The sequence below is a fragment of the Perissodus microlepis genome, chromosome 2 (assembly GCF_051167445.1).
Source record: "Perissodus microlepis isolate ML-2025 ecotype Zambia chromosome 2, ASM5116744v1, whole genome shotgun sequence".
Classification (NCBI taxonomy): Eukaryota; Metazoa; Chordata; class Actinopteri; order Cichliformes; family Cichlidae; genus Perissodus; species Perissodus microlepis.
Window position 1 is genome coordinate 28,186,584 of NC_140462.1, and position 142,258 is coordinate 28,328,841.

General features: G+C 38.3%; 2 protein-coding genes and 1 pseudogene across 15 annotated transcripts; 1 reads left to right on the top strand and 2 right to left on the bottom strand.

Moving 5' to 3' along the window:
* Positions 1 to 20,850: 20,850 nt before the first annotated feature.
* LOC146392850 (catechol O-methyltransferase-like) lies at positions 20,851 to 26,046 on the bottom strand (annotated as a pseudogene).
* Positions 26,047 to 27,205: 1,159 nt separating this feature from the next.
* On the top strand, positions 27,206 to 112,582 carry LOC146392851 (LIM and calponin homology domains-containing protein 1-like). Of its 14 annotated transcripts, XM_084954356.1 has the most exons (29): positions 27,206 to 27,540; positions 60,577 to 60,647; positions 62,954 to 63,023; positions 69,587 to 69,693; positions 74,142 to 74,172; positions 78,509 to 78,619; positions 80,000 to 80,198; positions 86,318 to 86,576; positions 89,264 to 89,539; positions 91,937 to 92,332; positions 93,608 to 93,643; positions 95,799 to 95,925; positions 96,184 to 96,341; positions 96,798 to 97,284; positions 98,936 to 99,265; positions 99,596 to 99,701; positions 99,819 to 99,910; positions 100,289 to 100,394; positions 100,993 to 101,067; positions 102,540 to 102,568; positions 103,179 to 103,292; positions 104,893 to 104,985; positions 105,129 to 105,296; positions 106,371 to 106,465; positions 106,901 to 107,053; positions 107,696 to 107,791; positions 108,895 to 109,003; positions 109,634 to 109,736; positions 110,638 to 112,582. In XM_084954356.1, exons 1-29 carry the CDS (start codon positions 27,439 to 27,441, stop codon positions 110,661 to 110,663), a joined length of 4,125 nt encoding a protein of 1,374 aa, XP_084810482.1. In that variant the 5' UTR covers positions 27,206 to 27,438; the 3' UTR covers positions 110,664 to 112,582. The 14 variants fall into 14 exon arrangements, with proteins under 14 accessions (XP_084810482.1, XP_084810474.1, XP_084810489.1 ...); XM_084954348.1 differs by lacking the exon at positions 93,608 to 93,643 and having other exon boundaries at positions 99,596 to 99,704; XM_084954261.1 differs by lacking the exon at positions 89,264 to 89,539 and having other exon boundaries at positions 27,207 to 27,540; positions 99,596 to 99,704.
* A 1,278-nt stretch (positions 112,583 to 113,860) lies between these two features.
* On the bottom strand, positions 113,861 to 117,360 carry phox2bb (paired like homeobox 2Bb). Its single transcript, XM_084954373.1, has 3 exons — positions 116,714 to 117,360; positions 115,890 to 116,077; positions 113,861 to 115,552 (listed from the first exon to the last, which is right to left on the bottom strand). The coding sequence occupies exons 1-3, from the start codon at positions 116,952 to 116,954 to the stop codon at positions 115,124 to 115,126; spliced, it is 858 nt and encodes a 285-aa protein (XP_084810499.1). The 5' UTR covers positions 116,955 to 117,360; the 3' UTR covers positions 113,861 to 115,123.
* Between the last annotated feature and the right edge of the window lie 24,898 nt (positions 117,361 to 142,258).

Below are 142,258 nucleotides of genomic sequence, written 5' to 3' on the forward strand. Positions count from 1 at the left end.
ATTCACTGAATTACCAACTGTATACAGTCTAGTATAAAGGCAATATACAATATACTGTTAGTGTAGGAAATGGAAACCAGCCAAGATAGCTCATGAAACATCTGCTTACATGTTGTTAAACTGAGCTGCATAAATCCACAAACAGCAATGGGTCACCTGATTACAGCCTCTGCACAGAGATAATCTACCAGAGCTCACACATCACAGCTATATATTTCAAATAGCTGCAAAACACCATCACCAGAATGTAATAGTATATCAAAGAACATTAAAGTATGGAAAATCACTAGACTTTTGGATGGTGGCTGGATTTTCTTTTATTCTCTGTGAAGGTGGTTCCACCTTGGTCCTTTTTTAATTTAATTTAATTTATTTTATTTTTTTACATCAGGCTTATTAGTAGTAAAGTTTAACTGGGCAACTAGTAGTCGATTGAGAGATGGAGAACCAATAGCAGACAGTAAATTAGTAATGTAAGAAGTCTGTGCTGACAGGGGTAATAAAGTTACCCCAAGTTTGCAGGTGCGACCTATGCACATGTATGTTTGCTTCCTTAGAAGAAAAGAAAGAAGGAGCAATCCAGTGTCTTGACAGCTGTGTTAATTTTCCCTACAAATTCAAATGTAGTTTTAGTCTTAGAGTTTTGACTAAAATGTCAGTTAGTTTTAATCTTAATCTAAGTAATTCTTTCATTCCTAGATTAAAGACGACTAAATCTAAAGACTAAAATAGAATATTTACAAGTTTGTCATGTTTTTACCCGTGAGAGTTGCTCCAGACACTTTACATCAAAAACGTTCAAAAATGACATAAAAAATGTGACTTCCTCTCAAGCAGGGAGCATGGGTGCTGGCTCTACCATTTCCCCCCAAAAAGCTGTACCATTTACCAGGGGCAGATCAAATCTAACCTTACTGCAAAACTTGGATCTCGTCTCTCCAGAATATCTTCATCGTCATTTTTGTCATTGTGCGTTAGGTTTTGTTTAGTTATCATCAGAAAAAAAAAGATGTTGACAATAACATGACGAAAATTATTGGTCAGCTCACACGTTGCATTTAGAAATTTGGCACATAGATAAAAAAATAATAATAATGCTGTAAATGCAAACTGAGTATGAATGGCATGAACTATCATTCAAAAGGGAAACTATTTGATATAGGTAAGTTACTGCTAAAATAACAGTTATCAGTTATTTTTTCTAAGAATTTATTCACTCATCTACATGCCTCATAAAGAGAGCTAACCTACTGGTATGTTGACTGTTATATTACTTTGACAAATGATGTGATTCAAACGTTATTGGAAGTACCTGTAACATGGGCATTATTAATCACTTGCAGTAATGTGAGTTTGCATCTAAATTCATTTTATTTATATCTGAGTGTTCTTCGTTTGTCAGTGAGGTCAACCTGCCTTGTATTTTAGCCAAGCTTTGGATATCTAAAAGCAATTACACTACACAGCGAAGACAAAGAGAATGTATGGTGATGGTCAACATTTACAGCATTAACACTGCCCCCACATCTCATCATTATCCCAGAACAATCTAAGGCTCAATAAAATGCAAATTAAAATCTCTGCAGTTCTCTCTTTGGAAGATTTATACATTAAAGTGCGGCAATAAAAGGAATCTGCTGAGGTTTAAGGTCATGTTGGAAGAGTGTAGAGTAATGGAATATAGAATGAGTAGAAATGCTGATTAAATTAGCTGGGCACTATACTGTGTGGCATCAGGTGTTTTAATCAGTTTAGAGGGCTATGTGTGACTGTGATTTACACAGTTCATATATGTATGATTTACTGCTGTACCGAGCTCATCTTTGCTCATTAGAGAGAGATTTTCATTCCTTTCTGCTCATTTCTCTAAAAGAAACAACAAGGGAAGTGCTGACTGCTTTTGGAAAGCAATCATTTTCCAGAGAGCTCGTTTAGCAAGCATAAAAATAGGAAATTTTTTTTTAATATCACTAATCTCCTCTAGTGAGCCAACTTTTTAAAAACGTATCTTTGATCCACCTTCAAAACCTTTTGCAACTGCACACCTCTCTCCCCCCTACCCTGGCCTTTGAGGAGCAATGCTTTCTTACTCTCGCGTTTAATCCAATTCATTATTGCGGGCCCCCCTTGGTACACTCAGCTGTCAGGGGAGACAAAAGCCCCCTGCCAAATATGGATGCGTTTTTGTTCCCTTGGATTTGTGCTGCCCTCCCCTGGGGATATTGCACCCCCATTTCCACACTGCACACATACAAAGATACACTCACAGCCCCCTCCACCATCACCCCTCTTTCAGGACGGGTGAAAAAATACCTGCGGCTGTTCATTGTGTCACCTTTTCCATGGGTGGAAATGGCATTCAGGAAGGATGGAACTGAGCACAGTCACAGTGGAGAGCATATTCTTCTGGGGGTCATGCTAATTGAATGTAGAAAAAAATCCACTATGCTCAATTGAGAGTAGAGATCTACAGGGAAGATATTAACTATTGATCAATGATTATTGGATGCAATTGAGTATGGAGGCTGTCTGTTATGCTGGCAGAATGTTTTTTTTTTTCATATCTAATTTTGTAAATGTTTGATTTTGTGTGTGAGACATGCACAGCTTCATACACAGACATTTTGAAACAATACTAACAATAAGTATTACTTAAAATGTCTGGATATCAAAAGCCAATCCCATCTACTGAGAAATATACTTATTTATACTGTTCCGTATTTGCTTTATCCAGTACCTTTTAAAAGAAAAATAATTGCATTGTATTATGTTAACTAGCAACATTCACGTCACCTGTATTTATTGTTTTATGCTGTTTAAACATGAACAAAGACTTATCTGGAAACATATTCAGCAAGTCATTGTTGATTGTTTTTATTTGTTTAAACATAACCCTAACCTTCACCTTAAAATGTCCTCATAGGGCTCATTTACGGGTACATAGTTTTATTTTTCCTTGTAGCACTTCAGATGCATTAATGTTCAAGAAATATGTTTCTGTAATACTGCAGCCTACATAGCTCTGCCACTCTTTTCACTGTGGAAAGCCCCTTTGCTGCGAATGTTTAGCTGTCCCAGTCAATATAAGGCTAAAACACATACTGTAACAGAGTCTATATAGGCATAGCCCTCTAAGAGCTGCCAGCTAGGAATAAAACCATGAAGTTCAACTGTATAGGTTGAACCAAAATTGGACTAACAATGTAATCACAATGAAGAGGTACTCCTGCAGATGTAACTATGCTACACAATGAACAATGTTTATGTGTGATCCTACCATTTCTGTAATTTGGTGCATTGTGACCATGTATCGTTGATGTGCATCAGCAGTAAAGACTAAAAAATGGCAACTTACCGATTGCATAATAGTACAAAAGGTAGCAAGAAAAGACAGTAGGCTAACATTTAAAGCTGTTTTATAGAATTAGATTTAGCAGAAGAAATTTTTTAAAAATGGTGGACCGCAAACTGCTGCTCATCCTTTGTTTGAGTGTCTTAACTGCTAAACTTGTTGTTTTACATTTTGAGAAGGAGAAACAAAAAATAAGCTTTACTGTTGGTAAGTTTTATTACGTAAGATGTTCAAAATAAGATATATACAAAATCTAATTTAAAAAAAAACCCTGCATAAATTACATACTCTACATCAGGACTCTACATCCGTCTGTAATTACAAATTATTTGTTTAAATATTCACATCATTACATAGAATACTACTGTGAGTGTCAATTACTTACAGACTACTGAATCAGAAAACAAGTTGGGGATTTTGAACAAAGCTCATAAAGCTGTCTCTGATGGAGTTGTTTGTTAGAGAGCTTGTGTTTACCTCTTAGGTTTTGATTAATCTCTTTCCCTGTTACAAAAGAGCAGCATCTGAGACTACGGTTTTTAATTTTCATACACCGTGAGAGTTATGTTGTGCATCGAAATGGAGTACTATTTTCTTTAGTACTTTGTGATTAGATGTTGCCTAGTGAAGTTTTTTGCATGCAGATAAACAAATACCTTTTAAAAAATGCATCACAAAAGTAGCACCTGGATCCCTTTCTAGTTTTCTTAATGAAACTCCCTCTAAAAGCAACACATCATTTGTCCACAAGAGTCTCTTCAACAATTTGCTGTCAGTCATGGCCCTTGAGTTAGTTCTCTGCTGCTGCTCTGCTACCAATTACCTAGCATGAGTGATAGGCGGTAGTGTGGAGGGCTTGGGCATACACCAGGGTCACTAAGGCTAGGTCTCAATTAACACACTACATATGGGATCTGCCATGGCCCTTATCTCGTATTTATAGCATAACACAGAGACAAACAGAGAGCACTGTCAAGAAGCAAGACCCACAGGGTCAGCTGGTGTTGCTGCTTTATATTTGCAGCTGCTGCTCAGGGATGAAAAAGGAAACTTGACAGAAAAGTTTAAATTGAAAATGAAGCTTTTACAGCATGCACCTGCAGTCCAGTTTCTTTCTGTGTATAGCAGTCGCACAATAAGGTGACTTTCTTGACACAGAAAATATGTTCTTTCAACATCCTTGTGCGTGTGTTTTCATCTTCATCTTTCTTCTAATAAAGAACTTCAGCTATATCAGATTATCCTTTTTTCTATACTATACCTAGTTACATACTATACTGAGTTAAATCTATGTAACTCTATGTAGCATGCAGCATTTTGATTTACTTATAGTAAACAGCAGATGTGTAGGCTGATATTAAACTAAATATGGCAATGTCTCCCCCGAATAATCTTCCTCCTGCACATGAGCTTCAACGTAATGAACTTCAACATATTAAAAATTGCAATCCGTGTGCTAATGGCCATGGCATTTTTGTCTCGCTTCATTATGGAGATTTAATGCAGACAGCAGAGCTTTCAAATCACTTTTTATGACAACCAAAATGCAATCAAAGCTTGCATTAAGACCTTCATTAGGTGAGTCTTAAGACATTGTGGGATACAATTTGCATCTTAAATATAAGCACTAACAGCTAAAAACACACAGCATGCATGCAGATTTGGTATAATTATAATAGATTCTGTCTTACTGAATGTCCACATATTTTAATGGTCCCTGCATTTGACAAGAAGAGCTACGTATCTACATGGCAATTCGAACAGTATGAAAAACAAGGTCAAGTCCTATATTTTACTATGCAGTGATGCACTGATCCTAAATACACTGTGAATCACATAGCTCAAGCACATTTTCACAATTTCCTTTCAAGAATTACCGAAGAATAAAACATGACAACTTCATGTGCTGAATGGCCAGTGTGCATTAGCACATAATGTCAAAAAGCAGTGACATTTACAGAAAGGAAAACAGAGACAACGATTCTCCTTTATATGCTGACAGTCTCCTGCAGCTTGCTGCACTCTTCCTAGACATTTTCACATCTCTGCAGTCCTTCCTAGCTGAAGGATCATAAAAATATTGCTTCTATAGTCATCATCTAAACCTCACTACACATAAAATCAAAAGTAAAAGTTCTTTTTCTTCAGAAAGATGTTCACAATTGGTGTTTTATGGATTAATGTTACTGTTGTTGATGTTTAAGGTTAAGCTCATTTACTTCATATTGTTAATCTACAATACATCGTGTTCTATAAAATATGTTTGCAGTGTGGCTGTCCTGTGAAGATATGTTATCTCTAAAAGCTGTTAATCAGCCCAGAAGCACAAGCCTACAGCCTCTTTTAAAAATGTATATTAAAAACACATATAAAAATGAAAGTGGTATATTAGCAGAACAGCTGGTTACATTGCCTACCACGTTGGTCTTTCATAGGTTTCTTATCAGACAACAAATTTATCCACAATGACCATGGACAAACAACCAGAAAAAAGCTCATGGCCTCCTAGCTTGACAAAAACAAAATAATTTGGCAAGCTAAAGCCATTGTTAAGGTGATACATACATGCTCACCAAATGCTGGCCCAATACAGGTTCCAGTGCCTCATAGCATCAAGCAGACAGTGTTGGGAAGGTTACTTTTAAAATGTATTCCACTACAGATTACAGAATACATGCCCCAAAATGTATTTTGTAACGTATTCCGTTACGTTACTCAATGAGAGTAACGTATTCTGAATACTTTGGATTACTTAATATATTATCATGCTTTTTACAACTACATGAATGTACTATTGCTGTGTGAGTTATTACTATTACTGAAGGTCCGCGGCTCCGAACCTTAGTAAAGGGACCTCTAGCCGAAAAATAGCTTTACTTTGTTGTCTGGGTCAAGTTTGAGACAGAGAGAGGATTTGAAAGGCTGCTCCAACGGAACTTATTGTTTCGGAGGAAAACACGAACACGGTGTACAGTCGAGTCTTAATAGCTTACTTACAACTGGGCTTGTCAGGCACTCTTCTTGGCTGCAGTGGTTATTATTATATTTACATGCTTCCAGCTCCCGTTTCTGCTCGATGTCAACTCCTACTTTTCCACTCTCCTTTTTCTCCCTCCTGGCGCTCACAGACACATAACGGGTATGGCGGTCCATTCTCCCTGCAGCACGGCCTACACTGCCCATGAGGCTACTTTCTTTAGGGCTATGCCTGCAGCATTCAGCTTAGCACAACAACAACAACAACAAAAAGGCGCTCTGTCACCCAGGAAACACACAGTCGCAGAGAGAGTCACCCTGTAACCATGGCAACCGTAACGCTGCCGCCTGGAACAACAGAATAACAGAACAAACAAAACCCAAACAGTCCTGACCCGCGACAATATGAAACAGGAAAATACCACCGTGAAATCCATTTATTTCAACAATGTAACTGTATTCTAAATACCACCTTTTTAAACGGTAACTATAACGGAATACAGTTACTCATATTTTGTATTTTAAATACGTAACGGTGGTACATGTATTCCGTTACTCTGTTACATTTGCTTTCAGAGACAATGGCCAGCTGCGGCCATAAGACAACTTTATAACAGCTTTATAACATTGACATTTGTGCTTAAAGGAGAGCAATTCTGTTTACTTTGGTATGAATTAATTGCTATCAATTTTTAGAATTTACTAGCCAAGCACTGTTTGTCTTTCTTGCCTTGACAGAACACCACTCCCAGAAAGCTTACACTTGGGGGGGAAAAAAAGGATATATGAAAAGCCCAGTCTCGCTCCCTCTTTGGCATACATGCATCTAGTCAAGACATCATCACATTTTAACACACTATATAGCCTTTAGGGTCTCAGACCAAACATGAAATTTAATGTATTAGTTCATGAGAAATTGTCAACTTTCTTTTATGACAAATTAAAGCTGTGCATTTCATTGGAGGTATGTTTCATACATGTTTTGAGCCATATATAAAAGTTGCTAGCATTTTCACAGAAAAGGACCTACTGAAACACTTTGTAATCACTGTACTTTAACCTATGATCTTTCCAAAAACAAGTTGTTATTGTATCTATTATAACTAAATAGTGAATGACAACCAAAGTAAAACTCAGGTGTGCAGAGTGACCTTGTGTGAGATTCATATTGTAGTCTAATGATATGGTACGTTTAACTTACTGTAACTTATGGCACTGCCACCACCTCCTGCTTCCACGTGTGGCATTTGCTGGACGGGCTAATTGTAAGCTATATCATTTATGTCCATGATCATTAATGAAAGGATGATCTATGACATGATAATTCATGATTCCTTTTAGTTTTGAGTTTTGCTCTTTATTTCTTTTGAGAATTAGGTTGTGTGTATTGTTTATATTTCTGTGCTTTATTTATTTCACCTCTTCTCTGTTTGTATGAGTCTTTTTAGGTTCTAGGTTATTCTTTGTTATTCTTGCTCTCTGTGTGCCTGGCTTACTTCATAGAATTGTTGTTCTAAATTAGTGTTGTGTGTTTAGAGGTTTTGAAGTCTTGTTTATTTCTCTTTGACTTCTTTGTTTTCTATCTTAGTTGTCTAAGTCTGATCTCTTTTGCTTTTCTTTATACACTGAGTTTTCAATTCTTGTTATGGATTTCAATTCTTAGTTCAATTCTTAGTTATGGATGCATCTTTCTGTGTTTTCTCATCTCTGGCTTCATGTGCAATGTGAGTCTTCTTTGTCACATTCAGTATGTTTTCTTGTTGCTGTTGTTAAGTGTCTGTATTCCTGTCTGTGTCTGTTTCCTTTAGTTACTTCCTGTATTTTACTTTAAAAAGTTAAATTTTCTTTCATGTCGGATGTATTTTTACTTCCTGTGCCTGCTCTCCCTGATTTTCTGATTGTTTTCAGCTGTTCTCATTACTCACCTGTTTTCTGTTAGCCCATGCGCCACTATATAAATAGCACCAATCCTCTTTGTTCTTCTTTGTCATGTTGTACTTTTGTAGTCTGCTTACTTGTTTCCTCCTTACTCCCTTAGTGACTTCCTTGTATCCCTGGTGTTCTTAGTAATCCTTGTGATCCTCATTCAGCTTTTTGGTCTGCATTTTTTCACTCTCCAAAATATACCACTGTACCTTTTTCCTATCTTCAATGAATGCATTTTGACAAAAGTTTTCATTGCATTCTTTTTAATATATTACAGCTTTAGGGATCTCAGTTTTCCTTCTACAACAATAATATGATCACCGAGTTTTACATTTTATGTGTTACATGTGTACATTATGAGTGCGTTTGCCCACACAATTAGTACTTAATCAGTAACACTGATCTATGCATGCTGAAGACATTCATAACAATTTATATTAATTCTGGTAAATTTACATTTGGGGATTTATTACACACAATAGCTAGGTCATTTAATTTTTTCGTCAAGATACAGGTACAGAAGAAACAGTCAATATTAAGGTCTTCAATAAAATGTATCTCTCTGTCAGTATCAGTTACTAAGTGTAGCATTGTTCATATGGCCTCAAGGTACAGTATATTACAACTTGTATATATACTATAACATCAGAACAATAAAACAGGTTTCAGATAAGGTAAATGGACTGCAATACTTCCATCCCTGGTACGCTTAGGTGTACCTTCTTATTTTGACTGGTACATGATCTTGAACATAAAACACTACACTTCCACCACATTTATTTCTAACCTGTCTATAGTATACTATACCCTTGTATTGCAATCTCAGTATCATCCATAGCGCTGTGATTCAAAAAGATAAATATTATGTAAAGTAATTTCCAAATAGCACAGATTTAATCATTGGCCTTAAAAAGGACTGCCAAGGTTTTTCTTTGGTCTTAAAATGAGCTAAATTAGGGCTGTTCGATATAATGATATATATCGGATGACGATATAAAAACGTCTATGTTTCATTTTACGCTATCGTTTGTTTCGTGGTGTCGCAAAATAAACTGTTAACGGCAATATTTTTTTCATCGTTTTGATGGTCACTGTAGTGGCTATATTAATTTCTTAAAGTTCTCTCTTTCTCTTATATTTTATATAACCACACTACGGACAGACAAGCGCCTGTCTTTATGCGTTGTGTTCCACATAAACCTTTCACAATAAAGCTCAAGATTAGGGGTGGGTTTTGATGATCAATTTATCGATTAAAATCGATTCTAGCTCGGATAACGTGATATTCATTAAAATCCTGAATCGATTTTTTAATATAAATCTATTTTGCCCGAAACGCCAGAATCTCAGGTTAAACCTCACAAATTTTTAACAACCACCAAAACAACTAAAACAGTAATAGAGAGCAGGTATACGGATTCTGCACAAAGACGTAAACACAAAGCGCGGACCCGCTGACAGATCAGAATCAGCGAGTCGGGGCTGGAAGCCGACAGCTCGCTGATTCTGGTGTTTCGGCGGGTCCGTGCTTTGTGTTTACTTTTGCGTTAGATTCTGAATCTGCAGGTTTCATCACTCACCAAACAATATTGACCAAACCAGCAGCAAAAGAAGATCCAAACTAGGCTTCACATAAACATCGTCATGAATTCCCTCTTACTTTTGCTGTTTTGCTTCCACCACGATAAAATCACACTTCATGCACAGCGCTCTCTCTCTTTCTCTCTCAGTATACTTCAAGAACAGTTTCTGTTTTCTGCATTATTCGCTTGCTTGTTATGCACCGTTGTTTACAGCGCTGTCGGACGCTGTTTTTTTCCTTTTACTTAATTCCGAAAAGAAAGCCTCATACTGAACAAATTTAAACTTTTAATTATGCAAAATTGCAAAATACTTAGCTCTGTCTCTAATAAAACCTCTGTAACTTTGCTCTGCTTCACGTCAGCAGCATCAGGTAATGTTTATATGTTGATTAATGGTTTTCTTTCATTTTTGATCTACTGCAGAATATTTTTATAAAATCCCAGGTCAGGAAAATCACCTTCACGTTTTTCTGTGTTTTATCCTCAGCTACTTAACAAGTAGTGATGCTGTGATGCTTACACCTTTGATAAAGTCTGGCAAGTGTCAGTTTTCTTTTTATAGATATAAAAATATGGAAATGTACTGATGCATGATCTGAATTATAATATTTCTGACTGTCTGAGGCAAAATTTCCCCAATTTGAATCGAATCGAATTGAATCGAATCGTGGATCGAATCGATTCGGGACCTTGTGAATCAGAATCGAATCGATTCTAGAAATCAGTGACGATACCCAGCCCTACTCAAGATCCTGTTGAGACTTTTCAAAATAAACTGAATCACGTGAAAGAGCAGATTATTTACGGATGAGAATTAAAAAAGAGCCGCCAGGTGCTAAAAAATAAACCTTAGACTCAAACGTTAGAACAGGCTTTTACCCGCAGCACGCCGTGTAATAAATACTCACAAAGAAAATGGCGGCCGTTACAACTTATGTCTAAAAATGTAGTTTCATGCATCGGTTAAAACGATAGAATTCTTATATCGGGATATGAGATTTTGGTCATATCACACAGCCCTAAGCTAAAGTCATCTTAATTACAGTGTAATAATTTGGCTTCTCAGGTAAAAGCTAAACTCTTTTCTTCCTCAGTTGTCCTTATTTATGTACACAGTGGCATTTTTTAGATGGCCTCTCACTTTTTTCATGAATTTGATTAGTTTGTCATCCTTAATTGGTTGCTTCAGTATGACTCTTCAGGCTCTTTCTGAGTCTCTTCAAAATAGACCTTCTGTCTACCTGAACACAAAGGAAAGGAAAAAGAGGAGGGAAGGTATTCAGTTTTAAACTGGCTCTGACAGATCTGTCTTTTCAGAAAGAAAAAAAAGCACCTACCTGATGAAATGCTGCAAGAGAGAACAGAGCAAAGTGTGTATACGTTTTTATGTTTTAGTTAAAATTGTGTTTTACAAAACATAAAAACTCAGCAAGAGGGAAAAAACGACACTCTTATTTTTCTTAAACAACGCCATAGGAAGTGGAAATAACACGACAGAATCTCCCACTTTCTCTTTATCCTGCCAAAATGCAGCCTAAGAGATTTGATGCATTTAGAGTTGAACATTTTCACAGAATCATAGAAGTGCTATTGAGGATGTTGTACCTCTGAAGTATAATAGCTACGGATAGCTTTAATGGCACAAAATGCACCACTATGCAATTACGCAGCAAGTGATATATAGACCTGTCGGGAAAATATCCCAAATCAGGTCAGTTTTGCACTCAAGGCAAATGGACAGCTCTGGCCTAGACAAATTTAATCAGTGTCTGATTTACAACCTCTAACCACTTAATGTCCCAGCGCCACATTCACATCATATAGCCATTTGTTTTTCTATCAAACATCTACAATAAATCTATTGAGAGAAGAGGATGGGGATGCATTTCATTCTTTTCCTTTCTGCTCCTAGGTCAAAAAGACAGAAAGAGAGAGCACAGCCTGACATACAGCATAATGATGTGCTGGTCTAAGGACGTTTTTTTTTTTTTTTTTACATTTGATACCTGGCAGTTACCTTGTCTTTGAACATTGGCAGCTAATTTACAGGTAGTGGAATTACAAGCTACAGAATACATTACCAAAAAAACTGAAATGTGAAATGATGGATTCTAGTCTTTGTAGCTTTGTCCAAAGGTAATAGTCAATTTATTAGCTTCTCTGGGTTTTTTTTAACTAGCTATTTTACTTTACTGGTTAACTTGTGTGTAGCCAGAGGGGAAGGATGCTGAAGTTTTTAATCACACCCCAGATGGCACTGCTACTTTTGGGATACCCCTGTGCGGAACAGTGTAGAGAGAGCACAACATTATTTTGGTATGAGATTAACATGATGTGCCTTTCAGGGTCCCAGCCTCTCACCCTATGGTAGCTGGAATCGACTTCAGCCCCCCACATCACTGATAAACATAAGAAGCAGAAGAGAATGGATATATCGACGGATGGATTAACTTCATGTGATGTTTCTGAGAATCATGGTTAAATATCCTTTCAAACTGTTGTTTTCAACCAATAAACATTTAGAAAGCTGAATTTGTGCACACTGTAAGGTTATGTTAATGAATGCGACTATATTTGAGTGCTCTACTGCTTACAGAGCTCAAGCAATTTCTGATGTGTGGTGACTCTTCTCCACTGAGTCAAGAAAGCAACCCTTGAATTTGAATTTCATTTGATGGAAAAGACAAAAGTCAAAGGGAGACAAATGTGGTGCAGACCTGCAGAGTAGATAGTGAGCAATGATTGTTAGTGCAACAAAGATACTCCTGCCCTGAATGTATTGAAAGCAAGTGCAGGATAGCATAACTGTATGGTCATCTGTATTGAATTCCTCAAACCCTTCAAAACATTACAGTATAGAGTTTATTAATGACAGGCATAATCTTTGGATCACATTTATGGAGTAAAAATATGTCATAAATGTGAATGTCCAAAATTGAGACAACCATGCTGCTGGTAATATGATGAGCAGCCTTTAGGCTTGTTTACTCCAGGTTCTTCCACTTAAAACTGCTTTAGTCTGGAGACCCAGCTCAGTTTGGCACAAAAGCAGATGTTTGCTCTCTGAGGTTTAAGGTCTGTTGTGAAATGCCAGTGGTTTAGAGCTGGACTTCCAGAGAGTCATCCAAATATAGCTGTACAAATAAATTTCATTACATAACTTTCAGCAGAACAGCATGCTGTTTTTTAAATTTCACTTTTGCTCTAAAATTTGTATTTTGTAATTCTGAACAGAGCCAGCTTAACCTATTGATGATTTACTGTCATCTAAGCTAATGACAGTGACCAATAACCTGTAGCCTTAAATTAACTGGAAAGAGAATGTCATTTGTTCACTGATCCAACCTTCAGCAGTAAGTATCTCTTTAAGCTTTGATTACTACAATCACAAAAGTAATTTTTTTATGTGAGTAGGAATTGTTTGAACAACGTGCAAAAACTGGGACTAAATGTTGAAAACATGAAAAGAAGACACAAATTGTGTTCTTGTGAATCCTGCATTATTTGCCAAATCACAGATCACACTGCAGCTTATATTCACAGGCAGGGCCACATCAAGCCAGCATTAACATGCGCACACACACACACCCACACACACACACACACACCTGGAATCACATCAGTAAACAAAGACCTGGAGCAGAGCCAGCAGCTCCATTGTTTGAGATTTGATCATCTCTGCTGCTGCCGCTGTGACCCAAACCCATTCCGTGTCCTAATGAAAAGTCCATTTGGATGGCAAGTAATGTTGCCTCCTCCTCTTATGTGGCCTTATAAAATGAGGTTCTGCACAAGGGGATTGAGGAACACTTGTCCTCTATTTTCAAATAAAATGCAAAAGACCAAAGTGATGCATCAGATTAGACATTCACTGCAGCCATTAGCAGCTGTATGCAGGGGAATCTCAACAGAAACTACTGGAGCAAATAGGTTAGACAATATTAAAAAAAAATCCAGGTCTCTGGAAGTGAGTTCATTCCATTAGGGATCCACAGAAATAGCCTCAATTCAGGTGTGCCGATCAGAGAAAAATAATAATACAATTTAAATTTGATATTATGGTGTGGCACTACCAAATATCTTTAAAACATGCCTTAGATCACATGGCGCTCTTTCTGCTTCAAGGCTTAATATATCTATGGCTACTACAACAGTTATAGACTCATGGGAAATAAACTCAGCAGTTCCATAACCGTTTCTGCTTCACCCATGGCAGTTTGTTGGAATTACTCTCCATTTTGAAATAGGGTCATTATAGGCTGGGTTTTTGTGGGGCTTGATGGAACATCTGTGGCTTATGTGAGGTTATTTTTTTTACCATTTGCCAGATTTAAGAATTTAACATTCATTTAATTTGGTGATGGCTCATTCTGACTGAATTGCTATTTTAAGATAAAATAGACATTAAGATTATTGAAACGTATACTGATGATCATTTCTGGCAACATTCACAGGTTTTTAGCCGGTAGTGTCACTTTCAGGATGCTAATGGCAAGCAATTTTCTCACATGAACTCTGGACAATGTTAAGAGAATCATTCACTCGCTGTGAATTTGCTGGATAATTGCCTTGGCTATTCTCACATGGGGGTAATCAGACATCACACCGATTCTGAATTAAAGATCTGGCAGGTTAAAAGTAGCTTAATGTCTGATCCAACTGCTGAGTAGTGCCTTTGACAGTTCAGGGCTGCAGTGTGTGCATGAAAGCAGCTTCAGGCTGTCCTTTAATCTGTCCTTTGGGCCCATGCTAAAATACTGGTGACTATAAATAAGAATGCATTTTTTTCATCATATTTCAAGGAAGATTATTCCTAATGAGTTTGTTAATTCCCAGATTTCTGACTAATATCACCATAAGGCTGGAGGTTTTCTCCTTTTTTGAAAGAAGAGACAAAAGAAACAAAACAGCAATTCTGTTTTCAACTGATCTGCTAACAAAGTTGCCACAATACAATTAAACTCACCTTGTTAAGCATTTGAGTGTGAAACAAACATCCAGTTGTAAACTGCACACACTTAAAACAGAGCTTGTAATTCTATCTTTGTGTTTCAACACTAACTAACCTCCAGTGCTACAGCATTGGTTTCTTCAGTTAGCCAAGCCAAATAACACTGAAACAATCATACTAGGTTTCACTAATGCAAACAATGTGTGGTTTTACGTCATCATGTTTAGGGTTACTCGTCATGTCTCATTTCCTTTTTTACAGTTAAGATTCGTTTTCTTTTGGCTCTTGTTTTGATTTTACTTCCTGCCTTTGTTCCTTTCATTCCTTCGTGATTGTCCAGCCTCACTAGTTTCACCTGTGTTGGTTTATTTTCACCTGTTCTTTATTTATAAATGTAACGTTGTTCTAGATGAGGGAAAATCTTTTGGTGTTTCATTCTTTCAGCAAATATCCAGAGATTTGAAGAATCAATCCCAAGGTGCATTGAACCTGTCCTGGAGGCATGCAGTGGTCTAATACTCTAAGAGAATTCATCTTTTCCTTTAATTTGTCTTCTACAGAGTATGGAGTATGCACTGTCAGTTTTATATAATCCTCCTTTGAGAACTTTTTAGTGCCTATTCATCTCTCATTTCCCCAGTAACTTATAGATGAATGGATTCACATTTTTCCAGCCCACCTTTTTTGTGTGTATTTTTGTGCTGAAATCAATACACCCTTAGTGAGCTTTAAAAGGTTAATGATGCAGAAACACAATTGATCCATTAATAAAACTGTTGAGCTCAATCCATACTGAGCAAGAGAGTGAACACTGGCCTACTACATGCATTCAAGGATGCGTGCACACACACACACACACACACACACAAACACACACTATAGTCACACAAATTATTTCTTGACCCTGGTGGACCAAGAAAATGCTTGAATAATACATAAAAGGTCAATGATAATGAGATGTCCCGCCAATGTACACTTATTGAACTAATTGCACTTGTTCCCTCTCTTCACCAAGAGTATTTCCAATCTACCTCCCTCATCGACCTTCCCTTAATGTCCCATCTCTTCCTTTCTTTTTCCTTTATGGGCTGAGCCACACAAAAATAACTGGCCAAAAGCTTCTCATGTCTTATTCTGATTATATGCTTTTATAATAGTTCATATTCTATAAATGGCATAACAGCATGAAGATTACCAAAGCAAACTACTAAACATACACAGAAACAAAGCAGTTTTGTCAATTTAAAATCTCCTAATGCAGGCTTATAATAGTGCCAACCTTTACAATATATGCAACTATAATGATGAATGAGAGTATTTATTTATACCAATCTGATGATTACTTTTTTGGTGGTGAACGTAGCTGTGCATCTTTCTGCTATGTCTCTGAGAGGTTTAGTTTTAATATCAGCTTCACAAACATCAACAGTGGTAAACATTGAAATCTTTAATGTATAAAGGTTATAATTAAGTTCATTAAAATGAGGAGGCGTTTTATTGTCTTTGTTTGGCAACTGACAGAAACTGTGGGGGAGGGGAGGGTGTTGACATACAACAAAGGCCCTCAGTGACAAACCAAGGGCATTGTGCTACATTATTCAGTTGCTGCTTAATTAGGCAATTTTCCAAGTAATTAGCAAGGCATTAAACAAGGTAACGTATATAGCTAGCAACCATCAAGGAGATAAGCTTGTTATTTTCAATACTGTGTAAAACATTGATTTTCTCCCATCTTAATGTATAAAATCCAGATTTTCATTAATTGTAGTAACATTTGCATTTATACAAATTCACAATGTAGTCCAAACTGGTGAGATGATATGTTGACAAAATGCCGTCTGTTTTATATTTCTAAAGAAGAAATATTGCCATCATTTTGGTGAAAATGTCTGATGACATCTTCCCTCAACAAATTTGAATTACAAGCAAGAGATGGACAATGTGTGTTCCTTTTCACAAAAAAAATAAAAATAAAATCCCAAGCGTAGGAGGTCTTTCAACAGACAAAGTGCATTCTGAGAGGCTTCAGTCCTCTTAAGACATCACACAGTAGGAGGTCTATTTTCTCTCAATCTTCCCTCTCACCACAGGGAAGGTTGAATTCATATGTGTGTGTGTGTGCAGTGTATGTGTGTAGGTTAAAGTCTGGGCCAAAGGCGGGTGGCAGAGTCACTTCACATTATCAGATCCCTCTACAGATTATAAGAGAGAATTCAAGTGTTTTCATTCTTCAATCGCTGACACTTATCGAAATGATAGGAAGTAAAGGAACAGGTCACACAGAACTCCTCTTATTGTGGCTTCGATGATCTGGTAAAATATTTATCTCAAAGCAAATCTTTCTTTTATTTATTCAGATGAACTTTAAATAAGCATGTTATCTTCTAAAACATCTCTTTGGATATTAGCACAATTGCCAGAGATATTTTAATATTAATAAGTTGAAAAAAATGTGTAATAATTTAGTTCATTTTCAAAAGTAAAGTAACAAACCCTAAGACTGTTGTATTCTCTTACTGTAAACTCACTCTAATATCTCAAAAGAGCAGGACAGTCTAAATTTAAGCTTGTGTCACAGCACCATTTCACAACCCCAAGGTGAAGAGTGAGCAGGCTGGTTTGTGTGTGATGGTGGTGGCCCGTGAGGCAGGATCACGAGCTAGCACAGCGTACCAAATATAGAAGTCACTTGGTCTCAGGAGAGGCCATCAAGACACTCACTCTTCTTTTGCTCTGCCCACTCCAGTTGATGAACTAAGCACAGAGGGCAAAGCTTTTTTTTCCCCTCACTGCCTGAGAAGAAACATGGCGTGAATTTAAAAAGCACCCATGTTGATGTTAAGATGAAAATAATCCCGTGACCATATTGTAGATGTAGGTTATTTTGGTGCAGGTATAAACCACCTTGGTTGTGAAATAGATGAGCTAGGCCTAATATTACACACACACACACACACACACACACACACACACACACACACACACACACACACATATATATATATATATATATATATACTCAAATCTTTGTTTTGATATTTTATCTAAAATATCATCTCCATTTTGCACTTTTGCCTTTTGTTGTTCACAGTTAGCTGACAATGACCTGTGTATTGTGGCAAGTACGACTCCATCAGAGTAAAACAGTGATCTAATGTAATGATGGGCTTAAATTTGAAGCCCTCGGTTGCTCTATGTCTAAATACTTGAGGCTAATACTTTTAGGCTATGCTGTATATCTCCTTAGGTCATGATATAATATGTTGATGTTTGCAGCAACTTGTGAAAATACACTGCACACTACTATTTGGTTTGACTTACAGTGTTGTAATCTACATATCATAATAAACTGTGATGTTTAAGGTGCAATCTTACATTCGGTCATGTTTAATAGTGTCGTATAAAATCATAGATGTCACACAGTAGTAGGCAAGCCAGTGCAAAAGATCAGCATAACATCCTCTGAGTAACTTTGACACTCACAGACACTGAACAAGTTTCTGTTTTGAATTTATCCTGGTAAATAGAAGGGCAGAAGTTCCCATCAGTGCAATGTGAAGTGTTTTGCTATGAAGGCTGGGCCTTTGTGCATAGAGCCTGAGGGCAGCAGAACATGGCTCTTTTAGGGTTTGATTTATAATTGAAAGCTGTGTTTACATCCGCTCTCCAGCCACCACAGCACAGAGTGCAGTTCATAGCCTGGTGACAGAGGAGACCAGAAAATTGAACCCATTAAAAAGAGAATTTTGGGGGGAAGTTGGAGGAAGGGGTGTAAGCTGGAGTGGTCATAGAGCCTGGTGTTTACATCTGGCTGTACATCACTATGTACACTAGTGTTACTCTGTAAGCAAGGCAAGGAAATGTTAAATCACTTCTGACAGCTGAGAAATTGACCACTTCTTGGCTCTTACACTTGTCCTATGGGAAGTAAGGATTCTTTCTGTGCTGAGAAGTTGCTGGAAGCTAATAAGTGAGCCTTACACATTGTCTATTTTTTGTAGTTACATGCATAAACATGACATTTGAAAACACACCGATATGTTTGTGACTCAAAAATCCTTCCTAGTATGAAAAAAAAACACTATCTCTTTGTGCATTATGGGCTGTAAAGGGAAAAAGAGCCAATGTGCAAATATCAACTTAAAAGACTAAAATGCAAAATACAAATGTAGGTTTGCAAATCCACCAGTTTGTGACTCTATGGTATCTGCATAAGGCCCAAAAGGGTGTTCATGAATTAGGGGGGGGGGGAATGACCATTTCATTTGTTTGTTATTATTTACAGTGGAGAAAATAATTATTTGATCCCAGATAAATTTGTCAGTTTGCTCACTTGCACAAGTGAGCAAAGTCCTAACTATGGCATTACTTCATAGTCAACTATGTAACCTCATAGTGGAGATGATGGGGTTGTACTTTCAGAAAGTCGGTTGCACTATTTAGTATTTCTCATCAATGAATGAATGCGAAATATATTATTTATCCCATATTTGTAATATGCATTAAACACATTTTGAATTGAGCAGTTGCCTCTAATAGTCACTGTAAAGGACCTGGGTCAAAATCAAAAGGATGTGACATTTATCCCGGGAATGAGTCCGGCGTAAAATGACCCTCAGACATCAGTCTAATGAACAGCTGACGTACCTGAAACAACAAGGTTTTGTGGTGAAATAGTTCAAATTGGACTTGATCTTATCAAGAAGATAACTTGTTTTATCTAGCAAAGCCCACATGGGACCGACATCAGGGCAAAACTTGCAGTCAACATCAGCAGGTCCTAGCATTCATGGACGGAGTTTCATTTCAGGATGTAAAACTCACCCTAAGATTGCTGTCTTCTGGCTTAGAGAGGCTAGAGTTAGCTTGAACTAATGAACAGTACAATATATAGCACAGCAAAACACTCTCTTTAGTGGATAAACAACAGGGTCTGATCTGATGGGCAAGTTAGATTATTGTTTTTATATTACTTCAGCCAATGAAATGTCATTTTTTCAATCCACGGTACTTACAAATCGTTTTCATTTGAGCCGTCAATAAATTATTTACTTGTACAAAGTAAGGGTATATACCACTTTCTACAGCCCTAGCCAAGAGCAATGCAAGGCAAAAGGAAATAACCAGATATGTGTAATTTTTGCAGCATTCATCAAATTTTCACCGTTGTTGTCAAATATTTATACTTAAGGTATAAAACATGCCAGTCTCTCAGTCAGTGTTTTGGCTGATGGTGTGCCCGAAGCAACAGGATGCTAAATAATAACAATAGTTGTACCCATGTTAACCAGAGAACATTAAACTGATAAATAATTCACAATAGTAAAGATGAAGAAACATTTATTAATCTACAGGCTGTCAGAGTTTCCTGAAAATCTGAGTTTTTCCTTAAAGTCTAAATCAGCAAACGCAATCATGACTTTTCCTGTGGTATAAAGAAAAGTATCATCTATGTATGAGGTTATTAAGTATTAATGAGGCTTGCCCCATTACCTGTTTTGCTCTTTCTCTGTATTAAGAGTGAACAGTTAAACTGGATAGAGCTTAGGGCTTTGGTTTCAACCAGTTAGGGTGAGAGGAACACGGGTAGCATAATAGTAGTTTCATTCACTGCTCTTCCCCTGACTCTCATTTTCTGTCTCTCTTTAACTGCAGTAAGCTCTCTTCTTATAATTTTACATATTGCGACATTCATTATTCTCTTGTGCAACAGTTGCGACCTAGAATCTAGACCCTCCCTGAGGCTGTGGGAAATATTGCATTTAATTAAATCGTTATTGCACAAATATTATTTATTTATATCAGGCACTAAATTGTCTCTAAACCATGTAATGGCTTTCCAGCTGCGTTGAACGCCTCAGTAACACCATTACAGACAAATTCATTAAAGTCCACCTGAGTTCTGCACAGAAGACAAAACACTGAATCCCCTCATCTAAGATGTTTGGTGGATCAGTTAATCTTGATAGACGTTAGAGTCATTTAGCAGAAAAGGGAGGAAAAGAACAACTGAGTTCATTTTCTTGTTTGTTTTTGCTTAAATTTTTACAGAAATTCAGCTTATCAACGGAGGAAATATGTGTCAAAACGCATGAAACAAAAAAAAAACCCCACTAAAGATAAAGTGGATGTATTAATGCCAGGCTTAAATTTCCAGTTTAAAGCAAAATAAATATGCATGTGTTTACAACAAAATGGGTGGCATTCAAACGCTTTCCATAACAAACACAGTTCAGGATCTAGGTTGTTATCTTTTTAAGGCAGGAGTGCCACCAAGTGGTAAGTCTGTGCAGTACATCAGGTAATGTCTTTTCTTTGTTTCTTTTGTTGAGGCGAGGTGATTGTGTAAGCACCTTAAGAATTTTTTTAGGGATGTGCTAAACAATAGGAGGTAGTCATTTGTCTTTTGGGGGCTATGATGTGGAAAAGAAATAAATGTAGAGAAGTAATAAGCTTAAGTAAAGTAGATCATATTTAAAGTATATAATAAATGCTTCTTATTTCTGCCACAAAGGAAACTGTAATATCTTTGGAGACTTTGAAATACTGAGAACTCGAGGACAGACTTATAGGATGATTAATATCACTTTTTTATTTATAATAAAAGTTTCTCAAAATTGCAGTTCTTTGCCTTATGAGTCATACTAGAGATTATGAAATATTTAACACCCCCCAAATACACCCACATCTTAGCTAAACTTTGCCATTGCAGACTTCCTTTGTACTTCCCTTCCTGTAAAAAATCTCCATCATAAATGGATGCTCTGTTTTGATGCAGTAGGAATCGACTCTTCCTCTGGTGTGATCCAGGACTCCTCTGAGATCATCGGCTCTTTGATTCCTCTATTCAACAGCACAGTGCAGCCAGATGGGCAGAGGAGCTCCTCTCTCTCCAAGGCCAGCAGATCTAAAAGGTACTGCTGGGAATCATGGTCCATTAGCACCAGATTGATGCCATCACTGGTACCCTGATCAGACTCAAGGAAAGAATTTAATGTTGGGATGGCCTCAGGTGAGCTGTGTAAAAACCTGGAACTGAGGAGGTTTGGAAAAGTGAGTAATAGAGAGTTATCTTTTAGAGATATTTTAATCATATTCTGGTTTAGAGTCCTCACTGTACCTGGGATCGCTTGAAGCCAGCCACCAGGATGATTTCCTCTCCAAGATCTGCTGTGACTGGGTCCAGCACCACTGTGATCAGTCTGCCTCCATGGGGCAGCAGACGAAGCAGACGGCCAGAGCTGTAGCCACAGTGCATTCCCAGCTCCAGCACCCACAAAGGACGGACACTTTTCACTACGTCATCCAGTATCTCACCTGAATCCACAGGAACAACAAACTTTATTTTCTTTGCACACACCAGGGAGTATAGTTGACATTTTGGAACATTTTGACATTGTGGAATGTAGAACAGTATGCACCCAATAAATAAGTTACATTACAATAACTGAATATAAAATACAAAAATGTATTACATAATAAATTAAGGGAATGGTTACTAAACCAAAGGTAGGTACCTGCTGCCATTTCAGCCAAACGTGCTTTTTAGCAAAATATAGTAATTGCAGACTAATAATGTTTAGTAAATGAAAGAAAATTAAATAAATGAAATGATTTAAAGCAAGTTCATGATTTACCATTGCATTGCTAAATGCTCAGTGTTCAAAGAAAGGTGTTATATTTCTGACTTTTGTGGAAAAAAGAACAAGCAAGTTGGGTAAAATTGCAAGATGTTGTGGTATGAAATGCTCTGCTGTTACGACCTGGCTCAAAGGCCGCAACATAAAAAAAAAGAGATGAATACCAGAGTGTTAGTGAGAAGAGGTTTTATCTTAAAATGGAATACCAGGTTGGCTAAAATGGCTGGTGCCACCAAGGCAAAGACAAGTGAGCTCCCGGGGAACTTGCCTCAGGTATGCTTTTATCCACACCTGACTAGGTGTGGCCAATTAGCACCAGCTGAAAACATTGAGATGATTAGGGGCTGCAGAGGGACGTAACATCTGCAAAAGCAACATAGTTTGTAGAAACTGAGCTAATGACTGCTACTTTGATTGTTTTCCTCTGACAGAAGTGGAAAATATCCAAAAGCATGGAAAAAAAAAAAGAAATATTTTTCAGAAGTCTTAAAAGAAAAGGCAATGGGCCCCACGGGGTGTTGATGTCATTATCATGAAGTCAATGTGTGACTATCAGAATCAGAATCAGCATACTTTATTAACCCCTAAGGAAATTATGTGGGTTACAGTTGCTCCAGTATAAATAACAGTAACAGAAACAGACTAGACTATTTAACAATACAATATGTTACAGATTTAAGAAATTTAAGAAATATGCACAATATATACGAATCGCTCAATAATAAATATCACTGATTGACAGAGGTGATTATAAATAAATATCAAGAATGTTGACAGGACTATTACAGAGTCGAAAAGAATCTGTGCAAAAGGATGTAACTATTAAAGTGTTTACAGTGTGTAAGATGGAGGAGTTGTCCAGGGAGATGGCCACAGGCAGAAATGATTTCCTGTGTCGTTCAGTGGTGCTTTTTGGTAATCTCAGTCTCTCACTGAACGTGCTCCTGTGGCTAACAAGCATGTCACGGAGTGGGTGGGAGGTATTGTCCAACATTGTCTTAATCTTGAACAACATCCTCCTTTCAGACACCACCTTAAGGGAGTCCAGCTCCATCCCCACAACACTACTGGCTTAATGGATCAGTTTATTGAGTCTGTTGGCATCTGCAACCCTCAACCTGCTCCCCCAGCATGCAACAGCATAGAGAATAGCACTGGCCACAACAGATTCATGGAAAATCCTGAGCATTACACAATGAGACTGAAAACACAGATAACCTAAACCCACAAAAGGCCTGTCACCAGAAACTTCCAGAAAAAGGGGAACTGTAGCAAAGAGAAAAGTTGCTGCTTTAAAGGGAAATAGTGGCCACACTAAATCTTGATTTAGTTCTTTTCTGTAGAATATATGTAATTATTCAGAATTTTGTACAATCCACACTTGATTATGTCTCTTCATAATTAATTAATAAAGGTTATTTTAAAATTGTGTTTGAGTTTTACCACTTCTTAAACTCCTATTTCTATTACAGCACCATGCCCACAACAGATATGTCATGCATTATGTATCCCATGTGCACTAACTGTACAAGTGAGACACTTTCTGATTGAATGCACTATCAAGGTAACTGTTTCTAATGCTTACATACCAATCTGTGGACCAATGCAGAGAGACTGATGTGTCTCAGCATAAAGGTCAAAGGTCTCCAAGACGCTGTCACCTTTGCCATGGGTGCAATTAGAGAACACAAAGACGTGTGTGCTCTTGACACACGCCCCCCCTCCCACCAACCTCAGAGCCCAGGCCAATGCTTGATGGCACAGGATAGAAACTTTACCACAATAATGGCTGGACACCATGAAGATGGTGGGAAGCAGTGGCACCAAAAGAGCAATCAACCACATGTGGTCAGCTGTTGTAAAAAGCCTTCAAATCTGTGGGTCAAAAAGCTGGGGTTTTTTTTCCAAAATGACCTTTGCTTTCAGTTTCGTTGAGTGTAGTTTTGATAACAATTTTTTTTTATTATCCTCCTTATTAAATCACAGCTCTTACTCCTGCCATATTACTTTATGGGGAAAACAAAAACTTTTGTCTTGCATTGCTCCTGGCTAGTGATGTAGAAAGCAATCATATACTTTTCCATTCTTTCGGCACAGAGTTCTTGTAAATGAATTACACAACCTTTATTATTTTACCATCAAGTCGCAAATGTAATTTTATATCTAAATAAAAGAGACTGCATCTTATTTATTAACGTGAGCATTCACAAACTTTTTTGCAAAAATATCATCTTTATTAGAGGCCTTATTCTATAATTGTAGCCTACTGCATCATTGCATAAAAATAAACAAATAAATGAGTACAGCCTACATTCTTTATCCATTATATTTAATGATAACCATTATCACATCCATAAACATGTGATGTTCTTTTTTTTGTTCAGTTTTTAAAGTCCTTGAAACTATTAACGCAGCTAATTAAAATTGGTGAAATAGCATTTTAAGCAATGAAATAAAATCCATTTGTTCATACAAAATGAGTAAAAATAATATTAAATGGTAGACCTATGTCCGTACACTCACCTTGACCGTTCCACTTCAAACCTGCCCACAGGTTGCTTGCATTAAAGAAGGTCGTGAGGAAAAGCAGCAGAAATGAGGTTCTTCTGCTGCTGGGTGTCTGGTTGTATGGTCTTAGGTAAGGAGCTCATTCAACTCGGAGTAAATAAGTCAGTTGAGATGCTTCGGCTACCTGTATAGGATACCTTGTGGACGCCTCCCAATCCCTGGTCAGGTTTTTCAGGCTTGGGACACAAACAGAGACACGCTGCTGGATAGAGTATGTACGTTTGTATTTATATGTATGTATTATACACGCTCCCTGGGTTGTAAAACCATTCGGGGATAATACCCCCAGGGAAAGCCGAAGACAGGAAGGTCTTGGCACCCCTGCTTACCCTCCTGAAAAACGGATAGAAAACTGATGAATGAATGGATAAAGCAGTACTCGCCAAATTTCAATATTGCTCGTCCAGGATCAGAGTCCATCCTGTCAAACACAGGTCATCTTGCCTCTTGTGGAAGTCAAGCAGGTGGTCAGCATAAACGGATCACTTTTTTCTCTCTTACAGATTCTCTGTATGACTAAAGTCCGAAAGACAACACTGTTTGGTGGCATCCAGGAAGCAGGCGTGGTGAGTGCACCTAAACTACAAAAAGAACATACAGTCGATGGTGCTGTCTGGGAAACTCCTCCTCCTCTCTGTCTGCACCACTGCTTTTTTCCACAAGAGGTCAGCAGAGATGAAGGTTAAGAATGCCAGCAATCATTTGGAAAAAGAGTCTGTGTGGCTTTGATAAGTTTCAAGGGTCGTCGTCGAACTGACAAGTCTCAAAGTATACAAGGCATGGGATGCGACTCCAAATGTTTTTGTGCGGAATCTGCCATTTGACGAATAAATAATTTCCCGATGGGTATTTCACTCATTGCTGGTTGTTTTGGCTCCAGGTGGACAGCTGGTAGTACTGAGCAGTTACAACTTCCATTTCAAACACTGATATGGCAGAAGTAGAACTGCCTTAAGGAAAACTCTGACAAACAGATAAAATAGGTGAAAAGAGAATAACCCAACAGTTGCAAAAGCGTGGAAACATTTCTGAACTTTCGTTTGCTTATATTTACAAAAGTGTTCTTTTTTTTTTTTTTTTTAAAGACTAACACAATTCTCAGAAGTCTGTAACAGAATTAAACTGATAAATATGAATACATTATATCATAGAGCCTGTAGAGTTTTGTTAATGGAAAATTATGTTAATGGATGAGCATCTGGAGTTAATGTTGGCCCTCAGTTTCAGGCGCCTTTGCTCGAAATCTGTGCACTTCCTCTTTTCTAAGTTGCCCCATATAATGAAAGTGGGTGTGAGCTCCCCAGCGTGCTGCTGCCCTCGTTGGCTGCCGGTGGAGCGGCGCTGCTCTGTGTATTTTTGGCCGTTGGAGCTAATCATACTGCAGTGTGCAAGTCCATCAGTCCAGCGGAATCAAGCTGACCTAGAACTGCTGGATTATAACCGGAAGCAAAGCACGGTGCCGTCAAAATAAGAGCAAACACAACATATCAGCGTGGATGGAAGCCTGTAACCATGGAGATGACCAGCTCTAAAAAGAAATGAAACATACTTGGCAACATATTGTTGAACCATTAATACTATCAAAATGAAACATTGTATCATATGATCATATGCATCATATGTATGATGTGTAAATCATACATAAGTAAATAAATATGCACTTTTTGTGTTTGCATTGCCAAAATAATGATAATGAAATAATGTTTTCTTCTGATTGCCATTATGTTTCTTAAGAAAGAGGACTGCGACTTTTTTTTTTTAACTTAATTTAATTTCAAAAGCTGGGTTAGTGTATGGTGAATCAATCTATGTAACTGGATATTTATCTTTGAGAAACACATGCTACCTTACCCTGAATGACTGTAGTGTAGCACTGAACTCTGTCAGCCAAAGGTGGGATGTAGAAATTATGACTGAACAGTTACAGGACAGGTATAAACAAAGTTTTCCCTTTAAGCCTGGTTAAAAGTGAGATATTTTTCAATCATATCAGTTTGTGATTACTCTCAGAAACAATGTTCATTTTCTTGCAGCATTGAAAAGAAGTAGGCTGGAGTATAAATACATAATTCTAATAGCGATAAATAATGCAATTTGATGGTGGGTTTATACTCAATTTACTGGACTGTATTATTATTATTGATAAATTTGAATTTCCTGGTCCTCCACTAAAGCTTTTATTCTGAGATCTCCCACCGGAATTCCTGTGTTTGACGACTCTCTCTGGCTTGGAAGCTGGTTGTTTGCCCACATACTCTCAACGGGAGAGATACGGGAGCAGCAACTGGTTCGTCCGTCTTACCGGTGCTGCTGCTGCTGCTACAGCACCTTCTACAATCAGGGGAAAACAGACTGGCCGACGCATTTGACGACCAATTTCGGTGGAATAACGCTGCACCAAGCTGCTTTCATACATATCTGCAGGACACAGCTTCTTCGCCAATGGCAAGTCCGGTTGCAGACATAGGACAGTCTCATCAGCATCACCCCGTGAACGAGTCAGCCGCACAGTCCGCGTTTCTGGAGGCGCAGAAATGGATAGAGGTGAGTCACGGAGTGCCAGCAGCGAGCCCAAACGCTGTGTCACCTCTCCACCACTTTCCTTCCCTTTCGCGCAGGTGTTTCGTTGTCATCGCATGGCCCTAGTTACTGGTTTGTACCTGCAGCGTCTGCCCCTTTAAAAGGCAGTTTATTTTATTGCTTCGTCACCTGTTGAAAGGTGACAGTAATTTGACTCAGATCCTAAAAACACATCGTCACTGTGTTCCTGTGAAGTCCCCGGGATGGGTTAGAGTTCCCTTGCAGGTGTGCATATTATGTCAGTATGAGCTGTTTAAATTATTATTATTATTATTATGTTAACAATTATCAGTACATATGAGTTAAGATAACTGTCCTCAAAATAAAATGAAAAAGATAATTCATTCCTATCTGCAATAATACAGAATTCTTCCAAGTGACACTGGCTATTTATTTTGTGCGCATTTTCACCAGACCTTCCTAAATGTTGAAGAAGGCTTTCAGTTGTTTTTTGGTGAGGGCCTGTGTACAGTAGCTTTGGTCGCTATGAGGCCTGGTGCGTGTTTGGCTGAAAACAATGAATGCATCATGTGGAATGGATTTTTGCCTCATTGCGAGCCCGGTGAACAATAATCACACAAACGAGGTTTTGTTCTGAGAGAATTTCAATCACGACACTTGCCTGCCCCCATTGCATTTGACTTTGTCATCATGCAGTGAGCTGTCCTCCTGTCAGGCTTCAAAACACTGATGACTGGGTGGTTATAATTTGCATGTTGGTCGAGTGCAGGTGTGACTTTGTGTGTTTCCATAAAGGGATAACAGTTCGGAGTGGCACAGCGCTTTTTCTAAAGTTTGTGATTCAGGGTAGCAGGGGTGTAGACTGGGATTATGGGGCCTCTATACAACATTTTTGTCAGTGCTGATGATATGGTTTGTGATTTTCTTTTCTTTTTTTTTTTTAACATTTTTTCTGAAGGGCATCAATGTTTTTGTTGTTTGTTTTTTGGAATGATCACATCAGTTTCTTAAAGCACCTTTGTGTTGGTCCTTAAGGCCAATAATACCAGATTTAAATTTCAGATTAACATTTTAATTAAACAACGAAAAACTACCTGAAACACACAAAACAGCACAAAAGTTAGTGGTAATGTTTCTCATAGTTAATAGGAAGTAATATGAAGTGAAACTTCCTTTTTTACTACTTCTGTGCCCGTTGGTATTTTAATACACTAACCTGCGTATGTCATTGACTTCATTAAAAGTGACAGATCCTCTTTAAGCGTGTCAGGCACCATTACAGGCCTATTTAGTAGTTCCAAAGTCCTCAGAGGCTCATATCACATCTTTAAAAAGCCACTATTGACCTAGAATTTCCAAGGTGGATTAGGGGCAAAAGCTGAAAAGGTGAGAGTGAAGTGACACCACTCCTGCATTTTTCCTCTTTCACCCTTTCCCCATGGGGACTGATTATCCACATACACCTGTGACAGTCCTTAAGTAACCTCAAGGAACAAGAGACCACTCACTAGATCCAGAGTGAAAACAGCAACACAAAACCTCAGTCCAGATTCTAATAACTGCTCATATTCAACTGCTGTGCCCTATATAATATCCGGGCCTGAGGCTAGAGGTTGTAAAAAAGGTTTTCTGTTTGACATGAATTGTCAGATAGAAATTTTTTAAAAAAGCAAAGGGACTGTTAAGACCTGTGGTTTTTGTTTTATGCACCTTTGCAACCACTCACCTCTGTTTGGAAACTAAGCTTTTGCTTTTTTTTTTATAACTTTTGTATATATACACTACCAGTCAAAAGGTTGGACAGATCTTTTCATTTAATGGTTTTTCTTTATTTTCATGACATTACATTGTAGATTCTCACTGAAGGCATCGGAACTATGAATGAACACATATGGAATTATGTAGTAAACAAAAAGTGTGAAATACCTCAAAACATGTTTTATATTTTAGATTCTTCAAAATAGCCACCATTTGCTTTGATTACTGCTTTGTACACTCTTAGCATCCTCTCGATGAGCTTCAAGAGGTAGTCACCTGAAATGGTTTTCTAACAGTCTTGAAGGAGTTACCAGAGATCAGAAGTACTTGTTCTGTGATTCCATCTCATCCCAAACCATCTCGCTTAGGTTTAAGTCAGGTGACTGTGGAGGCTAGGCCATCTGGTGTAGTACTTCATCACTTTCCTTGTTGGTCAAATAGCCCTTACACAGCCTGGAGGTCGTTTTGGGGTCACTGTCCTGTTTAAAAAATAAATGATGGGACCAACCATAAAGGCCCGATTCCCACAGTCTCCTCTGAACAGTTGATGTAGACATGTGTCTGCTACTGGAACTCTGTGTGGCATTTATCTGGCCTCTGATCTGAGGTTAACTTGCGGTGTCTGAGGCTGGTGACTCGGATGAATTTGTCTTGGTCTTCCTTTTCTGGGGCTGTCCTCATGTTAGCCAGTTTCGTCATAGCGCTTGATGGTTTTTACGACTGCACTTGGAGACACATTCAAAGTTTTTGGAGTTTTCCAGACTGACTGACCTTCAGTTCTTAAAGTAATGGACTGTCATTTGTCTTTACTTAGCTGATTGGTTCTTGCAATAATATAAATTCTAACAGGTGTCAAATAGGGACGTCAGCTGTGTCCCAACCTGACTTCTGCACAACACAACCGATAGTCCCATTAAGAAGGCATGAAATTCCACCAGTAAACCCTGTTTAACAATGCCATTCATTGTTAGACCAGATGATAGAGACTTGCCTTGCAGAGCTCTTAATATCCTCCTTGTACTATTTTAGGTCCAAATCTATAGAGAGTGATATACTTTTATTTATTTTCATATGTTGTAGAGCAGCTGATATTCAAGTGTGGTTTGTTTTAGCCAGTGAGATTATTTTAAAATCTTTGCACTACATAAGCATACAGAGGTCCTTGAAACTGCTGTTGAATTCCAGATTTATGCCTCTGTGTCAGCCTGTTCTGCTGGTCCCACCAAAAATGCATTAACAGTAAACTGATTTATAGCTCAGTGTTGGGTTTTACTCTGTTGATTGCTGATGCAAGCACCATAACCATGTCGTGCATTTATTGTATACTTAAATGAATTCTTCCTGCATGTTGTGACATGGGAGGGCTTGCACTGACAATTACTTTGCTGGATAGAAAACAAAACAGTCTTTTGTAGCAAAAGAAAATGAATCAATTGTGATACATGTAAATATTTAATGAACACATTTGTGTTAGAAAATGTTTTAAGGGAAGATTAATGAATCCTCATGTTGTCACATGTTTTCTTGAGTTCACGCTCAACAATCTCGAACAGCAGTGGCGACATGCCTGAAAAAACATGAGCAGACTCGGCTGAACAATCATATTTGAAGTGTTTTCCACATAGTTTATATATATATAGTGTTAACACATTTTTGAGGACGTGAATTTCAATGTACTGAAGTATATTTTTTAATCACAGTTATGCTCAAAGGCAATGTTTAACTGTGAGGGAGGCATAATTTTGATTTTTTTTTTTCAAAGCAGCAAATCTGTATTGTTCAATTTTAGCGCGTCTTCAACGAAGTCCTATCAGATGGCATCCAAGAGTAAAAATCCAACATCTTAAAGAAGCATTCACACCTGCACTTATTGTTTCCTTGAAAGTGGCAGCCTCTCACCATCTGTCAGTAACGCCGTTGCCAGTAATGGTGTTTAAGCTTCTCTGAACTTCAGAAGACTGACGAGCCCTTTGATGAGGGCAAAAGCTTTCAGTTGGTTAAGTTGATTGATTTCTGTCATGTAGCCACAGGCTGTTTGTGTGAATGGAGCCCCGATGATATTATCTGACTGGGTCTTTTTCTCAGAGGCCTCTTTTTAGTTTGATTAATTTGCTTCCTTGTTAACAGTGTTTGAGGAGTACTTTGCTTCTGGCAAATTCAAAACAAAGTGTAACTATGAGTGAATACCAGAGTTGCGTAATTCCATCACTCTCCTTATGTTTGAAGACAAACATTCAGCTGATAAATGAACATGAAGAGTGTCCACTGGAACAATTTGAGAAAAAAAAAGTTTAAATTATACAGCCAAAAAGTTGCCAAGAAAAGAAAGCTTACTTTGGCAGATGGAGTGTAATAAGATATCCTGTCAGTTTAAAACCAATCCAAGTGCTTTAGATTATCCCACTGATGCTTTTTTGTAGTGGTGGATGGTTTTTCTTGAGGTGTTAGACACAGTAAAAAATTTGTAGTAATCTATGTAAACTAGCAATTACCCCTCATCACTTGAGAGCTTGTCTTGTACTGTTTAGCACAAAACCTGCATAAACTGGAAAGACAGCTGGGTCCACATATTTGCAAAACTTGGAAGGCCAACATGGACTTTACATTGACATTTACTGGGTTGGCATCTCATTTGATTTCAGAACTGCTTTAATTCTTCATGGCATAGATTCAACACAGTGCTGGAAACATTCCTGAGAGTTGGTGATCATATTGACATGGTAAAATCATGCATTTTGGATGATTTAAAACTGGTTTCCAGTCATCACACCACATAATCCTGGACTCTGGATACACCCATCAGAACATATGTACATTCTCAGGTAGGCTGTAGTTTTTAATAAGTGCTCATTGGATAACAGTGGGCGCAAAGTCTGCCAAGAAAATATCTCCCATATATTTATTCAAGGCTGGATGGTTCTATGGTTTCATATTGTTTACACCGAATTCTGAACCTGCCATCCAAATGTCACAGCAGAAATTGAGATTCAACAGACGGGCAACATTTTTCCAATCATTTATTATCCCGTTTTCATGAGTCCTTATGAATTGTGGCCTCAGTTTTGTATCCACAGTTGACAGGAATGGCCCCTGGTGCTTTCACCCATCTGCTACAGCAGTAGATTTGACATGTTGTTGCTTCACAGATGATCTTCTGCATACCTTAGTTGTATCAAGTGGTTATTTGATTAATGTTGCCTTCCTATTAGCTCAAACAGCTAGGATTTTTCACCCAGAGAACTGCTACTCACTGGATATTTTTCAGCCGGTTGTCTTGACCATGTCTACTTGCCTAAATTCACTAAGTAACTGCCATGTCATTGGCTGATTAGATATATGCATGTGGTGTTACTAATGAAGTGCTTGTTGGGTATTTTTCCAAGCACTTGTCTCAACTTGTTTAGAGTCTCTTCTCTCTCGTCTACTGCCTAAGTCATAACATGTTTAAGCAGTTGAGAATAATAAAATTCCATTGTGAAATGGAATTGGGAAAATGCTACTGGGTCAGACAAATCAGCAGTCTAATCAATGTCCTCAGAACATCTTTACAGTATAGATATTACATCAGTGGAGATTTAATCCTAACCAACTAGCTGCAGTATGTATCTGCAGTGGTATTTTACCTTGGAACTTGGATGAAAGTGCAGTTTTTTGTTTTTGTTTTTTTTAATGCATTCATTGTTAAAACATATATCTATATTCAACAAACCTGCACAAAATTGCAAAATGTCATTCAGCTAGAACAAGGATCTATGGTGGTGTTCTTTGAAATGATAACAAAAGAATTTGCAAAGGCATGATAAGTCCTGTGCAAAGGTTCAATGGAAGACATCCAATACAGACTAGACTGCAAACATGTTCACATGGTGACTGATTGACAACGAGAGCCAAACTAATCCTACTGGAATGGGATGCCGTATATCAAGTTAAAATGCCAAACGGGACCAGACTTGATGACAGCTCCTGGTGTTTGCTATGGAAAAGTTGAGTTAAACAGCAAGGAAAACATGAAACAAGACAGTGGAGGGGAAAAAGAACGTAATAATTGTTAAAGAGTTTTAAATACTGATGATCATGCCCTATGAAAACAGTCTCTACACACTTCTTAAGATGCCTAATTTGCTATGAGGATCATTCAAATTTGCAGAAGATTATTTTTTAGACTATGATGGTAGTGTTGAATAAAAAAACATTTAGCTTGTAAGACTGTGAAAGATTTGAATGAAATTCTGAGTACTTTGTGGAACAAAACAGCCAAAAGGTGTTTTTAAAGTGAACCAAATTAATATTTATCCCATCCAATAAAATGAAAGAGCCTATGGTGATAGATGTCAGAGATGGACAGCATGATATAGGAATGTTTACCAGAGCAGCATAACTTTTTTGTAGACCCAAAGAAATGGCTTCTGTTGAGTTATACAATATGTTCATAAAGTAATCAATGGAACATCTTAAATTTGGGAACAGTGTTGCTGCATCTCTTACACCTTTTCCATTGATGCAGTGCTGCTGCAAGTGTCCTGTCTGGAAGTAGTTCAATAGATTGCCACCAAAGAAATCTGGTACTGGTGCCAAAGGTGGCACCACAAAATTGCTCAGCCCGAAGTTGGAATTTAACCCTTTATTTGCAGATACAGCCGACCATGATTATTTTGCCACTGAACATCAACATGTGCTTGTAACACTACATAATCAACAGGTTTTAGGACTGATTATTAAATGTGGGCCTGATCTCAAAAGGAACCAAGGCAGAAGCTTAGTTGCAGTGCCAGCACAGGCTGATAGAAGAGAGGCAGTTGAGAGCTATTTAAGACTGATGCATATTGAAGTTCCAGTTGTTATTCATCATTATTTGGATTTCTTTGTAGTTGTCTTTGCAGTCTGGATTAGCCACTTCAGAGTGTTTTGTTTTTTGCTACACAAACGCTGTTGATAGGTACACATGGAGAAGCCATCATTGTCTTTCATAGTGACAAAAAGCTCTTATTAAGTCCCGCTCTCTCTTCTTCTGTCTGAACTATAAGATGGAAATCCTTTGACTCTAGCCTCCCAGAGGCTGTTGGCATTTTTAGGCATTTTGATCCAAGTATCTTCTTTCTGTGGCCCCAGGCTGTTTTGAAAGGCTGCCTGACAAAGGTCTGTACTCTCCTGTATCATTCCATGATGTCATTCCCAGTTTGTGGTCATTGTCATTCTTTCCTGCAAAACAGACTGAGATATGTTTAGTTTTCTTGTCACTTTTTTTGCAGTACCTGCCATGCATTACTATGACTACAAGCTATGCAGGAATGTAATTTTGGAAGGAAGTATTCTGTTAGAGAAGGATTCAGGCTATATTGAGGAAGTACCTTTCATCACTTACCTTAAGGATATGACAGTCTACCACATGACCTGCTAACTGTAAAGCTTGAATGATAAGGTGTTATTTCAGGAGGAGAATAAAATTAAAGCAACGGTTTAACTTCTGTCTTGTCTATGATTACGGATTATGATTTTCTTAGTACATTTTATCAAATTGGAAAAAACAAACTTTGAGTTATGGCCTTTCAATTAAACGTAAGGAAATTAAAGGCCATTATAGGCCAGCTGTTTTCAAGTGCAAGTATTATTACAGACAGATTCCCAAGTGGAAAGAGTCAAAGCTTATATCCTTTTGACATGGAGTAAAAGGTCTAAGTGAAGCATGCACAAGGCATGCATACATACAGCCTTTTCGAGATGCTAGTCACTGTCATCACACAGTTTTTACTTTAAAAAAATCTGCTGTTTTGAACAATTTTCATGAAACTATCAGTGCAGAGTAAATCAAGATATAGAAGAAAACTCAACCAAGTCTTTGTTACATGAAGTAGTTGCATGAACATTTTCAGAATTCTTGCTAAGGAGGTTTTAATAATCATTTAGGGGCTTTACCGCTTATGGTTCAATCTCCAGGTCTTCCAGTGCATTTGTTGAAGTGTTGTTGGGCAGAAAAAAATGCTGTACAAATGGGTGAATACTGCTTGTAGTATAAAGTGCTTTAAACGGTCAAAAAGACACTGCCTACACTGCTTACAGAGAAGCATTAGAAATGCCACTGATTAAGCTAGTCACAACATAATTAACATGCAGCACTGAGCTATGGCTGTTACTACTCCCATACAAGATTGGATTCTGTAGTGTTGACAGTTTAATGCAGTCGCTTCTGTCACTGACACAAATGAGAAATCCCTGACGGCAAGATGCTAATCGATCTCTAATCCTGTGGTTATGATCTTCTTAACCACAGCCAAAGCCTTCTGAGAACTGGTGTGTTGACATGGTGACATTAGTGAAAGAGGAAGTAGCAGGAATTACACATTTGAAAGCAGTTGACTGATGGCTTTTCCATTCACACTTATGAATGGAAAGGTGTATCTTTTGACTATAGTGTTTTTAGATATAATCACTAGCTTTCATGTGGATTTGTGTAGTGTATATCCGTAAGTATGGACTGTTAGCAAAAACAAGTATACCTTTTAAACAAAAATCCAGATGGTAATGAAATTATAATGTTCTCAGCAAATGCCTGTCAGTCTGGGTACAGATGGGTCTTTATAAACACATGCACGTTTAGAGTGGGAGGTGATCACATGATGGTTTACTCAACTAGATGACAGATTAACCCCCTTTCCACTTCAGTGTGTCTGAATCCCTGTATATTTGTGCTCATATTGTTGTTAAAAGTGGCTATGCATGCTGAGGTTTCAGGTTAGCTGAAAACCAGACACTGCCATGTCTGTGAAGGTTCTCAGTCATCCAGGTCATCGTAGTCAAAGGAGCTTGCAAAGAAAAGCGTCTGGACTTCTTTAAGTTACTTGAAGACGTTTCACCTCTCATCCGAGAAGCTTCTTCAGTTCTAAGGTCAAATGGTGGAGAGTCCCAGATATAAACCTAGTGGGAGTATCCCCCCACAGAGGGACAAAAGGACCCCCTGATGATCCTCTAATCGCCTGAGCCAAGGTGTGAAAGCGGGTGTGGGTCCCAATCAGCCAGAGTTTCGGGTGTGTTCATTGTGAAACCTGGCCCCACCTTGTCATGCGAATTCCTGAGGTCAGATGGCCCAGGATGTGAGTGGGCGTTAAGGCGTCTGGGAAGGGATCTCAAAACTGGATTATAGATGGCAGAGAGTTGGTGTCGTAAACCCCCGCCTCTGTTCAAAGATGGTCGCTCACAGTGGACATAGATGGCTTCTTTCACTCCTCTTTCAAACCATCTGTCCTCTCTGTCCAAAATGTGAACATTGGCATCCTCGAAAGAGTGTCCTTTATCCTTAAGATGCAGATGGACTGCTGAGTCTTGTCCTGTGGAGGTGGCTCTTCTGTGTTGTGCCATGCGCTTGTGAAGTGGCTGACACTGCCATATTAATCAAATAAACTTGGGTAGGACATCAAGAATATATAGGCTGTTTGATATCTACTGAATCAGGGCCAAGATAACTGTTATTCCTCTGCTGTTGGACTCCATGCTGCCCCCCTTGGCTTACTCATGATAACAGCTGGAGGACACATCATAAAAACATGCTTCTGCAGCCACAACTCAACTAGTTTTTCTTTTTTGTTGGTATAACAATCATTTTCTCTCGCATGTATTATTTCTGTCAATTCAATTTTGTGTGTTCTGTTTTTGTTCTTTTGTTTTTTTCCCCCCACAAGTGGATACTACTGTTTTTTTTTAATATATCATTATTTTAACATTATGGATAATTTTCCATTCTCACATGGACTTCCATAAATGTCCATAGTGGATATTTATAGGCTGTATCTACCAGAGCAGACTTACACAAGAAACGTGCTGATGTGATGCAGAGAGGTTCAGCTTATCTATTAAAATCTGCAGGTACTTCATTTGCACAGCCAAATATATTCAAATAATGTCAGTCGTTGCACTTGGTGAAAGCAGCATTATCCAGTTTGACCAATAGCAGCTTATATTTACTCAGTGTCTTTATAGGTTCTCAGGCATCAAAGTTATAACGACTGAATGACTTTCTGGTTTGTGAAGATGTTTCACAGGTAAATCTGTGTGTGTTAATCGTAAGAGTGTAATTCTGTTTAACGATGGTTTTTCATGGTGGACACAGACATGTATCGCTCCTCTGTCAAGCCAGCTGTTCCTGTCCCCCTGTTCAAAATTTTAACAGGAGTGTCCTTGAAAGAGGGTATTTTAGGTGCAGATTTACAGCTTAGCATTGCCTTGTTGAGCTGGCTCTGCTCTGTTCAATTCAATTCAGTTCAATTCAATTTTATTTATACAGCGCCAAATCACAACAACAGTCGCCTCAAGGTGCTGTTGTTCCATGTATCCATGTAGTGTTTGTTATTTTTTGGTATTTTACTTGGTGTACCCTTTGGGAGTTAGTTTAGTCTTTTTTTTTTTTCTTTTTTTTTCAAGCGTTAATAGTTAGTGGGTCATCTGAGAAATAGTTTTTCTTACAGAATGACATGTTAGGTTTAGGAATCAGCTTCTTGGCTCTTAATGGGGGAAAAAACTAAGGCTGTTTTAGTTCTTAGAATATTTTAATGTGTCAAAGTGTTTCAAGGCCTCTTTAACCTTTGTTACATTCACATTTGATGAGACTGTCTTATGACCTGCTCACGTGTCCAACTTAATGCCGGAATTATGTAATGCACTGTCCATCTATCCAGGGTGTGCTCATCTCCTCACTAGATACTGTATACTCTAGCAGAGACATTAGTCCACTGCAACCTATAATGAAGTGCATATTAATTAAAATTGGTTAGAATTATTAAACAGCCATCTAGAATCCAGCAATGAGAATATCTGCTGCTACCTTGGGATGTCTTTGACTTTCTGTGTATGTTTATTTTGCCTGATGGGGCATGTCTGCCTATGACAAGGTGAACATACTCATCTTGTTCAGCTGTCAGCGCTGTGTGTTCATGCACTGAAAGAGAAAGGAGGAGAGATCAAGGCAGCCTGGCACTTAAACTGCAGTGTGACACACACATACACATTCACAGACAATAAGGACCGCTGTGAAGAAGTGACAGCCGGCTGTGTGCCAGGGCTGAACAGCCACCCTCTGCAGGGAAGCTGTTGGTAACTGTTGTTACTTACCACACTCACTCCGACAAGAAACATAACTGACATAATAACAGCATCTTACTGTGAACATCAAGCACTTTGGAGTATACTTAAAGTATCTAGAGTGCCCTAATAGAGACTGACATTAGAAAGCCAGTAATCATAGCTTTCACCATCCCTATAATACGATCATTTCCAGTGTGTTCTTGCATAAGTCCCCATTTTCACTCACATTTCTATTCTATTTTGCAGCATCTGCTGTTGCATGACCTACCAAGAAAGTTGGATTGTGGCAAGTACAAAGTCAGACACTCAGCACCCTGATGAAGTGTTAAGTCTGAACTCTCTAAAAGCACTTAATGTTCATTGTAGCAGGGTTGTGAGTTTTCAGGAGTAACATAAAAGCCAAGCAGACAGACAAACTTTCCTTTTTGTTCTTTACTCTAGTTTCCAGGAGACAGATAGCTGAATGTAAGGATAGACAGCTGCTTGTTCCAAAAAATGTTCAGTTATCTTTGATAACCAGCTCCACAGCCTGGGCGGGCGTGCTTTAATATTCCACATCAGCCTCGCCAATTTTGTTGTTTGGACTGATGAGTCACAGCCCTTTTTTTAAACTTTCTTTTTTCTCTAAGAAAGGCCAAATTCAAAATGAAACTACAAAAGAACATTTTGATCGTCGTTCAGCTCAGTACTTGTGCATGGCTGACATTTAGCATCAACATCAAGTACAGGAACAGTAAAACATTTTTATTAATATTTTTAAAGGAAAAGGAAAACCACTCGAAGGCACTCTTGAAGTAGATACTGTTATGCAGTTGTCTTGTAATTTGCTGTGCTACTTCCTCATGAAACCCACAGCTAGAGTTAATAATTTTCTTTGTAATACCCCATAAAATGAAAACATTTAAAGTTTACTTGAAGGTTTTGCTTTTCTTCTCATTAAATGTGAGATGAAGTTCAAAGATGACAGGGATCTGTGCAGCCGTGCAAAAGTATAGTCTGTCAAATTATTCAGGTTAATTTAAAATATTCAGCACTTGCTTTGTTCTCCCTTTATCTTCTACACAAAGTTACATGTGAAATATGGCCTGTACAGACAGTACTGCCATCACTACTGCTCGGAAAGGATCTGCAATATATTGGGAATATTATGAGATATTATCAAAGCTCTCACAGATCAAAGCGTCACAAGCGTGTCCTCTAATCGTTATCTATAATTACAGGCCATACCTCTTTCATGCAATCTCCCATTGCTCTATTGATTGCCCTTATTCAAAGGCAAAGTGGGTCACTTTGCATGCATCCGTTTAACTCAAATTTATTTACTGCTCTGTTGATTTTTGACATGGCCTTAGACTGGCAAACATTTGCAAATGTTCAACGCTCTTCAAGAGATACTTGTAAAGATCTCTCTTTGGGTCATCTGCTGACCTCTCTCAACGTCTTCTGGAACCTACTGAGTGATGTACAAAATGCAGATTTGTTGTGCAATAGGCAGCTTTCAAGGCTATAATTAAACTACAATAAAACATGTTAATTAATATTAAGGCTTTACAAGAATTGTTACCAGGATTTCTTTCTGTATGCAGTAATTGGAACTATTTGATAGATCAGGCAGAATGATGTTTCTGCACTGTCCAGGGATGTTTCTAATTGGGTCATGAGCTGGTTTCCTAGTTTTCTTAGTTGAGGCGCTGGGGAGCTGGACTCTTTCTGACTATCAAGGGAGCAAGTGCGACCTGTGCTGCATGGCTGACTGACAGTCACAGTCACATAGCAACAGTTTCAGGCTGCTTTACATAAAAAGACTATGCTCAAGTTCCCTTCCTTTTGCTTTAAGCTTGCTCTGTTTTAATGTACATGATTGGCTGAAGATCATGCTTTGGCTCTTGTCACAGCAGTGTTGGTTGGGCATCGGAGTGTTTATCGCAGAGCTGGTGGTTTGATTCCCGGCCTGTTTTTCTTTTCTACCCCCCCCCCTTTTTTTCTTTTTTTTTTAACCAACCTCCTGGAGCCTAATTCAGGTGACATGGTGAGCGATAAGACACACTCATAGACTCTGTATGAGGATGATGGCCAAGCGCTTTGAAGCTGCATTCTTTTTTTGTTGCCGTTTATTGCAGTAAGACATCCACAGGTAACACTCGGCTTGTGGTTTCACAGTTGGACGCCACTAACCAATTGGTTATGGTGGCTGCTTTTGTCTGTGGGCAGACTACAAGTTCATCATCACAGGGCTTACACAGAGAGACAATTTCAAATATAGACATAATTAGCAGTAACCTTACTAGCATGGTGGCTCCAGAGTACAGTGGTTTACGCATTTGCCTGACAAGCGAAAGATTTGTTGATTTTTATTCTGGGAGGGGGAGCTTGTGTCAGGAAGGGCACCCAGCATAAAAATCCCACTGTGGCAATGTCTCATGAATAAGTGAGCAGAATAAGGGAGCAGGTCGCTGCTACCTTATACCACAGTGTAAAACAAATAGATACTTAAAATCCTCTCAGTTATTAGGTCACCTAACTTTGACTGGCATCATTTGGATAAATTTTTTTTCTATGATTGTTTAATTTTACACATGTTCTTGCTTTTCTATTTATTGATTCATTGATTTTATTTATTTATTTTTGTATAATAATAAGTCTATATTTGCTGATCGGTGCCTTGGCACACAACACTGATTGTGATTAGTGTTTAAGGACCGTAGTTTGAGTTTCACTCTGTGAATAGGTTTTATAGGTTCACTGCAAACAAATCTACTTTATGGGATTAATAAAGTTATCTGGATCTGAAAAAGTTGAAAGTAGTTTTTAATTAACGTTACTTGCGTGTATTTGGACTACGGGAGGAAACCACAGCACCCAGATGAAACCCACTGAAAGCAACATGCTTGAGAACATTTTTCATGTAGGTAAATGTTTTAATGACTAAACATCAACATGCTTGCATTGCCCCTTTGTACAACTTAAAGCTAAAACCACTAAATGTTAGACAGAGTTGACATTTAAATTTTAACTTGAGTTAATATTTAGTTGTTTTAGGTAGTTGCTGATGGTATTCAGTTTTAATTCAGCATAAACGTTCTTGAATTCTTGAATCAACTAGAATCATCCGCTTCAGTCTCTTATAAAACATATTTCTGTTGTTTGAAGCGAAAGGTAAAACTGTTAGTCTTGTTTCACTGCAGGGATCAAGATGACTCAGGTTCACCATGAATGGAGGCTTTTAATACTGAGTGGGATGGTTTTCATTGTCTCGCACACAGCGTTGTACACATGACTCCGTTCCCACTCACCCCAACATTCCTAACCCCCTCAGTCCCCATCCCATTCAGACACCAGCGTACACACTCGCGCACACACACACACACTGTTACACACATATTGGTAACCCCCCAACAACAATGCATGCTGTCACCAAACTCTGGAAAGTGACACAATTGTGCCTCAGCTGACTGGCATTTGTCTGAACTAGCCTGCATGATACAGCATGTCAGTGTGTTTCTGCTATATCAGTGAATGTTTGTTTAGTCTATAAAAGATCTTTCCGTGTAGTTACAGTCTACATAAGTTGATTTAGATTTCTCACTTGAAGGGTTAAATGCCTGGTTAGAAATTCTTGCAGCTACATCTGCTAACAACTAATTGTGGAAATTTCTCTTTGCTCAGCGCCACTATTAAATGACTCCTAAACAATATTCCTTTTGTAGTGGGATTTTTTTTCAGTTGTTCTTGTTTTCCCATACTTTCAGGTCCAAGAAGCTGTATGGGAGAGGCAAAACCTTCAGTTTATAACAGAAGAACATAATGCTTGCTAGATAACATCTGTTTGTATCCCTCAGTGCAAACATTAAGTTTATTTGATTGATTATTATTATTTGGTTGATTATTTGGTTTTCAGTTCAACCTATTAACTCATATTTGCTTTAGAATAAGTTTCAGAGTCTCTCTTTCTCTTTTTTTATATTTGCTTTTCTTTTGGATTTGAATGAAAAGCTGTGTTTGTCAGCTCCTGAGACAGCGAGAGGGGTCCTGGTGGTGAATTTGAAACATCTATTGATTTACACATAGTCTTAGAGAAATAAATACAACTGTGGAATATTTGGCTGGCTGTCTGTGTAAATATAGATCCTCACTTCTCAGTTTGTGTTGAGAAATCGGAATTTATTGGAAGATGGAAAACTCTAGGTGGTCCAGCTAATAGTGGCATATTGTGGTGATTTCCTTTCACCCATTTGGATCTCATCACAGAGCATGAAGTTTAATTGGCAAGATGAGAACCAGGGCCACACAAATATACTGTCAGCAGATGTTACTGTAACTAGCTGTAACAGTCTGGCAAATTATTCTAATAGCATATCTTGCACCTACATTAATAGATGCATAGTCATTCTTCTCTTAAGCAGGGAAGATGAAACTGTGAGCTATGACTAAGTGCTGTTGAAGTAAACAAATCTTGAAATTAATTATCACATTTTATAAATTCAAACAATGTTTTACACAAACATGGCAAAACCTATATGCTGATCATGAATTCGTGTACATCTGCTTAATTACAGCAGCTGACTACAAAAAAAAAGAAAACCAATCCTAAACTCTGTCAGTTGCCTGTTGTTAGTATCTTATTGGCGCTGCTACTAGCAGGGTAAAAAGTTCAGATTTCCCCTGGGCCCAGCCATGCTGAAAATACAAGCAGTCACTGTCGTGAAGGGGATAAAAGTTTGCGCTAGATGGCATATGTTTAGTTTGTACAGTAGGAGCCCTGTTTTCTCTGACTGCAGCAGGTCAGCCTCTGTGTAACGACAGCAGCAGGCAGAGGAGCTGGACCAAAGCCAGCCCTTCAATTCAGGGAGCCTGTTTGTTACAAGTTGGCAACAATTTAATTTTGGCAGGGTATTTACTGTACCCAAGATTGGCAAAGGCAAGCTCTGCTAGAAATATTGTATATGAAGCCCTCAACTGACCAGATACTGTAACTCCCTCTATATTGGCCTCCAATCTACCCTTCTCTGCAGACTGCAGCTTGTTCAAAATGCGGCGACATGCCTCTTAACTGGAATTGGCAGGTTTGACTCTCACCCCTATCGTCGCTGACCTGCATTGGCTTCCCATCAAATACCGTATTGATTTTAAAATTCTATTGCTTACCTATAAAATTATAAATAACATTGCTCCCAGCTATCTTGTTGAACTTCTCAGCTTGTACACTCCTTGGAGAGCACTGAGATCAACAGGCCAACTGCTCTTTGTGCAACCTAGGTCACGGCTGAAGAGCAGAGGTGATCGCGCTTTTGCCATAGCTGCAGCCAAACTCTGGAATAATCTTCCTACTGCTATTCGCATATCTGAATCGGTTCAATCTTTTAAATCGCAGTTGAAAACCCATTTATTCAATCTAGCCTTCCCTAGTTAGTGTCTGTATCCTGCAAATGTTTTTTTTATGTAGTTTTAATCATTTTATTCTATTTTATTGCTGAATAATCTCTTAGTCGAGTTGTGTTTGTATTTTCTTTTGCATATTTTCAGTGCGCTGCGGCTAATTAGTGCTCTCCACCTGTTGGTGTATTTATTCCCTGTTAATGTTTCTTTCTCTAAATTATTGTATTACTGTAAAGCACTTTGGTGTACCGCTGGTTTTAAATGTGCTATACAAATAAAGTTGTGTTGTATTGTATTGTATTCACATACACACTGATATTAATTAAACTGACTAAATCACTACCAGACTGCTAAAACCTCTCTTATATAACTAGACCGGTGGACTTGTGCGTTCACTGTTGTTCTAAATTGGCATTGTGACATTTAAAAAACAAAATATATTATTCAAAGCCAAATAGCACCCTTACAATAGGTGATATTTTTATACAACTGGTATAAATACTGTTTGTTACTTAAAATCTGCAATATTTTAGAGACCAACATTCAAGAATATGACTGAGTGTATATATATTTTGAATGAGCTACATTAGGAACTAACAGTGATTGTAGGCTGGGGTATTTTGCTACTCTTTCATGTCATGTCACCTTTTAGAAACCAACTAACACACTGCTCATTTAGTTTGATAGTGCAACAATCATTATGCAATATGTCTAGTTTTCTTGCTCAGAACACTACTGGCTCCCACTCCGAGTCCGTCTTGGTAACAATGCCAACTTAATACCTGCAGTGGAGTAGCTTAGCTTACAGTACCGGTCTTGAGTGATGTTATCCCCATCAGCTTGCTTGTAACAGAGGATAAACTCTAATCTTGACTAATCTAGCAAGCTGCACCTCCCTTCTTTGGGGGCTAGCTTGACAGCTGCCCCCACTTGGCTTTAGACCAACTTTGACACCATCGTTATATGAAAACAAGAAGCTTATCTGCATGTGGTGCAGTGTGATGTTGTGAACTGAGTTATTAAATGAAATTTTTATCCTGGATTTGTTTTTCTCTGATAGATCTATAGCTCTGAGTACAGGGAATATTGACACATGATACTCTATGATATAAGCGAACTGTCAAGATCATATGTTACTTGCCTTTGAAACCATTTCCCCCGGGGCAGCACAGGGCAGAGATGCTTTAAACTTAATATTCATTTTCACAGCATGTACTTCAGAGCTCAGTTCCATGTTAATCCTACTGCAGCAGGAGTAGAAACAACCAGATCTGTCACCAGTCCATACAGTATCAGATTGCTGACAGTATGCAGGCTTGTGTATAAACAGTGAGTAATACAAGCTCTATGTAATAGAGTGTGGGCTGTCGGTTTACATGATCCTTTCATGGAAAATTCCTTTAAAGAAGTTTTTACTTACAGGTTATTTGAGCATTTTAAGAGTTTACCTCCTAATTACAAATTAGTTTACAATATGCCACCAGAGTGCTATCATAGAAATGTCTCTTTTTTCCTTATTTTATTTTTATTGACATTTCACCATGTAGAAGATGTTTGCCCACACAGAATGATAGGTAGGTTCGTAGTTTTCTGCTTAGGGACTCTCGGTTCTTGGTTTGCAATTGTTACACCAGCTTTTGAACAGTTCAAACCTTTGACATTGAAATGATGGCTCCTCTAACTGTTTTCAGCATTTCCACTGGTAGATTGCTCCATTACATCACAACAATTACCTGAAGAGAGCAGCATTTCTACTCCACATTGTGCCCATCAGTTCTAATAATCTGTCAATGAGTCACACAGCTTCTTCTTTTCTCCAAGCATAATATTTGTCTCTGATCTGGCACAAACATCTACATTTTCTTAAAACAGATGATTTCCATATCTTGTAATATTACAGATACAGTTATAGTCTTTTGTTTTTGTTTGCTACTTTTTTCTTTTTCTTTTGAGGGACTGACCCACCCGCAGCTCAACATGATTAACTTTAGTAATTTACTCAAATGTGGCTGAGCGAGTCATCCAATTCATGGAATGACTATAGTGCCAAAAACATAAATCTGAGATGTGTTATCACCAACATTTTGTCTGTCTGTATTGTATCAACAGCAGAATTGACCCATATAAGACTTCTTTCTTTTTTTTTTTTTTGCTATTTCTTGTTATTTTTGATATTTAAGAGAACATTACAGCCACAATGCTTTCAGCCCTACTGCTTTGAAAAAAGAATTTTGGAAGTATAGTCCATTATTTTGCTCTTTGAACGCTACAGTATTGGTCCAGGGATTCTTTCTTAAAAACACCCTGAACCCCTGGGGAGAGGTACAATGGCAGGATTTCTGTGCATTTTGGGAAAGGAAAGCTTGGCTTCAGTGTTTCATTTTCATAGTGGAAGCTCACTGCTAACTTGGAATGACAAACATCCATGTTCCCTAGGGTGAAAAAAAGCGCTTAGCTTTGGGAATCTGTCAGGGAACAGGGATTCCATTACCTTCCAGTTACTTATTGAAAGTTTGATTCCTTGACATGGGAGAGTGGGTGGCATTTGTGAATTTTGTAGTCTTTGATGCTTTGTGTTAAGTACTCATCTGTGTTTGGGTAGTCTTAGGGGGTGTAGGCATATATTTAGCTGGATATATTTTTTTAAAAGTGTAGTTCAACATTCAAAATGAATTTTTAAGTTGTATTAAAGGGGCCCTGTTAGAATCATATCATCATATAGATCTGTATTTTTAGATCTGCTAAAAATGGCATTGCACGATTCACAGTTCAAATTCTTATTTGTACAGCTTTTCAGTTAAAACTGTCTGAAACAGCCAGTTTTTAGCTCCCTTCCTTGTAAGACGACTTTCTTTTATTTGGTTGCCCATTATAAACAGAAGGTTTGAACAGCAGATGGGTGGGACTTCAGAGTGGGTGGGGAAAAAACCAACTGTCTCAAAACAAGTGTGTAGCCTGTGGTTGTGGCTTACAGCAATTTCTTAACTATATGTTTACATTAATTTTGTAAGCTTTTGGTCATGTTTAACTCAAACATTGTAGTGCTTCATCATAATTACACTGTTGAACAAAGCGTGTCTCAAATGTCCAACAGCAGAAGTCACAGTAAACAGGCTGATTATCTCCAACTGTGATCTCGTGTTGACACAGTGTTTCAGTAAAGCTCCCAATTTGTTCAGTCCTTCTGAGGACAGAGCTTAATAATGAGACTAAAGAAGAGCATGTTGAGACACGCAAACAATTTAAACCAGAATCTAGTTCTAAAATAGAAATTTAGAAGTGTTTTGGTTTGCCTTGGCTGTGATACAGGCCCCCTTCTCATAATATTAAAGCATGAAGATGAATGTAATCATTATCTTCTTACTTGTTTCTAGCAGTAAGATCTCTTGCCTGGATACTGTCTGAAGGATGGTGCTTTTAATGTGCGTTCTGCAAAATTTTGGTTTCCAGTTTGACATTTTCTGTCATAATGTCTTTACTTAAAGCTTAAGACCTTTTTTCATAGGGTTATTATTAGCTTGGACATTAGGCTGTTTAAGATCAGTACATGTCTCTGATATTAGGTATTCACCATCTGCATAACCAGTTTGATTAAAGCCTTTATTAAATGAAAACTGTACAAGCTCTAAATCATACTCCCAGTAACAAGGTTTTTGTGTTATCTTGTTGTGGTTTCTGTACTTGCTAATTAAAAATATAGAGAAAACACAACTAGGAGTTAACTTATAAAACTTGCTAATATAATGAAGGATCTCATTATGTTTGGACTAGTAATGCATCTAAACTATTTTAAAGTGTTTTAGGCCTTTACCACACTGTCTTTGTACATTTAACCACTGAGTCAAGTCTTTCAGTAGCTATTGGAGATGTGTTTACTTGGTAGCTTAAATGGCCCTCTGTTTCAATAAAAGCACCTATTAAAACCTGTTCGATCTAACACTGGCGTCAAGATGTCCATCCAGCTAGACCAAGACCGAAGTGGCTGTCTATTTTACTACAGCTTCCAGTGTGGCTACTGGATAGATGTTTCCGTCATTCACAGGAAAACTGTAGCAGGCAGGATATTGGAGACTAGGAGAGGCCCCTGTAAAAACTTGAGCGCTTGCAAAGCTTAGGTCAGACGGCCAGTATAGACACGGAGGTTCTTTGTTTCTGATCTTACAGAGCTGTGGGGAGCAGTCAGTTAAATTCAGCTAGGTATGGTATGCATGGTATGGTAAGGCATGGCTCTGCATGAGATGGTTAATGTTTAACCTCAGTAACCATCATTATTGGGTTGTTTTTTTTTTATCTGTATTGTATCCAGAGTACTTGGCCTTAAAAAGGCTAGACTATAGCTCAAAGGTCATATCACTCTTGTCATTCATTGTGAGCAACTTTGTGGGGTTTGTGTCTAACTGGAACGCCATTTCTTCATAATTCTTTTTCCCCTTCACAAAGTTGTCTTTTATAAATGAATTCACCTTTTCGCTTGCTGTGTCTAACTTCACCCAACATGTGTGTAACATGATCTGGGTTAGTAGAATGGGGATTTGTAGCAGCTAAATTGAAGAGCCAGAATCTGTGCCACTGAGAGGAATTCAAAAGCCCCTAGAGTATTTCCTGAGTAGAGGGGGGTTTGAAGGTTTATTCTCACTCATGTTCATCCCATCAAGCCAGTTTGGGGGTGACAGTTAAGGGCTTGTATGCCCCTGTCCTACCCAAAAGGCTAAATGCAAATATAGAAATATATTAAATTCTCAATTGTAGTTATAAAAAAAATCAAAAGCAGGTTTCACATTCACAATTTTGTACCTAACAAAGATACATTGTTTTAAGACAAAAAAAAGACATATAACCCCTCTTATCTTAAAAATTTCCATGTAAGCAGCCTTGCAAAAGTAGCAAATAGGCCTCTACTGCTGTCAGTGTTTTTTGTTCTCCCAAGCACTTTAACGGCACAGTTGAACAAATATTTGCAAGTCAATATACAGATATCAAATGTCAGTTATAGCACCCACACCTGTGTTGTCCTCTAAGGACCTCGTTTGTGGGACCAGTATTTTGCTGTCATGTATGTGCTATCTCTTTAATAAGTGCATTAAAGTGAGTCTGCTTGCCCTCAGTTGGGACATTTCTCTTTGCAGCAACACTGTAAACTTGTAGGTTTGATATTAGAGTTTTACTTTCGCTTAATGGATGTATTGGTAAAGAATTTTGACTGATTTCTTTACAATTCAGCATTAAATTTGGTCTCACCTCGTTCAGTTGTGTGTGAGGCCTTTAGACAAATCATCCATAAGTGTATACTATATGTTCTTTAAGTGTCAGCTCAAATGGATCACCATAACGTCTTTCATTCAAAAGTGTTGCTGCATTAGTCTGCCTATTGCCCACTAGACTACTGTGAACACAATTAAATATTGATTTAGGAAGTGTCACACAACTGTTTCATCCCTATTCCTGTGTAAACACACTCGCCACATGCACCTTTCTGAAGCTGGCAACGAACCCAAAAATATAAGCATCACCTTGCAGCTAAAACAGGACATTTTAATCAACTTAAACCTGCCTGTCATCTCATAATATACCTCACCTTGGACTGTACTCCATCGTCCATTTTAGTCCCCTCTTCTTTTTTGTCTTTTACCCTGACAATTGCCAAGTCATTCCCAGGACAAAAACATCTTCCCCTCATGTCGACTCAAAGACCCACCAAGCATAGAAGAGTATTGGAGGAGAAAACACTGGAGGGAGTTGGGGTGGAAGTGAGCATCTTTGGGGGCCAGGACTTCAGTTAATCCACCACCCAAACATTGTTCCATCATCTAATCTGGGTGGAAATGGGACGGACTGGCTGGAATACTAACATTTAGCTCACAGCGCTGCCATTTTACTTGCAGGAAATTTGGCATGTTTAATCAGAGGGGGCTTATCCAGAGTTGAGGGAAAAGGGAGGCATAAAGAAGAGAACTGGGCATTGGAATTCAGACAGTTAAAGCTCTTAGGAAAACATGTTTGGAAGAGAGCTGTCTCCTCTGCTCTAATTCAAGATGTATAGTTTGAATGTATGTTATACTGCTATAGTCTAAAGGGTTAGCAGAGTAACAAGCTAAATAGAATTTTAGGTATTTTAAACACTGTAGCACTTTGAAAAGCCCCCTTGTTGTTATTCACAGCTAAATATACAATAGCACTGGGCATGCCTGAGTAGAAAAGGAGCTGTATTGTGTGTGAATGGTGTGTGGGAGTGTGTGGCACACTTGGTAAGCTGTTTTTTTTCCTCATTGAGTAATAATCACAATGAGAGAGATTAATTTGTAAAAAGAAACCTTTTGATGGTGTAGGTTAGAGGTCAACGAAACTGTTTTTACAAACCTAATTAATACAACATATTTTGTTTGCATTCCTCCTGTTCTTCCTGGTTGTTCAAAGCCATGTTTGAATAGTTAATCCAGAATATGAAAAAAACAAAAAAACAAATCAAGTAAAGAAAGTATATTAACCATCAAATATCTAGCTATCTGGCAACTATTTTCTTCTGCTGATTGTCCCCTTGTGGGATGTGTTTTTATTTTTATTTTTTCATATTAAATGCCAATGCTTTATTCTTGAGATGTTTGAAATTTGACCTTCTTGTTTAGTGTCAAGCTTCATCAAAAGATATGTTTATGTGAATGCTGAGCCATCTTTTCATCCAGCATTTCATCTTTGATGTGAAAGGAAATGACAAAGAACGGCTTTTACGCCCAAATTTAAAGAACTAACAAAAACATAACAGCGAGTTTTCTCCTTGCTCGTGTCCCAATGGGATTAATGGGTTAAAATGCTTAGTTTTGCATAATAATGGCTGTTGAATTTAAAAACATCCATATAAAAAAATAGTATAATACTTTTTAATGTCATTGGTTATTAAATGAATAAACCTGTGCTGTTATATACCGTTGTTTACACCATTATGGGGTATTAAATGAACAGCTGCATTGGCATTGCCCACATTTCTATCATGATCCATGGAAAATATTCGAAATTTAAAGGGAAAATCCTACTTAATGTACCTGTTTTAAAATGTGATGACAACATGTTTACTTTGCAAGAGGCCGCAGCTTGCATGGTTTCCAGTTTACATTATGAGTTTAACTCCCAATGATATCTACTGACACCATATATTTAAAGATTTATGGATGCAGGAAAGGCTAAGACTGCATCTTTTGCAATCACCCTTTGAAAAGTAAACTAACTTGGATGACATGTGCAACTAGTAAATTAAAAGTAGCTAATAGTTTTTGAATGCTCCCTTAACAAGGTAGTGGCAACAGATTAAATGTTAGTTTAAACTGTGAACTTAACTTTGTTAATATTGTGCCATATGTGTCACCTCTCTCATGAGTGGGAGTTGATTCATTGCTCTGTTGAAGAGAGATGCAAAAGTTGAGCCAAGTGTGGAAAACTTGCTACACTCCAAGTTCACCTACTAGTCTTTGGGAATTACTGTCACAGGGTGTTTAGCTGAATGTAACAGATTTGGTGTGTGTGACTGTGTTTGTCTGTCTTTTTCCTGCTAATTGAAAGCAGGTGACAAGCGGTTGGGCACTTGCACGCTTGTATGCAAGGGTGAAAAGGAGAAGTGGTTACTATTAAAATTGACAGTCGCGTTGACCAGTGTCTCAAGAGTAGAAATTTATTTGTATTACCAGTAACATGTAGCAGCATCACCACCAACATGGGGCACTCAGCACTCAGGTACAGTTAAAAAAAAAAAGAAAAAAGAAAAACATGAAGGTCATAACACGAGAAAACCTTTCAACTTAAAAGCTGTTTTACCTTTGAGTGAGAGAGTCACTTTCTACTTACTGAAAACCAAAGAAAAAAATCAGCAAGACAGAAAAAAGCCTGATTGCATTTGGAAAGAACCAAACAGGGCATGTGTTTTATATTCTGACATTTCAATTATGATATCTTAAAACTAGGGCCTCCAGTTAACTGACTTCTGTGTATCCAGCACTAACGTATCTCCATAAAAATCAGAATAACTGCAGTCTTTAAAGAGCTGCGGTGTTTTTACAGTGATGACTAACAAATGTTAATATCAAAAACCTCTGTCATAATGTAATCAGGATTATAAACCCTTTTTTGAATCTGTGTCATATTACAATTCATAACAATAAGACGTATCTATTACCTTTAAATGAGTCAGCACTTTGCATGTGCAGTTTTAGGAAAGTTATTTAAGGATTCTAAGCAATCCTGTGAAAAACGAAGTACACCCTATGATTCAGTAGCAGCAATATTGTGAATTACTTACTTTATCGGTATCTCACATTGTTGGCCCACTTTTCATTATATCATCGCTTATCTTCAGTGAGGTTTGCCGGCAATAATGTATGCACAACTGTCTTAAGGGCCCACCAAGGCTTTTCAGTTAGGTTGAGGTCTGGACTTTGACTGGGCTTTTGCGACCCTTTGGCTAACAAAAGATATGAATCATTCTATTTTAGATTTGGTGTTTGTGGTAGGATTGTGCTGTATGACACAGTCTCAGACAAGCTTTAGTTATCATACATATGGCCTTAAATGTAACTCTAGAGTTCTTATACATAGACGGTCAACTTGGTAACTTCAAGCTGCCCTGGTCCTGTGGCTGAAAAATAAGCCAAAATTATCGCCCCTTCACCACTGTACTTGAAAAATACAGTATGAGTTGTTTGTGCTAATATGTGTTGGACCTTTCACCAAAGATTGTCCTTTGCATTATGTCCAAGTTCTCCTTTGTCCAAAGGACAGAGAAAGGTTTTATTCAGCTCAGACTACTTTGCAAGCTTAAGCCATGCTGCCATCTTCTTTTTAGAGAGAAGAGGCTTGTTCCACACTTGTTCAGTCTTTTTGTAATTGTACTTATTGTACTCAAGAAATTCAAAATTAAACATGCTAACTGAGATGTGGCTCTTGGGTTTTCTTCAGTACATTTTTGTCAATCCTTGATCTCTATATATATTTTTGGTTTCATGTGCAGTTTCAGTCTTTGGTAGTTCATTTTTATTGTTTTGTTTCTCCATTTGTGTTAAAACATAAAAATGCTCCTCATTCATGAAATAAACTTTATTATAACTGTAGCTATAGCTCCACCACAAGAAAATGTCTTTCTCGGATTCAATGTGAGCTTTCATTTTACTGTTTCCACTTTAGCATGAGATTGACCACATTTTTTTTTTTTTAACCAACTAGATTTGTAGTTAAATATTTATCTGGACCACGATTGCTCTTCGAGTGTCAGTTGACAGCTCCAGTCTAACATGTTAATGTGATGAAACTTCTTCTCAGAGAAAACCAGTGTGTCTTGCTGAGTAGGAGCAGTACATGACTAAGCATGGGTTTTGTAGGTTTCCCACGCCAGAATACTCTCACAGGATCCACCATGTGCCTGGAAACATTTGTGCTCTTTGGACTGAAATGTGACAGTACTGCTGAGAGTGTGTGTGTGTGTGTGTGTGTGTGTGTGTGTGTGTGGGGGGGGGGGGGGTTGGAAAATATTTATCCATACAGGGACACCAAATATTTTATATTTCCACCCACCCATCCATCCGTCCATCCATCCTCTTCCACTTATCCAATTCAGGGTATTGATATTTAGATAAATAAATCTGAAATTGAATTGACTCAACTGAAAAAACATCCAACAGTGTACACACTTAGCTTGACAAAGCTACCTTCCAATTCAGACCAAACTAAAGGCACATTCGCATTGAGTAAAAATAGGACCGCAACCTCCTTGCGTTTATAAACTCTATCTTATAACAATATTTATGACAAGTTTTAGGGCCAGTGTTGGTATTCTTAACAATATAATTTTGCAGCAAAAAATAAATAAATAACTGAAGTGATATGACTTTCTTATTGAATACAAACAATACTGACAAAGTTTAACTTTTAAGGACAGAATTTGAAAAAAGGTGATAACTCAGCAAAATGTTTTTATGTCATATTATGGATGAAGTATTGTGATTCCTACCACTTTTGAAACTATTCTGTTTAACTAGTCTGTTTCAGTGTTTTTTTTTTCCTTCTCTTGAACTGCACACTTTATTTATTCCTTCCTTTCCCTCTTTATTGTGCTCTGCATGACTCTAAATCAACATAATTCATTGCTGCTGCCTACGGCGTGTGGTACAAAGGTCTTGCATAACATGCTGTCCCACACATATTTTTTTCTGTTTTATCTTTGAGTTTGAAAATTAAGTGATGTTTTGTACCTAAATGCTTTCCTTCTGACAGCAGTCTTTATTGCATTTGTTCAGGGCAGTCTTTCACAAGTTTTACTCTATGAAACTCACTCATCTATCAGATAAACTGAGCATTCCTGCTCTGTGATTGGACTGTTGCACTCCAGTGCTGATTCTACTATTTCCTATAATAACATGCCAATTAGTTTCTATTAACTGTCATTGCTTGCTTAATACCTGTTCCATAATACTCTTTTGTTCATTGTCTCCAGGCTGGGCAGCAGCACTACTGCCGTTCCAACTTTGCTCAATTGACTTAAAAACTTTAGCCGCTTCCTCAAAGCCATTTGTCTTAACTCCTGCCAAAAAGAAGGAAAAAGAACTTTGGTGTTTGCATCCTGTAAACACATGCTGACATCAAATACATATACTGATGGGTTTGTAGAAGCCTGGGTAACTGAATGCTTTTTGATGTGTTGTCCAATAGGGGTCTCTGTGTTTGTGTTGGTTGATAAACCATTGTTAGTCACTGGCATTTAGGGCTAGATTGTGCGAACATGCTTGTTTGATCATCCCTCTGGCTGTTTTTGCTCTGCAAACTGGATCTGGTGATGCTGTCTCCAGATCAGTCTAACATGGAGAAAGGCTGGATGTGCTGATGATTGTTGTGATTTAATGGGGAGCTGCCATGTCAACTTCAGAGGCAAGATCCAATATTATCCCAAATCTTATAAAACCTCTGCCAACTAATAGAAACCTCAGGATGCATGCTAAAGATTAGGAATGGGGCTCAAAGATGGACAAGCTATTCCGTTTTCCAGATTCACATGGGCCCCAAATACCTTAAGCACCTCAGTTTGCTAACTGGAAATTAGACTTTGTTACAGGATTTGTAGCTCATTCTTACACTGAAAAATGATGGTTTCTAGCAAATCCCTAATGATATGTTGATAAATAGATTTTCTTTCCATACTTTGTCACATAAAACTTGAACTTCATTCTCTTAAATACAACAGATGGTTTTTCTAGATAATACTTTATGTAGTTATAATCTCTTGTATTAGAAGCTAGTCCAAAATGTCTTTTATGTGGGATAAAAGATGTTCCAACTGTCAGCTAACTGTTGGCTCAATGCTAAAGACATGTTTTGTTTTTTGTTTGAAAGTATGAAGTTCAGAGGAAAATATTCAACATAATTTTCACAATTAAAAAAACTCACATATTGTGCTCCATTGAATAAACAGTGCACAAAAAAATACACCAATGCTGACTCATCTCATTTGACATAAGTAAAAGTGCTTATTGAGAAATTAACCTAGCTTGCTCAGATCAACCCTGACCCCAGATCAACTTCCCAGTTCCTTTTATTTCCCATTTATACAAACGCCAGCACACTGTGCACAGGGCGAAGGCTCTGTAGTCACAATGAAGGATCCCTGTGATGGTGGCAGGCACTGAAAAGGTCTGGATGACTAATCATAGTTAGATACCACTCCTTATATTTGGGTGAACTTGTTGAGACTCCATAAGTCGGGGTACCTCCGGCCAGAGAGTCTCCTCTTATGAACAGTCATTTGTTCGTAATTTCACTCCTTTTGAATGTATTTATTTATTTATTTATTGTCTTTGGAAATCTCCCATTTTTATCAAGTCCTTTATTTTCAAAAAAGCCAAAGGCAAGATTTTATCTTTTTATGATACTAAAAACTTGGCAGTTTACGCTCCATTTCTGTGCCAAGATGGTGTTTTGTCTTGAACTGGAAAGTTGATTTAGACTCTCCAGTACTGAACACATTGAGTGGTTTTATTGTGTCGCTTGCTTTGAAAAGACACTAGACTTCACAAATCACGCAGCAGCATTATTGTTTCTTTCTGTTCCTCCCGCACTTCTTAGTGAATTGCTAGGTTACATACTCTTGCCTTTGTTCTGTTAATCAGAAGCATTTACAGATTAGGATAGATTCTTGCCCAGTTGAATTAACAAGATTACCGGCCCTAGGCCAGAAGACGTATTTACATGTGTTCTTGGACCTGAACAAATAGTGTTGGATTCCACCAGGATTATGCAACACACTTAAGGCAACATCCTGTGAAGCAGAATGTGTTTGACTACAAAGGAGGCATGTGGTTATAAAGCAGTCTGTGGGTTGGAAGCACATGTCTCTGTTTATGTTCACCAGCCCCTGAGCTAGCAGCTTTCAGCTCTTTAACAGGCCGATAACACTTTGCCGAAGGGTCCTGATGTAAGTAATGTTTTACTTTTGCAAGTCACAAAAAACAGCTTCTCTGTAAACCTTGAGCTATTACTTGATAATTTGGGACAGGTAGTGGTCCAAAGCAAGGCCTCTGAGATTACTGCAATGGCTTTGTTTTCATTGGATGACTGTCACAGTGGAAGGATTGCAGTAATCTGGTTCAGACAGGGAGCCAAAACTGATAGTCTTAGACTCAATGGTTTGATGGAAGGCTCTTTGATATAGCTGTTGTTATGACTGCCGTTCCTAGTTTTTCATTTTTCTTGGCGATATTTTTTTAGTAAATTGTTTTGAAATTGTGGTCCACCGTCAGATATGATTTAACTGTGGAGGAGACTCCTAACTTCACATGTTTTATCTCTCAGAACTTGAAAGCAAAGTCTCCTGGGAGTTTCCATGCTAGACCTTTTATTGGGTATTCGTTTTCAGAAATCGTTTCATCAAAGTAAAAAACAGATTCTCACACACCAATGCTCCCTCAGGGATACTTGATTTGGCAAAAGTTTGACTCTGCAAGCTTCATTCATGCATTTCCAAACCAACGGGGACTTTTATTTGTTGATGTAAGAATAATAGTAATGGGTGCTCTAGACATGAATCCATGAGAATTAGTTTGGTCTGGACACATGAAGGGCTTCTGAAGGAAAAGGAAGCGAAAAGAAGGAAAGTAAAGCCAATCAACAACGTTCGATTGTGTGTGAAACAATGTGGGCGACATTCCACTGAAGACAACAAAGGCAACAAATTCCTCTTTTTAATTGAATACCCTCACATGACCCTGAAGGGGTTAGAAAACACATTCATATCCAGAAGCTTCCAGCTCTTTACAGCTTTATCTTTGCGTTGACAGCTTTTAAATTTGAAATGTTCTCATCGGAATATTTGTTTTTGTGATCAGGAAATAGTTTTTGTGGTATTAGTCTTTCCATTATAGCTGCTGTGAGTAATGTTTTTGTTGAAATCTTTATTGCCCACTTGAAATTATCTTTTGTAGATTTCTGTGTCTTTATAATTAACCTGCAGGTAATAATATTTTAATAGCTGATGCAACAGAGATGCAAGGCCACGCAGGTAGCTAGCCCCTTATTATAAATAATGATTTTTATTTTTAATGTCACCACTGGTATGCCTATTGTCAACAAGTATTTTACCTAATATGTCCATTTGATTTTGCATTTTGCTCAAATGGTATAGTCAAACTAAGAATTCCCTTGGGTCACAGAGGAGTTAGGAGTGTCTTCTAACAATGACACTTATTAGAGCCACAGATGTGCATGAATCAAAGTCCTTGGCTTGTGTGCAGACACTGCCAAACTGAAAAGCAGGATAATGAGGATACCAAACCCTTTACATTTTCTACAGTTCAGAACTTTCTGTAGCCAGAAGTCAAACATGTAATTGATATTAATGTGCATGAACCCCAAAAGGCAATATATTAATTGATTTACCCTTGGAGACACTGGTTTCCACCGAGGATTTTTGACCTACTGAAGGCCAATAAAATGAAATATGGGATTTATTGGATTTGGCAAAAAAGCTTAATATTCACGTACAGTTCTAAACATTTTTTTCATTGTTTCTTTTTTTCATGAAATTATGATAGTTTATGTGTATTCCACTGAAATCATAAAATACCACCTGTAAGGACATAAGTCAGCATAGAAAGTTTTTTTTCAATTTTATTTTAAAGAATAATGGCCTGTGTTGTTTTTGTCTGTCTAGTCCACTGACCATGAAATGTTGCTGTCTTGAACCAAACCAGGGAATGCTATTTTTAATGTGCTGAAACCTGGGATTGCTATTCAGTAACGCTAATCCCCTGGGAAGGATAATCTCTCATGCACAACACTACAGTATGTTACAAAGTATTGTAAGACCTGGAAATTTCATTCTCAACTGTATAAAGGATGAAAATGCCATTAGCTAATAGTGGGATCATTTAGCTGTCCTCTAGTTGTAAAATCTCTCACAAAAGAATCTTTTGTGTTATAAAATATTTATTTGGTGTGGTTTTGGAATCGATTTAATCTTACTGTTTAAGTTAAGCATGAGCACGAAGAGCCAAGACAATTTTCTGGCAAGGTAACTTTACCCTGAATCAAAGTGACTCCAACTACTACTGGCAGTCAATGAAGAAAATGTTGTACATCGATAGTCGTCTGCTTGACTAAACCAATTAACATTTGGGGAATTATTTGATTTATTCCTGAGTTAGATGTGACCATTCTAAACACTCTAATTTCTGTAAATTTTATAACAGATAATAATAAATATTGGAAACGGGGAGAAATAGCTAGCCTGGCTGTCTATAGAGGGAACAAAATGCATGTAGGAGGATCACAGAACCTCATTCTATAACATGTTGTATCTTGTTTCCAACTGCAAGACCATTTATGGGATTGTTATCGCAGTGTGCGTGTGTGCGGGCATGTCATTATGACACAGTGTGGTCCTAGACACATCTATGCACACTGGTACATAAACACACGGGTGCACACTGGTTGCTCTTTTTGTCTGTATGTCCATAAACTATACAGCAGTGCAAATTAAGTTTAAAGATAATGAGATCCAACCCATGAACACTATTGTGGGGTGCCATTTTCCCACAATTTTTTTTATTTGTTAGGTATTTGTAAGAAAAATAATGCAAATACAAGTCTGCATATTGCACATCAGCTATTGTGCAGGTTAATCAAATAAAATATAACAAACTGGCTCTATTCCCTGCTTGCAGATTAAGTTTAAGATTGAGTTTCCCTGTGTCTCATTTACACAACTTGCACAAGAGGAAGTGCTCTTTTAAAGGAACATGTTGTCATTTTTTTCTAAACCTTACCAAGTAGATGTTAGTGACTAATCCTAACCTGTGAGTAAAAACGACATCAAACAGTGAGTGGGGAAGAAAAAGTAAAACCAAGGTCCAAATTTTGGTCTCCTGGCACATAATCCTGCATCTTATGCATCCCTACCCTGCATTGTATGTCTGTAAAGAGTGTCTAGGCACAACACATGTTTTAGAAAAAAACTTTTAACTCTTAGAATAGACCTTTGTCCGATTCATGTTTAATTCAAGAAATATTAGTTCTTTGTGCAGAGCAGGTCCGTTACAGTGTGGGTTTGTGAACCATCTGTTTGCACTGTAAGGCAGACTTTTAGGCCTCACACTCAGGCTTCACTCATTGCTTTTGTGCTGTCAACACCAGACACACAATGGCCTGTTCATAAGTGCTGCTGCAGTATGGAATGGTGGCAGTGAATAGCTAAATGTCAGCAAAGTGATAAATTCTCTGCCACTTTCCTTTCACTGCTTATCTCTTTATCTGCCTCTCCTGAACACCAAACATCACGCCTCTCGTAGAAATGAGGCCTACTGTCGGCCCACTCATTGACACACAGCAGTCCATTTCTTTTGTAAGAGGTCCAGGTTCCCAAACTAGCCAAGAAGCTGACGGAAAGATCCAGCCAGGCCAAATACTCTACATCTCCACACTTTTTCTTTTCCCCACAGCTGTGCAAACAAATGTGAAAGAAATTCTCAGGAAATTTAATCTTGTAATTGTTTTGGCTTTTAAAAGAGCATTCTAAAGAGGTCTCCTCATTTTACGCCAACTGTCTGCCAGCGTTTGTGGGAATAAATAGATTTTAAGTAGGTTGGTCCTAAAAGTCTCGCAACAGCAGATTTTTGGAGTAGGAGGTAATTATTTCAACACTGGAGTTGCACTAAAGATAAGATTATCTATAAGATTGCTTGTATTTTATCTATCCGACTATTTGTCTGTCTGTGCAAAATGCATGTATGTGTTTGTCATTGACCAGTTTTACACATAAAAGTAGCTCAAAAAGCTTAAGAGCTTTAAAATAGAATCCAGAATCTCTTGCAGTAAGGAACAACCATCACTTCTCACAGTAACTGAAACGAAATGTCACATCTGAGATTCATACATATCTGGTGCAATATTTGTCCAAGTAAATGCATGTTTTATGATGTACAGTAGTTGTTCACATGCAAGCTGGCAGCTTTTTTTCCTCAGAGGGTCTGACCAACTATTACCCGATAAATCCCCTGTCCCACCACATTAGCCTGCCAGAGCCACTTGGCTGGGATGACTGCAGCTTATGTCAAGCTTGTTAGCGTTTAGCGTTGTTGACTTGAGAGGGACTTGATATATGTCCGAGAAGTCTCTCCACACAATCTATCCAGTTCAAAGAAAGATTTAAAAGGTGTGCTGATAAGTGTTGCTTTTTGGTTTTCAGCAGTGAATGCCACTAAACACAATTTTTGGTGCACTTTTTTTTTTCATTCTTAATTTTTCTTTTAACCTGAAGCCCTCTTTACATGTTATATGTTGCTAACTCAATTCTTTTACTCCCATCTGCAGGCTGTGACAGGAAGATGTTTTGGTGAGAAGGATTTCCGAGGAGGTTTGGAGAATGGAATACTACTGTGCGAGTAAGTTGTGACTATATTTGTTATTGTTGTTGTTTTGTTTTTTTCTTATAATCTAGTAGCAGAATGTTACACATCTCTGGTTTATACGTTTATTATTCTTGAATAGTTTTCAATGATTAGTCATCTTACCAATTCATTGTAATGTTTTTGTAATTTAATTGTACATATGCTGTTTGGTTTAATACTTATAGTGGTACTGTATTTGTTTCAGTATCATAATGCTCTGGTTGGTTAAATGAATTTTGAAGAGGAAGTGTAAACGTAAAATAATCACACACTATTTAAAGTGAATAGAAAGAACTTTAGCAGTCAAGCAGGTTTTTGTTTCAAGTACTTTGAAGTGTGGTCCAGTGATCAGAAAGACTGGCGTCCGGTTCAATTGTCGTCTAGTTTGACTCTTGAACTGGTATACCCACTCATATTGAGTCGAGGTGCTGAAACGAGACTGAAAACACTCACATGCACTTGCGCTTTCCTCTTCCACGTTCCAGTTGCTGCCGGTGTTGCACAAACCCAGCGTTTGTGCTGTCTTTATTGTGAATACAGATATCAGAGCCAATTTACCAGTGTGCCCACTGGTTTGGGGATTTCTGGGAAATCATGGAATATTTAGACGTGCAGTAGTACTGTAAGTCTCAAAAATAAAAGCCTGACATTGCTTTCTAAGTGACTGACAAAAGGGGGGAAAATTACAACCAAGTAAATAAAGACTAATTTAGCCATTTGTGCTGGATTAAAAGTGGCAATGCAAGTATTGCTATGGCATCATAAGGTTTCCCTATTAAGTCCTGAGATAAAGTGACAGATGCTGTCGGAGAAATGGAAAGTCGTGCAATGTCCGGGATAATCTTGTGAGTAAATGGCTACAGATTGACTGTAGCCACTGTAGCAGATTGATTACAGACTGGGGATCATTGAAACAGTGCATTTATAGAGGTCATTGGCAAGAGCTGTGATCAAAATTGTGAGTCCTTGGTTACTGGAGCATATGACATCCTCTTGGCCCCCAAACTGCACAACCAGTCAAGTAATTCATTTACATATAATTCAGGTAGAGAAGAGACCTGATTGAATCATACAGTTTAAATGCTCTCCAACCTCTTCCTCATTTTCCTGATATTCAAAGAATTAGGAAATGTCCCTGTACACACTCATAAGATTATTTGTTTATGCATCTAGATTTCTTTTGACTGTGCCTTTGTTTTGATAATAGATGACACGTCTCTCACAGTTCAACCATGTTAATGGCTGAAAGTGACATTTTCAGGAGACACAAGTGGGCCTCTTTTCCCAGCATATAAGTTTGAATAATTCTATCAAAGCCACGGTGGGATTTGAAAACCATTTCCTCCAAAACATGTTTATAAACAAAGTCTTACATTTTAAAAAAGCAGACAAACATTCACATTCCAGGCAATTTTCAGAGTGAAAATATTGTCTTCTCTGATGCCATTACTCATTCTCCCCACCTACACATCTTAATATATTGGCATGTAGGTAGGATTAAGAACTGCCTTCTCCTGGGGTCGTTCAGAATTATTCTTGGAAATATACAGTGTAGCAGGAAATCTTCAACTTAACGTAGGAGTACATGAGGCATGCTGAGGGAAAGAGAGTTCACTGAAAAGGTAAATTACAGCACTTCATCTCAAAATACCTGCTGAAATACTATGAACACCATAAGACTGTTGATATCTAATACCTCGTATCCAAGGGCGGATTTTTCCTTTTTAGAGGAGAATCATTACAGCGCTTCCTCTGATGAAAACACACACAAAAGATGAAACTGGAGACAGAGAGGAAGGGAGAGAGAGGCGGGAATGCTGAAACTGCTTGTTCATGGCTGATAAGCGGGCAGAGTTTGAGGAATGCAATGTACTGTACACTTCCCGCCAAAAAGTTTTCGCATCAGCGTGGGTCTGATGAGAGATGACAGCACCAAGACAAACCTACTCATGTGTGCTTCCCTGTGATATAACATTTACTGGAACTAGTTAACAGGTCCCGGTGGGTGAAAGGAGCACAAACGATTCTCCACTGTGATTTAGGATGCGTCGTCGTTATAGACGTTCCAGACGCCACAGGGGAGTTTTAGAAATGTTTCTTTATCCCTTTAGATTCCCCTTTCTTTTCTCTGTAGAGACACCCACAGTTTAAACCTATTCATGTATTTTGCCTGCAGTTATTTCATTCTGCTCTAGCGACGTTTCAACTTTGAAATGCATGCTTTGAAGTATTGAAGTCAACTTGTCATTAAAAGAAGTTTTAAAGCCACAACTCTTCTTTTTTTATGCGTCTTTTGTCAGGTTGCTGAGCTCAATTAGACCTGGACTGGTGAAGAAAATCAACAGACTTCCAACACCGATTGCTGGCCTAGTAAGTGTTTTGGAATCATTCTTTAGACTGATTTACAGCATTTTAACCAAAACTGAAGACGAGAAGATGTTATTCTTGAATATTTTAACCATTTTATTGTTTGCTCCTTTTTCTTTCATTGTCACACTGTCATACTATGATTCAAAGCTGTCTAATATCAAAACTTGCTGTCATATTGAAAGTCTTTAGACTACAGGCCACATTTAATTATACATTCATACATCACTTTTTTCCATGTTTCAAGAGGAAGCTGGGGTAGGCCACAGTTACCACTAAACACTCTGCCACCCACTTTGCTGATTAAAGTAAAGATATGAAACACATTTTCCGTAAAATAACAGCTTGTAAGAAAATGGCTTTTCTTCCATTCATCACCCCTCTCCCTCACCCAAGTACTGTTGTGTCATTGTGGAATTTGGGTGAGCTGATACAATCTCTCAGGGAAAAACGTGTTGTTAAGTCTGCTTTTCAAAAGTTGCTGAGTAGCAGTAGTAGTAGAATTCAGTATCCTAAAGTTATGGATGTGAATTAGATGAAGTTTATGTTACATTAAGTTGTTTCTTTGGTTTGTATTAAGATGGTGATTATGTTTGTTGCTGTGGTACACAACAGGCAAAGTGTGCATTAGCAGTCGCGTGTAACACTCAGCACTTAACAGCTTACTTATTGTACAGTTCTGCAGTGAACCAGATAATCTTGAGAGCCCTTGGCTATGAAATATACTGGATCACTGCAGCAACACAAAAAATCCACTTGAGGATTTTATATGTCCCAAAGTCATTTACTGCCTCAATATTATTATTGGTGAGGTGAATCAAAACCAAAAGGATTTTTCAAAGATGTAGATGATAGAAACCTATTCCTGCTCCCAAAACCTCACATGGAAGTTGTTCATTGTTGTCTGTGGTTTTACTGAAGAATCCCAAGTTTGGGTCTTGCTTTGAATGAGATTCTGTGAATTGAAGTTGATCCGGACACTGATACTTTCCAGCTGAGTACAGTGCAATACAGTAGAGTTCTTTCATAACGACCTTAGACCTTAATCTGGATGAAGTGGCCTTTCAGGACCAGCACTCGCATGTAAACATAGTCACAGTGAAAGTTGATAGCATGTACTTCCATCTCTCTTCCCTTCATGAATAGCTTGTCAGTGTATAACTTCAGACTGTCTTTGTATTTTTTTCATATTCACGTTTAATTTAACACCTTTTTTTGTAAACATAGAACACCAAGAAGTAAAAGTTTTAAAAAAAGTGACAATTAAAACTATATTTTATTAGAGTCATTCTGAAAATGCATATGACTTATTTTGATCCTTTGGCAAATATCACTGTATTTAAGAAATAGGCAGTCTATTCTTGTATTGATAAGAAAACAACTGATGCTTTGCCCTGTTTTGTGTCATTGTGAAAGCTTTGCATCATCAGTTATTTAACTGTACTTTACACTGATGTGTTTTAGCAAAGAAAACTACTCTGGCAGAATGTTTCCTTAATAAAATGGAATTTCTGAATTAAATGTGATGATTGTCTATGATAGCAGTTTAGAGCAGAAGTTCTGGTACTTCAGCAACAAAAAATATGTAGTTATTTAGATCACAACATCACAGATGAGGCATGGAGGCCGTGGTTGGGGCAGAATGGCTGCTCTTGTCTCACTGTGCCACTAACAGCCGCCATTGAGTGCTCTGACTTTTAAAGAGCGTTGGATAATTACGCTGTCTTCACTCTGTTTTCTACCATAAAGTAATAGACTTTTCAAACCTCTGTACTTGGATCATTGTTGCATTACTTCAGCAGATATATTTTATCCACTCAGCTCATGGTTGTTTTTTTCAGGGTCCAAAGATGCTTTTCTGCTGAGCATCAAACCAACAGTATCTGATGATGGAGTTTTTACTTTTCATTTCCTGTCTTATTTTTCTCAACAGTGAACAGGAAAAAAAAGCTGTAACACAAGGGATATTATAAATGAGCATTTTTAAGCTTATTTGACGCCTTTTGATGATATAAACCACAATCTGTAATCTGAAGATTTTTTTGGTTATTAATCTATTTATGACTGTTTACACGGTTCATTATAAATACCAGGACACTTACATAAAACACCCGCAGAAGCTGCTCACTTCATGGACTCCACTTCATGGCTGAGTTTCTGTGGTTCCTAAACACTTCCACTTTGCAATAACATAACTCGTAGTTTATTGTGGAATACTTAGAAGAAGGAGTTTCAGTAGCAGGCTCTAATTGAGACTGTTTGTACAAACAGCTAAAGAGGTGTTGCCCATTACTTTTGTCCACGTAGTGTATCTCTGGTGGCATGGTGATGCTATAGCTAGAACTGTTGCATCACTGTGTCCACTAGTGGCTACTCCATGTCCCAAAGTTATAAATAAAAAGAAATCTAATTAGCCTCCGGTGTAGACACTTAAAGGTCAAAAAACACAGCACAACCATTACTAATTAGCTCAAAGGGACAATCAGTAACCCATTGACTGCCTGTTTATACTAGTAGCTAGAGGATAATATATAATAAAAGTTGAAACAAGAAAACAAAAAACGCGGCTGGATGTATATGTTCTGAATAAAGTGACTTGTTATACTTACAAAGTTTCATAGCTTTTAAGTTCCTGTGGCCTTGCAGGGATTTTTCTTCCTCTTGGCTTTGATTAGTGAGGTGAGAAATACATAAACAAGGGGTCTGCTGTTATCTGGACCATCGTAATAAAACAGAGCCTACTCCCCCTTCCTCTTCCTGTTTGGGGGCTAATGTGAAAACGAGTCTCTGTGGAGTTTAGGCTGTTTTATAATCACAGCAGCTACCTCAGTGTTTTGGCAGGTCGAGCTGTATAGGTCAATGTTCGCTGGTTGTGGCAGATTCTTATCCCAGGCATCTCTGGGTTGACGGGCATGCTCATGTCTTATAGTGTGTTAATAGACATGCAACGGTGATCTCCTGGCAAGATGAGTAGTGGTAATTAATTAATATGAATAGTAGTAATTAATCTGCTTGAACAGGCGTTTCATTAGACATGACATTTATTAGATCAAGTGTTTTATATTATTTTTAATAATAAACACTGGTATGTTACATAAATGCCTTCTAATTTGAACTTTACATATTTTGCATATCAATTTTAAAAATTCTATGACTGATTTTTGAAAAAATATAAAAGTGTATGCTGTCAACTCAAAATTTAATCTTGATCAAGTTGAAGACTTTCTTTTTTCAGTTTGAAGGAAAATTAATTATCCTGTTGTCATTAGAATATCTGTAAACCTGATTCACCACTGCAGTAGTAATTGAGCCATATTAAACTTTGCAGCGTTAGAATAATTTATATGACTGATAGGTCTGAAAAATGCATTTCATATTTGGATATCTGAGACATCAAGTCCTCCTCCAAACACATTCAGCTGTCAGCCATTTCTTTGTGGTAGACACCCAGTTTCCTGTGGCAAGGACCTGCATATCAGAACAAAGTTATACTCCCTTCCTTAAAAACGCACACACACACTCTTTCTGAGCTCTACCACCTGAGCTACAGCCACCCTGTAGCTCAGGTGGTAGAGCAGGTCATCCACTGATCGGAAGGTTGGTGGTTCGATTTCTGGCTTCCCCTAGTCTACATGCCAAATATCCTTGGGCAAGATACTAACCCCAAATTGCTCTCCGATGCATCCATCGGAGTATGAATGTGTGTGAATGTTAGCTATGAAGCACTGGGTGTGAATGGGTGAATGCACAAGTTGTGTAAAGCGCTTTGAGTGCTCAGATGAGTAGAAAAGCACTATATAAGAACCAGTCCATTTACCATTTCCAAATACCCACTAAATTACCCCTTTATCTATCATGTTAGTTGCTAACAAATGAGCCGGATAAATCCCCTTTTGTTATTGTTATTTAGTCTGGTTCCAGACTACATGATATTAGAACTAAACAGAGAAAAATGTGGGATGAAACTGCTTAATTGGAAACAAGATTAAGTTCCTCTTTCACACTACCATATCCCCTGCCGCCCCTGACTATAGATGGATGGACTATAGATAGATAATTGACAAGATGAGACACGGTTTATAGAAATACTGTGTATGTATGTGTCTGTATTTACCAACCAGGTTAAATCATTAATTGCATTATTCTGTAACCAAAACATTTCACCTGCAGCAGAAATGTGTGTTACTTTGTGTTATGCACAACATTGAAGTCACAAATCTACAGTTTACTTGCCAAGTGGGAGTACCATAAGCAGTGCTTGCAGCAGCCATTATCTTTGCTTATAGGTTAACACACACCTGTGAAAAATGTGATTATGCATTCCTCTAGTCAAAGGGTCATTCAGCAGTTTAGGGTGATACAGCCTACAAAAATAATGCATAACTGCTGTGATTTTTCTGAGCTGTCTTTTTTCCATCTTGTTTGTGAGCAAGTGAGCTCTCTGCTCTGGCTGCAGCTCTATAAAAACATTGCAGAACCAACTGTCAACCTGAAAGTACATGGGTAAAATGTTGATAATTATTTTAGCCACTTTCTATGCTGCCAACTTGCAAGCACAGCAACATCTAGTCAAGTAGTTGTACACTTCCTTTGTTTGCAATGCTTTTTGTGTCTATGCAACAGTTTATCTTGTGATTTACTTGAGTTGGATAATGCAATCATTGTTTATTCAGCTCAGCTTATCATATCTAAATCTAGCAAAGGATATTACAATGTTTGTCATTGTTAATTATTGTAAAGGTGATAATTAATCATATCTATGTATGCTTCTTGGTTCTTTTTTTAAAGATCTGTATTGTATTTGGTCTCATATTCAACTTTCTGCAATTTCAGATGTTAGGCAACAGCTCAAAGTAGACTCATTATGTCTGCTTAAAGATATTATTTGAGGCTAAGATCCAAGTTTTTGTGTGGGGAAAAATAAACCATGTTGCCTTCCCTGTGTTACATCAGTATGATGATCATAGTATGTTTCACAAAAATTCTAATCCTCCTCCTTTGTGAGTTTGATGATTCCTTGTTCCAAGTGTTAACTCATTTCTAGTATCTGGAAAATAAATACTAGTATTAATCAAATGCAGCTGATGTGAAAACCCTTTGTTTTGAAGTTTAATATGACCATGATCAGCTTAATCCTGCGGCAGGTGTTTCATTTCAGAAGTAAAATTTCTCAAAAGACCTTGCTGGTCCTGTTAGAGAGATATCCTAGCGTAAGTGTGTATATCTTTGGGTGGGGTTGCCTCACCAGGAGAGCAGAGATGGCACTGTCCCAAAAACACAGGAAGCTGCAGGGTGGATTTGGAGGGGTAGTTTGCTACAGTTGGAAAAGGATCGTGAGAACAAGTGCATGCAAGTGTGCATGTTTGTCATTGTACCATGCATGTTTTTTTTTTGTTTTTTTAATTTTACACTTGGTAGTGTGAATATTCCAAAAAGAGTTTATTTAAAGCAGCATTTTGTGCAAGCGCATGTATACAAGCACAGTGTGTTTGTGTTTGGCATGTGAGAGGGAGAGAGTGTGTTTGGGACAATTGGGGTGGAGAGGAAATGGTGACACCCTGAGAGAGAAAGGGAGAAAAGGGTTTAGGTTGTGGCCCTCTAAAAGACTGAGAGACATAGAAACAAAGAGAGCGGGAGAACCTGGGAACTGGAGAGGAGAGCCTGGCTCAGGTTGCGTCCAACAAAGAGTTTGTCAGAGAGCAAAGGAGAGCGAGGGAGAAGGACTAAGACGATAGGCAGAGTAAAACATTGAGGAGAGAAGGAAGGAAGGATTCGAGAAGAAGCCGATAAACAAGAAGCAGGAAATATTTGAACAGAGGAACCCATCAAGAGCGAAAGCTGGAGTAATCTGAGAGATGAGATGTACGAAAGCTGGGCACAAAACCTGATGGTGTCACATTTCTGTTGAGCAGGTATCTTGATTTTTATGGCGAGACTCCTTGTTTGTGTGTGTTTCTGTGCAGGAAAGAAAGTATCTGGTCATTTCAGTGTGTTTGGCTGACAGAGACCTTGGAAATGTTTGTGGGACATGGTTCATGTGGGATAATTTAAGAGAATGTTGACATTTTCACTCTTTAGCTGTTAGTGTGCAAAGATGTTTCTACCAGGAGTTCAGTCTATTTAATCGAAAAGAAAATATAAAATTGGGGTGGGGGGGATTACTATGCCAATGAAAATAAATGAAGTAGACATACTCAGAAGGGCTAGAACTGTGTCAACAGAATCACTTTTAGCAGTTAATATTGGTTTGTATATTCATTCCCTTTATTTTTAGATGAACTTTGATTTGATGAAATAATGAGCCAGGCAACATGTTGATTTAAATGTTTAAGTCAATAAGTGATCTGTCTCATCTGTGTGACTCGCATGTTTCGAGTAGTTCAGTGTATATTCATGTTAAATGATATGGTCCTTCTTGCAGAGTTTGCATTTAGAATAGAATAATAAAATTCTGTAATTATAATAGAAAGTGTATATTAGTTGAGGTCTTGCATGGTTTATCTGATGTAGCTTTTCTTTCTGTCTCCTAGTATTTATCCCAATGAAATTGTGCTTTCGCTCTACAGGACAACCTCAGTGTGTTTTTGCGTGGCTGTGAGGAGTTAGGACTGAAGGGCTCCCAGCTCTTTGACCCTGGAGACCTGCAGGACACATCAACACGCCCCACGGCCAAGTAAGACTCGACCACTTGAGTTATGTTCCACAGATAATGTCTATCATTTGAACAAGTTGAGTCCTGCAGAGTTGACTGTGTAGATTTGACCATATATACTGTATGTAGAAAAGTCTAATGTGATGCTTTCCAGATGGTAAAACATAGATACATGGATGACAAAAAAGAGCCTAAAAGTTAGTTGATGAATTTTAATCAGTTTGCTTAGTTTGTGAATGTCTTAGAATTTACTGTTGTTGACACTGTTACTGTGGCACTAACTAAAGGTGACAGTTTTAAAATAAAACTTACTAATGTGAGCTTTAAATTATTTATAGCTTTGACATTTATTTACACAAGACTCTAACTTTTATCTCTCTACAAAACAGTGAGGGTGCTGTTCTTTCATAGTAAAGTGAAGCTTTGGTGAATGGAATTTTCCTAAATGTTTCTCTGCTTCAGAAGGTAAATATCTCCACATTTACCTTTGGAGATATTTTTCTCTGTTGTTATAGGACAGTTGTTTAAACTTTTTTTTAAATTATTCTTATCACATTTAAATTGAGGTTTAAATTTTCAAACAAGACAAAAAAAACTGTATTTCCTAAAATTCTATGTTGGAAATGCTCTATATCACTAGATGGTGATGGTGAACACTTTTAGCCTGCTTGTCTCAAACACTGGTTGTGCATTTCTTTGTCTCACTTTCTCAGTAACCCGTCTGTCATTCTCTGCATCAGACAATCAAGCAGTTCACTGAAACACAAATAAGTAGACGGGAGTCAATGGAAGTTTGCATGAGCCTGTGCCAGTGAAGCAACAATGACATATCTGTGAGACACAATTGGTCTCTGTCCAAATAAAACACAAGGGTGTGCATCACACACTGAACCATGACTCCTACTTTGTTGCTTGGTAACAAAGCCAACTGCATCTAGCTTTTCATACTGTATATGTGTTTGTGTGAATATGTGGGTGTTTCAGTGTCTTTGGCATGCACTGTCTGCTGGCTGTGTATTACCAAGGTTTCATTCACAGAAGGGTTTTAAAGGTGCTTTTGGAGATGGGGCAATGCATCTCTATTTTGTTTGCGTCTCTGTTTATTTATTCTTGATTCGGCATGTGCACATATCTACAAGTATAATAATTTAGTTAATGTAAGAAAGGTCTTAAATTGCCAATCAAGATTGTTAGATGAAGAGGGACATATAATTGTGTCATTTTCATAACACTGTTTACAACTGGTTTTGAGTGATGTGGTAAAAAAGAAAAATGTAGGTATATATCGAAACAAAGAACAGGGGCCCAGGATAGAGCCTTGGGTATCAACACAATTAAATTGGGCGACTCATTAGCATTCATAGTGAGCCTGTACCTAATGTGCCACAGGGTGATTTTTTTTTTTTCTCTTTCTGTCATTGATTGTTTAATAGCATCTCCAAAAACATGCAGGCAATAGTATATTAAAAATGATGCAATCTGGATTCATATTTACTCAATACACCACTGCTTCTATTGACATGTTAAAATGGAACTTTGCTTTCATTGTTCAAGTAGCCCTGCACTTCATCTGGTGCTTATGTAACTCTCTCACATATAGAAGGTTATTTCCTACACCTTTACTCTTCTAGAAAACTTTGAACAGCTAGGGCTCAGACAAACAGATTGTAGTGCACTGTGAGCTGAGGAATATAATATCTACTGTTCCTGTTGATGGTCATGGCTCATTTTCCAGGATAAGCAATGGTTTGCCAGGTAGTGGAGATGAGAGGAGATGACAGCTGTGTTTCTGTTCAGCAGTCTAGTGGATTTCACAGAAAATTTTGAAATGCTGTAAAATATAAAACACAGGTTAAATCTTTACCTCAGTTGCATTATCCATAAATATACTGATTATGGCTAAGTTAATGCTACTGGCAGTAATTATGGAAACCATTTAATGCTTTCATCAAAAATAAATAAACATTAACTCATAAGCAGAAAGAATAATGTTACTATCATCACATAACATAGAGCTAATAGAGGGAAATGTCTTGGTAGTTATGTCTAACAAAAAAATATAGTGTAAATAATAAATTATGACTTTCAAAGCCAGATTATAAAATCTAATCACGTGAGAGAATTTTTTCAGAAATAACTAGCTAGCCAATTTGTAAAGGCGTTTTCAAATGTTTTTGTTTTTTCAGCCATAAGTTACTTTATATCAGTTTTTACAAATTTGATATTGAACTACTGTATATACCCATGCTTAATATACATTTGACATATGTAAGAGAAAAGAATAAGCAGCAATATCATTACTAGTTTATCTGTTTTTAGCCTTTACATTAAATACATTTTGTCATTTAAACGACAAAGACAAACATGCAGGAAAAAAATGTAAGAATATGACAGCTGTTTACATTAGCTTGGGCCTCTTAATATGATCTAATACCTTGTGGAATGTGTATTTGTCTGTTGATTGTGCACTTACTATCTAACAGCAGAGAAAAGGTACTTGTCTCCATGTTTATTTAGTCAACTGACAGAATGAGAAGATGATGAGGGAGGGGTTGCTGGTCATGCTCTCAAGCTCATTTCACCTTCTCCACCTTTATTTGTGTCTCATGTACCTGCTGCCATTCAAAGCCCAACTTTGAGTGTCACTTGCATGTTGAATGAGTTGGCCTAAGTTAAGCCGAGTCTCAGGATGTGTTGTATGAATTATGGCATAAAATAGTTGTGTTCTGTACCTGTAACATTGAAATCCCCACATAAGAAAATCCTGTATATAAGTACAAGATAAGCTATTTAGTGTCCTTGTTGATCTTTTCTTTTTGAATCCCTGGAAGTACTATATATATATATATATATATATATATATATATATATATATATATATATATATATATATATATATATATATATATATATATATATATATATATATATATATATATATATATATATATATATATATATATATATATATATATATATATAAAATAAGGACATGTTAAGCTGAGAGCCTTTGTAAAGATGTTTACGAAGGCACCAAATAAAAAAATAAAATAAAAATGCTGTGTACATTTATACATCAAACAAATGGGTTGGTTCAGCAGTCTTTGGAGTCTTGGGAAATATACTGTAGATGAAAACAAGTGTACTACATGAAAAGATGAAGCGCACAAGCATCTCTGGTTGAACTCCTCTACATTTGCCTATAAGCAGCCCAGCAAAAGATAATTCCAGTCTAATCCGTGTTCACCTCTTGGCTATACATAGTTTCCTGGTATCCCTCCCATCCATTATGCTTTTTTTTTTTCCAAATTAAAGGTTATTATTCTTAATTTAAAAAAAACTGTAACATTTAAGCTAAATATGAGTTTCCCATAATTAATTGTTTTTAAGTTGACCTTGTATACATTTTTTTAAATATCTTTATGGACAATGTAAAATGTTGTGAAATGACCTTATGCTGATGTGATATACATTAGTTATTTTTATTGACCTTGATAGTAAGATATAATAACTATTCTGGCTTTTCCCAAGTCGCTAATGTTTAATCAAGCATCAATTTTAACAATTTATTGATCCTGTGATCCTCTCATGCTGCGCTGATCCAGGTACAAAGATTGTGGCAGGACATAATTGCAATCAACTCTAGTTTAAGAATACTTTAAATGTTTTTGTTGCCTGTTTTTTTTTTTTTTTTTTTTTTTTTTTTTTGTTATCAAAAAGAAAAAAAATATTTTATCCATTGTTAGATTTTTTTTTTTTTTGCCATTCATCAGGCTTCACGCGTCTTTCACAGCTTAAGAAAAGGCAGATTGTGGATTTTATGTGATTGAGACTATTTAAGAAAACAAAGTCTCACACTTCCTGTATGTATCTGTGTTTTAGCCTTTGTTTTCTCTGTCTTTGTTTTTCACCTCTCAGCCTAGAAATTTGTATTTCTACAACATGAGTGCATTTTAGTCAGGTTTACAATTGCTTCATTCCACTTCCCATTTATAGCTCACGTGGTAATCCGCAAGATTCACATCATTTCATTTTGGCAGCGTCTGTGGTGCTAAGTGGCCTCCGCTGTGGTGTTCCACCTCCCAGAGATCAGTTGGCAGTCAACTCACTAGGCTACCACTATAGCACGTGTCTCTTCTATCTACTACAAAAGTATTTCTCTTTGTGAATTCTGGACTTACCATTTTAAATTTCAGTGTTTCTTTCCTTTCTATTTCAGCAGTTATTCAGTTGCTAAGACTGTTAATAAAAGGTTTTGCCAAAATGTTAGCTTTCTGTGCGTGGGCTACAGTCACTGCAGATTCTTATATTTCACAAAGTTTAGTTTTTTCTGCTGTTTCACATAGATATGTGGGAGATGGCACATCCTGAAGTTGTCTGCTGTTATCTTTATGTAAGGCACTTCACTAAATAGAACCAGAAGTCTCACTACCTCCTCTGTCTGTCTCTCTCTGTGTTTCATTCTCCAGGGGAAGTGACGGCAGTCGAAAGCTCAAGAATGTAAGTGATACTGTCAGGTTACAGTGGGATAATTTGTTTGTGTGCTAAATACATGTTTGGAAAGAAAGTGTTATTCTGGTGCTGTGTTTCTCTTTTTGCTTTCACTATCCATGATTTCAGTGGCTCTTACTAATCCGTGATCCACCTCTGTGTTTTCCTGTTAAAAAGTTGTTCCTCTTTTCTACGTTCTTGTCCCTGGGGCTGGATCACTGGGGTTCTTTCTCTATATTGTGGGGCATTTACCTTTACATAAAGTACCTTGACACAACTCTTACTATGAAATGGTGTTAAATATCTAGTTTCTATTCTGTCTGTATTATCCTTTATTACCTTTCCACTTTACCCTATTTATGTGCATCTGTTCATGCATCTTACTTTGTTTGTTTTAGATGGTATGTTGGTTTTTCATATTTTTTTGCTTAGTGTTTTCTTGCACATTCGAAGTCAACTGTTTCTACATATTCTGTGAGTCTAGATTGATTTCAGGCGTCTTTATTCTTGCCCCTCTTACAGCCTTTTAATTATTTAGAGGCCCGTTATAGTCACTGTCTGCTCAAATCAGCACCTTCCTATCCTTTTTCTAATAATTCTGCTTTAAGAAGTAGAACACACAATGCTGGCCCCGCCTACTCTGCCGTCAAAGCCGTTCTACTCGCGCTCTCTCTCTCGCTATGTCTCTGTCCTCCCCTCCTCTCTCTGTGATGCTGCTGTGCACTGTACAAGTTAATGTGTCGAGCTGCAGCACTGGTCAGGCCTGTTAGCTCATTTAGCTGACTAAACATGGGGGACTCCAGCATTTGCAGCGGTGGCAAATGGCTAACATATTCCCAGCAACCAACACTTTTGCAAGGAACCTTCTGCTGTGATGTTCTGTAGATTCAGGACTAAGGACTAGGATTTGACAGCAGCTGTCTCTGCAATACATCAAATATTGAGTGGTGACGAAACTGCATCGAGAGGAATTTGCTGATGTGATGACAAAAGTGTTGTTTAGCAAACAGCAGATGGGACGTTACCATTTTTAAAAGAGGTATGCCTGGATAAGATACTGCTGAATCTGCTGTGTTCATGAGACTGTTATTTAGCAGGCAAAGGTGTGAAGAAGAAGGCCTGATTATGCATAGTGATGACTGTTAGATATATAAAACAAAATCTGTATCTGTATGCATGTCTGCATGCACTGGATAGTGCTGAGGTCCTGACATAATAGGTGGATTTTTGGCTTCGTTCATGACCCTGCAGTGTGTGACTTTAAGTGTGTTTGCACATGAACCAAAAAGGTGAATGTTGTTTTCCAGTGGAACTTCCTTGACAGGTCTGTCCACGTGTGCACTGACAGGCAGCTGCTGAAATTGACAAGGCAAAGCATGTGTGACGCTATGCATCATTCTGCTGTCACGTCGTTTATTTTCATTCCTGACTGTCGAAACTCTGCTGAGATGTACTTAAAGTTTGCCTTTGAAATTCTTTAAGAATGCTCTTCGTTAAGTATTGGTTGGTTTAGTGCTGCATGTGTAAATCATACAGACAGAGTTTTGGAATGTGATTGTGGAGTTTGGGATTGATAAGGGTGTGTTTACAGCACAATAGTAAGCAAGTGAAACACATTTGGTGCTGACCCAGTTCCAGTGGGAGTTGGCATGAATCTGCTATTGTGGTGACACAGAAACTCCATATTCTGCTGCTGAGAGAGCTGCAGTATGCAGCTAATGAAGCTTAACCTCAGCAGCTGTATTGTCACAGCTTTACCTCTGTAGTGTCAGGATATCAGATAAAAAATCTCATGTGGTTCTGAAAATATGGCTTATGAAACTAAAATTGTATAATAGTTAGAGTCAATGATTGATCGATGGAACTGTCCCCAGTTGCAGCTCAATGATGTTTCACCCTTTAATAAGGCTAAAAGTTTAACATATTTTCATCGTCCAACACAGCTTCACATAAAAGGTCTCATTTAGCTTTGTGCTTATTCTGATCAGCAGACTGGTTCTTTTGCACTCCCTCCAACTGCGTTTGAATGGCAGAAGTTGTTTACACTGACAGTATGACTGAAATAAACACATTAAGCCTTGCTGAGCTTTCTTATCAAAGCGCTCCCTGTGGACAGCTCGTTGACATGGACACAGTAAATATAGCTGGGAGCTCTTTGCCAACAGTGTTAAAGGTGCAGCTCTGTGTGATTTCCCTTTGGCCGGAGTCAGTCTGTAAATTTTGCATTTTAGACATTTAGCTGACAAAAGAACTTCAGTTCCTTGGTTCCTCAACCACAGTCAGTTACTTTGGGGCATATGTTACAACCAGTGGTGCCAAAACAAAAGTAGAGGCTCTTTCAGCTGCTCATTCAGCTGCTGTTAATGTGTTTCAGAGAGTTAAGAATGACCGGGTAACTGATATACTCAGCACTAAGCTAGCTAACAGGCAATTATAAATCACTGTGACCACAGAAAGGTGGCTATATGTCAGCAAGAGAAGTGCCTGTGACCAGTTTCGGTGTCTGAACAGTGCCTCAGTGTTGTTGTGTTTCTTCCAGCTGCGTTTGCTAACTTGTCACTTCTTTGGAAGAGGCTGGGCTGCAATTACCAGGAAACTAGCTGGCACTGTTTTACAAAAAGGGAAAAGTGAAAGCAAGAGAGTGGGTGTTTTGTTGTAGTTTTTTCTTTTTTCCTTCAATGCATCCAATATTATTTATAGCTATTTGACTGCTTTGCTGCATGAACATACCAGAGATACACCTGTGTAGCATATTTTGAGTTGACAGGCTAATGAACAGTGTGAATCCAGGGTATCATTTTGAAGACTTGGGATGCCAGTGGCCTGTGAGGCTGCTGCCCAGACTGCTTTTTCTCTGCTAGTGACGATTAGAGCAGGGCGATATGACCAAAAATATTCATCACAATATACATTTGAAAATTTGCGATAACGATATAACTGACACTAGACAAAATACTTTACAACTCCACAACTTTATTAGTGCAAAAAAAACCATCATTGTATTTTCACTTAAACAAGCAGCTGTTTTATGTGAATTAGTTATATAAAAATTTAACAGTGCAAATTCCTTGCTGACAGTTTAACCAAAAGGCATTTCCAGTGGAAATTGGCCGACATTTCCTCAGCATAACCATGTATAATATCCACAAAACTTAAAAAGAGGTTATACATACACAATACACAATATTATGTTGAAGCACAGTACGTATCACTCCGCCAGGCTCCTGACATTATGATAGCCGTAATGCTCCGACAATCCATCAAGCAGTCCGGGTTCGTAAATGGTAATGGTAAATGGCCTGCATTTGTATAGCGCTTTTCTAGTCCATAGGACCCCAAAGCGCTTTACACTACATTCAGTCATTCACCCATTCACACACTGGCGATAGCAAGCTACATTGTAGCCACAGCCACCCTGGGGCGCACTGACAGAGGCGAGGCTGCCGGACACAGGCGCCACCGGGCCCTCTGACCACCACCAGTAGGCAAACATGGGGTTAGTATCTTGCCCAAGGATATTTGGCATGCAGCCAGGAGGCAGCCTGGGATCGAACCACCGACCTTCTGATTAGTGGCTGACCTGCTCTGAGCTACAGCCACCCACGACTTAGCAAAGTCGTACTAAAACATTTGACAGATTTTCGAGCGCCGTGTACCACATAAAATCGTTTCGAGGTCAGTAAACACAACCAGAATTCATACATAAGGCCCATTGGATTATAAGGGGCACTGTCGATTTTCAGAAAAATCGAAAGATTGATTTTAAGTGTGCCGTATTTTCCAAAAAACACGGTAATAACGACGGCCCGCTAGCAGGCTTAACCAAAAATAGTGCTTTGTTGTGTGTCTGACGGACGAAAGCTAAACCAGTTCCACACCACTGAAGTTGCAGTATTTTTACAAACCAGTTCTGGTTCATCCGTTTCATTCAACGATTTGCTTTCGCCGCCATGCTTTTTCCTACGTGTGCGTATGAAAACAAAGGCACTGCGCATGCGCGTTTAACCCATATTCTATCGCGATATTTCATTTTTCTATCGTTGCCCAAAATTATACCGGTATTACCGTGAACAGTATGATATGGCCCAGCCCTAATTAGGATTTGGAAACTAATTTTTAATGTTATTTTTCTAAATTAATAAGTTTAATATTGTTGGACTGTACAATTTGTTTAAGGTGATGTAAGGCTGACTGGTATTAAGACAGAGTGCTTTGAGTTGGTATTGAAATCTGATCAAGTAGCTCTTTAGTTTTAAAAGGTTAATTTGTTTCATGCTTTTCTTTTATTGGAAAGATCAGCTGATATTTTTTCATGATTTTTGTCTGCATTTCTTCTTTTCTTCAGGTTTTAATTACTATCTACTGGTTGGGTCGTGCTGCCAATAGCTGTACATCCTACAACGGGCCCACGTTGGACCTGAAAGAGTTTGAGGGCCTGCTGTCACAGATGCGAAAGGTTGGATAGCTCATGTTTATGCCAGCGATAAAAATATAATGGAAATCTCAAGTACATGGATAATATAGTCAGCACTTGCTTTTTCCCCCCATTATGTCTCTCTTAGTAACCAGAGCTGTAAAGTGTAATAGGTAGGGAGACCATATGCTATATTAAATATTTGATCCCTGCAGTAATTCATTTCTACAGCCAAAGTGACCTGAGGCATGACACACAGCTTCTGCAGAATCACTTATTTTGGAACTGAGATTCAGAAAATGTGTGTTTGTTCGCTGTACTAACATTTCTGAGAAAACACCTTTCACCCGAGATCCAGTCAAGAAAATTGAATTTAACCTACCTTTTACCTTTTTAATGACCCAAGAAAAAGGAGAAAAGTTAGAAATGGCAAACCCTCAAGACACATACATGCATACACCCTCTGTGACCGTCATTCGTAGCCATGATGTCAGTTCTGTGCAATTTATTCCACTATGTGACGTCCTTTTGCTATTCTGTAAAACTGGGAAATTGCTGCCAATTCAGCAAAAATACTTTCCCAGATGTTCACACGTTGCAGACGTACAACACAAAGCCATAATTCCACAAAGCAAAAAAAACGTTGATAAAATGAAGGAAAGCTCATCATGTGCAGGTGCATGAAATTCCAGAGTGACTATTCACTTCCCGCCACACTTCCAACAGTTACTAAATGGAAGCTGGACCTTACTGATGATTGAAAAGCCCTAAGCAGGTAAATGTGAGCTCAGCTGCACTCTTATTTACTTTTTGTAAAAAGCTTAGTTTAAGTGCTTTTGTTAAAGGGTGAGTTACGAGGGAGATGCATATTTTCTTACTTAACTGGTATATTGGTATATAAGTTATAATATATTGGTTTAAATTGTGTAAAAGTGAAAGAAACAAATCACACGACTCCTGCTGCTGTAGAACCTGTTTTATAAGCATAACAAAGACATTTAGGAGAGTTTGGGAGTTGCATAACAGATGGTAGAGGGGTCATGGGCAGGAAGTCTTTTGGTAGACAGGAAAGGCCTTTCCCCACCTTCCATTAGCTGCAACAACACATTAAAGCTGTGGACAGAGAAAGGGAGGGGTCACTAAGGTGAAGAGAAAATGATGAAGAGTGATGTAGGCAGAAGAAGAGAGAGGTTATTGGAAAAATAGATGTGGGCAGAGTGGAGACTTGCAGCATGACAGCTATAGTGGACACAAAGGCCAAACAACACAAGTTTGGGGGACTTCAGTGACGACTGATGGAATATGCAGCGAAAATTCCTAATTCATTTTAGGGTGTTTGATTACTTTCATTAATTCTCCACCATTTGTTACCTCTCTTTTTTGTGCTCATGCATTTTGTAAAATGTGTGTATGCATTCTTAGGAGACAGAAGAGGCAGAGAGCCCTAAACGCAGCATCCGGGACAGTGGCTACATTGACTGCTGGGACTCTGAGCGCAGCGACTCTCTCTCTCCGCCACGCCACGGGCGCGAGGATTCATTCGACAGCCTGGACTCCTTCGGATCACGCTCAAGACAAACCCCGTCACCAGACGTCCTGGTCGCCCGCGGCAGCAGTGATGGTAGGAAAAAAAATCTAGTCTATACACTCTTCGATTCACACTGAACTTCTAGTTTTAGTTGACTGTGAAAGACTGGTTACAATGGCCACCCTTTAAATCACAATTTGCAGGTTAAATATGTTCAGTAGCCATTGTGTTGTTTTAGCAATAGCTGTTTTTCCTGCGAGTGAGAAGTAAGTCTTTGTGCAGGTTGGGCAAGGTGCACAGATGCAACATATAGATAAATGAGGTTTATTGTGCTTTGAATGCTACTGTATGAAGGCTTGTTGTTCTGGCTGTGTTTTTGCAGGACAACGCCCAGTTCAAGTCAAAGGCTGTTGATGAATAATCTCTGTACTGTTTTGAAGTCAATTTATGGCTCTTGTTATATTTAAGCCATGGTAATATACATTGTAAAAGGACTTCAGTAGTGGCTGGGCTCAGTTCCAGTGTCTGTTAACTCTCTTAGACCAAGGGCTGCAATCGCACCACATTAAAGCTCTCTGTGTTCTTCACCTTATCTGACGTCAATCTGCAGTGTCAGAAAACTTCCTAGAGTCTAGTTTCAATAACAAATCTGTCCACATTTGTTTTTGTTTCAAACACATTTCAGTTATGTAATTTTAGCATATGCTCCAACAAGCAGGTGATGTAACACCAAAGGCATTTCATTTATTCATCTTTTTGGAAGGGAAAATTCAAAATTTATGAAAAGATGAAGTTGGCAAGGCAGCAACAGCCACACAGCTTCTGTTTTGTCCTTTCTTTTTGTTTAGAAATTTTGAAAAGTGCTTCTTGTTACAGTACAAATTAGAGCCTGTCCTTATGAAGAAGTAAGCAGGGAGACTTTAAGCTGTAGTTTAAACAGTGAAACACTTAAACCCTGCTTATTCAGGGAAAGCTCTATGAAATCTTAGTCCTTAATTCCCCTAAAAATGCACAATGCAGTAGATTTATTTTATAACTCTATTTCTTTATTAACTCTGTTGCTTATCTAGTTAAATCTAGTATGAATGAAAATAGTCTCAGCTATCATACTTGTCCCAGCTCGCAGTCTTAAGGTCTTTGTATCTTTCCTCATACCATTGCCATCTGCACAAAAGTATCTCTGTGCTTGATGTTTGAACCTTTTGTCCTTAGTTACGGCTTTTTGATGCGTTTCTTTAAGTGTGCACTGAGATGAGTGACAGCACCAAAGACTAAGGAAGGTATGACATATCTCTATACAGTATGTGAGACAAAGAAGAGGAAGAGTTGTGGTTTCATGAAGGAGCTTTCAGTGGTTTTGATCTGACACTTGACTGGTATGTCAAGGATTATGAAACTAACAGCTCTTGGTTTTGAGAACAGAAGATATTGTTACATATAATGTATGTATATATGTAAAAATATGGTCTTTGTAATTATTTGGAAGGCATCAAATAGAGATTAAATATGTATACTTTTAAATTTGTCACATTAATTTCTGTCTTTGTCTCTAGATTTCCCTCAACGTGTTTACATTGCTTTGTTGTTTATTACGAAAAATGCTTACTACTGTATATGTGCAGTTTAAGACATCCGACATGGTAGCATGGCACTTGCAAGACCAGCATAAGCTGCAAAACCTTTGAAGTGGCTTTGTGCTGATGTCAGAAATTGAGTTAAAAATACATTTTGGTTTCACATGAGTATTTTATAATGCCAAACTGGCCACATGCTTTCATCGAAAGCTGCTAATTGCTAGACTGTTTGCGGATTTGAAGGTATAAAATTTTAATAGTAGACTATAAAATAGATTACTGCGTTCGTCACACAGTGTAATGTACTTCTCGTTGCTGAGCTGAATGTGGGAAAAAGCTGAGAAAAACTGAGGAAAAGCATCCTGTCTGATTATGTTTTTGTTTTGAGGGAAGTGCAAAAGGAAACTGTTGTCCCTTGTTGTCATCAACATTCAAACTATAGTACTTTAGGGAAAAATCCGCAATGTATCCTGTTTTTTTTAAAGTGTTTACTTTATTGTTGTAGATAAGTAGCTTTCATTTTTGGTTGTAGAAGCAATAGTCGCTATTTTAAAAAAAAGTGCTAGGGTGATGGTATCCAAAACATTCTAAATATGGGCCAATAAACAAGTTTTAGCCAGTCTACTGAAAGTTGACCCCCTTACCATGTTTCTCTTTATTTTTTTAAACCTTTTTTTCAAGTTTAACGTAGGTTGTACTGCCTGCTGTCATTTTGTCTATTAAAAAATATGGACTGTGTAGGCTTGGTGGGGTGCCAGGCGGGTGGAAAACCTTTTATTAGCAATCTTGATAACCACATGCACACACATGCACGTGCAGCTTGAAAGAGTTAAGAGAACCAGGCAAATGTTTATTGTTGTTGTCTGTCAACTCATGTTTGCTAATAAAGGTAGGCAAGATATCGCTATACAGGGTGTCCCACAAGTCGCCATATACTTTTAATAGATCCCTAAAAGTTCCACAAGAAACTGCTACGTTCTCTTCATGCTTGAAGTGGGAATTAAACATACAATAAGCAACACCAGCCTGACGACCCCCAAATCTGACAATAACTCAAGTTTTTCCGGCAGTGACCCAAAATTAGCTTTTCAAGGGTATTCCACTATTACGCAAAAAGAAACTTGATGGAATAAATGGGCTCTGTTTTCTTAAAAATAGCCTCGGGTGACCAGAATGCAAAGCTGCCACAAACATTCTTTCAACCTCTCTTGTTTATACTACAGAAGCATTACCTAATCAATTTTTCCACCAACACATGTAACCCACAGCTGATTAGTCACACTGTCAAACTGCTGACACCTACATATCATCCAAAGATTGAAAAGAACGAAGAGAGTTGATAGCTGATGAACTGAGGAGGCAGATTGGAGTTTAGCATACCGCTACCTGTGGTGGAATTTCCTTTTAAGTTTTGATAAGTTTATTTTATTTCAGAAGCACTTTGTGATTCATACATGCTTTCAAAAGCTACATATTTAACATCACAATCTTGTGATATTTATTATTCCTGGTTATCAAAATATCAGTGATCAAATGAGACCCACAGGTACAAACTAGATATTTTTAACCCAGGGGGCTTTGAGTACATCTAGGACAAAAGAATCCTTTTGTTAACATCCATACAAACTTGAATCCAGCAGGTTTTCCCTGCCCTGACCTTTAGACAAAGCCCTTTCTCTGTTCAGCACTGAAAACTGACTTCACCCTGACAGAAATTAGGAAGTTTGATTCAATCGACAAATTCAATATTGGCAATGCCCTTTTGTTTGGGCTATGTGTGGAGATGGATACGGTTTGGATAAATGAGGCACTTTTGTGGGCTTCTATAGTAAAATTGTCCTTCTCACTTTCTCTGTTTACAGGGCAGCGCCCACTGCCAGTCAAAAGCCGTTTGAAAGAATGATTGAATGATGTAATTGAGATAGTTTTAAAGGTCTTGTAGAAAATATCTCTCCAAAGTGTCTGAAAACTATATGTTTCCAGACTCCTGGCTTCATACATAATCAATGAAAAATCATCATAAACTGAAAGCATAGCTTTTTTCTCATACTGCCACATAAACAGTTTACGATTGTAAGAATGATATTGTTTGTATTCAAACTTGGAATCTTTTTTTAATTTGTGTTTTAATTTTAGTTTGCATAGAAGTGAAAATGGACATCTTATATAAAGGCAACAACTGTTAATTTTCTAAGCTAAAATGTAGAGTGTAACTAACGCTTGTACGGACACGTATAGCTGGGGACCCGGCAGCTCAGTAGTCATTCCTGTTGTTCTTCTTTGAAGTTCCCTTGAAGGCTTGTGCCTCGGATGTCTGGATAGTTGGTGCATTATAATGTCTCAGCAGTGTACGGTGTATGTGGTCAGTGTTTCTGATCACATTCGAGTGGTCAGAAAAACAAGCACGTGCACAGACACCCACATGGACACTCGCACTCACCATCTGATGATAAAAATCACTCAGACAATAGCGGACTCACAGATGAATATAACAAAGCTGACGTTTGTTCACATTCATTGGATGTCTTGGTATGGACCAGAAGTTCTTCAGAACCTGTAATAATGATGCACTTTCATCAGCAACTGATGTGCTTCCATGCACTGGAAATAATACATACTACGTATTAGTTACTTATTTACTACTATTGGTATTAATGGTAGTACATTTGTGTTATTTCTTCTAGTTTTTCTTTTTGCATTGTACAGTTATAATAAATGCTACGTATTTCTAGTTAGCAACACATTGTTGAATTAATTATTTCTCACATTGTTCTTACATTTTGTCTTTTCATACTTGGTGTTTTGGACATTCGTTACAACTTTTCAGTTACTGCGATCGTTATTGAACTAGACTTTGTAACTTTTTCTTTCGTAATGCAGTATAACTAGATGATGATGATGATGACTATTGATGTCACTGTATTTTTCTAAAATCTTGGTACACTATGGACCTGACCCATGATACATTTTCTCTCAAGCTTCACTATTACCATATGTGCAGAGGGAGCACATCATCCTGTAAAAAACATATGTTGTTCCTTAAAGATGGATCGACTTGGATGGCAGAGTCCCTCATGTTTCCATTGCATGGGTTAAGAGCCATAATTGAACCCTTCGTTGTTAGAAGTGCAGATTTCTCGAAGTCTTTTTTTGGACCTTGATCTGTCAATCTTTGAAACCACATAAAAAGCCTTTTGATAGAAAAAGAAGCTTTTCACAAGTTCAAATGTGACAGCTGCTTCTAAGTGTATGTCCACAAAAATAAGGGAAGATTTTATGACTTAGATCTGGTTAAAATTCTGGGTTTGTACTCTGAATATATATACATTGAGTCATAAATTTATAGGTCATAGTCTGAGTACACATGCACTCAAAGGGAGGGGACAGTAGCACATGTGCTGAACGTCTTTGAGAGAATTTTTTAGCGACCTTGAATAAAGCAAGGCTGCAGTTATCTGTTTGCTGTGGGTTTTAACATATCTAGGCTATGGTTTGCAAAAAATTGCCAAGTAATCGTGGATGTGACTGGTATATCTTCAGTAAATCACTGGAACTGTAAACATGTGACCTGCTGAATGAGACTGAGTTTCATTTCTTTCTTCTATATGTTCTTAGAGGATCACAGTGGGCCATCGCACAGAGGAATTTAGGACCCCAAGTAGGGAAAGTCCTTAAGCAATGAACTTCTGCAAAGCCAGGTGTTACCACTGATATTACAAAGCTAACATTATGTCTAAAATCTGATTCACACAGGAAGAATTTACTCCGTGTCTAACTGCGTGCTAATAGTTAGTCAACACAAGCTGCACAATGCAAATTTAGTGATGATTTATGTCACCTGCTTTGTTTCATAAAAACAGGCTTGCATCTGATTTATGCTCTGTGGCAAGAATGCACTGCATATAATAACACTATTAGACCACTGTAATTTTGTTATGCGTATATGATGGTTTAAAGAAATAAATCTGGGCTTTCTGCCACGAGACTCCTCAATCAAGAGTTTTTCCTCTGATCTTATTTTTGGGTTTAATCTCTTATGTCTCCCTCTTGTTCTCCCTCTGTCTCTCTCTTGCAATGACTCAGCAAGATACAGTTTTCTTGCTGTGTAGGATACTTAAAATGAAGTCATTTTTTATCATTTTTTGAACACATTGCGATTGAAAAGGGGCTTTAATATAACACATACTTGTGTTTACATGATTTGTCACAAGTGTAAATGGGCTTAGAACTGGGTGCTTTGTAGAGTATATCTGAGTCTCTGATTACTTCTACCACACTTTGAGTTTTGTTGTTTTTAGCTTATTTTTTCTTAGCATTAAGGTAAAGGAAATCAGTATGAGCAGGTAGCATTGTTCCTGCCATTTTGCTTAATTTCAGAACTTTTAATCAGCGTTTCTGTCATATCATATCAAGATGTACAGCATCATACCATGACCAATGCAAAAAGAGTGGTTATGTTTTTCTCATGCAAAATACTTTTTGAGAGACATCGCTGTGTAGTCTCTAAAGACACACAGTGCATGTATAACATGTAGTATAGTCTGTTTCTTCCATATGGGTTAAAAAATACAATTTTGATAAAAAATGTGTCCTCTGGTGCCAGTGAACACTTCTGTTCGTCTCTGTTCGTCTCATTAGGCCGTGGCAGCGACTCGGAGTCTGACGGCGCTCCTCACCGGAAGATGCCAGACGTTCGTAAGGATGACATGTTGGCACGACGGACGTCTGTCAGCGAGCCACGAACCGCCGTACCCTTTAACCAGTACCTGCCCAACAAGAGCAACCAGAGTGGATATCTGCCAACACCACTACGCAAAAAGAGCAACGACAAAGAGGAGGGAGGACGCAAGAGCTGGAGTACCGCCACTTCACCTGTAGGGGGTGACAGACCTCTTAGGTAGGTGTAACACTAGAGAGTGCTTTTGTGACTTGGCTATCAAAAAGGCATTTAGTTTAACCTAACTGAAAATATCATATAATATTATATGTATGGAATACTAAAAGGTGTCTGTTGTTTGTGTGTCGATATATACAATTGTTGTTAAGTTGGGCACAATCCAAAATAAGAAACAAAGAAGTCTAATAGCTTAATGAACAGATTATCAGGGGTACATGTTACACCACTGTGGCTTGACACTGATTGGTGCAGATAAACCTTTAAAGCTTGTTTAAAAAGTTCTGGCTGAAAGCGCACAGTTCTGGGTGCGGATGGAAGAAGTTTGACTGCCCAGAAATCCTGTTAATAAGCCTGAAGATGATGGCTGAGATTAGTAGATATGGATGTAGACCATGAAATAATTTAAAGTAATTACTTTAATACAGAACTGATAAAACTGACCAGTGTGAAAGACGGATATTAAAACAAATCAGCTGTTGGAGATTTTTCAATGTTTTAAAATGTTTTGTGTGTGAGTGATGTTTAGGGGGGGTTTGTTTGTTTGGGGTTTTTTTTTTTTACAGTAACTGGCAAGATTAGGTGTTATGTCAAATTGCATATGTCTGTAATAAAACCTCTCAGCTTTTGATTATTTTTCTAGTATTGTACAGATGTGAGTGGCTAATAGAGGCCAGATGTGGGTTTTCATTGGCTCTAATTCTGACTGAAGCAAATGTCTGAAGCAGATTTAAAACAAAAGGTCTTTTTGAAATAGTCTGGCATGACACCATGCAAATTTCATCACAAGTTTCAGATTTCCGCTTGCTCAGCGGATTCCTTGATGTGCTTTGATTGTCTCTTGTAGCATCGGATGTTGCTTGTTTGCTATTGACTAGATTGAGTTTGGTTTAGGGACGTATACTAGGGGTGCAACAATACACAAAATTCACGTTTCGGTTCGATACTTTGGTGTCACGGTTCGATATTTTTTCGATACAAAAAAAATGTTCATGCCTTTTTAATTTGTCATTTATTAAAATTATAAACATATATTTTAACTCAAAAGTACAGTTTTTAAATGTAATGTTGCTGAAACAACAAAATAATTTAAAAAAAAAATCTATCTGCTCGAGAAATCACTCATCTTTGGAAAAGAGAGTTTATTACAGAGAAATGGCTCTTTCCAAAATAAAAGCTATACTATACGCTTCTTCTGGGCTATACTCTCAGCAGCATATTAAACATATCAGGTCCCCATAAAGAGAATCATGTGCTAACGGCTGTCTAAATGACTCGGGTAAAGTTTGTAGCATGCGTGCTTGTTGTTTTTGTCTGCTTCCACTTGTCTTTGCACTAGGATGATGTCGGCGTAAATGTGCAGTCATATTCGTTGTGTTCCCACTAGTGCTGTCAGCGTTAATCTCGTTAAAATGACATTAACGCCATAACGCGGCAAATCTCCGTTAACGGGTTACCGCGGATCGCCCCGTGCGTGGGGCTGGACGGCGTCAACACCTTAACGAGCTAACTGCGCTAACGCAGTAGTTCCCACCAATGTAATTGAGCATTGCGTGGCACATCCGACATACTGTTTTACTTTTGTCCATGACTCGCTTACCATCAGGGTCATACGTCACATGAAAACCAAATTAGTTCCAAACACCAGATCTGAATGAGGGTGGGGGAGGTTTGATTTTGGCTAGCATTGAGGCAGTTGCCATGTTGCAATGAGCTTAGCTTCTGTCTCGCTAGCTTGTGCTGCGCTCAGTGGATCTGCGCTCGACAGTGCAGCCTAGGCGGAGTAGTCGAACGCAGATCCACTGAGCTCTCAACACAGACAGCATCGTCAGAAGAAAAGTTGATGAAATAAATTAAAAATTTTGTATTGTTCGATACATATGCGTACCGAACCGAAAGCACTGTATCGAACGGTTCAATATCGATACGAGTATTGTTGCACCCCTAACGTATACTTGTGGCAAAAATAACAATCGCAATTATTTTGGTCAGTATTTTGATTACTTAACATGATAATGACTTCGTAGAAGAAAAAGAATCTTTATTTGTTGTTCCTTGTTGGACTCCTGGAAAGTACATTTCTTCCAAACAGCTGAATTGGTTTAATTTTTCTCGCAAATCAAAGTTTTCGTTTCTGTTATCTTGGCTCAACTGAACTGAACCTGCCACAGCTTGCTTGGATTGAGAGAAGGACCCAAATGTGCTGCTGCAAAGGAAAGAGGATTTATAGCAATTTATAAGAGTAATGTTGGGCTGTGTTTCATATAGTTCTATATTTAATTTGGCTTCAATGACAGGAATCTCCAGGAGATTATACGTTTTTAATTAACATTTTACCCAACAATGTTTGCATTTTTACAGCAGCTCCTTCACTTGTTAGATATACTCTTGGGAAGTGTGTTGAGCTTGTGTGTATCACCCAATTGGTTATTTCCCTAAATTTCATCCATCAAAGCTCACATATTGATTTTGCATTTATTCTTTTCCTCATTCCCTCCTTCTCCATCTCTTATTATTTTATGTCATGGTGTGTCCTTCACTCTTTCTTTCCCCAACCCTCCCCACATCTGTTTGTGCTTCATGTCTTATGACCATCATGTTGTGATTATCCTCATGTGACTAATTTTACTCCCAATGTGATTACGTATTCCTCTCCTGTGTGTGCGTTGCATGAATGGGTGATGCCTCAGTCTAAATGAGGTCTGTAGCTTAGAAATCCCTCCTGGAGAATCCCCTAGTCCATCCCCCGCCCTGCCCCTTAAACCCTGTACACAGATTCAAAAGGAGAACCACATTAAAAAGGACAAGCACGAAGGGAGGCAGTCTGCATCTCCGCCTTGCATTGAGATCCATACAGCAGGCAAAAGAAGGAGAAGTGAGCCTCTGCCCAGTAGTCTCCCCCAGCCTTGCCAAGCAGAGCCCCCAAGAGAGACTCTAATTCATCTGATGGTCACCTCTGAGCAAAGGTCTTAACCTTCACTCATATTTTCTCAATACCAGATATCAACATCCCCATTTCTTTTTGTAATTACTATTTTTTTGTTGTTGTTTTTTTTTAATTTGACCCGTCAAGTTTATTTTTGTGCTTTTACACATTGTTTCTCTGATTTATAAGCAAAAATTTATTTTATATGTGTAAAGTTTTTAGGTGGCTGCAGAGAGCTCTGTGCAGTGTCACAGATAAGGTGGGGGGGGGAGGTCAGATAAGTAAATAAAGTAAAATTACCACACCACTATCCATATCTGCTTTAAGCTAACAGCTCCAAGGTAAATGAAAAACTAATAGCATGACACTGTTGTTATTCTACACTCCAGTTTGATAATAATATATAAACAGTATTTGGAGTTGTTTGGGGTTAGAATAGGCATTTTGGGTGGTAGTGCAATAACGTTATGGATGGTATGGATTTTCTGACAGATTTGATAGAAATGTATACATTTTCTGTAAAAATCTGACCATTTGATTGACAGTTATTCCTCCTATGTTTGGAAAATCAATCACCAAATGAGCAAAATTGAAATTGGTTTTTCAATACTGATGATTTTTCTTTTGGCTCTGCCTAAAACCTCCTGGTGAATGCCAACAATTGGTTTTTGCAGGAAGAAACTTTGTTGCAAGTCCATGATAGAAGAGTTTAGTGCTCAATGTGTAGAGATCTTTATTATTGTTGGTCATGAGTAGAGTCAGCAGTAATATTTCAGCTGAACTTTTGTTTTTTAAAAGGTTAACTTATTCTACATCAAGTGGTATTTTGCCGTGTTTCATGTGCAAGTTTTGATATATTTGACTCTAATCCTCTTGAATGCCACAGAAAACACTGAAAAATTGACCTTGCTTATTTCAGCTGTAGCGCACCTGTCCAAAACCAATGTTTGTGATAGTCACGATACTCAACAAACATCTCTAAGAACTGTTTTCTTCAAGACCGTTTCCATGGTAGAAAACTTTTCCAGCTGGTGTTTAATTCTGCTTTTTGGCATTGCTTTTATCAGATCATCTTTTCCACTGCTCCTTTTATCCAGTCTTGGGTAACAGTAAGTTAGCAAGAGGGTCACATCTTATTTAAACCAGTTTCAGACACACTGTAATGCACTTGCAGCCTTTTGCTTATAGAATTTCAGAAAGTCTGTACGCAGTAGGACAACCCAAAGTCTCAAATTATACATTTGGTGTCAGGAAACAAGGTGAGGATTATGAGCTGTCAAAGAACAATGCCATTGTATATTTTACAGCTCACACAAATCCAATGTGATAGCAGTGCTTCTTGAAAAATGTCAGTTTAGGTCTCTTATGTAATTTCGCAGTCCGGCCTTATCCGGTGTTATTTCCTAGTCAAACCGACGTTTCGTTCACAGTGCTGTTGGAGAGTCATGCCTCGAGTTTCCAGCATTGTCTTCTGGCACAGATGTTGTGACATTGATTGAATATTGAGAATGTTAAGGGAGTGAATCCTCAATAGAAATCGGATGGTTGTCCGAGACAAAGGGGATTTGTAGGAAATTTGATATGGAGTTCCCCATCTTGCATATTTCCTGAATAAAGCCAAGGCTAGAATTTTTTTTCAATTTCAGCTAATTGGTTTTTGCAATGTTGACACATCCTTTTTAAGAGCTTTTGCTGTCTCACTCAATTAGTTGAGTAGAGCAGATACCCAGTGCCATGTTTTTTAGCTGTTTTTGTAGTTGCAGTAATGGCCAAATCTGTTTAACATCTAAAGTATCAGAAATCTGTTGTTCTCTAGATTTTTTTCAATCAAGCATAAATTTTGATCAAGTGAAAGGGAGAACAAAAGAACCAAGTGGTTGCTTTCCAGTTATATCACAATATATTTCCATCAAATCTGCGATCATATGCTAGGAGCAAAGCTGCATGCACAACTGAAACATGGACACACATAAATATACATATATATGTATATATAATATGCATGCACACAAGAATGTACTGTATGTGTCCACACACAAACAAACATTCACAGAGAACATGAACATTCGACCCACCCTCAGGATGTAAGGAAATGAGGCCTTCTTCCTTCCCTGACCCTGAGCAGGCTGGGACTGAAGCCTGGCCTTTTCACTGCCGGCAGCTGGCCAGTCTCTCCCTCCCTACCATGTATTCTGGGAATTTACAGTCCAATAATAAGCCTCCCAGAAAGTAGCTGTTCATCACAGGATGACAAACAGCAGACTGTTTTGTGAATTTTGCTTTGACTTTGTCTGCTCTGAAGGAATTTGTGACCATGCGCTATTTTCATAGATTTATGTCTTTTAAAAAAAACTAGGCTTCTCCAGAGGAATGCTGTCTTATGATGTAGGATAATAACCAGGCAGCAAAACGGTTTAGTTTGCTTTGCTTTCTGCAGTACTCCAGCTCGCTCGTGCTCAGAGGAATTCTTCCACCATTCGTCGACTCTAGCAGCAAATGCCACGGCCGCCTCAGTGTTTCAAACGAGCCCCATCAACACAGCTCGGAAGCATTCACCTGTGACACACCAGGAGGATGTCGCAATGAGGAAAGGAGTTGCTGGTTCTCTGGTAGCTGCAGATGCAAAAGGAGATGATAAACAGGCTTGTCAAATGCCGACCTCACCCAAATGTATCGTCACCCTGAGTCCGTCTAGCTTCCTTCCTGTGCCCACTGCCATGGCAACCGCATCAACAGAAACGACGGATACGTGCCGGCAGAAGGGAAAGCCACAGACTGAAAGGGATGATCCACATGAAGGCACGTCTTGGGTGGACAGCAGTCTTCCAGCAAAGTGAGCTCACTCCAACAGCTACACTGTTATTTAATGAAACTTTGCTGCATTAAGCTAAAACGGCTTAATTCACTTCAAAGTGAAGGGATCTTCTATTTCCATGATCCCTTTGAATTTTCTATATCAGCATGTGATCTTGACGTGAGACTGCAGTGCTTCTCTGTGGATGATGAATGTCACTATCTGAAGACTGCATGACCTTGTTTACCTGTTTTACATGAATGCAAATTGATAGTGCCAGCTAAACTCTGTTGTTGAAAAGGGCTGCATGGAAAGTCTGAAAAGTTGACTTTTTCTCTTATCCTTGCTTTTTTGTTACTGATTAATTTGGGAAAGTAGAAACATTTGAGAATGTGCTTTTTGATTGACTGTGCATGACTTTAGTTGGCAGCTTTTGAGCTGTTCAGGGATTTCAAATTAGGAAACAACTTCAGTGCATTCTGAAGTAAATTTGATCCAGTTTGAACCAAAATCGATGAGTAATTCTTCAGTCTATATCTTTGAATCCGAATCTAGATTGGCAATCACACAGTGATAGTTCAAAGTGTGCCAATGAAATTCTATAGTAAAGCTGGCTTTAAAGCATATTCCCAGCCACACATCTATCTACCCCAAAACATATGGCAAATAGATGTTTTACTAGGACATACCATATGACAATAACCATTTTTAGCAAACAGTCTGGTCTTGATTTAGTCTTTTTTTCCCATCTTGTGAGATTCAAACCACAGGCCACACTGTCTCTCACACCCCTCCAACATCACAGAGACAGCTCTGTATGAAGACCTTTGTGGTTAAGGCCAAACCTACAAGTGGTGGTCACAGACACAAAGACAGCTGCATCCTTGATGTTACCCTTGTGCTGTCTAATAAAACATACATTTCCTTTTTTTCTTTCTTTTTTCAATAGTTTAGTGTCAACTGCATTCTAAGATCATGGCCATATAATGTGTGTTTTTTTTAAAATTATTTTTATTTTATGCCAGCAGTGCTTTTAGTGCTGCAGTAAATTTGTGTTCTGGATAAGACTGCCCCCTTGTGTTCGGCTTGAGGTTTGTCATTTAACCTAGGAGCTAACACAACCAAAAATCACCACACATATTTGTTTCAAGCATTAGTAATCAAATTAAGCTGGTGCGTAATCACAAACTAACTCATTATCAGCTGAAAACATGGCTTTTTAATATTTGCACGCGTGGATGAGATGTTTCTCTCTTCAGAGTGTTGTGTTCATTTGTGATTGTGTTTTCCCTCCATGCTTTCTGACTTCTGTAGATTCAGCCACACAGATTGTGTGTCAGATGATCCGCAGTAAGTTGTCTTTTTACCCCTCACAGGCTCAGCTGCCTGGCATTGCTCTGCAGTACAAAATACAGCTGGCTCAATAAGTCATTAAATCATTTGTTCATTGTTGGAAATAGGTCATGGAAGTGGGGAAATCTGCCAGAAATTGAAGGAATTTAGAAAAATGTCGCCACTGACAGCAATTTATATTTATAAAAGTTCTATTTTTTTCCCTTATTAATTTCATATTGATAATCTTGTGTTTAAAAAAAAAATGCTGCATTATGCTGTCATTTAACCATAATATGCTCTTACCAGGGTACGGATCATGTGAAGTGGCCCATAGAACCTCAAACTTTACTGGAATCGATACCCTAATGTCATAAATCATTCCTTTAATTAACATCTTTTGGGGCAGTTTTGACATGACATGTTAAACACCACATAGTCTAAAGAAATGTGGAATGGAACCAAAATGTTTTCTGCAATGACAGTAATTTATCTGATTTCTGTTTTCGTAGAGGTATTAGTGGGAATCAGTGCAGCCAGTCAGTGCTGATGTATGACAGCATTTGTTACAAGGCGATCTTATGTGACTACTTTTTTCTGCATGGAAAACATAAATGTCTCACAAATAAGCAGATTTTCCTGCTTGCAGTTAAATGATTTGTGGTGGACATTTTTGGCTGTGTGCTTCAACAGTGTCAAACAGTGTCCCTGGCTCTTAGGCTTATCATGGAAAATATGGCTTCAATAAACCTAGTGCTTTTTTGCCTTTGCCTGGCAACAATCCATTTCTCTCAAATTTATTCAACGTGCCTGCTGCCAAGGATGTGGAGAGGACTTGCTAAACTCATCCTCAGTGCTTCTGCGAGCCAGCTGCATGTGTCATGTAAAGCAGCCATTTCTACCAGCCTGCCAACAACCAGTCCCTTTAATCCTATACACAACAGCTAAAAGTGCAGCATGATGACAGGGGATTGCTTAAGTGCAGTTGCCCCTTGGTGTGAAAATACTCTCCTGCTGCAATGTTCTTTAATGCACACACTGCTCAGTGAGAACCAAAAAGCATTTGTGAGTGAGTACCATCTAAGTGCCACTCTTTTCAACTTTTATAACTGTAAGCCAAGCGATACCTTTGAAAATTACCTGTTGCCAGCACATAAAAGTACTAAAAATAGACAGGTGCTATATTCATATAGTTAAGACAGTTGTCATTGCTCTTAGGCTTTCTAATTCTGTGATGAACATGCATTGTTGCTGCATGCCTCTAACAATAAAGCTGTACTTTCTGTCTCATCTGTAATGCAAAACTGTTTCGCCATTGCAGAACAAATGTAAAGAGAAATGTAAACTGCCTTAAATGAGTCAATGATTGTATGAACATCATACTGATTGTTGCACCTGATAAACTCAGATTGAAACTGATATTAAATGTATTTAAATGTGTTTTGAAACATATTGAATCCATCAAAAGAGCAAAGACGCAGAAATCTTTGTTTGATCTTCCGAGGGAACGATGGGCTGGATAAAATCTTAGTTCTGCTTACTAAGCGAGCATGAAGTTTCCTTTAAAAACCTGTTTCCATGGAACAATGATTTTATTTTTGGTATCTCTCTGAGACACTGGCACCAGTTTATTTACCTTTCCTCATTATGATAAATTGACGTAGTTTGTGAACGATGTGGTTTGTTTGATACATTCTGTTTGGACTGTTCCATGGTATACATGGTAAAGCTAATTTTCTGTGTTTATTTGACATTAACCATTTCAGTGGCTCCGGTAGTATAGTGGATTACACACTCACCTTATAAGCAAAGAAAAATCTCAGTTTTACGGAAAGAGAGAGAAATCCCTTTTGGGTTGCTTCAGGAAGGGCATCTGGTGTAAAAAGAAATCTGCCAGATCAAACATGTAGGCCTACTTGCTATGGTGACCTCTTATGATTAAGTGAGCAGCCAAAAGTAGCTTTTATTCAACATTAAACATGTTACTTCTTCAAAGTTGCATTGAAAGTATAGAATATGTTAAAGCAGTTTTTTTTTATATTGTGTTCCAGTGACAAAATGAAAACACCATTACAGTAGTAGTACATCATGAGCTATAGAATCACTAGTAGTATAGCTTATAAGCCCAGTTTGATTTAAATAATTACTGCTTGTTTTTTCCCCTTGCCTGCAGGAGTGTGAGTATGATCGACATGCGTGGTGAGGAAGAAGCCACGTTACAGCCGCACAGTCAGGTGCGTCATGAGCGGATGCATAACCAGTACAACAAAATGAAGGAAGAGGAGGACCACTGGCAGGATGTGAGTGTCTCAGACATTAGGTCGCTCACTCTGTATCTTTGGGTCTTTGTTTTATGGGACTGACATTTATTCGTATGCAGTTTGTTACATCTTTGCATTAGTTTCATTATTCCTTTTTAACTGATATGGTTTTACTGCCTGTGGCCTGTTATACAAGTGCCTTCTGAAGTCATTTTAGCTGTGCCCCAGTAAAATAACAGGGAGCTCAAAGTGCTGCTGAACCAGGACATACTTTGAATCTGTCTGTATGGGTGTCAGGACCTGGCCCGATGGAAAAGTCGGAGGAGGAGTATTTCCCAGGATCTGATCAAAAAGGAGGAGGAAAGGAAGATGATGGAGCGCCTGATGTCAGGAGACACCTATACCTCTCAGAGGAGAAGAAGCATCAAGACCTATAGGGAGATAGTAGAGGACAAGTAAGTTACATCCACAACAACCTACTGAGAACTGCTTTAATGAGTAAAGCAGTTCACAGGAACGCCAATAGCTCTTTGCGCAGTATGATATCAGAAGTAAAGAAAAACTGGGTCATTCTCAGAGAAGAGAATTATATCCCCTGTCATTGCTGTCAGCGGGCACAAAGGTGAATGCAGCTCCTCCTGGAGTTCACTTTAAATAGGTCTCCTTCAGAAATTAAAAGGAAGAGCAGATTGTGTGAGTGATTGTGAAATGACTAGAAGAAACTGATCTTTTGCAGTGAAGAAAAAAAAAAGGTCTCTCGAGTTTGACAGCAACCAGTCAGCCTTTGGTAGCAATTACAACTGATTTCTGTATCTGTCTTTTTTAGACAAAGCTTGGCTAAAGCAAGAGTAGGTTCAAATAATTGTTATATCAACTGCTTTACCTCTGCTATGCTTTCTCTTCTTTCTAAGGGAGCGTCGTGAGGAGGATCTACGGCAGGCATACAAGAAAGCCAAAACTCCTGAGGAGGCGACTGCCATTCTCCAACGTTACGCCCAGCGTTTCTCCATAAGCGAAACAGTCCTCGAACGCCTGCAGCTGCCAAAGTTGTTGGACCGCAGCATATCCGCTGACCCCTCCTTCCCCACCTCACCTTTCCCGCTCTCCCTCTCCCTGTCAGCCTCTCCCACGACACCAGACCCTTTCGATTCTGACTTCAATGGGCCCATGAGGTATCTGCGCCAGCAGTCTGCCCCGACTCCAAAGTTTACTTCTACATTTGAGGCGCGAATCGAGGAGTTTCCCAAAGAACCGTCCTCACACCAGCGGTCTCAGATACGCTCTCGCTCCTCTGAACCGCCATCAACCCGAGCCCTGTCACCCAAACCGGTGCCTTTGCTGATGTCCAAGCCTTATTTCCAGGCCCGACCTGCAGGAGGTGAAACTTGGAACAACAAGGTATGATTGACTCAGGCGAAGGAAGTCAGATATTGACTTACCTAGATATATCTGAATGTGAGAACACAGATGTCAGTATATTTTTTTCATTGCACCACAATTCACACGTGGAAAGATTTAAGATTAAGGCATAAGGTGACAACAATTAAAATGTTCATAGTTGTCTACTCCAAATGCTAAGTCCTGTTTTTAGCTGTTTTTGCACATGAACAATATCAGGAGAATCAGTCCAAAACATTGGCAGATGTTACCCTCTCTCACACGTGGGACACAGCAGGAAATAATCCCATTCATGTGTGATCTGTTCTCACTATTAGATATACCCAGTTTGGTTTAGGCTAGGATGCTGCCTGGGTATAGAAGGAAGTGCATATGACTCCCACTTTCTTAGTGTCTGTTCATCGAACATGTACATGAACATATTGGACTATGACTATGCACTAAGCAGCTGACGATCCAGCTGCTTTCAACATTTGCGTTCTCATTTGCACTGCCTGCAGGTATTGTCACAGGAAACTTCAGGGCTGCTGTGGATATACAGTATGGTGCTTCTTGTTCAGGTTGTGTACACAGTGATTCTAAAGCTTTATTCCTATATACAAAAAAGAAGATAAGATCCTGTTAGTCTAACGGTGATTAAGGCCTTGACCATTTCAAATGTGGTTACTTGCAAGTGTCGGTTTCCCTCCTTGTGGGTAAATTCCTCTCCGGGTCTCTTGGCATTTACATTAGAATACCACAGAACTGCCATGGTGATGAGCCGGCTGGTTTGTAGGAAAATGTAAGACATCCCCTCCCAGAAGAAGCATGTAATGTTTCAATTTAGCTCGAAGTACTCTCAACGGGATCCATTTCCTTTTCTTCTAGAAAAAAATTACAAATGGGAATTTTCATGATGAGATCTTATGTTTTGGTGTGGAAAAGAGGGAGGGTAAGATTATTATCAGACCAAATGGAACAAAGCACTTTTCTGGAATTCCTTGTCAGGAGTCTGAGCAAAGCCTGGGTTTCAATGGAGCCCTCTGTTCCCTATTGACTTAAGAAGTTGACAAGTAGGACCCTCTCAATGTGAAGTGGGCTCCCGACGGACAAAGAGAGCCCACACAGGCTGCAAGGAGAGGGATGAGAAGGTGGAGGCAGAGAGGGGGAGACTGAGCCTGCATTCACCCATCTTTACCACCGTGTCTTGAGTTACCGCTCACTAGGAGCTCTTCGCACATATATTAGTGCCTCTTGTTCATAGAGGGCAGTGTGGTCTTGTGAGCTGGATGAATAGCTAATTACTAACTGAGAAGAGAGGTTCATAATGACACCAAATGAGGCCACTGGGTTTTTTGGCGTGGTTTATTTTACATTTTTATTCGCAGTCAGTGTTGTTCAGGATTTCTATATTTATCTATGTAATAAATGAAGAATAAATTGGACAATAAGCGCCTTCTTATCTAGAAATGAGTGGTTCAATACTGTAATCTTACCTTGAAATTGCATATGTTATGATTTAGAGCAAAATAAATAAAATTGAATGGTATAGCCATATCTTTCAGCTTGCTTTCTTAACATTAATGCATGTTGAAGCCATTTATTGAAAAGCGAAGGGTATAAACACTACACACAGAAAATTAAACATTAAGCTTTTTCTCTTTTTACCTAGGTGGATGGTTTGCTGCGAGTAAATGGTGACGTTGGAAGCGACGATGTTCCCACCACACCTGAGAGTCAAGGGAGGGACTCGCCTCCCCATTTTCAGGCATCCCCTTCCCAAAGCAAAAACAGCACTGTAGATGGTGCTGTAGATGCTCCCTTGTCAGAAACCTCACTCCCTCACAGTACCCACACCTCTGCTAGGGAAGGAAGTCCAGTGTCAACAAAGGCAAAGGAGACACAAGAGGTTACAGAGATAGCTTCTGAGGACACTCAGGAGGTCCAGGAGGAGAAAGTCACTGAGTCAACACCACCCAGCCGGCCCACCTCACTCCCATCAGTGAGAATTCCGATGTTTTATAGTTATTTACATTTTTTTGTCTTTTAAAGAAGCATGGTTAGTGGGTATTTTACTCCAAGCCCAGTTTTCTGGGTGCAGAGTATTTTGCCTCTCTCAATAATGCCGTATATTCAATACTTGCCCTGTAATCTGTTCCTTGCCATGCATTATATCATGCATCTTGCAATGATTTTGCCCAAATTTAGTTGAGATTGAACTCTTAAAGTCTGAAATATCATGTTTCGTTTGTACTTCTTACACAACATAGGCCCTTTGATCTGCAGAATTTAGTTTAGCATTCAGAAAGAAATCCATGTGTGACCCCTACAGGAGCTGCAGAAGCCACAGGAAAGCTTTGGAAAGACTGGAGACCAGACAGCAGCTGCTTCAGAGGAAGAAAAGCCAAATGCTGTAGCTCATCAAAACCCACCTGCAGGTAGTAGTATGCTGACACCTTGTGGTTACTTTTAGAACAAACACATGTTACTGAAGTTCATGCAACACTGTGCAACTATATTAGTAGATTTTAAACTTCTTCTATGTCTTTTTTCAGAAGCCAAACAAGAACAAGAAATGTCCAAACCATCTAGTGAAGACCTCTCTAATCTTGTCCAGTCTGGGGTTGATATACAGTCATATCAGCCAGTAGGTGATATCAAAACTCAAATTATGAGCCATCTGCCTAGTAGATGTCTAGTGGATAACATGCACTCATAACACAGTTCCACCCCCCAATCCAAGGACTTCCCTCTATACACAGACTACACAACTATCATCACCACGGTGCAATCCTTAATTTGTAAATTTATAACAATATTTATTTATTTATTTTTCCCGATTTGTATATTTGTACATTTTAAATTTTGAATACTGTTCGTATGTATATAGTGCTGCAGACCTCCTCCTCACCCCCTTTCGTTTCCTACATATCTGCACTGTGTAGGAGATGCTCTGTATCTCATTGTACATGTGTATACTGACAATAAAAGGCGTTCTATTCTATAATCTTAAATCTACCTGCAGGCCAATGATCCCTGCTCCCAGGAGCTCTTACAGAGGTCAGAGATGTCATCAAGCTCAGCTCCACCAGGATCATCTGGTTATCACCAGCAATGGGAAACAAAAGCAGGTATGTACATGTTTAACACCCAGACATCTGGCTTATTTACCATACTTATTGTTTTCGATGCTTGATCAGCAAATCCCTGTTGGTGCCTGTTTTTCTTTTTGCCTTTCAATATGTCACTTTGCTTTGCTGCTATGATTAAAGGGGCATTCAAAGGTTTGCGATCATGATGAGACTTGTTTTAGCAAAGCAAAGCCTCACTTATCATATCGCTGTAGTATATCCCATTTTATTTCATAAAGGAGATGGACATGCAATCCAACAAAACATTAATCAAAAAATCTGCCTTGCTTTATTGTTTTTTTTTTTTTCTTATTTGTTTTTATTCATAATTTGTATAACCAAACTGGGATAAATTTTTATGTGGGGAAAAAGTGTTGCTCTTTAAGGGTTGTTTTTTTTTATTTATTTTAATTTTAGTTTTTTTTATACCAGTTTTCCAGTTTCCACTTACAGTATCACAGGAGGAATGCTGCAATCTGCACCCTCTCCACCTCCTGGTTTTGACATCTATCCCTTATTCTTTCCTCCTTTCTTTCCCTTTCTCCCCTAATTCCCTCTTTTCCTTCCACCTGCACATTTTTATTTTATTTCGCTATAGAGCTTGCAAACAGTGTCAGGTCTTCGTTGGCAACCAGCAGCCCTAAATTACGCTGGGAGTTCTTCGCTCTGCAAGGTAAACTCCCTCCACCTGTGGCGATCACATTTCCGCCCTTGAGTGCTGGTGCACAGGGCTTCCCTGCCGTTTCTCCAAGGGCTAGACCCCAGACCCATCTCTTGTTTATTCCTTCATTTCCAACGTTTTTGTGAACGAACAGTGACGTTTTCTGTGTTTTTTAAATGTGTTTTGAAGTTTCTCATTCTTAGTATTACTGGCTCATCAGTGTCTTGTTGTTGTTGTAAAAGATGTTCTCATCATGTTTACAAAAGCTCTTAATGAGAAGAAGTGCCCTTTGACAATGTATTAAAAGAAGATTATACACATTTTTGACCTGCTTAACTTTTAGTTTCATGCTTGCCTCAGTGTGCTTCACATTATGGGGGCTTTTCCACCAAAAGCTCTAACATCTGGTGTGTATTAGATCTCTATTAAAGTTGTGATCAGCATTAATCAGTACCCACTGCAGTGGGAAAGCCAGATGTTGGGTAGGGGAGAAATATATTCTCACAGAACTGTAGTTACAGCCTGTAACTAACAGAAATTTATTTAATTGTGTAAGGTTTATCTGTTGTTTTAATCATTGAAACATTTGACTGTTATTTATAAGTTGTTGTGGACTCCTTTTGCGTAGCAGTCTTTCTGCATAAACAAGTGTGAATTTCAAAAAAATAATTTCCAAAAGTTGATTCTGTTCATCTGGACGTAGCGTTTTGTGGGAGAAACGTTTCGTCACTCATCCAAGTGACTTCTTCAGTCTCAGCTGACTGCAGGTTTCTCCAATCTTATAAACAGTACATTTGCATAATGACTGAAACCAGCCCACTGAAGGAACAATGGGCTGGGAGGTCATTTCCTTCATCATAATTATGCAAATTCTCATGACCATTGATCAAAGACCACTGATCAATGGCCATGAGTTCCATTCACAGAGAGTTGGGGAATGGCTGCAATCACAGCATTGTAAGATGCTGAAAGGTGTACCCTTAGGCCCCCTCCTCGATTCAGAGGTCGTTCCCTTTTCACGTAAATGGCCTCCTTGACTCCGCGCTCAAACCAGTGTTCCTCCCTGTCCAGGATGTGTTCATCCTCATCCTTGAAAGAGTGCCCACTGGCCTGTAGGTGTAAATAGACTGCAGAGTCCTGGCCAGACGAGGTCAAAAAAAAAAAATGTTCAGCTGTTTTCCACACACTGGTTAAACCTACAAAACCTGACCTAGTAAGAGGCAAAGTTTCAATTTATGTCAACATTTTTCTAACTAGAAAGACAAAATAAAACCTTTGAACCTTTGACAAATTATTAATTTACTGACTATGATTGTTGCTCTTGGTGGACTCAGCTCTGTCTTTGTTTTCTTTCATCCCCATTTTACTCCTCAGGAAATCAGCACTTGGCGTGTTGTCTTTTTCCTCAATATCCGAGTGACTTAGTTTGATCCCCTGTGTCCAAATATCTCATTTGCTTTAACCGCTGTTTCCTTTCTCTGCAGAAGAGGCGGAAAAGGATCACCGTGGAAATGTGAGTAAATTCACAAAAACCCTTTTTACTGCTTATCCCCTCCTGCAGTACCATGGGTACACCAGTAGTTTAGCTTAATGTTGTAAAAGTAAAATTATGCGGAAGGGAGGGAATACACAAAATACAACAGGTAAGAGTGAAAAAAGGTGTTTTAGACTTTAACAGAAACGCAAAGCAAGAAAACCATTAATATGACTGCATGTGAATCTTTCAGTTTTATTATTCAGTGCTCACATACTGTCATATTTTAGGCGCCTCAGCTAATTATTATAGGACACACAAAGCTGTTTATGTAGCATGCCAGATGATGATGCTGTAGTCGATGGCTGAGACTGCTTTTATTTTATTTTCATTTAAGCTCATCTCTCTCTTTCTCTGTCTCTTCTCTCCTTAGTAGGAGTCCTTTGGCTAGCATTGGAGTAGTGCTGTTGTGGTAGACCAACTATTTCTGTCTCCTCCCTTCTCTTCTTCTACTTTTTTTTTGTGGTGGATGTGTGTGCACTTTGGTGTTGATCTGTGCGTGAATGGGTTGTGGTTGGATGTGAATGTGTGCATGGATATTTGTATATGGTGATATGTGTGTGTGGGTGTGTGTGTTGGGGTCTATCAGGTGTCAGTTCCGGTGTTACCCCAGGCCAAGCGGGGAGACCGCTGGTCTTGGGACCCGGATGAGGAGCGAAAGCGTCAGGAAAGGTGGCAGCAAGAGCAGGAGCGCATGCTGCAGGTACACAGTATACCTAAAAGAGTCAAGCATGGTGCATGAGGCTGCAAAGTTAGGGGTTAGCTTTCTTATAGAGAACAACATACCTACAGTAATGATATATTGTGTTTTAGCAGCACAAACCAGTTTTGTGGAAAGACATGACAGGTTGTGGTCAGTCTCGGCCCCTGAGGATTTAATGACATTTAATTGTGAGACCTCAGACTCATTTCTACAAATGAGGTGATTTAACAAAAATAATAATAAATTGCAGCCGGTGTGGAAAGCAGGTGTTGTTACTGAATTTTGCTATTAAAGATTATTTCTAATATGATTTTCTGGAAAGCTTTTTTTTGTAACTGGAACTAAACATGAATCCAGACCACACTGCTGCACAGCTGCACAGTCACTGACTTGCTCCGCTTACAGTCGGATGTATTAACCACATTTCATTGCTGCTCGCAAAGCTTGCCTCCATATTTGTTTTGTATTGAACACATCCTCCTGTAAAGCCAAACTCACCCCCATCCCCCCAAGCTGCGTCTGTGCACACTTTAACCATTAGGTGGCGATTTTGTGCAGTGGAAGAACCTCTGTTTTGGTTTTATTCCCTCACTGTCTCCATCTCAAGCTACAGACAGAGGCAAGGACTCTGTCCAAAGCTGCTGCTGTTGCTGCTGCCCAAGTCACCCTCTCTCTCCTCGATTTATAACAGGTGCATCTCAAGTCCACACACTTGTCAACATTTAATGGAGTTGCAGTGTCCATTATTTATCAAGCTCATCTACAGTGTTATCTTGAAAAAAGACGAAGCAGTGATGAAAGCCGATTTCCCTTCTTTCCAGTTGTTGCAGGATGGTTTGAGATGAGATGCGCTGAAATGGATGAATGTCTGGTGCATCAGTGTACTCATTACTTCCTTCTAGCCTCCCTGTGTCTGTGTTGTCTATGTGGCTCAGTCTTGATCTGCTGTCCGTCTTGCTTAATTTTCCTCTTTTTGAATATCTGATCTTTAAATGGCGCCTTCTTTTTGGGGTTCTTACACAAGTCTAAAAGGTTAAAAAGGTAATCTGAGAAAATACGTTTGTGTTTTTTCTGCTTTTACTGGATATAGGCAGTTATAAACCATAAACCATACTCCAAATCAAAGAACATTTAAATGGAGTTTTGAAGATTGTGTAGGAACCCACTGTTTGAGAGCTTCTGCATGATATGCTTTCTGCTTTTGTCTGCACTGCCTGCTTTTGGTCTCCTTTGTTTGCTTTTTGTTCCTAACAAGCAGATATAAAATCTGTTTTTAGGCACAGCAGTGGATAGGAAGCTAAATTTGCCTTCACATATGTCTGTACATCAAGTTTCATATAGTTAAAGTGCATAATGAGGGTATTCTGCATGGAAATGTTGTAGCGTGTGCCTGTTATTGCAGCTCTCTGCCTTCTTGGACCAAGTTAAAACATTATCACAAGCAGAGAATTTTTAGCATTTGGTTGGCCTTTTGAAAAGTCTCTCAGTACTCTGTTGATGTCAGATATGTCTGCGCATTGCCTTTGTTTTCCAACTGCAGACAGTTTAGTCTTCCTCTCTGCTGTGCTGCATGTCATGTGTTGTGTTGCCATGGTAACAGGAGAAGTACCAGCGTGAGCAGGAGAAACTGAAGGAGGAGTGGGAGAAAGCACAGAAGGAGGTGGCAGAGGAGGAGAGGAAGTACCACGAGGAGGTGTGTTTTTTGCTTGACAGCACCTGTGATGGGTTTTTCTGCTTAACAATATCAACTGAATTACATGTGATATGTGTGTGTGAATTTGAAGTTTAAACCACTAAATTATGGTTTAAAATTCATCTATGTTCATATTAAAACAGGAGCGTCGGATACTGGAGGAAACGGTGACGCCTCTGACGCCCCGCTCTTCCGCCCTGCCCTCCCCCAGTCGAGGTGAACTCTCCTCCCTCCCAACTGATCCTCAGGACACTATCGTTCGTTCTCTGGCTGACTGGGAACGTAAACAGGAAATGCTGGAGAGGCAGTCGGTGAATAGCGCATTGATCATAATATGAGCTGTGTACTGTCACACTGTATAAATTCACCCTCATATGAACAGTGACCAGAACAACTGCATGTGGCATGTTTTTTGTTTTGTTTTGTTAATAAAGTATTTTCGTTTGCTACCTCGTTTAGCTGAGTTCAGGTTAAAAAAAAAAAAAAAAGGTGCAATTTGCAATTTACAATATAGTCTATACATGAATATGTTTATGATGCTCCTTGATAGAATAGAATAGAATTCAACTTTATTGTCATTGCACATGCACAGGTACAGGGCAACGAAATGCAGTTTGCATCCATCCAGAAGTGCTTTAGTGATATAGATATATTACAATATATATTAGCAATAATATAGATATGTAAGTATATTACAGAAATGGGTCTATTATGGTATGTTATAATGTACACGGTATGAAGTATGTTGTGAATATTCTATAACTATAGGTATGTACAGGCTGTAGTGAGTACAAGCTATGTACAGGCTATGAACAGGATATAAATATGAAAAACTATACAGAATATGAAATAAATAACTTTACAGAAATCTGAGATATACAGTTATACAGAAATGGGAACTATGCAAGTTGTAAACAGTTGTAGGGTTAAAAATTATCGTATGTACAGAATGATTATTTACAGAGCTATACAGTAGTGCAGTTAAGATAAATTAGATATGTGGATAATTTCTACAGTATCTATATAAAGTGCTAGTGGTTGTGAGTGGTGGTTCAGTCCATGTTATTATTGTGTGTTTGAGGGTACAGTTGTCTGTCCATTGTGGGTGTGTGTATGTTCAGTCCATGTGTTAACGTGGGTCAGATGTCAGGAGGCAGATGCATGCACAAAATTACATTATTTAATTTGGTCTGACAGTATGTGGCTATAAACAAGCCACAACCACATATAGAGCACTTCATTGGATTTTAATAGCATATATGATAAGTATAAGTTATTGCTAAATTCATTACTTTTTAACTGGCTCAAGTTATTTTTGAAAGTCACTTAAGAGGACATCGAGGCTGTTCAGCTAACAGTTTGCTGTTTCTTACCTGCTGACACAGAGGGAGAGCACAGAGAGCGTGGATCTGAAACGGAGAGAAAATGACCGGACTAGTGACATCAGCACCGCTGATGACAGCATGAAAACAGCCAGAAGGTTAGTTAAGGTGTCTCCATTAAGTAAATGTTCCAATGTTTTTTCAAATAATAAGTTCTTAATCCACAGTAGCACTTAATGAGGCTTAAATGTTAGAATACTGCTCTATATTTGGTCATAAATAGGAGTGCTTTCTTTGTTTTGTTTTTTGCAAATGAGTTAAAAGGTTCAGTTTTAAATTGAGAGCCACTTTTGATTTTGATACTTTAAGTAAAGGTAAATCAGCTTAGAAGAGAACTGCTCTCATGTTAAAATGATGAACTACTAAATGATAAAATGAGATCAGTGAGACTGATCCGCCTGTTTCTGTGTGATGAAACAAATCCTGCAGGCTATGGCCATGACAGTATTTTGTTTTGTGTCTTTGTCTGAATTCTGTGTATTTTTGACAGTTGACCAATCATTTCAACACATTTCTCTCTCTGCTGTCATCAGCTCAATGAGTCAGAGCAGCAGTCAGGCGGAGAAATTTGGTCACAGCCTACAGAATGGCCAAAAGGTTCCTCCGGTGCTGGCCAAGTCTTCAACTCCAGTCAAGAAACAACAAGAACTCCCAGCAGACGGCAGCAAACCTCCAGGAGGACGAAGGTGTGTGAGAGAGAACAAGGCTTCAGTGTAGCTTCTGCCACAGTTCCTGAATATTATTCTCTAATAGCTTCCATTTGTTTTCCTCTTCTAAATAGAGGTGGGTTAAAAGCATGCATGCACATTAATGCAGTTTCTTGTCCTGACACATATAGTCTCCAAATATGCCATGTGTTCATGTTGCAGTGTGATTCTTTAACATTATTTTATCCTCTCATGTCCATTGTCTTTAGTTTAAAAAAAATTCTGCTTTTTAAAATATATATATATATATTATCTGTGTTATAAATGCATATTTTAAATAATCACACCAGAAACCAGCAGGTTTCTATTGTGTTGGAGTAAAAGCTCCTGTTATGCTGTTTGGCCACCAGGTGGCTTCTTATACCTGCATTTTGCTTCATAGTCTTCCAGCACTTGTTTGCCATGACCGAAGTGTTATAAACCTTATCAGGAGAATCATATACTATAGTAACACATAACAATACATTTTAATGGATGAAGTAATGCTGGATCTATCCAAACATCACTGAGCAGATTTGACTGTTGTTCTGTCTTGGATTGGCTCGTGTCTGACTCTGACAGCCAATAGTGTCGCTGTAACTGCGAGTCATCGTCATGTTGCATGTTGCTGTCCATTTCCAGGAGTGGCCCTATTGATAATAACATGGGCCGCAGCTCATCAAAAACCCCTGCAGCATGCCCACCACCCTCTGACGCACTGCCTCCAGCACCCAACAGGTATTGCATCACAAATGGCCCACATGGAGGAAAGGGAGCTTGTGATTCACTTCTGCATTGTCATTTTCTGCTTTGCTGCTTGCATTTCTCCACCCAGCTCATAACATGTACCAGCAGCATTTACCCTCTAACGTGTATGGTATTTGAATAGAACCAAAGAATGGTGGAGTCGAGGAGAAGTAGCAGTTTATTCATTCATTTTATGTAGTTTTGTTTTTTATGTTTCATCGTCGTACAATGAGCACATTCACATAAACTGCTCCAAATGATCCATTATCCAGCTTTAAGAAATTATGTTTTCTTTCAGTTAACATGTTTTTAAAATGCAGTTAACAGCACGCAGAGGAGACCAAAAACATACATGCACACCATGATGTCAGCAAACAGCCTCTGCTGAACATCAGTGAAAGCACAAGACAGCACGTACATGAATCTCTGCCACAGATAACTGCCTGCAGAATCTATAGGGAATGAATAAGATTTCTGGCTTTCTGGTTTCTGTTTGCAGTTTTATTGGCAAATCGTGTTTGAGCAGGCTTAAGTTACACACAGGTGAGCAGTCCTTGTAGAGCTCAAAAGAGGGGATGCATTTGCTGAAAACACATCTACTGTCTGATGATAATGTTGTTTTTTCAAATGTGTTTCCATTCAAAGACAGTGACTGATAGAAGGAACAGAGAGTCTGGATCTCTTGGCTACACCAAAAACCCCTGAAATATTAGCTTTTCCCCAGGAGCTAAGTCAGCATACTAGTCAATGAATTTTCAATATTTTAAATATACAGACTCACAAGTTAGCAGGGGTCAAAAAGAGCACCACAAAACATAAGAGTGGAAAACCAGATTCTATCTTAATTTGATTGAAAGGAAGATAGAATCTGGTCTTCTGATGAGGATATTTATGCTTTGAGGATTATTTTTTTCTTTCTGTCTTTTCTAATTTTCCAGAATGAAAACAACATGAAAAAATAAACTGGTTATTAACTGGCTCCTTTTTTATTGTCAAAGTAGCTTAACTGGTGGTAATTAAACAGATGAGTGTTTAATATTGGTGATTTTCCTTCTATGTGTCTTCCTACTTCTCTCTCTCTCTCTCTCCTATAGGTCTGTCAGTGGGAAGAAGCTGTGTTCCAGCTGTGGTCAGCCATTAGGGAAAGGGGCTGCCATGATCATAGAGACCCTCAGCCTCTATTTCCACATCCACTGCTTTAAGGTTGATGAAAGAGAAAGTGCTCATCTTTGTCATTCTCTGTTTTGTGTATTATCCAGATTAGATTAGATAAAATGAGTAGCAGTGTTAAAAGATAAGAGTGGTTAAATTATTGTTGTTTTTCTTCATTTTTTACTTCAGACAATAGTCTACAAATATTTCAGGTCAAGTCAAGTGCAAACGATTTTTAAATCATCAAACACGTGTAAGAGTATCAGTTGAATCGATGAGGCTCTACAAGGCTTTGCTTCAAAGACTGCCTTGTTACCTCTGCTCTTTGATTAAATTTATGTACAGCACTTACAATAACAGGTCACAGGACATTTTAAAATTAGCTGTGTTCCGTATTCAGCCTGAACTTGGAAAAGGACAGCCTGTATAAATAAAGGATTTAATAATAATCAGTCACCCATCTGTATGTGATCTGTCTTTAAAAATGTCCACCTTTAGTAGAAATAATTGGTTTGAGTCTCAGTACCACAGAAAGTGAAGGTTTGAAAGCCAAAAAGATTTAATTAAGTCTTTCATGGGATTTGTTGATACTTAGAAACACTTAGGGGAACACCAGGCTTCTCCTTTAGGATACAACTGTTGGTAACAACATTTGCAATTTCCCTCTGTCTCTCTCTTCAGTGTGGCGTGTGTAAAGGACAGTTAGGCGATACAACCACAGGAACGGATGTCCGAATAAAAAACGGCCTCCTCAACTGCCACCAGTGCTACATCCGCTCCCGCTGTGAGTCCTCCTGAACCCTCTCCTATGTCTTCCTCCTCTGTCTCCCCCTACATTATATCTATGTCTCCCAGGGAGAATGGAAAATTCCCTAGGAATGTTTACATCTGTGGTCAGGGTGTACGGAATTAAAAAACAACATCACCATAAATAACTAAAAATAACCAGAAATAAATAACTATCTTTTTACATCATCCTCACAAAACAGAAAGTTTAATCTTTGTATAAAATTAGAAAAAAAAAAGGAAAGGTATTCTTCTCCCTTATTGTTTGCTAATGTTGGCCATATGTCTTATTTTCAATGATGAATAAATGCAGATTTTAATAATGTGAGCAGCAGCAGTAAATACGGCTCTCATGAACCAGGTAGAAAAACAAACCAAATTTATTTTGATTTATTGTTTTCAAAGTAAACTTGACACTATTGTATGCTAAAACTTTTCAGTGTGTTTCAAAACTTAGACTCTTTATTGCAGCGTAACTGTGAGGCTGATAGGACAAGTGTATTTTAATATGAAAATCCTCGCCAGCGCAGCTTAATACAGGTGCACCAGATGCACTGAAGCTGAAACGGGCAGAAGGAGGAAATGGGGGTGTTGCACTCAGAAGAGGATGACAGTAACTTTCTGTCCCTTTCACCTTTACTGCACAACAGCAAAACTTTTCCAAACAACACAGCTCGTGTTTCAGTAACCTCTCAACAGTCGTTATCATTCGGGGATCAGTAAACCGCAAAATCAAATCAGGGCCTCTATCAGAAGACTCCTGAGTCTTTATCTCAAATTAAGAAGGTCTTCTTTCATTAAAGCTCCATGTCCTTGAACATGAAGTCCCAGAAAAACAATTGTGGTTTATAAAAATTGTCAATTTGATTCTCTTTCCCCTCTTTTCCTTTCCTATCAAGCTGCCGGACAGCCAACCACATTGTGACGCTCGACTGACAAGCACAAGGTTCAAAGGAAGAACCCCCCCCATCCCTGTTTTAACCTGATTATCTGCAAATCACGTCCTTCGCAGCGTGTCAGAATCTTTGCATCTTCTGCAGTTCGATAACCATTCAAGATTCATCATTTGGCCCAAATGTGGGGAAAAAAAAATCTTCATATGTGTGTCATCTGATGCATGAGTGAAATCTGGATTTGATTGGTCCTCATGCCACCACAGACTGTGTTTCATCACGCAGCAGCGAGAAAAAAAGACTGTTCTGAGGCGGCAGCCATGTTAAAAGAAAACACATCTGCAGATGCTTCAAACACAGGTAGACTATGTTGATGCCCTGTACTGTCTGAATGAACACACAAAAACAAACAAGGTGTTCAAAAATGTGAATTATTGCCAGTATATTATATCACTTTTTATCGTTTAAGAGAGATTTTCTTAATTTGGAGGGATAAGCATCCAAAAACTGGAAAGAATAATTATGTGGTAAGGCAGCTAGGCAGACAGAGAGCCTAAACAGGTTTAATCCGAAACACATTAATAAATGTATCCTCCTTCAGTTAAGTGATAAATTACAGCAAACAGATATAAAAAGTGCAATAAAGGTGACTATTTAGACTCAAATACAATATAGAGCAAGCCACTATTTTTATCCTTTGGCCCTCGCAGTGACCTCCAGTGTCTCTTTTTCTTTACAGAATAAAATTAGCTTCGAGTATAAAGACATAGTATGGATGTAGGTTCATCATTAGGGCAATAACAGGACTTAAAAGCTGGTTTTGTGCTTTTGGGTCACAGCAGGTTGTTCCTCTTCCAATCTATCAGCTTGGAAAGTCAAGACTTCAATGTGCCTTAGGAAAGCCAAGGTGATGCAGGAAAAAACACCAGCTGTATGATGGTGTTTTATTTCTCCTTTATTTTATGTTGTTTTATTTTATTTTGTTGGAGGGATCTGGCCAAATTTTAAACTGCAGACAAGAAGGCTGCAGCTCTCCCTCACATCACGCTTTATTTTAGTTGATAAGTACTGTTTATTTTCACTCAAATTTGATTTCATAATTCCCCCGCCTCCCTTCCTCTGTGGTTTGCAGTGCTATAACAAATGCAAAGACTGGAATAAAATGAAATAAAGCGTGTGATGTCTACTTGGTAAAAGACAGATTATGTATACTGCAGGGGAAAATTTCATTTAATTTGGATGTTTTATTCTAGAGTGATATAGACTTCTCTATGCTTTTAATTGAGGCAATTTTGATAATGGCTCAATGATAGAATTCATTTATACCTTGAAAATTAAAAAAAATCACTAATACACGTTATTACTAGGTAAAGAGCAAAAATACTATAAACACATACCAGCAGCAGCTGCACCTGTGCAATATTTGGTTGGATGAAAACTAAAGATTTGTGGCGCTGGCTGCACATTTTCAGTCACTTGCTTCTTTTTTAAGGTGTATGAGAAGAGCTCTTCCTGTTATGTGTTGTGGATGTAATGAAAAAAAGTGCACGTTTAAGCCTAAAACCAAATGATTTGCTGTATGAAAGCAAACTAGCAAACAGCCTCCTTTTTCTCCTCCTGAACTGTGTCCTATAGCCAAGCTTCCCCTCTGGGGTCATCTCTTGATCTACAGTATTTTTAAACTTCTGTTATGATTGTGTATTTTTTTTCTCAATTTAGTTAACGAATAATTGTCAAGCCCAGTCTCTTATAGCGGGATCTTTGAGACGGAGCTCTATATTCAGACGGTCTTCTTATCGCAGGATAGTTGGGGAATGAAATCTTTTACGTCTGTTCTGTATTTATTGTAATATTCACCTGAGCACTATGCGAAATATAGATTAATTTGATGTTTAAATGCATTTGCATTTATAGCATACTGTATGTTTATAAATAAAATGATATACATTAACGCCCTGCTTCTGTCTGGTCATTTTGCAATAAAAATACAGAAGAAAAGTAAATAAATGCTTTAAAATGTACATTTAGTAAGATGCCAGTTTGTTAAAAGTGTCACAAAGCGAAACTCTTCAGGTTTGGAATCATGAATAAACGGACAAATATTATGCTCAGTCATTTCACCTGTAATCACAGCGTATTTTTTTTTTGTCCTTTTTATGTGTCGTGTGACTCCAAGAACAAAAAGGCTGACCGTAACCAATTTTCGAGTGTTATTTAAAGATTTACATAGAATTTTTTTAAAATGTGTCTTCCTATTGATAAACTATCAAATAATATAATAGCTCATTCTAACCCAGTGAGAATAGAAACCTCTTTTTTTTTCCCATGTGCGTTTTTATGACAGCACCATAAATTTCTAATGATAAAACACAAAACAATCGTCTGTAGCCTAATGATGTTTTCAGGTGATACTAAAATAATACTCAAGTTGGGTCAGAATAAACCGAGAATAACGACTCCGAACATTTATTTGGCTTTAAATTCAAAGAGGTGCCTATTAAGGTCTTGAGTTTTTGATTAGAGTGCCTTTTTAAAATGTGACTTCATAAAATTAAAACACTTACCTCGATGGACTCTCTGGCTTATACATGAAACGAATTCTGTGTTCAACAAACGGATTCCCGTAGTATTTTTGATATCACCTAAAATCTGGTAGCGATTATTCCCAAATTGTGCCTTGAGTCAGAAAACTGGATTCCACGGATGTTTTTTAATAAAAGAAAAAGTGTCAGCCAGTTTGTTTAACTCCTTATTTACCATTTTAAAAATAAACCTGATTGAGTTTCATTTCTTGAAAAATAATTAATTTGTGTATTTTAGTGTAGTTTAATTTCAAGTTCGTATACAATATTTCCCCCGAATTTAAACATTGCCTTTTAATAAGAGTCAGTCAATCTTGAAGAAAGATTGACTGACTGACTGACTGACTGACTGACTGTTTGTTTGTTTGTTTGTTTTTAAAGAAACATCCTGGTTTCATAAATTAAACTAAAGGCCGGATTACCTTCTCCCATTCTTTTTCTTTTTCCCAAAAGTCAATCAGAAAGAACGAATTCTGAAACGTCGCGGTGCTGTCCGTGGTGCTGAAATCTTCGCCCTTTTCAAACCACCGTGACAAAATATGTTTTTTCAAAATTGTTCAAGAATCGTATACTACAAAAAGAATAATAACCGATCATTTCCACGATTTCTTTCCCAAAGAAAAACATGACAAAAACAATATGGACTATTATTTTTTTTTTTTATCATCAACAATCATTTCAATGGTACACCTGGAAAACTATGTGCACATGTAGAAATATTTCCTTCTTAAATATAAGCATTCATTACCTACATATAAATAACTTTCAGATCCTGGACAAAACATGTTACATAATGCTCACAAAATGGGAGGGAAATCATTGTAAAATCAGACAAAGAGACAACATGCAAATTATATAGAAATAAATACAATGTTTGCATCCATTCCCCTTTTTTACCCAAAATAAATTCTTCCGAGGGAATTTTGTAAAACATCAAAAAGACTTGTATGATCGATCTACGAGGGAGTATGGCCTATGGTTCAACTATAGGAGACAATAATACGTATTAACACTATACAATTTTGAGCCACAAAAACATTGCCGTAGAAAGACACACAAAACATACAGATTTCCTGTCAGAGGTGAACATTGCAGTAAGTTTGTGCCTTTTTTCTTGAGGAAATAATTGTGTTTATATCGATAATTTAAAGAAACTAAACTCTCAGCAGCCTTAGAAACCAAAACACAGCTGTAAGAGGCCACTTCCACACAGCAGGTTGTGTCTGCAGAGAACAAAACAGCAAAATGCGTCAGCGTCTTGTTGGATATTGGTTGTTTCATACCATATGTTTGTGGGAAGCATCCTCAGTCGTGGAGATTCAACGTCTCTGAACGAAACAAAGCATCTGATGAACACTGACATTTAATGTGACTAAACGAGGCTCCTTTGCTCACTGATGGCACTACGCCTTTCCAGCGTGGCGACGTTTGTTTATGCTCCAAATCTGAACAAAATCTATTCATCTTAACAAGTCAATTGATCCGATTTTAAGTATTTATTTCAAGCTTGATGTGTTTTTAATTAATGCATGAATAATGGATGTTTAGATAACATTGGTGCACGTAGAAAAAGACCTTTTCTGTCTTATTTCTCAGTGTATTTCGTCCCGAGACATGCTTGAAAAGATTTTACACAACTCGCACTTGTTTGTAGAAAATAACTTTCTTTTTTTTTTTATTATAAGACGATCTGACTTGTCAAGATGGATATGTTTGCCGCAAACTGCCAACTGGCCACAAGAAACGACGCAAGGCGTAAAAATAAAAGATAACAGTAGTAATCTTTTTTTCCTAACTGCTTTTTGTTGTCCTTAAGTCAGTCTTGGGCGATTGCTTTTCAGTCTCCAGAGAAGGAGGAAACGTATCTCTCTTCCCCTGCTCTGCTTCTCTTTCCCCGATTTGAAGCTTCATTAGAACATGCTGGTCTTTACTAACGTAGCTTTGGCTCCGTTCTGTCTTTGCAAAGACGACAGTACGCTGGCGAAGGGCCCGCCCAATGAGTCCGGGATAGAGGTGATGGTCCCCGGTGCGGTGGCCCAGCCTTGGCTTGGTGCTGTCACTCCCATGCCGGTGGACACGGAGGTCTTCACTTGGTCCGCTTGTCCGTTCCCGGTGGTGTTGACTTGGCCTGCAGTAGGGCTCGGCCCGCCGCAGTTGGAGGTGGGCACAGGGTTCGGGCCCGGTCCTCCTGTGCTGTCAGGGTCGGTGGTTTTGGTCTCTTTGCTGTCTTCATCTCTCGAATCGGACTTTTTTCCAGAACTGGACTTGGCTGCAGCTGCAGCCGCTGCTGCAGCCCGCTCCTGCTTGCGGAATTTGGCACGTCGGTTTTGGAACCATACCTGTTTAGTTGTGAAAAGGTGGAAGTAGAAACGTTAAACGACCGTGACTTAAATTTCTAGAAGACTGACAAAACAAAAGGCGACAGAAAAGTTGAGTTCTCTACATAATTTTAGTCACATAAAGACGTTTTAATATCTGAAAGCCTCAAAAGAAAGACGTTGTCTATTTCGCCAATGTGTACACAGCAGTAGTACTCAGCACTTCGCATTGTGAAAGCAGTTCAACTTTTGCTTAAAATCTAGTGATAATGATTGATTAGACCCAGTATTTTGAAATAGTTCTCATTTGCATCCACCAGTGCGTAACTGTGCCTAAAGGGAGTCGGTGGTTATGTACCTGCACTCTGGCTTCAGTCAGATCGATTTTGAGTGCCAGCTCCTCTCTAGTGTAGATGTCCGGGTAGTGTGTTTCAGCAAAAACCCGCTCAAGCTCCTTCAGCTGTGCGCTGGTGAAAGTGGTCCGGATGCGCCTCTGCTTTCTCTTCTCGTTCAGTCCCCCGTGATCCGTGAAGAGTTTGTATGGAACTGTAAATGAAATGTCATGGTTACACGTGCAGTGGTCTTATCGGTGCAGTAATGGGGAGATATGAGGGTGTGTAAATGTGATGTTGTCAAATGGAAGTAAATTCAATATTTTGTTTAAAATCCGGTTAAGGACGCTGGGCTAAAGCTTCCAATTGTATTATGCCTTTGATTACCTTTGAATTAGTTCAGAACTGATAACGTTGCAGACCTGTGATGGGGTTAATTGTAATGTTAAACTAATTGTTCTCCTCAGATTGAGGCTCAAGTTTGAAAACTTGTCATAATGTTCCCATCCGCCCCGCTTGTTGCTACTGTAACTCCAATTCGGTGTCAATAATGAGCTTTAGTCTTTGGTTATCTAATTATTTTCGAAGCTTTATGTCTCATCGCAAAGTAAATAAATTATGCCTATCATTTTGGCAGCTTAAGATAATTCTGTTGGCGGTTTTGGGTGTGACTGGGATAGTATAACCCCGTAACCGAATTACCGCTTGCCTGCAATCGCTTCTAACGTGATAAATTCTTTCATTTGTGTAAGCAAATTTCGTTTCGTAAATACTAAACACATTTCCATTTTCAAATGCAATCAAGGCGTCCTATAATACACCGGGTTGAGGCTCTGGAGCCGCTGCTTACCTGCGGCGTACGGGCTGCTCTGGTGGTCCCGCAGGGTCCCCAGACTGCAGGACCCCGGCGTGAGAGACGGACAGCCGGAGGTGGCCCCAAAAGTGGTCCTGATGGGATTGTACTGAAACCCACTGGCTTGACTGCACGAACTGAAGTCCGCATAGGCCGATGCCAAGCTCGAAGTGTCCATCCCGGCCATACATGACTCGTAGGCAGAGGAATTTAGGTAAGAATACTCCATTTTATACATTTGAGAAGGCTCGGTAGAGTTAGAAAGCTGCACTTCCCTGGAAAAAATGTCAAACAAAAGCACCCAAAAAATGGGTTTGAAAGAAAAAAATAATAAAAACAAAAATGAGGAGGACGCGCGGTCTGAGTTTGGGGGGGAAAGATTACTTGTTTGGTTTGAACTGATTGGAAAAAAAAGGCTGGACGGTGGGTAGATGTTCACTGCTCAGCGCCTGCTCCAAAACTGGCCTCCTTTATAGGAACCTAGCCCTGTTTTATGAAAAGCCCCCTAAGAGCCGCCTAGCCCGAGGTCTCTAGAGCATATAGTCCTCATAATAAACTTGGCTCTTTCCGCTTGGACAATAGCAAAGCGTTTGGTCTTATTGCTAGCGCTTTTTTACATGACAATAACTCATCAGTCTATTGGGCTGGCACTGGGGGCCCGGGCTGTCCAACCTCCCTATCATTGATCCCCTGCATCTCTAATTAGAATTTAATACCTCGCCATTACGCACCCCTCCACCACCACTGCCGCCGCCGCCCACCCCTCTACCCATCCACCCCACTCCTCTCCAACCACCATCTTGCCCTTTAATTCAATCACACCACTTGGAAATAATGAAAGTTGGGTGACGATTCTCCCTGATCCAATTTTCTCCAAGCTTTTAAGCCTTTTAAGCGACCGTATACCTTGGGCAGGATTTCACATAGTATTCCCCCTCTACCTCTTCTTTCTGCCCGTCTGCTCCGACTATTTTCACTGATCCTGACTCTGGTCTTCTGCAGTGAAGCCAAACGTGTCGGCTTTTATCTCTTATAACCATTTATATTTTTATTGGGGCTAAACAATTTGTTACAGAAGCACCTGGTTTAATTTTTTTAATTACCTGTTTATATCAGCTTTAGAGAAAAAGAAACGAGATATGCATTCACGTATATGATTTTTTAAACTGAATGTGTGCTACCTGCACGCAGTATCGCCTGTCTGGATTTCTTCGGGTTTTATTTAACACGAAACTCTTAGACACAGCTCGATTTTAAATCCGGACAGTATCATTTGTGGTTCACGACTTGCTGTTATTAAGGGGGGAGGTAGAAAGAAAGGTAGAAATTGTCTCCATGGGCTCAAAGCCCAACGTGTTGGAATTTATGCGCGGTAATAAACGTATTTTCCGGCTTCGATTTCATACTAAATTTTGCCTTTTCTGCCAACATTGTTCCAAATCTTTTCCTGCTCAGCTGCAGTATAATCTCCCCGAAACTTCCGGGTGTATTTTTATGATTCAAATGAGTTTGTAATTGTCTTTATTACTTTCATTATTCCGTTTATTTGGCAAATAACATCTTTCTAATGAAAGTAACGAACTGGCGAGGCAGTCATCGGACCTCTTAGGCTCACAATATTGGCTGAGTGGTTAATTTGGTTTGCGTAATAAGGTGAACCATTTTGTATGGCGCTTACACTCTCGATGCGTTTCTTCTTCCTCTTTTTTTCCACTGGACCGAGTTCAAGTCCTCTGGTGAAGCAGCGAGTTTTCCCTTTCAAATGATCGAAACACAAAAAGAAGAAAAAGCAATTACGGTGCATTTATTAAATTTAGCACGTAAGTGTTTGATTATTGAATTTATTATTCTGTTCATGTTTGGGTGATTGATATGAGTAGTGGCCCTACATCGAAGTGTTACAATAATATTCCTATAATAATCTGAGGATAAAATGATCAATAGAGTATGTTAGTATTTTCTATTATTATTATTATATTGCGGCTATCAGCTTGGACATTACATATTACAAAATTTTGTCTTAAAACCTATAAAACGTCATCATAAGATTTTTATGGATCTTTGTTTCTTGTAACTGTAGTACCTCGGAGATATTTGATTTTGTCATAATATTGAGTTTTATATACAATAATTTTTAAAGGCTGATATAAAAACAATGTAGACGTTTACTGGAAAAATGCTAGCAGGTCAATATCTGAAGACATAAAGATTTCATATTCTAAATAGCTGCACTAAATAAAATAAGATACATTACCTATAGCTATATATTCTATAGCTATATATAGACTGTGGACCATTTATACCTCCATGACATAAAATATACGATTTTATTTTTTTAATTGTTGCCTTTTAGTAAAAATATTGACTTGCTTTGTTATTTAAACTGAAACAGAGGAGAATATGAGGCTGAATGTGGCACCGAACACAACAAGGTGCAGCTCCCGCTAAATAAAAAATAAATAAATAGAAAACCTGCTTGCATTCTGCCATCAATTATTTTTCTCCACAATTGCTGACGTGTTGCAGTGTGTTTCTCCCTTTTCTTCCTTGTGTACATTGTCTTCCCAGGGATCAATGAGAACAGAAAAAAGTTAATTCTTTCTTGACACAACCCGGTCCCTATTATGTAAATGTTTTCTTTTTTTATTTTCTCTTTCTACACACGAGCTGGGACCCAAAAGTTGTACCAAATGGTTAATTTGATTATTGAAACCAAAGAGCCAAATGGTTCACCGTCCTCCCTCCACGCGTCTGGCAGCGAGAAAAGAAACCATCTCTGGGAATTAATCTAATAACGCTCAAAGAAACGAGAAGTCTTTTCTGATATTTCGCCGAGGCAAATACAATTATAGCTTTTAGCCATCGGGTTCTTTCACTGAAGCTGCTCTTTATTCTTGTGGTCTATAGTCCCTCCGCCATAGACCAGCTATTGAAACGCCTCCTTTTTTATAGTTTCAACATCTTTTAATTCTTTCAGCTGGTTCGGCTGGCACCCAAAGCCGCAGTTTGATTTTGTTTTGATGTGAGAATATAAAATCTGAAAGGAGAAAATCTGCAATGTGAGTTGACTTCAATGACTTTTGAAAAGATTTTGCAAGATGCAAGACGTGCAGTCAGCTTTTATGTGGATGCACAGGGTCTGTTGGCTGCAGGTTGAAACACTCTCCATACAAAGCACCTTTTCCAAACACAGTGAGTGAGGAAGAAAAAGTGATTTACACTAACATAATTGTCCTTTAATTCGTAATTACGGTGCAAATAAAGGGCCTCAACCATATGTATTCACTTAAATAAATCAGGAAAACGCGATGTGTGCAAGACCTTAAATTCCCTTGGCAAGTGCCGGACAATAGAAGGGATATGGGAGGAACTCCTCTCCATTTAGTGCACACTATCGTTGCTCAGCAATATAGGAATGCGGGTCGACAGGAGGGACAAAAAGTGGAACAAAATGCCATTGTCTCTGGATGGATTGGATGGATCCACTCCCCTGAAAAGGCAAAGTAACAGAGGAGGATAAAGAGAGAGAGAGAGAAAGATGGGAGGGTCCCGCTGTCACATTTCACCTACAATGTCTCACTCCTCCGCCCGAGGAAATCCTACGCTTATCAAAACGGTTATTAATAAGGCCGCGTGTTGCAGGGGAGGGGCTCTGGAGCAGATAAAAAATTCATTTTGGGGACTATTTCTCATGGCAATTTAGTCTGATGTCTCAATTTGACGGGATGGATAGAAGGTCTCCCTCTAGTTGCAAAATGCGTGAAAAATATCTGAGAAAAACGATTACAAGATGAGAAAGGAGGCTTTGCTACATCTTTACACTAATAATTTGGGTTATTATTAATGGGCGGCAATTATTCTGTAATAAATCACATTCGTGTTGGATATTTTGTCTAGTGTACTTTCTTTTCACCATGTAAAACTGAACATCGCAAAATATGTTAACTCAAAAGGATGGGTTGGGGTGGGGGGAGTGGGGGGGATCAAACATCAGACTTTAAGGTGTTCCAGGCTGGTGCGTAAAAGGCGCATCGCGTTTCCAAGCGCACAGATGGAAAGTGACATCTGGGAAAGAGGCAAAATTCAATTAGAAGCTGGTGTCTTTCTCCATGTCTGCAGAAAAAAACGTTCAGCCAGCACAAAAGACGCCAGGGATACAGCCTGCTGCGAGCAGGCTCAGTCTCGTGTTGTTGTTTGTGTATTTTGTATTTTTATGGAGAAAATATTATGTGCATTTACAGCTTGTTAAAATCTATGAAATAAAATCACCAGAGGTCACGGTGATCGTCAGATACAGTAAAGGAGAGGAAGGGAGGGGGAAAAAAATCAACTTATCGCCATTTCATCTCGCCTTTATGGGTTTATAATGATCACGTAACAAATTGTGAATGTAACTGTTTTGAATTCGTGGACTACAGGTTGTGTTGTGTGTAATTTTTCCCTCTTATCTTACGTTAACTGTCTTCCAGATGCTGCAGCCAGCTCCAGCAGAGCACAGCTCGTCTCCTCTGGCCTCTCTGGCCCCTCTGAGCCTTTATCTGCTCTTCCCAAGTGACCAAGAGACCAGCCAGTGGATTAACATAAAAATCTTATTCCAGTGGATAAGATTAGGAAACATATTACCCTCAAACGCGGCCTTGGCACGGGCGAGAGCCAGGCAAGGAATCAATTACTAAATTACTCCAACCTCTAAGTCGACATTAACGCAGAGAAATGCCATCGACCGGTCCTGAAATAAGATTTCGCAAAGATGTGATCATTAAATCTCTTGCCAGTGTTCAAGAATTTGATTCATAAAATCGTCTGAAATGAGATGGAATTAAATTCTTATCGGAGCTCTTGTCATCGTTTCATCCCGCGCTGTTTAACGTTGGTCAATGGCCTTCATGAGATTTTCCCTGTAAATAAACTTGGTAATTGAATCCGCCTCTCCACGACATGTTGTTTGGTTGTTATTAATTTATTGCAGCCATGCAGGCGGACGGATGGGGTATGCAGGCCGGAGTCAGGCTTAGAGTCAGGTCCCAGATAAATGTTTTAAGTCACAGACGCCGAACCACGTTGTGATTTAGACTCAGTTAAACTGCAACAAGCTTTTTTGGGGAGGGGGGCAATCTGAAAAATCATCTGTCATTTTTTTTCTGGCCTCCTGCTTTTCCCCCAGTGGGGTCAAAGCATATTTTATTTAGCATAGTCTACTGGCATTAACCCCCTTCCAACCCCCGCATTAGCAATTGACAATTATTAGCCTGAGCCTCATAAATCAGCTGCGTGACCCGTTATTATTGTTGAATTGAATAGCTGTTGGGGAAGTGAGGGTCAGTGTCATTAACTTGCCTCCCCTCTCACCCTCCGCACCCACCCCTCCTCTATCCTACACCACCCTCGGGCCCCCTGAAGGCATTTGGCTCTCTATACAAGGACCTGCTTGCTAATAATGCCGTGTGGTCGGCCTAAAAGCTTAATCACACATGCATTAAGCAGCAGACAGGGGCCTTTTGTGCGCACGTAGGTTTACTGGAATTAAGCGATTAATGGTCATCTGAGCGGCAGGCGACAAGGCGGCGCATCGAGGATGATGGAGCGGTTTTTAATGTCAAAAAAGGGAAGAGAGAAGGAGCGGAGGCGGCAGGGTGAAAGGAAGGAAAGAGGGAGGGAGGGCTGGGCAGCAATTACAGTAGGCCGTGTCTCCCAATCCATCATAAAACGTCAAGGTCATTGTGAGTTATATTGATTATTAGACTATACAACGCTTTGTAATGTTTATTACACACCCCTGCTTCGACATTACAATATGCAAAAATGCCGCATGTAAACACCTGCTATCAATTTCTAAAGCTGCTCATTTGTTTAGCCTCGTACCCCGTTCTCAATTTCATATTCTTTTGATGCGCTCAGACTAAACACGTGGCCCCAGTTGTACATTAGACTCTTTATTTTGCCTCCAGACTCCATCTGCATAAATCACCAGGCAGCTCATATGAATTATTATTTCCATATAGTCAAAAGAGTCCCAACAAGAGACAATAACCCTGCATGCACAAAAACAGGTCTTCTCAAATCTATTGTTTCTTGTACATCTGAGGTCACAAATGGTAATGAACTTATCAATATCACAAGCTGTCAGGGTGCTATATTGCTGTAACAAAACTTCAAACCGTGTCTCTCACAAACATTTGTAAGACAGATTAAATAACCATTTATTTAAGCTGATGCACAGCCATCACCTGATCATGCAGATGATTTGAGGTAGTTTTAGTGTGCAGGTGTGTTTGACTGAAATCTGAACAGCTTCAGTCAACCCTTATTAACAACTAATACTTTTAAACCCCCACAGTCATGTAGGTTAAATTATAATGGCTACTTTACAATTCATTCATACACAAACAATGTTTGAAGTTTATTACTGCAAAGTAAAAAGTCTAAATCTACCATGGCTGGTGTTTTTAAGCAAGTTTCTCTCCACTTTTTCCACTGAGATGAGGTACTATATAGTTTTAATTTTACAAAGTCCTTTTTTTTCAGTTTTAAAACAAAAGCTTTGAAATAACAATAAAGCAAATAGATCTAAACTTATATGCAAAGACAGCTAAACATAACAGCAGAAATATTGAAGAAGCTGTGCTCAATGGTTTGTTTCCACATTTTTTATAATTACTCAGTTGAAGAAGTTTACCTCATGGGGTGGACATTACAGTAGCTCCCATTAGTATCACCCATAATAAAGATGGTATCACTATATAGCAGTTTTATAATTCTCAATACATGAAAATCTATTATGATAAATAAGGAGTAGGATCATATCACTTTAGTTAATTAGCGCTTTAATTTATTTTCCATTGTCATGCCCACCATCACTCATTTTCCTCCTGTGAGCTACTTCTTCACTAGAAGTTACTTAACTTCAGTTCACTTTAGATTTAGATTAGATAACCACACTATCTATTTTCCACTAAAGTAGTTCCAACGCCCAATCTAAAACTTGTTCCATGCTTTTCCATTGACACGCAGTGGTGAAAAGCTGGTACTGGCATGGCTAGCACAAAATTGCCAGGCCCAAATTTGAAGTCACTGTTTTCAGTGGCTTTAGAAGCTGAAACAACAAGAAACTCACCAATGGAGATGCATTCTGCAGATTCAGCATCTGCACCACATAGTATACCGCTTGTGCTTCATAATGCTAGGTAGTAGAATAGTACAGTACAGTCGTGACTGATAAGTTAAACTGCCTCTGTTTAGAGCGTTTGGCTACAGCTTATTGATAAGATATTTAGAGAAGAAGTGAATAAAAAAAAAAAAAGAGAGAAGAAGTGAATAAAATCTATTTTAATTGACCATGCCACCATTTTAACTGATTTGCTTGTTCGTTTTTTGTTGATTTGACATGTTTCAGTCTAGCACTTACTACTCCAACTGCTGTTTGTGCATTACTTTGAATATTTTAATGGTATTGAATCCCACGTCCAGTTTGTGAAGCTCTATTTGGCAACGTTTCCTCATAAAAAAAAAAAAAGTTGTTAGTGAATTCATTGTTGAATACCAGATGGATGCTAAATTAAACAAACCTTGGTTTCTTCCCAAACAAAATGTATAGCTGTGTTTGTTGTACGTGTATCTTGGTAAGTGCATAGTATTTGATATTTTATAATCAGTTAATAAGTAATGATTAGCGCATTCATTTGCATGCTAGAAAATCATTTTATAAGATAACTGTGACGAGTTTTTCATGCGTAAATCCAGGGTTCATGTTGAATCACATCCATCTTTGAACAGCAAGATCCTGATACCATCATCTCTCTTCTCTCCAGCAGCAACCTCAAATTTACTAAACTGTACAAGAGGAAGTCAACTTCCTTGAAATTCATGCACACTTTGTCACCACTGCTCATCTTCAATGAAGCCATCCGTATTGATGGGAGAGGGTGATTTATATTGCCATGACTACCATCCAATGGCAGCACTTGTTGATCAATCAAAGCTAATTTGATTGGATGGAATCCTTAAAGAACAGCCAGATGGGAGCCATCAGAGTCAGTCTGTCCACTGCAGACTCTGATTCACTTCCTGTTCCCAGAAGGCCACTGTCTGGGCTCTGAAGGATGATGCTTCACTACAGAACTGGAAGACAAAGATTCGGCATTCTGGCTGAAATCAATAGATGCGGATGGCAAATTGGTTGGTAAACAAAAAGGGTGCTTTGATTTATAATGTTTTCTAATGTTTTCACAGAGGCTCTTGTTAGTGGGCTTCATCATTAGAGCCCATATCAAGTCACTAGAAGATACAGGCATAATTTCTTATGTATTTTTCATAATATGAACAAATCAAAAGAACACAACGATTTGATCATTATGATATGTTCTCTGCAGCCAAAATCTTGTTCATTTGTTTTGTCAAATTAAAAATATTGCAAAGCCACCCTATTGCTTCATTAGGATGGATAGATACGGTGTTTAGAGTCCATCCAACATTCCCGCTTCTGGAAATAGTAAAGCACAAAATGTGTATTGATCAGCATTTGAAAATAGTCCATAGCAAATGCACTATTTACTCCAGCTTGACTAATAATGATGCCTGATCATTTTAAGAAATGCTTCAGCCTTTTTAAAAACACATTTTTCACCCATTTACTGTTGATGCTTTTGCAATTTTCATGAAATTTTCTCAGAGAAAAAACAAAACAAAACACATAACACCAGCTTTATTTTTTAAATGACTTTTCAGCAGCAGTTTTGTTGTAGTTTGTTTGTTTGTTGGTAAAGAACTTTAAAAAAAAAACACCTGCACACCAAACTAATCACTACATGAAGCGGGTAAGAAAAATATAAAAAAATTATCAAATATATGACTTTGTATGGAACAACAAGTCTGCCGAATAAGCCTGCCTGAGACAATCCATAGATTGTCCAGAAATAACACACTATAATACACTCAACAGCCACTTTGTGAGTTCGGCTACACCTGTTCAATCAGCCATGGCATTATCTTAGACAAATAACCTACTGAAGTTCAGAGCATCAGAATGGGGATAATTTTAGTGGCTTTGAATGTTGTTGTCAGATAAGTTTGTCTGAGTCTTTCAGAAACTGCTGACCTACTGGGGCTGTCCTATACAACCATCTCCAGGGTTTACAGAGAATGATTAAAAGATAAGAACATGAAACTAAGGCTAATTCACATGTGCTCATCACAATTGGACAACAGAAGACTGGAAAAACCTTGCCTGGTCTGATGAGTGATGCTGTAACATCTGAATGGTGGGGTCCAAATTTGGTGTAAACAACATGAAACAGTTCAGGCTGAGGGTGGTGTAATGGCATTGGGGAAAATCTTTGCGGCAGATTTTGGACTCCTTAGTACCAACTGAGCATGCACTAACCCTTTAACACAAACTGTATAATATATGATACATATTCTTGTGGATTTATAAGAACATCTGCATCATCACTGTGATTTTTTTTTTTACCCAAAGCTTTAAAAAAAAAAATGGCACAATGCCAGATATAGTAAAATTTACACAAATGAGAACTGCTAATTGATCATATTCTTTCTTTTTCCTTCTTTTTTTGTAATTTAAGGCACCATATTATGAAGGTTTCATAGTGTCTAGGCTCTCCGTGAGACTACTGCAGCACTGCTTTTGGAAAATTATTACATTGTCATGTTTAGCAAAAACTGGGACCTCAATGTTCATTGTGCCTGTATTTAGCAGTAGGAGTCATGTCAAAGCCCAGTATAGGATAAGTAAGAGTTATTCTGAATGGGTAATGATGCAAAGCTACACCAGTTCAAGAATAAACACAGGGAGCTAGAAGTGAGCTGGAAATCATCCACTTTACTCTTGAAGTGACAAAGTTCATGTTAAGAGGCAGGTAGCATGTCAGAATTTGACCAGATGGCTGGAATTTGAATATTTTGTTACTGTCGTTAGCTTTTCTTTCATTTGCATTTTGATTTAAGGCACCAAAACCCAAACATTACTGGTTTGAAAGAGACACCTTGCAACACAAGACACATCTCAGAAAGCTCATTTTTAACATTAGGGTGATGACAACAGCTCTCATTTTACATGAACTTAGTAACACAGCCCCCTGCTGTTTGCTTTACTTTAATGCATAACTAGACTGTAATAATAGCTTTCCCAGGTGATCTTTGGGGCCATATTATGAAGGTATGATAGAGATAGAGAAGTCTAGGCTCTCTGTGAGACTACTGCAGCACTGCTTTTGGAAAATGATTACATTGTCATGTTTAGCAAAAACTGGGACCTCAATGTTCATAATGCCTGCTAAATACAGGTACTGTGATTTTACTTTTTTTATATAACCAAGTACTGAAAAAAGAAATCATATAGTCAAATGTCAACGTTACTTATTTAAAAGCATGCTGAGAATGTGTGAATATATTTGTACCCAATTTCATGTCAAATATTCAATAGATGCAAAGAAATCTTTACCCCAGTCACAGACAATCAAGTGATGTCCCAGCGGTAGAGACATATGAGTATACATTACAAAATGATAATGATTTGTAGGGAATATCCATTATTTTTGGAGCCAGTTGTGAGTAAAGACCTCCTGTGATGTGCAAGAGAGGGAACACAGTTTCCAAAATGAAATCTTGAAACCACTGGCTATTGTCATACGGTGATGTATTATTATTATTATTATTATTAGATTTAAAAATGTATCTACATTTGTAAACAATGCCCAGCACAGACGAGAAAGTCTTGAATGAGGTATCCTGTGTCTACACCTTATACCCCAAACTACTGGTTGTTCTCCAGTAATTTGGCCTATAGTCTCAACTATAGTTGAAAGGCATCAGGTAAAGGGATCACTAATGTCAGTAGGCCTGTAAAACATTTCAGACAATCTACTGTTTTTATTTTAGACTAAAGTGTTAGATCAGCCCAAACTACAAGGCTAAAAATGCATATGTTAGCTGAGTATAAACAGAGTGCCATGATACACCTTTGAGCTTCCTTCCCCTCTGCAGTATATTATTTCTGTGCAGTGCATCTTCCCTCCTCTGCCTCCCCTTTGGTAGCTTGACGTGACAAATAGCTGGATCTGCACTTTTCTGCAGCAAAACCAACATGCCCCTCATCATCGCTGGGTGCAAATTTGATCAGAACACACCCAGAATCCCCTGGCTGCCTGATGATGAATTGGCATATTAGGAACGATGTTTATGCATCAGCCCAGCGCTCTCTGGCAAATGACAGTAAATTGCCTCTCAGACAAATCTCTGGTCTGGGATTCCACTGACTGGCGATGAATTGAGCCTTCTTCCTGGATCCCATGGGTTCCAGGAAACCTTGTCAAAGAGAGCAAATGATGACTCCTCTTTAATCAGCTGGGGTTTGCAGATAGTTTACAGAGAAATTAGAGCTTTTCAGCTCATTTGGTAAAAACAAAGGTGAGATTAGACACAAATAAACTGCACAGTAGCTCTGAGATAAATAAAGATCGATGCAGAGCATCACTGAAAACAACCATCTTTTTTCTACATGGTATTGTGATCAGATTTTTTGTATGTTTTGGCATTTTATAGAAATGAATATGACATCAAGGAAACCTTAATATAAAAAAGTACCAGAGGAAGAACATCAATTTACCCTTATTGCTTTGAGGGATTTGAGAAAAGCTACATTCATCAACAAATTACTATTACTGTATATTTACCTTTTAATGTACTCTGTCAGTTGTAATGCCCCATTGATGGAGTGAGCTTGGGAAGTCAGGAGTTGAACTTGGCTGTTCATATAGCTTTTATATGAATTAACGTCACTGTAAGCTGGTCTAGCTTGGCCTGGTCCAGGTCCAGATTGAAGCCACAGAATGAAAACCAATAGCCCTGGGCTGATATAGAGTAGCAGTGAGAAGACAGAGGGAACCATAAGAAGAGCAATAAAGCTAATGTGATCAAAGAAAATGGCTCTCTGAATAGAGGTGGAATGAAAGCCATACCCCTGAAATCTGGGTTTGCAGGCCCTGGTAGAGGTGACAGCATGATGAAGTTTCTATTAGATTTTCTGAGAGCAGAAGCAAAGTAGCCCTAAACCACTACTACTCATGTGTTGGATATGAAATTGATAGGCAATATGTGTTCATGAGGTAAATTGCATTGGCAGACTTGCTGAGATAGGCTTATATATGAATAACATCCCAGACACTAGCAAAGTTGACACAAACTTTAACTGAATTTCTTAATGGTTGGTTGACGCATTTGAAGTTCAGTTAAAAAGCAGGTTTCACTAGTTTCAGCTGAGGGTTGTTAATGTTGTTTTTCATGCTCTGTTATAAACGTGGAAAGAAAATCTGTGGACATGTTCTCCGTGGTTCTCAGAGGAGAATAACCAGGCTGCTGTGAGCTGATAGGAAGGTAATAAGAACAAAAGTAGCCACTTGTTTTAACCAAAGTATGCAAAAGAGCATCTCTGATTGCGCAACCTTGAAGCAGAAGAGCTACAGCATCAGAAGACCACTCTGGGTCCCACTCCTGTGGGGTAATAACAGGAAATTTAGGCCACAAATTGTATGGGCTCTACAAAATTTGACAATAGAAGACTGGAAAAATGTTCCTTATTCTTTTTAGGTTCAATCTAGTGCTAGCAAGGACTAACTAATCAAGTTCAGATGGATTTTAACTTTCTCCCTTTAATTCCAGTCTTTACTTTAAGCTAATCTCAATATTCTGCATGAATTCTCAGGTAGAATTCAGAAAACAGCTGTAAATCTTAACAAGTAAAACAATCCTGGTTGGGGTTTTATGGGGGTTTAAGTTTACGTCTTGCATCAATAAAAATAACTTTTTTAGGAAAGCTATGGAGTCTATTCATTCTTTTTTGGCAGTTATATATTAGGTGGTGTGGAAAAGGTTCGAACATGTGATTAAAAACGTATCATGGTGGATTTTAGCCACAACCTATACTGTCTTTTTCTAAACCTAACCAAGCAGTTTAAATGTAAAAACCTACACTTTAATTCATATAATGGTCACCCACTGGATACAAACGTCAGTCTCCTAGATGAAAGTTCTCTTTGGACTGTATCGGTCCCTCAACACTTTTGCTTGCTTTAAACGAGGACTTTGTTGCTTTTTATTCTACCTCAACTGACTGTCCATCCTAATGAGGCATGAGCAAATCTGCAAACTAATATTAGCTGTTCTGGGCACCACTGGCAATCGACCTACTCTGCTGTTTAGGTGAAAGGACTTCCTGATTCCAATTCCAAATTCTCATGAAAATATCTGGCCTTATTTGCTCAGTACTGTCAACATTATAGCCATAAATGTTTTTACCATGTCTTCAGCAAAGCCAATCAGTCAGCAAACCAAGGCCACTCCTACAGGCATTTATTAGCATGACTGAAGTGTCTTTGCTGGTTGTGTTTGCATTGATGTACAATTTGATGGGGAATTAAATCAAGTAACCAAGTTGATGCATGTTGTGATTTGGTTAGGGTAACTCCGCTAATCTCATATTCTATTATGACACACCCAGTTCATACAGCTGGTTTATTATGATAACACACTTTATTTTCAGAGTAAAACAAGACTCAATTATATGAAATAAGTGACAGACAGAAGCATTTAAAGTACCAGCCTCAATTTATTTTGCTACAAATGAAATGCTGCTCAGTTAAAGACAGAAATATATCGCTTTATTATATTTAACAAACTATTTTAGATGGTATATATTGTAATTGAATAAAGTCTCTTGTTAAGTGGTTTACTGCAGAGGTATGTCCATATAAGCAAATTAACCTGAATATTACATTTATCTGAATCGTTGACACCTTTTGATTACTGCTTCTAATACTTTATGATTAAAAGAGCTAATTGGTATTTCCTATCCAATCCTATCCTGTCAGCCAGAGAGTGTTGAGGTCTGTTTAAAAGCAATCACAAAATGCCCACCCGTTTGATACCAGCGTTTGTCCGCCCTCTCCTTCCCTTGCCTGCGTTTGCAGGTTTGCATTTGAATCAGTGGGCTGGTGGGGGCCCGAGCGCTCGGCCACGTGGACCAGATTGATGTCATTGTCTCGGCACACTGACCTTTGCTGTAATACCCACGGCAGACATCACAAACTCTCACATCAATTTAGCCCAATTGGATGTGGCATGTCTTGGCTAACTCAATTTGTGGAGAAATGCACCTGTCTCTGCCTTCCCTCCCTATAGATTTCCTCAAGGGGAGGGGGTGGTATTGCAGGGAAGAGAAAGGGAGCGTGAGGGGAGGGTTTTGGAGTGGAGTTGGCCGCTGATCCGCTGCACCCCTCCACCCTCATCCGACCCTCACCCTCCAAAACATTCACCCACATGCATATAAACACCATACACCAACTTCTCCCTTCTCTTTCTCTCAGCTCTTTTCCCTCTGCCATACTTTGCAGACGTAGCGCCTCTGCACACACCCTGAACAGTTTGTGTGTGTGTTTGTGTGTGTGTGTGTGTGTGTGTATTTTCCAAGGTCTGGGCAGAGTGTCTGGGAGGAGCAGAAGGAGAGCCATTAGCCCAGTGGTAATCAGATTAGAACGATGTTAAAGGGGGATGTGAATTTAAACAGCCAGCAGAGAGAAGAAGAGGAAAAGTTGGAGGTGTTATTAAGGTTGTTCATTACTCATATGCTCTGTGTGTGTGTGTGTGTGTGTGTGTGTGTGTGTGTGTGTGTGTGTGTGTGTGTGTGTGTGTGTGTGTGTGTGTGTGTGTGGCATACGTTTACGTTTGGTCTGCAAGGTCACTTTTATATGCAGCATATGTGGATTTGAGCAGCTGTGCATTATGTCTGTGTTCAGCAAAGCATGCTAGTTTTTCTTTCTTGTGTGTTTAAGAGGACGCGTTTAAGTTTTCGAGTTAATGATGCCTTTAGAGTAAAATTTTGGGAAATGCACATCCTATAAAACTGTTTCAAGGTCAAAACTTCAGAATCAGGTTTAAGTTAAGGTTAGGAATTTATTTGGGATGGGTATGGTTAGAGCGAGGGGCTCAGAAAGGCATTCTATCGGTGAGGGTCCTCAGAAAGATAGATGTACAAACATGTGTGTATCTGTGTGATTATGAGTGTGTGTTTGTTTTATGCAAAGTGCGCAAGCTGTCAGAGATGAATAATACGTGTTGGGATCTGAGCATTAGGTAATGAGCTCCATGCTGTGAGGTGAGGCACGAACCCTCCATCTGCACTGATAGTGCTTACTTGTAAACATGTAACAACACACGTTTGTTTTACTATCCTTGTAAGGACATGTAGTCTTGTACTTTCCCTGATCCTCAGCAAAACTGAAGTCCTAAGTAATATTTTACTTTCCTTAAAAAATAAACAGATTGTGCATGGAAAGATACAGACTAGTGGAAAGACACAGAGCAGCTGACAGCTTCTGCTGTCATTTGTTTGAGTTTGAGGCTATTATTCAAGTAGACTTTGGGATTATGTTGGTAAAAATCCATGCGAAGAGCAAAAAAAGGGTACAAATTAGATTAAACCTCAAAAATACCAGCTATCATCTGATGAGGATTTAGCAAGTTAGCATTTTATTTTCCAAACAATATTTAGTCCAGTCAGTCCAGTTTTTAGGCTCTTGATGTGGTTACATAACAAATTTTACTATATAACTGAGCCTCTTATTAAACCCATTTTCATAAACAGCAAAAAGAACCCCCCAAAAACCAAATGGTTATTTCTTATTATTATAACAAGAAGAAGAAGAAATAACCGTTTGCTCAATGTATCCTGCAGTTTATCCTTTGGTGTCCAAAGTTCCAGTCAAGAAAGCTCTGCAATTTGATGATGTACAAAGTGAACGACTTTAGATCAGGATGATGGATGTGTATCATTTTAGACTTTCATTCATAAGACTGAGACCTGCACCACAGTCTGCATTTTTATTTACTGTGACCACAATTCTTCTCCAAACTTTATCAAACTGTAATTCGCATTTTAGATACTGCCGTTACCAATATTTGTAAAATTTTTGTCCCTTAACAGTCTTCATTATATTGCACAATCCTCCACTATCGCTTTTCATGCCTAGTTATAAGTTTATGAGAGCTGCACGACTGTCACCTTGTTTTAAAAATCTAATGTCACCAAAGGGCAAAAGTTAATTCTTACAGTTTTATGAAAGGTCTTGTTGTTTTGTTAAAATCTATACATATTTCTGCTCTCATGGAAACATTCTTCCCATCATTCAGTGACACAGTACATTTACACCGTACACTAACAACATTTCTCCAAAACAGTCAATTTAAAGCACATTCTGCTAAAATATTTTGCAACACCATTAAACCCCGGCATGCATGAGTGAACCAACACACCCACAAACGGATGTTGAGATAACATTCTTAGGCTTTATAGATTTTCCCTGCAGTGGCATTGACAGGTGAGTCAATAAGCCAGCAGGGTAAAGACGAGCCTAACCTTACTATTCACTTAACATTGACTTACGTGGAATCTCCTGGAAAACACAGCGAAAAGAGCACTGAGTTTCACAATAGCAAGATACCCCAGCATATTATACTGTTAGTGGTTTTCAAGTGATGAGTGTCAAAGTATTTACCGTTTCACCATGATTAATAGTGCTCCTATTACATCAATAGTTAATTTGTATAAAGGGTTTGCATACATATGTGTTGGAATAAATGGATCCACGCCAAAAAATGTAAATCTTTCATAATAAGTGGTAACAAACTATACAGAAAACCGATGTTGAAAATGATGGCGGATATAGAGTCACTATGCAGTTTATACTTAGTTATCCTTCATGTTTTCTGTAATGCTCTTTAATACTTTTGCTGGTAATTAAATGATAAAACAAAATTGTGCCCGGTAATTAAAGACTTTATGAGGGAACTGCTTCTTTCATAAGTTGAAATGCACAGTCAAGTCTTTTTTAGTATTTTTTTCTGTCTAATAGAGTATCGTGATTATGGTTTTAACCCTTTAAAACCCGAACCATGAAATAACTGCCAGAAATCTTTAATTTTTTGATAATGGAGTGTTCCTATTTTCTTTAGACAAAAAATATAAAAATATATAAAATTTTAATCTGCGTATATGAGTTTGAATTTGTTTCACATTTGCTACATTAGCCGTATTTTAGCAATTTACTAATTGCAAATGTGTCATGCAATTTATATCATTTCTTGACGGTAAAAAAGTCATGCCGATGATGTAGAAGTCTCACAACTCACAAAACTCACAAAAACACGTACCAAATATGATACACCTAGCTTTAAAGTGTTAAGTGTGACTCCCACCAAATTCACACTGTGATTGTCCTAGAACCCATTTGACGTAATAATACATTAACCAGCCAAAAAGGTCCTTTAGCTGCTCAATTAATTAGGGATCAAGACCATTTATCAATTTATTAATAATATCTAAAATTACAACTCTTGCAAAATGCAAATCTCTATGAATTTATAATGCATGTATTGCATTTAATGCATTATTACTGAGTATGGTATTATCAAATAATTTTATATAAAGAGAGTACTGACATAATTGTAGGTAAAGTAAAATTACCATGTGGGTTTTATGTATAATTACAGTTCCTAAAATTTTGTTTCCTCCAAATAAGTGGTTACAGCTACTACCATATCACAGTGGAAAGGGAAAAATGTACATAAAGAAAGCACACATTCCTGTAGTCTTAAAGGAAGACATTACATCAGAATTATTTAGTATGTGAGGAAATGTCTGTCTAAATGATTGTATTACTAAAATCTAATATATTCCAATAGTGTTCATATATCCGCCATGCCAGCTAAGGATAACCACTGATATCAATCAAGATAAATCACTAGCGCTATCCACTAGGCTGGTGGCAGGAATAAAAGAAACATTAATAGGTCATCGATCTAAGCTGTTAAATGCAAATAAAATTTCTTCAAAAATTTGAAAAATACAAACAAAACTCAGTTGCTAACTGCAGGTTTACTAGACACATCCTAGCCAATCAGAAACTGATATTTTTGTGTTATGTTTTATTTCTCAGATGTGAGCTCAAAGAGGCTTTGAATTGCCGGTCATTACAGAGCAGGTGAAATTACAATATAAATCCTGTGTAACACTTGTTCACTCATGTCCTGTGTTGAAGTGGAAACTATTGCAACATGTGCACTTAAATTGAAGCACATTTTTAAAGTAAGTAAAATAAAATGTCAGAAGAAACTTACATCACTTACACAATTCCTGAGTGATTTGTTTCCCCTTCTTTGAAACTTTGATCTGATGAGTAGATGTGCATATTTTTGTGTAGACAATGAATAAGAGTGTCCTCTCACTTCACATAAGCTGTCCTTGAAAATTTTTTACATTTTTTTCTTGCCACAACACAAACAGTTTCATGCTGTGGTGCAAAAAAAGAATCACTCTCCAACACAATAACGGGATAAAAAAGGACTAATAATCTGATTCTGTTGACTAAAACTTCTTACAGCTGTTTCAAGCCTGCAGGGGAGGTGTTTAATGCTTGAATCCATCACTTAATGCAGCAGGTTTATCCTTCATCCAACATTCTTTAAAGGATGACAAGAAAGGCATTCTGGGAAATGTAGGAAATTGCTAACTGAAGCAGAATGACCCAAAACAGGGCGTGAAAAAGTAAATTATAAAATTTTTTAAAAATGCCTGAACGTGACAGATTTATAATATCTTATAAACAGTCTCAGCACACCTTAGTTTTGTTTTTTTTATTTGTTGAAGCACACGATTAGTTAACTTTCACACAAAGTCACCTAATCACAAAACAAACATGTCTTTTCCCTCCTGTTCCCAGCCAAAGGTCCAGTCAGTGACCTACTCCAGCCAGGCTGCACAGAGTGACCCCCACTGCCCCCTCACACCAACACCACGACCTGTCCCTTTGCCCTGCTCCCCACCCAAATGCTGAGGCATCACTGCTTCTGAACACACAGTCCTGTAGCACCCCCTGACCCCGCGCTGTCCCCCATTATAGAGCAGTCAGAAAGCTTTTAGGGGCTCCGGTAACGCTGAAAGATTGATGGCGTAAAATGAGGTGGAGGAGGGGGGAAGAGCAGGTGGTTAAGAAGAGAATGTCCTGCTTAATGGGTTGCCAGGAATGTAATTCAATAATTATGAAAAGTGACTCAGGAGAGCTGGCTAGATGGATGGATGGCTGGATGGCTACTGAGGGAAACAGGGAGGCCGCCAGCCCTCTGCACATGCCTCAGCATCCTCAGCCTCCTGGTCCAGCGTAAAACAGGTGAGGTTTATTTGTCGGCCACATAGCTTTGACTTAAAGGAAACACAAATTCACCCAGTGCAGCCCCCATTATGCCAAATACATGTTGTATTTTGTGAATATAATTTAAACTATTCCACTTGGATCATCAGAGAGAAAGACAAACACCTGCATTCAAAATATCAGGCTTAATTTGAAAAAACAGAGCTATGTATATTGAGTATGAATTAATTACAACTTTGAAGTTACATTTCACCCAGAATCATCCAGTAATGGATGCTACAAAGGGTGGGTGCAATCTAAATATTATGCTAGCTGATGATACAGCCTGCAGACTAGAGGATTTTGCCTTTTGTGTGCTCAAAATTAGATTTAAATACATCAAAATATGTGTAGGTAAATTCCCTCATTCTGAAAACAATTCATTTTCCAAATATTTTACTATATTATTTGATCATATTAATTGATACTAATGTATAAAATTGCTTCAGTTAGTAAAGCATGCTTTTGTTAACCTATAATAAAAAACACTTTTTTTGTTTATTATATTTTTAATTAACTTTAATTTGCATTTTACCCAAAACCAAGAAAGAAATCAATGGAGTCAAAACATAAGGACAACATTCAAAGGTATTCAGGTAAGCTCCATTAAACCCCCAAACTGCAGCCATGGTACTGCAGTTTGTTTCTTTACCCTAGTGCAATTCAGTTTTAGATTATCCATCTGTTTAATCTGTTTTATTGTTCCTATTTTCAAATATTATGTTTCTGTTTGCTTTTACTTTGCATATAACTACTTGTAAAGCATTTTCTAATTGCAGAATACAAACTAAAACCATTAGCTGATGATATACTAACTGAGTGATTGTCCAAGTGAAGTCTGGAGACCTCCAGTGGTCTATAACTATAGCCAAAAGGTTCACAAAATAATTTGCTATAATTCAAGAAAATGTTCCGAATCATTAAAAAGTGATTATATGTCAGTGAGGACTATTTGTGCCACCAAAACAAGCAAATCGTATCCATTAACCCCTCTCCTGTTGTGTCTGTGCCATTACAAACACTGATATGACTGTAACACATCATCATGCACATCATGTCTGTCCTCACACTTTTTTCAGGATGCAACAAACTGTCCCTGCTACTATGTGACTTAACTTAAACAGCTAGCTAGCTGGTGAGCATGTAGAAATATTTGGGTCATATCACATGATATCATCAAGCGATACTGTGACCAGTCTAGATAAATGGGTGTTAGAACTGTGAGAGTATCCTTATAAAATTGTTCCCTAGTCTAAGGAGTCCCATAAGTTTCATGGTAACGTTGCATCATCACACTCATATTTTGCAAACTGGTCCACCTGATTTGTAAGCTTGTGGTATAGCAGAGGAGCACGACGCCACAATGAGTCACTGTTGAAGTGTTGCTCTAATGCCAGTTAACATCTCCCTGGGCTTGCATGGCTCTGTAAACATGGAAGCATTTGATTGGCTGGCGATTCACCACATCATTTGATTTGTCACTGGCTGTCACTTTGGAGCTTCATATCACTGCCTTTCACTGAAAATGACAGCAGCAGTGCCTCACAGCACAAGTGTCCCGGGGTCAGAGTCAGTGTGAGGTTCTTGTAATGGCATTGGCTTGCATTTATAAACGGCTTTCCTCGTCTTACTGATCGCTTTTAATGTGTGTTTTCTCCATGAGCTCCGGTTTCACCAGCTATTGGACATGCGAGGTTTCCCTTCTTGGTTAAATTAAGTTAAAACAAAAGCAAATAAATAAAGATAAAATTGTAGCAATTGTTTCTTCACTGTTAGTGTGAACAAAGGATTACTAACAACTTCCAAAGACACAACTTTAACATACAGTGAATCACTGGTCCGTCCTGGACCCTAAAGATATCACTGGAGAAATGCTTTGTGAAGGGATACCATGGAAAGTTTAATGACATCCTGAGAGGAAATGTGAGGAAATGTCCTTCAGTTTATTCTGATTTAAAATAATATTTGTCTTTATTTGTTAGAGCAAAATCCTCACTGGATGGTTAAAATCCCCTCAGAACATGGCCTCAGTGTTCTCAGTGCCAAGATAACACACCGAAAACATACAACGGTTTTATCTGAGGTTTCTTTTACATTACCAAAAATAGAAATACTTTACATAATTAAAATATTTTCCCAAAGTAGCCTCAACAACAAGCATGTCTTTATTTATTTAATTTTATGGACATGCTCTGGATTGCAATTAATCATTATTTTCTTTTATATTGTAGGCGTCAGGGGTCTAACAGACACGCTATCAGCTGTCTTCCTATAAAAAATGTGCAATATTCAAACAAAAGAAAACCAAAGTTTTGAGTTAAGTCACCCAGTCGCAGATGATTAAAAGTAACTAGAAGCACTACAGTTGTTTGTGTGAACCTCACCCTACTGCAGATACATATTTCAAGTATTAAAACACAAAATCCCCCAAAGGCACTGCTGCTTTTTTTAAAATCTCATTTCAGGATGTATTTCTTCAGCTGTCTGTGTTTACTGTCTGAGTTTACTGATCAAATTAAAGCTATTGGTTTCCCTCAAACTCTGTGTCATCAATATTTCACAGGACAGATGCAAAGCATTGCAGACCTGCTGCATCGCCTTAAAGTGTAAGCATAATTCCTTTTTCTCTGAAGCTGTCAGAATCATTTAAAGAGTGAGAGAAAACAGAAAACTGTTCAGAACTGAAGCTATGTTGGAGCATCGTTACTGTTATTGTGTTGAGCGTGAAAACAAAGGACAATATCCTATGGGCAGAAATCTGTGCCATCAGAAACTGCATTTGAATAAGTAAAATTTGAACTTGAATTGCTCAGATTGAATCTGAATTGTAACTTGAATAAATGCTTTTGAAAACTGAATTTGAATTAGTCTAATTTGAAATTGAATTTATGGTTTGAAAATGATCATCACTAAATTGAAATTGAATTTTATATTTTGAAAATGTATTGATTTGCTTTGAAACTGCATTTTATCCTTTAAAAATTCAGCTCTCGAATAATTTCAGTTTCACTTCTCACCATTCAGTTTCAGTTCTACAATTCAATTTCAGTTCCAAAATTCAGTTTTTTGGAACTTACATCCGGTTCCGGTTCAAGCGCAGATTAATAGAACTACGTTTTACTTGCGGACCGAAAGTGTTACTGACGGGAATCTACAGCATCTTGAGCTGAATTAAGACTTCAGAAGTCATTCGTCATGTCGAATGACCAGCGGATAAACTCTCAGGTTGGTAATAAATGTATTACATGTATAAGAACAAGCGTCATGTTAACAAATGATAGCCGTACGGTAACTTTTATGCTTCTTGTAGCTGTTAGCTAAAAACGCTAATGTAGCGTAGATTGCCCTGAATTCAGCTTTGACAAACAAATATGATCGACTGTTTCTAGTAGAATTCCAAAGTTGTCATCTTGTACCCTCTCAGAGTACCCCCTCTGTATGCTTGCAGAGACCCCTACAGTAGGGAAACATGCAAAACGGTGTCCAAACCTTTGTGTTTTAGCTTTATTTATGTCTTACACAGCATCCCAACTCTTTAGCTAACTTAATAACTTTAGCTAAAGTGAATAGTTAGTCTAATTCATTAGTGCAGCATTACTGGATCATCTCGGTTTGAAGTGATATGATATGATATACAACTATCACTGAAACAGCAAACTTTGTAAATAAGCAAACAACACTTCTCATTCTCTAAACATTTGGCCACAGCTGTAGATTACTCTATCAGTGCTTGTTCACTCTTGACAAGAATTACATTTCTAAATTCTCTTTGTGCATTTACAGATAAACAATATCTAATAGTTTATCTAAATGACTGCTTTGTCTTTGAAAAGGGTGAAGAGCCTGAGGCCAGTGACAGTCCAGTTCTACTCTAAGTACATCCTTACAGTGGCTCACTGTCCTGCCAGAAGAGAAGAGAAATTTCAGTCTTCGTGCAGTTCAACCACACCTGTCATATTCCATATGACAGGGGTTTCAAACTCCAGTCCTCAAGGGCCAGTGTCATGCAACTTTTCCATGCCCTCGAGGACTGGAGTTTGAGACCCCTGCCGTATGGTGTTCATGCTGTTTTCTACCCCACAGTTACAGCATGTCTGACTGCCTGTTCAGCATATGCAAAAATATATGATGAGTTTAAGCATGTGATGACTAAGGCCTTCCATTATGGTGTTTGTCATCACATGTCACAGACATCTGGATGATCATTTGGAATAAACAAAAAACTAAAAACTTGTTACTTCATCTTTTATCTTTATTATTATTATTATTGGTCTTATTTTACATTTTTCATTGTTAGGCATTAGGTTTATTTGTAGTTGTCCTTTCCAACTTCTTTCCCTCTTCCATGTTACTGTGTCAGCTTGTCAGCATCTATTTGGGTTTGGAAGTGGAACAGAAAGTAAGGAAATCCAAAGTGCCATTAAAACCAGGAGAGGTTCTTATATTTCAGAAGAAGGGATTCATTCAAAAGAAATGACCTCAATGCCATATTTTATTTAGGAACCCTGGAGAGCACTTTGCAAAATAACACATTCTTATAATTTCTCCCTCAGATGAGCCAAGCTACGACTGTCAGGGAAGGTGATGTAGGTACAGAGCATGTGAGAGTGGTTAAGTTAATGTCTCTTGTCTAGATGAAGGCACAAGAGGGATCAATGGCAAGGTGTAGAGATTCAGTATCTTCAGTCTTCAGTGGACACTCCATTTCTGGCACAAAACACCTGTAAAAGATGGTTGATTTAGGAGGTGACCCGACAACTTCAGCCTGTCAAACATAGTAATGGAGCAGTATGTTTAAAAAAAAAAAAAAAAAAAATCTAATTAAGCATGCACTCAGTACCCTAAGAATTATTATGGTAGTTAAACACAGTGATAGTTGTATATCATATTATATCACTTCAAACAGAGGTGATCCAGTAATGCTGCACTAATGAATTAGACTAACTATTCACTTTAGCTAAAGTTATTAAGTTAGCTAAAGAGTTGGGATGCTGTGTAAGACATAAATAAAGCTAAAACACAAAGGTTTGGACACTGTTTTGCATGTTTCCCTACTGTAGGGGTCTCTGCAAGCATACAGAGGGGGTACTCTGACAGGGTACAAGATGACAACTTTGGAATTCTACTAGAAACAGTCGATCATATTTGTTTGTCAAAGCTGAATTCAGGGCAAACTACGCTACATTAGCGTTTTTAGCTAACAGCTACAAGAAGCATAAAAGTTACCGTACGGCTATCATTTGTTAACATGACGCTTGTTCTTATACATGTAATACATTTATTACCAACCTGAGAGTTTATCCGCTGGTCATTCGACATGACGAATGACTTCTGAAGTCTTAATTCAGCTCAAGATGCTGTAGATTCCCGTCAGTAACACTTTCGGTCCGCAAGTAAAACGTAGTTCTATTAATCTGCGCTTGAACCGGAACCGGATGTAAGTTCCAAAAAACTGAATTTTGGAACTGAAATTGAATTGTAGAACTGAAACTGAATGGTGAGAAGTGAAACTGAAATTATTCGAGAGCTGAATTTTTAAAGGATAAAATGCAGTTTCAAAGCAAATCAATACATTTTCAAAATATAAAATTCAATTTCAATTTAGTGATGATCATTTTCAAACCATAAATTCAATTTCAAATTAGACTAATTCAAATTCAGTTTTCAAAAGCATTTATTCAAGTTACAATTCAGATTCAATCTGAGCAATTCAAATTCAAATTTAACTTATTCAAATTCAGTTTCTGATGGCACAGATTTCTGCCCATAAATATCCACTGCTGCTTATTGCAATATTGTTTTTTGTCTTGTTTAAAAGTTGTCCCGATAATTTATCTTTATAACTTTAGAAACTTTCAGACAAGTACATGTGCTCATTTTTGTATCTCTGAGAATGTTATTTTTGTTTTGTTTTTTCATTCTTAGCAATGGTGAGATTGGGTTTTTTTGTACTGAACGAAGCTTCCTTTCCACATTTCAATATATATATATCCATTTACTTACTGGATTTAACAGGCACACAATAAAGTATCTGGTGTGCAGAGCACTATTTTGCAGTTTTTGATGTGATTTGCAAACTGTATCATATACATCTGACCCTAGTATGTCAATAAATCCCCTTTTCCAGTTGGTGAAAGTCTTCCCATCAACTCTCCCTCATCTTTCATCTACTACATCTACCCTCTCACTCTACCCAGGGTCTACTTTTGCTCTGTGTCTTCTTACTTTTGCTCTCCAAGATGTATTGATAATTTCCAGCAAAAATACGATTTCAGTTTATTCTACAGAG

Coding starts and splice junctions, on each gene's coding strand:
- phox2bb (XM_084954373.1), bottom strand. CDS start 116,954: ATGTATAAAATGGAGTATTCTTACCTAAATTCCTCTGCCTACGAGTCA. Junction 116,078..116,713: donor GAGCAGCCCGTACGCCGCAG/GTAAGCAGCGGC, acceptor TTTCATTTACAG/TTCCATACAAACTCTTCACG. Junction 115,553..115,889: donor TGACTGAAGCCAGAGTGCAG/GTACATAACCAC, acceptor ACAACTAAACAG/GTATGGTTCCAAAACCGACG.
- LOC146392851 (XM_084954356.1), top strand. CDS start 27,439: ATGGCAAGTCCGGTTGCAGACATAGGACAGTCTCATCAGCATCACCCC. Junction 99,702..99,818: donor TCATCAAAACCCACCTGCAG/GTAGTAGTATGC, acceptor GTCTTTTTTCAG/AAGCCAAACAAGAACAAGAA. Junction 107,792..108,894: donor CTGCCTCCAGCACCCAACAG/GTATTGCATCAC, acceptor TCTCTCCTATAG/GTCTGTCAGTGGGAAGAAGC.